The 144,179-nt window shown below is 33.0% G+C and overlaps 1 protein-coding gene across 1 annotated transcript; it reads left to right on the top strand.

Annotated features, from left to right (window-relative positions):
• Positions 1-54,632: 54,632 nt before the first annotated feature.
• On the top strand, positions 54,633-123,269 carry LOC114331519 (nuclear pore complex protein Nup107). The gene is made up of 11 exons (XM_050653538.1): positions 54,633-55,056; positions 57,173-57,382; positions 60,504-60,865; positions 61,154-61,363; positions 64,909-65,114; positions 71,622-71,882; positions 79,876-80,122; positions 87,358-87,553; positions 96,420-96,624; positions 119,268-119,499; positions 123,060-123,269. Exons 1-11 carry the CDS (start codon positions 54,738-54,740, stop codon positions 123,165-123,167), a joined length of 2,556 nt encoding a protein of 851 aa, XP_050509495.1. The 5' UTR covers positions 54,633-54,737; the 3' UTR covers positions 123,168-123,269.
• The last annotated feature ends 20,910 nt before the right edge of the window (positions 123,270-144,179 follow it).

Here is a 144,179-nt window from a genome sequence, read left to right as displayed (position 1 = left end):
AGATCTGCACGCCTGATACAAATATTGGAGGTGGTTTTGGTTTTGCATCTGTATTTTTAACTGTGTCTTCCAAATTGTCACTTTCATCTATTGAACTAATGCCCGGTTGCACCAACAGATCTTAAGCTTAAGTCGAGAATATCATAAGAATTAATATAATATAATTATAATATATTACAAAAAGAATACCATAATATAATAATAGATATAATTGATAATAAGGTAAGAGTCTAAAATTATGGTGCAACGTAAGTGATACTCAAGGAAGCCCTATCTATAAGTAGAGCTTAGCTAAGCTGGAGCTTAAGATCTGTTGGTGCAACCAGGCATTAGTGCTTCAAATTGATTTTGTGTTGTTATAGGTTTACTTAACCAGTACTCACCAAGTTTTGTTTGTCTTTTGTTACTTCTAGGCATTTCTGGACTGCTTCTTAATCTTTTTCCGGTAACCTCATTCCATTGCTGTTCTTCAATACTGGCTGTTTGTTCATTTGTTTGGTTTATTTGTAGTGAATCATTAGGTTGTTGGGAACAAGTGGGAATTTGTATAGGATTTTGGATCATTGGAGCCATGGTTTTTACATTTTGTTCATAATTTGGTTGGGAATAAAAGCCTGTTGAAAAGTTGTTCATGTTACCTGCTCGGTTGATACGCCACTGGAATCATTGCTGACGATAACTCGCTGCTAACAGCTTTCAATGAGCCAATGTTCTTTTACTTATTAACGTTAAAAATTAAAATGTTATTAATAAAATATAAACACTCGTAAAATCCGCAATAACTAATTGCTTTGTTTAAAAACTTTAAATACATTCAGACTATATTAAAAATCACTTGAACGTAAGCAGAGTTTTTAATGTCAAACTGTTACAATTCTACAGGGTGTGAATTTTGCTACGAATTTAATAAAAAAACGTAAATATCTTTTAAAATTCCCTGTAGAAAATTACAAACCCTCATATTTTAAGAAAGAACATATTGAGGAGAATCCAAAAATGTAAAAATATTCAGGGTGTCCCATTTAAAAAAACGAAGTTATAAGCAACTTCCAGTATAACCTGAAGTTGCAAAGAGATGAAAATATTTTCATTTAATAGATCACCCTTCAAAACCCCTTCATTTCAATTTTCGTGATTCTGTTGCCTTTAGTTCTCGAGATATTTCTAATAGGACAGTTATCTGCCTCACCCTATATATTGTTAAATAAAAAAGAAAGATAATCTTCTTTACTTTAAAATGGTGTATCGTTAAACGTTCTAGGACTATTTTTAAACAAGATATGTTTTTGAAGTTATACTTCTTTACCGGCGATATGAGGGTGAATTTTTATATGTGCCTATGATCCCGGCGCATGCGCATTATAACTTTGTTTTGATTGGATGTTCAAATGACATGTCAAAAATTATTCAATATGGCGGCTGTGGTACAGCTGTAGTTTGATTATTTATGGTTGTTGCGTTTTAAAATTTGTGTGAAAAGAAACAACAAACAAAAGTTAGTTAATAGTTATACTGCCTTTTTAAATAGTTTTCATATACCTATATTTTTGGACTTTTGGACTATTTTGGACAAGGAAAACTCATTCTAATTTGGTAAGTAGTTTTTATTATAATCATATTGTAATTATACATTTGGATTAGGTTGAAATACAGTAGAGCGTCGATTATCCGAACTAATTGGGGGACATAGGTGTTCGGAAAACCGATTTGTTCGGATAATCGAACTACAAAATATTGATACATATTTATAGTCATACATACTTATCCACAAGTGAATAAAAGCCATCTTTATATACCTACATATTTATTTATAACGTGTGATCCAAAATTATTGTCACTATAGGTGGCTTTGAACGACAGAGATAGCTATACAGTGCATGTCTATTCTTAATTCAGATATACTTTCCAGTTTACGTCAACTTGGCAGTGTACGTCAAGTAAACAAGAAAAGTTAGGTTATGTAGTTTGTTTGATTATTTTATTTATTATTGTTACTTATAATTTTGTTGATTCTTTTTATTTCTGATCAAAGTTCTGTGTTAGGCTTTGACTGATTTTTTATGTTTTATAATGTTAATCAAAATTAATTGATAAACCAATGATATAAATTCAGATTAAAACAAGACATACGTAATTTTTTGCACGGCTAGCTTTGATCCCAATAATTGTGGATCGCTCGTTATCTTGATAATGACAACTAGCAACTAAACAAAAAAGTGCAGTCTTTGCAACAACATAATTATTTTTGGATACAATATTGAAGAAAATTGAAGATATTTTAAGCGTCAATTACTAACGCTTGCTCGGTATTCGAGTGCGGGACACGGGAGTCGATAGTTCAAATAAGCGGTCGTTCGGTTGATCGACGTTCGGATAATCGACGCTCTACTGTACATTTATTTTCTCAAGAATGGGAATTTTAGAGAGAAATCCCAAATTAGGTCCGATTTTTATTTTTAAATTATGATTTTTTGGCGTAGATTTATTTATCTAGTAGGTATGTAATGCTTTGATTTACATACTTAATTTGATTACCAACAGAATTTCTACCAATCTTCATCTAATATATTGTTTTCTTACTGTTTTGTTATATTTTAATATTTTCTTCCACAAAATTTAAACTACATAATTTAATTATATTCAAAACAACTGTCAAACAGTAAAACGTTCAGTTACAATATTTTTCCACATGACAAATAATGTGGAATTGGACGAGTGAGTCTAGGCTTCAATTACGAATCAAAGCGCCCCGAAAGTCACGGGTTCGATTCCCGATGCAAGTTTTTATTTTTTTATTTTTTTATACATTTTATGATTGTAAGTATATTTGTTATATATATTTTTTTTTTCAGAAACTGCTTATTTAAAATTTTTGCCAACAATTATTATCGTTCAGAAATCATTTTTTCTTTGTGGCATTTTTCAATGTATTTGTGTGCGTTTTATTCTTTTATTTTTTAAAATTTTTGGTATTGCCTTAAAAATCACATAATATGTAGTAGAAGTTTAACTTCTTACGTGCGTGCAAAGTACACACACATTCTTTTTTTTTTTTTTTTTCAAAATGTGACATATACACATGCAATATGTCACCCTAGAATGGAAATACATATATAGAAAACTTTTTTACGAGGTATGTTAAAAATATGAATTTCGCTCAAGAGTAAAGTACCTTTACCTATATTTCACAATATCGAAAAGAAAAATTATTTGGAATTAAAAATTATATTTTAATATGCAATTACATTCTTCTAATTGAAAAAAAAAATCAAAATGTTTCTCAAATTACGGAAACCCTTGGATATCCTTCGGATGCCTTGTTTAAAAATAGTACTAGAATTTTTTACAATACACCATTTTAAATTAAATAAAATAAGCTTTTTTTATTGTTTAATACCTAAAATGTATAATACCTAAATGTACAAGAAAAAAAAGTTATAATGAGAAATTTGAAAAATAATCGTAAAACCTATCGAAAATCGTTAAAAGTATAAAATTTTGAAAAACCATATCTTGATTAAAAATAGTCATAAGATCTTCTATAGTACACCATTTTAAAGGAAATTGACTTTTCTTCCTACTTTGAAATGTAGGTAGGTACCATTGAATATACCTAAAACTGCGTAGAAAAAAGTTAGAAAACCATATTTGCAAAATAATAAAGAAAATGGCCCAAAATTGCTGTGAGGGGTGAACTTTGAAAAATCATATTTCAGAAACTATAAATCCTAAAGGCTACCAAATGTCATTTCAAAGAGGAAGGATGGAAGTTTTTTTCTGTAAAGCAATACCTCTACCTATAGTCCCGTGGAAAAAAGTTATCTGACAAAAAACAAAATTGCTTTCTTTCGTGTTTTTTTTAATATCTTTTTGTAAATGTATTATTTGGCTTTAAAAGGTGATATTTCGCTTGTAAATTTAATTTCGAACAATTTTTCTGTAGATGTGTATGTACGAAAAGTGCATAGTCTCACCCTATGCATCCTAGTGCATAGGGATTAATTCACCCCTTTCACAAAAACGCACCCCTTTAAACGGTAGCACTCCGCGGTTTTTCTCATATTTAGAGGCCCATTGACACATGAAACAATAAAACCCCTTGAAAGTTGTAGTTCCTTTCTAAAGTACATAATCAATAGCATATAGTCTATAATAGGTTTTAGGTACAGCATTTAGTGACATAAGATACTCCAATTTAGTTATAATTTCTATGACTTTTGACAGTAAAAGAAATTATTTATTCATCCTGAAGTCAGTATAGTTTGAAGTGGATGTTGTAATGATTTTCTAGTTTTGCTCTCGTTGGGTATCTTCATTCTTTTGATATCTTTCCCGACTGGATCTTACCATCTGCACTTTGGTCTCCCCCTTGGTCTTGTATTTGTAGGTTTCCACTTTAATATTTTCTTTATTATTATAACATATCCTTTTCTCGTTTTAGTACACGTCCGAGCAATTGTAACTTTTAATACCTGCTCCAATTATCTGGTTATTTATCTCGTCATTAAATAATCATCTAAACTCTCTGTCTTGATTTTCTTCGGTTCAAGAATTCTTCTGGGGATCTTTCTTTTTATTATTCTTAGCTTACCTTCGTCTCTTTTTGTTCAATTCTTGTTCCGTCAATAATTCCTAATTTCTTCATATTAATTAGTTTATGCCGAACAACACCCCTGAGGGGTTTCAACTTGAAGAAAGGTGAGCTAGCCGCTTCAATTTATCTATTTAGAATGTACCTATATGTGTGAAATTATCAGTATTAATTGCACAAGAGCTCTAAAATTATTGAAATTTTCCCGAGTGACACTGTGACAGTTTTAATTTCACGAGCCGAAAGCGAGTGAAATTATGTCAAAGTGTCACGAGGGCAAACATTCTATATTAATTTTAGAGATCGAGTGCAATTTGTTGCGATTATTTCATGAATAAAACTGTTCAAAACCAAAATTTTATTGTAATTTATTTATGTAAGTACAAATTAGTACGATTAAATACACAGTTGTTATAAATATTTGACGGTTGAAAGTCATCACTTTTATAATTTTTAAAACATTAATTGCCATTAATGTCACTGACTGTATTTTTTCATAGCAACGAAGGGCATCTGACGTAATATACTTGACGACGGGATATTATCAAAAATTATCGGGTATAATATCACAATGGAGTGAGAATAAATTGAAAATAATGCGACAGTTTTTCGAAAATTTGTTGTCTCGCAATGACAACAAATTTGAGTAAAAATGAAGTATTATTTTCTAATTTATTCTTACTGTCGTGCGATATTCGTAAGATTATTTTTTAATACGTATATTATGGATATTTTCTTAAATGTGACAGTTGTCAAAACTAGGAAACTGGTTGCCATTAAACAGAAACAATCTACTTAAAAAAATTCTATCGGTAATTTTCTACAGTAGATAATTGCCAGTATAATTTTAATCTGATTGGACAGAATTAAACACGTGATCAAATATCTTACTATACGATTGGAAGTTAAAATCATCAAAAAATAATCAGTTTAATTTTTATTTCTGTAGCTTTCTATTGGTCAGAATCTCCTATGAATGAAATAATCAGTAGCAATTGCACAAGAGCTCTAAAATTATCGAATTTTTCCCGAGTGACACTTTGACAGTTTTAATTTCACGACCCGAAGGGGAGTGAAATTATGTCAAAGTGTCACGAGGGCAAAAATTCGATAATAATTTTAGAGATCGAGTGCAATTTGCTGCGATTATTTCATGAATAAAACTGTTCAAAACCAAAATTTTATTGTAATTTATTTATGTAAGTACAAATTAGTACGATTAAATACACAGTTGTTATAAATATTTGACGGTTGAAAGTCATCACTTTTATAATTTTTCAAACATTAATTGTCGTTAATGTCACTGAATGTATTTTTTCGTAGCAACGAAGGGCATCTGACGTAATGTACTTGACGACGGGATATTATCAAAAATAATCGGGTATAATATCACAAGAGAATAAATCGAAAATAATGCGACAGTTTTTCGAAAATTTGTTGTCTGGCAATAGACACGAGAGTCCGCAGGGCTCGAGTGGCTATTGCCCAATGACAACAAATTTGAGTAAAAATGAAGCATTATTTTCTTATTTATTCTTACTGTCGTGTGATATTCGCAACATTATTTTTTAATACGTATATTATGGATATTTTCTTAAATGTGACAGTTGTCAAAACTAGGAAACTGGTTACCATTAAACAGAAACAATCTACTTAAAAAAAAAAGAATGTGTGTGTGTACTTTGTACGCACGTAAGAAGATATTCTTCTATTATATAATAGGTAATTTAAACGAAGTAAATATACTTAAAAGGTTATTTGTATTTTATTTAAAAATCAAACTAACTTTCTTATCTACCACTTTCAAAAATTTTTTATTAAAACAACCAAAAATAAAAAAATATGAATAGCCCAGGAATTTAACCCGCATCCTTCCAATCTCAGTGCTAACGCATTTCCCACTACTCCAGCGAGGCCCTAGAAATAGATATGTAAGTTTCGGATATAATTACACAACACGGCGACATATAGTGTAAAAATGTTATGCTTACATAATATTTTATTATTTTACTACAGAGAAACACAAATCCAAAAACACAAGAATTATAATAAATAATAAATACATTTCCTAAAACCACTAATATATTCTTTTAATGACTTATTTGCACGGTTACAGAAACATACATAACTATCTTGAAAGATTAGCAATGAACTACATACTGTCAGAACTACATACTGTCAGTGTGCGCAGGCGCGCGGATCATGTACAATTTTACCCTCAATCGATTCGCCGCTAAAGCAGAATATTTTCAAAAATTCTATCATTAATTTTCTACAGTAATTAATTCTCAGTATAATTTTAATCTAATTGGACAGAATTAAACACGTGATCAAATATCTTACTATACGATTGGAAGTTAAAATCATCAAAAAATAATCACTCTAATTTTTATTTCTGTAGGTTAGAATCTATTGAGTAGAATCTCCTATGAATGAAATAATCAAGATAATAATAAATTATTAGAAAAATTTTTTTACCAAGCAACAAAAACAAAAGTTGTTTAATTTATTAATATTTTGTATTTAAAAAAAATTTAGTGAAAAATCCTTTGTAAGAGGTATAAAAATTTTATTAAAATATTTTTAAGATAACAAAATAATGCTAAGATAACAAATTTTTATACCATTTAAAGGGTTCATACCCTGGTATTTCTTTGGTGGCTCAGCTTGAAATCAACCAGTTTTAAACACTGATGATGATATTTTTAAATATCGAAAACGTTCTGTGATCTAGCCTTTTTTATAAAATTTTATACCTTTTACAAAGGACTTTTGTCTTGAAAACTTTTTTAAGAATTATACATAAAAGAATAAACTACCTATATAAAAAGTGTGAAGAACACATGACAAACACACAATTCGACTTCAGGGATGCATTGGGTACTCGAGAGGCACTTTTTGCAATACAAGTTCTCTTTCAAAGATGTAGAGACGTGAATTGTGATATATATGTGTGTTTTGTTGATTACTAGAAAGTGTTCGATAGAATAAAACATGAAGAACTGATGAAAATATTAAATTCAATTGGTCTAGACAGCAGAGATCGCCGTATAATAAACAATAGCTATTACGAACAAACCGCAGCTGTTAGAGTAGGGGATCAGTTAACAGACGACATAAAGATAAAAAGAGGTGTGCGACAGGGATGTATATTGTCCCCATTATTGTTCAATACATATTCAGAGCACATTATGAACCTAGCGCTAACGGACATAGACGAGGGAATACTTATAAACGGAGAACGATTAAACAACATAAGATACGCTGATGATACTGTCATTTTTGCAGACAGTCTTGAAGGTCTGCAGACACTTGTCTCCAGGGTGGCAGAAGTAAGTAGCAGGTTTGGGCTTGATTTTAACATCAAAAAAACCAAATACATGGTTATAAGCAAAAATAGGATACCACCTGGTCAATTACTAGTTAACGAACAACCTATAACACAAATCACCAACTTTGTTATTTGGGTGCAAACTTAAATGAACAGTGGGGACAATAGACGGAAATTAAGATAAGGATCGATAAGACCAGATCAGCTTTCGTCAAAATGAAAAAAATCTTTAACAGCCACGATATAAAATTGGAAATAAAAGTTCGTTTACTAAAATGCTACATATTCTCCGTTCTTTTATATGGCGTGGAGTCATGGACCTTAACTGAAGCATCACTGAAGAGACTCGAAGCATTTGAGATGTGGTGCTACAGACGCATGTTGAGGATTTCCTGGATAGACAGAGTTACCAACGAAGGAGTTCTACATAAAATGGGTAAAGAGCGCGAACTAGTCGTAACCATAAAACGTCGCAAACTGGAATAACTGGGCCATATAATGCGCAATGAACAACGATGTGACCTACTTCGGACTATACTTCAAGGTAAAGTGCATGTGAAAAGAGGTCCAGGACGAAGAAGAATATCCTGGTTGCATAAACTGCGAAAATGGTTTAACTTAACCACTACTGGACTTTTCAGGGCAGTAGTCAACAAAGTCAGAACAGCCATGTTAGTGTCCAACATCCGTAACCGATAGGCACCATAAGAAGAAGAACAAAGGACATTTCATTAAAACTTTTTGTAATTGATGGTATACAGCCAGCTACAGGAAGGATAAAATTCTTTCTTTTCCTTGTGGGTTTTGTATTTTGATAACGATTTCCGAAGTGGCAATCGAAACGTCAAATAAATTTAACTTCAAAATTATGGCTTGTTTTCAACTAAAATAGTAGATAAATTTCTTTTATAATATCTATATAGTTTTTGTACTCTAGTAAGGGCATGTGTTTTAAAGGTGCTTACAGGAACATACAGGTGCTTTTAAAATTACAAAAAATGCATATTAAGGGCGTAGGCGCAAAATCTCGCTCCAATGTATTTTAAATGCAATATTACCGAGGGCCGAAAGTCACTTAGAGCTTAGAGTAACCAAAAAGTTTCTTTTGAATGAGATACTTGAAATTAAAGATCACATTAACTTTTCTCTTTTTTACACCCCTGTAACTTATTGAAATAAATATTATAGAAATTTTCAGGGGCTTTCGGCCCTCGGTAATAATGCAGTCTTTAATTCTACGTTTAAATTTTTTTAAAATACTTATTATACTAAATTTAAAATCAAGATGCAGTAGAAATAAACAAACCAAAAAACGTTAAATGCTACTAGGAGCACTTCCGAATCATAATTTACAATGTATTTACATTGTAAATCCCTAATAAAGATTTCTCCAAAGTTTATACACTCACCGGCACAAAATTCCGCCACCTAAAGTTTTTGATTATATTTGACAATTTATAACTTTATTATTTGTGTTCCGATTTTCAAGATTCTTCAGTTTTTAGGTACATGTATTCGTTTGGTATTATTCCGGTAACAAAAAATTTTCCTTGTATGCCATTATACAGGGGTGAATGGAAGCGTTGTATTTTTTCCTAACTTTAAAAAATTCTGTTAAAGAATGGAATAGCTGATTTTGTTTCATAGTCCTGTCATATGGCGCACATCCACACTCCCCTACACGCGACACTATATATACACGAAATTCTCGATTTTCTAAATCTGACTTAATTGAAAATTGGGCCAACTCCCGTCTTAATGTTCAGAAAAAGACTCACTCATTCATATATCAACCATCCATTTTGGTCCACGGGTGTGGATTTTACGGCCCTTCCTATTTAGGGTCTGTTTTTCGTTCTCGTCCCCAAAACTCCCAAATACTTCGAAAGTTTAACTCCGAACTTTGCGGTTTCTGATAGTACTCATTACCTTTCTAACGCATGTTTAATTTTGAAAATCGGTTATACCATTCAAAAGTTAACGAGCTCAAAAATATGACTCAATTTTTATTTAAAAAAGGGAAAATTTTTGTCGATATGTATGTATGTATGTGGAAAAGTTAAACCGATCTGAATTTTTTTTCTGTGTTTGAAGAGGGGTTCGGGGAAACCGATGTAGTTTGTGACTTTTGACCACCCATAAGCCAGCTATAGGACTTGGTAGGTACAAAACGGCATATTTTTTGAGGGTCTATATCCTCGGTTCAAGAAGAGACAGGAGAACTGCAAATACACCAAATCAATAGTACCTATTGAGTTAAGCTTTCAAATGGTGTCTAAGCCGCCAGGATCAGACATACACACGGCTAAGTATAGCCGAAAATTGAAAAACTATACTTTGAAAATTTTGGTTTTTCGACAATTACTCAAAATTTCAACCTATGAATTACGCCAATAACTGAGCGTTTGTAGAAGGACTCTACACGAATCTAACGGTGTATATCTCATATCCAAGAAAATTCGAATTTTTAAGTTATGGGCTTCATAAGTATGATCAAATTTATTTCTTATGGGAAAAACGGTTTTTTAAGCTCAATAATTCCTGTAATAGCTTCAGTTATCATACTTGACCTTAGATTCATCAGATACTACTTGTAAATAAGTTTCAAACTCATGTTTAGTGATCAAAATCGGTTAAGCCGTTTAGAAGTTATTAAGCTACAAAAGTATAATCCAATTAACGATTATTCCCTAAATGGTTTATGTAGTTGTAGTGGTTACGACGATAAATTTGATCTGGCAACGGGCAATTCGAGTTCATTTACCGGCCATTTTAATATTTTTTTTTTCAATTTATTTCGAATAGAAAAAAATCTAGTGTACATTCGATGGACACTAGATCATTTTTTGATGCGGACACTAGATCAAATTTTGGGAGATAATGCGACAAAGGCGACTATTTATAAAGCTTAACGTGTAATCGATAGACAATGCATTTAACTTCATACATTCAATTTATAAATAATTATGAAAACTCCTGATATAAGAATAAAAAAAACCGTTAAACGCCGTAAAAACGAGTGGCGCATACAATATTCCAGCTACAAAAGATCTGATAATAATATGAATATTACGTGGCACGAAAATGTATTTTCATTTTGATGCAAAACAAAATTCTAGTTTTATTTTAAAAGATTTTTCCATAATATTTGCTAAATTTGAAGTAAAACGCGCCACAAAAGAGTAACTTTTTTAGCGGTTTTTTATTCTTGTCATATTATTCCGAAGGCATCATTATAATTTTGTTATTTGAATTATTCGCATATCTCTTTTCTTCTAAGAGCTGTACCATTTTTTGTGAATAAAAACACTGATTGACTCATAAAATAGAGGTTGGATTGATAAGATTAGAAAGGATCGCATGCACCCCAGATCTAAATCCTATTGAGCATTTATGGAATGAATTAAAAAAAGCTATTCGCCGTCATCTTAGGCCTCCAGAAAATTTGATACAGTTATGGCCCTGGTAGAGGAATATCGGGCTATTTCCCAGGCAAATATAACACATCTTTATTCGATGATAAACATATTGCGAGCAGTTGTTGCTGCAAGAGGTGGAGTTACCAGCTATTTAATTGTTTTGTTGTTAATTTTGCTTTGTTTTGTTAATATTAGTGGGTATGATATTTTTAATTAAATAAACCTTCAAAGCAGTGTTTTTATTTACAGCTCTTACAAGAAAAGATATATTCGGATAATTCAAAAAACAAAACCTTAGTGATACATCCAGGATAATACAAAAGGAGTATGAAACAAAATCAGCCGTCCAATTTTTCCTCAGAATTTTTTAAAGTTAGGAGAAAAAACAACACTTCCATTCACCCCAGTATAATGCCATCTAAGCAAAAAATTTTTGTTACCGGAATAATAACAAACCACATCAATACAAACTGATGCAAGAATCTTGAAAATGGGAGTACAAATAATAAATTTATAGATTGTCAAACTTAATCAAAAATTTTGGGTGGCGGAATTTTGTGCCGGTTAGTGTACATTGTAAATTATGATTCGGGAGTTCTCCTTTATAGTAGCATTTAATGTGTCTTGGTTTATTTATTTCTACTGCATCTTGAATGTAAATTTAGTATAGTTTTCTCAGGATTCGAAAAAATTAATGGATTTAAACACATTGGCGCGACATTTTCCGCCTACGCCGTTAAGCATATATTTTTATTATTTTAATTTTCAATAACACTACAAAATAATACTGTAAGATTTTATTACAAAAAACGTACCTATATATAAAATAGAACCGTCTGCGGTCTGATTCAGGTGCCACAGTAAATAATATATCACCAGTCTCTTGTGCAGCATATAAAAAACGTACTACCAGCTTTGTACCGTACCTCGATTTCGTCAAATCAAAACAGGCTAAAGAAAGGAATGCGGAAGGTTTTGGTCGATAACAGGGTTGAAATAAAATAACGGTACTCCCTTTAGGATAGGTTAGTGAGTGCAACCCTTTCTCATCTGCCTTCGAGAACTCTTCCTTGTTTTGCCACAGCACAAGGTGGCTTTCGGCAATTTCTTACCTTTACTTTTTTACCGCGTTTTTTATCGAGTTTTTTATATATGGCAAGGGTGCTCTTTACCAGTGTCGGAGATTACCAGATTTCTATGATAAAATTGACAATTAAATGTCTACTACAAACCTATTTCATATTTTTTTTAATACATTGAAATTGTTTAAACGTATGCGAGTATCTGTTCGAATCCACCAAAAAATTTTATACGTCAAAAACTATAAAATATTACATACTTAAAATATAATTGGCTTCACACTCTTGGTCTTGGTTAAAAGAATCCATTTTATTTTAAATCCCTTTTATATTAAATAAAGATTAACCTTTAACCCAATTAATATAATTTTGTGGAAGTCCCATTATTATTAACACAACTTTGTAATCTAGGGTTCATACATAAATAGAACCAATCTCATCATATTACCTATATTCAACAAGATTCTCATATGCCTGCTCAATTGCTTCACATCAAAGAAACATGAAACGTAAATCACGTTTCATGGAAATAAAATACTGCTAAACAAATAGACGTCCGGCCATTTATGAAACTTTCTGAAAATAAAAATGTGTAATGAGCATGAATCACACTCGTTTCATTAGTAGGCGGACTTCAAGATTTGTTTAGCCGTGTTTAATTTTCATGAAACGTGTTTTACGTTTTATGTTTCATGTTTTTCGTTTCATGTTTCGTTGGCGTGCGGCTTGCCTAATAGTTTAATAATTCTATTCCGTGGTCTACGGTTTCCTTCATTTAATCTTTTCGGCAACTCTGCCCACAGATTTTCGATGTTGTTAAGGTCTGGACTCGGGGAAGGCGACGGAAGAACATTACCATAGTTTCCTCCAGCCATTCTCGAACAATAATTCTACTCGTATGCACCGGGCGATTGTTATGTCGGAAGATGAAGTTGTTAGTTGTTATTGGAGAATCTCTGGATCACTGATGGCAACATTATATTCCCAAGAATATGATGTGTTTGTAATATATTCCTGTTAATGTTTCTTCTATATAATAACAAACACCCTGGTCTTCAGCATTTATCCATTCCCACACGTTGACCGAGAATCCTCCACTATTTCTTGATGAATATACTGTTCATCAAACATCAAACCTATTATTATCATCCTATAAACTCTTATTCGACCATAGCTATGTGATTGAAACACGTTTTCATCGGAAAATTGAATGCATTTTTTTAAATCCGTCTACGTGCAGTGCGAATGCCGTCAGGAAACACTGTTTCTTCGCTAGCTTTTCGCGCTGTAACAAATGGAGATTCTCTCAGATAATCTACTTCATCTTGTTACTCTGTGAAGATCTTCTACCCTCTTGAAACACCCAATCGTGCTATAGAGCGAAAATAATCCCATCTGATTTTCCCATTTGATTTTTCATATGCACATATGACTCATGTTCAAATCTGCAGCAACTTACCTTAGTGACCAAACTTTGTCGAGTTTGGCAATTGCTCTTGTTTCTTGAGCGTCATTGAAATGCATTCTAGATATTTTGGACGCGTTAGTAGCTTTTTATTTTATTTTTCAATACGCCGCAAAATTTTTGACAATCACTTTGAATGTGCAAACATACATACACACTATACACTGACCGCAGCTGTAAATATGCTGTATAATTCTAAACAATATAATGAAATAAAAAAACATTAAAGGCACTCGTGGGAGTGCCGACAGAAGTGAAAACTTCTTATAGTATATAAATTACGAGCTCAATGCTTTTACCCCATCCTAAAAGAAGTGCTATACCTATATCATATACATACGATATACGCGATGCGTATGCCCTATGCTATTTATGTATACATACACATAATTTATATATGTACAAAATTTATTTCAGTGAAGTGATGACGGTCGCAAATTCAATACTTTTTCCTCATCCAAGAAGTGCACAACGTCCCTAAAGAAATTTTCAATTCAAAAATGTATTTCGTCGAAGCGATTACGGTCCTAATTCAATACTTTTCCTGCATACAAAAAGTGCACAACGTCCATATAAAAGTTTTCACTTACAAAATTTATTTCGTCGAAGCGATAACGGTCGCTAATTTTTAAAGAAGTTTTCACTTCAAAAATTTATTTCGTCAAAGCGATGAAGGTTCGCTAATATAATATTTTCCCCATCCAAAAAGTGCACAACGTCCCTCAAGAAGTTTCCACTTAAAAAATTGATTTCATCGAAGCGATGGCGGTGGCTAATTTAATACTTATTTACATCGAAAAAGTGCACAACGTCCATAAATAAGTTTCACTTCAAATATTTATTTCGTCGAAGCGATGACGGTCCCTAATTCAATACTTTTCCCCCATCCAAAAAGTGCACAACGTTCCTAAAGAAGTTTTCACTTCAAAAATGTATTTCGTCGAAGCGATGACGGTCGCTAATTTAATAATTTTTCCCCATCCAAAAAGTGCACAACGTCCCTAAAGAAGTTTTCACTTCAAAAATTTATTTCGTCGAAGCGATAAATGTCGCTAATTTATATTTTTCCCTATCCAAAAAGTGCACAACGTCCCTCAAGAAGTTTCCACTTCAAAAATTGATTTCATCGAAGCGATGACGGTCGCTAATTTAATGCTTTTTTTCCATCGAAAAAGTGCACTACGTCCCTAAAGAAGTTTCACTTCAAATATTTATTTCGTCGAAGCGATGACGGTCCATAATTCAATACTTTTCCCCCATCCAAAAAGTGCACAACGTCCCTCAAAAAGTTTTCACTTCACGAATGTATTTCATCGAAGCGATGACGGTCGATAATTTAATAGTTTTTTCCATCCAAAAAGAGCACAACTCCCTAAAGAAGTTTTTACTTCAAATGTTTATTTCGTCGAAGCGATGACGGTCGCTTATTTATTACTTTCTCCCCATCCAAATTTAATCATTTTCCCCATATAAAAAGTGCACAACGTCCCTAAGAAGTTTTCACTTCAAAAGTTTATTTCGCCGAAGCGATGACGGTCGCTAATTCAATACTTCTTCCCCATCTAAAAAGTGCACAACGTCCCCAAAAGAAGTTTTCACTTTAAAAATTTATTTTAACGAAGCGATGACGGTCGCGATGACGTTCGCTAATTCAACATTTTTCCCTATCTAAAAAGTGCACAACGTACCTAAAGAAATTTTCAATTAAAAAATGTATTTCGTCGAAACGATGTCGGTCGTTAATTTAATACTTTTTCCCCATCCAAAAAGTGCACAACGTCCCTAAAGAAATTTTCACTTCAAAAATTTATTTGGTCGAAACGATGACGGTCGCTAATTTAATACTTTTTCCCCATCCAAAAAGTGCACAACGACCCTAAAGACGTTTTCACTTCAAAAATTTATTTCTTCGAAGCGATGACGGTCGCAATGACGGTCGAGAAATAAATCCTTTTTCCCTATCGAAAAATAGTTTTTACATTTATTTTAAATTTAAATACTTCTATACAATTTATGTATATATACACATAATATATATACGTACAAAATTTATTTCGTCGAAGAGATGACGGTCGCTATGACGGTCGCGAAATAAATCTTTTTTCCCCATCCTAAAATAGGTTTTACATTTATTTTAAATTTAAATACTTCTATACAATTTATATATACATACAAATAATATATAGCATAAGCGATGACGGTCGCAATGACGGTCGCGAATTCAATGCTTTTTCCCCTATCCAAAAATCGCACAACGTCCCTAAAGAAGTTTTCACTTCAAAAATATTTTGCAATTAGAAAGAAGAGGATACCTTATTTAGAAAATAGCAATTAATATAAATAATAAGAGAAAATGTAATATCTTAATACTGAAAAGAAAAGAAGGAAGAAACTAAACGAAATTAAAAGAGATTGCCTAAAGAACAAAAAGACAACAAGAGAAAGAGATAACAAGATAATAGCAAGGGGACAATGTCAGGTAACGAACGGATAAAAAAGAAAACTAAATTAGAATCTGTTGATTTAGATGTCACAAGAAGAGAAAAGGAAAACAACTTTGAAGAAAACATAGTGACCTTTTACTATTAGCAGTAAAGGATCAACCTAAAAACCCCCAATTCCAAATCTCGGCTCTGCCGCTGGCTGGTTAGTTTTCGGACCACTGTAGTGGGACCTTTTTTTATATATTATTTTATATAGTTTTGATGAAGTGTAGATGCTAGATGCGTACGGATAGGAAATGTGCAGGCAATATTTTAGATGCCATGTGGCGTTTCGTTATTATATACCGAGCGATACGAAAGTGAAATGGATTTGAAATGGAGATTTGATGTCTTCTTGGACGCAGGTGCATTTCGTTAGGATTCAGGAAGAGGATTGTTGATCGTATACAATGATACGGATACCCACACGGTTTTCGAGGGTCGTGATGGTTTACTGCGAATTTTAATTGATGATCATGATATCTTTTATTCCTTTCTTAGTAAAACTGTTTCGATAAAAATTAAAAACAATTCAAATTTTAATTATAACTGATAATAGGAAAAAGCACGTTATTAAAAGTAAGGTGACCAACTATTTTTTGTTCAAAAAGAGTACACTTTGCAAGTATTACATAAGTGAAAAATAAGAAGAAAATACGATAAAAACTTTATTTTCTTTTAAAATCATACTTTTCTTCGGAGTGGATTTTTTGCTAAATGAGGATGTTCGTCTAATAATGTAGCCACATCCGAACAACTTTCATTAACAGATAATATTTTTACAGAAAGTTGAGACTTCTCACTGCTCCAATAATCATTCCCTAGTGAAAATACCCTTTCAACAGCAACATTAGTGCCATATAAGTAAATTTCTATTAAAACTTTTAAATTTTCATGTGGTATATGTTCTACTCTAAAATGCTGAAAAATTTCTACCCATCTTTGTTAAGTTCTATTTGTTTATCGTTCCATTTCTTCAATTTTTCTTCATGTAAATATAAATTTGCTCTTCAAATGTCTTCAAAGAAACTACAATGAACGGAAACTTTTTTTACCCCCCTGGAGGGCCGGAAACGGTAAGCAATATGCGCGCATGAAATTCAAATCACTGTCACAATAATTTTAAATATTTAATTAATAAAATTGAAATAAAAAAATCTAAAAAAATGTTTTAGAAATACAAATGAGCATAAAATTATATAAATGAGTACTTTCAGAGTACAGAATTTGAAAAGAGTACTGTTTGCGAAAAAAGAGTACAAAACTCAGTAAAGGAGTACAGTTGGTCACCTTATTAAAAGCAGCTTATTAAATTGTTAATGATTGATCTAAATTCATACAATTGATTTAAAATCAGAGGTAGAACACACTACAAAAAATGCTAAAATTAGGAAAGCTTGTGGTCCAGATGATACACCAACTGAGTTGCTGCTGAGCCTTGAGGTTAATAGATAAAGATTTATTCTATTTTAATAGAATTAAACTGCTATCTAGGGGAGCGCATATATATTTTCACTTCGGAAAAAATCAAACAAGATAGAACTTTTTGTAATTTCATTAAGAAATATTTAATAAACAACATCAAAAAGTTTTACCCGAGAAGTGGGTGCTTCATTTTTTATTAAACAAATGAACTACGAAATTAGATGTTTTTTTAAATTACTCCGAAAATATAAATTTAGAAAAAAAAACTGACTTGACCATTGAAAAATTCAGAAAATTTTACAAAAAAACCTTATATAAAGAATTTTCTAAAATTAAATCTGTATCTTCTATAATTTTTTATTTATAACGCTAAAGTCACCTTTCTCACAAACACTGGCGCACTGTAAACTAGCGTACGGCGAAGTGCACGGTTGAGTTATTTTAATGTAATTCTTTAACTAATGGATCAAACGAAATTTTACAAATTGAACATGAAAGAACAATAATTAAGCTATCTTATGGTTAAAATAAAAAGAAATAAAATGTATGGGCATAAGTACAGTGGGGACGGAAAGTGAGCCTTACATGAATTTTGTTTAAAAATTATTTAAAAATGTGTAACTGATACAATTTTTCTTATAAAACCCTTAATTGTGCACAATTTACCTTTCAAGCATCTTACTAAATGATGTTTCATTCAAAAAAAATCTTAAACATTTAATTCAAATGATATGACGTCTCAAAAAATGTAATTTTTTGAAATCTTCGTAGTTTTATAGAATTACCACCACTTTAAGACGGTATTACTTAAGTTTGAACAGATCTATTACAGTTTTATAAGTTCCAAGTGCTTTTTTAAAGTTAGGATGTAATCTTTAACATGCACTAAATTATTTTACTTGAGAAATGAAATACACTATTTCTATTTGAGAAAATTAAGAAAGATAACAAAAATGTAATACAAAAACCGAAAATTACCAGCTAAAAAAATGTTTATATAAAGTGATCAAAACTTTTTTCTGTAAAACTTACCTAAAATACGTTTAATAATAAACTTCAACAATAAAAAATTTTCAGCAAAAAAAGCTCAGTATGTCTGCGTAACTTGGAACCTATTGATAACTTGTTTATTATCAGTTTTACGAATAAAAGTTATTCTTTATAAAATAATCTGCATCGTATATAATCTAAGATATAACCATCAAATATAACATTTAATTAATTTTATACGAGGTATGTCAAAAAATATGAATTTCACTCAAGAGTAAAGTACCGTTACATTTCACAATATCGAAAATTGTTATTGAAAAGTTGTTTGGAATTAAAAAAATTGTTTTAGTTTTTACATCCTTCTAATTAAAATATTGTGAATAATAAAGGCACTAAAGGCATAATAATAAAAAAAAGTTTGATATGTGATGGTTGTATCTTAGATTTTAGACCAGGGAGAGCATTTTATGAAGAATAACTTTTTTTTCGTAATAGTGATAATAAAATAATTATCATAATTTTAATAAAATGATGACGAGTATCCGTAATTTGAGAAAAAATTGAAAAAACTTTTTTTGATTAGAATGATGTAATTGTATATTTAAACATATGTAGTATTTAATTTCAAACAACTTTTCAATATAGCATTTTTTGATATTCTGGAATATAAAGGTACTTTACTATTTAACGAAATTCATATTTTTGACATTTTTGACCTAACTCGTATAAAATTGATAAAATTTGATATCTGATGGTTGAGTTTTAGATTTTTGACTATCCAGAGCATTTTATGAAGAATAACTTTTTTTCGTAAAATTGATAATAAAAATGTTTTCCATGTGGTTCCTAGCTACGCAGACATACTGTATAAGAGCTTCTGTATAAGAATTTTCAAATTGCAATGCCATATTCGGATTCAGCATAATCAAAAACAAAATAGAAACATATTTGACCAAAGTAAAATAATGAATTTAACGATATTTTTAAAATTATTTATACAAAACAATTGTTATTGTTTAAACAATTAATAAACACATAGCGGCCAAATCTGCGAGTAGAACTTTTTACTTTAACATGTATATAAACTAACAAAAAAAGTTTTAGAAAAATATAAGCTTGTTTGAATTTTTCCGAAACAATGTATATTTTCGTTCTAATTGCACTCCCCTAATCGTAGAAATCTCCATATAACGAGGAGACAGACAAGGTTGCTGTTTTCGAAAAGGAAAATCTAGTAAGACATATAAAGGCCAAATGACTAAGATATGTCTTCCCAAAACAAAGTGCGTTGGGAAAGACCAGACGGGAGAAAATGTGAGTGAGACAATGGGAAATAGTATCACAGGCGTGAGAAGCTTGGAGACTCACGAAGATTTGTAACGCCATTTATGATGATGATGATTCACTCGAGCTCTTTCCCTAATCAAGTATTTCCTAATCCTGTCCCTTCTAGTCTTACCAAACATCCACCGTAACATTTTCATTTCTGCTACCAGCATCTTCTTTTCCTAAATCTTCTTTACCGGCCATACTTCACTCCCGTACATCCACTTAGGCCTCACCACACTCTTTTATATCTTTCCTTTGGTCACGCCAGATTTTCTCAACACGACTCTACCTTATCGGCAGAGTCTACCAGAAGTGTACGGACATTGAACCTGTAATTACAACAAAAGAAATATGTATTGTTATGATCTGCTTCTTATTAATTTTATATTAATTATTATTTACTTGATTAATTATTTAATTGTCGCAAATAATACATAAAAAAATGAATAAAAAATCTCAGGGTGCCTTTTTATAATATTAAAAAATGTCTAAATTATCTTACGTTATACTTATCTTCTCTCGTGGTTTCAGTATCTCTTAGTTGATCCTAATCGGGATAAAATAGGAAAAAGAAATAAAGCAAAATATAAAATAAACATACAGAATTGTCTTTTATTTATCAAAATCAATGCTCTAAAAATCTATCAAATCTAAAACCTGTGGACACAGATGTCCGAATGAAATTTTTACCCCTTAAATTTATTATGGTTAAAAAAAAACAATTTATCGGTTTGTTCCCGATGACTTTAGTAAAACAAAATTAAACAAAACAAATTTATGTATTCGCAATATTATTTATATTTCCTATTTACTTTTTGAAATATTGGAATTTTAATTCATACGCTTTTTACTCAAAATTTTAGTTTCCGAACATAAAAATATCTTTCACATAAGTTGACTGACCTTTTGCTTCACTCACTCTGATGTCTTCTCGTGACCCAAAACAGCTCTTCCTCCTTGACTATGTTAAAGGCTACTCATCAAAGCCCTCTCCGTTCTCCAGCTTCAAAACTATCAGCATACCAGCACCAATTCTCCAACGAGCCAAAGCCTCTTTTGACCAGTACTCGATTCACACAAACTCCAAAAATTCTCTGCTCTCCTTCTCACAATAATACAGAACCAAAGAGGTATTTCGTCTCAATTTGATCTGTCTCTCGTTCCACTTTTCAGCACTATTCTCCACTATCAAACAACCACTGGTACTTGCTAACTACTTATCCACGAAAACGTCGAACTGCTCCTCAGGGATGCCAATAACATAATGACTTATTTTTCAAACTCCCTCAATCATTCAAACCACTTTTCCCCTTCCAAATTGCCAAGACTCAGAAACATTTCTCTTTTCCATTCGACAAACAAACAGTCATTTTCAAAATTATTCCGACCATCCTAATTACTTTCGGGGAAACTGTACAACATTTACTTGGGGTGAAACAAAGATATTAAAATTCCAAATTTTCTTTTAAACCATTTTTCTAGAAAATGATAATTACCTCTACCTGTGGATTCTATAGTTCCCGTAATAAACAATCTTTTCCATTTTAAACCTAAATACATCGTCCTTTTCACTTTATAATTATTCACAAAAGTCTTTAATGGTTCATCGGAAAGCTCATTAAAAAAGAAATCCACTTACATCCAAACTAAATTCTAATAAATATTTACAGATCAATATACAGGGTGTATCAAATTTATGTGCCCGCGGTATTTAAAAAAAAAATTTAATTTAATTTTCATTTTGCCTTTGATTGATAAATTGAAAACACAATAGTATGTCTTTGTACTCACTTTATAACGCTGTTGCACCGTTTATAGAGATTTAATTAACGCAAGAAATAAATCAAGTCCTAATTACTCGCCTAGGAATAACGTGTTTCCTACTTCCAACACAGGAATTACTTTAAACAAACATCAACAAAATTACAATGCAAACTTCAATCAGCAGACTTATGCACAAACAGTTAAAGGACACACCAATAACAGCGATAACGATATTAACAATATGTTAACTTCCTTTCTAAATGAGTTTAAGAATATGTTTAACCAACTTCTAAATCAAAACAGCATGATACTAACCATGCTTACTACCGTTATCAATAAAACCTCTTTGTAATGGCTTCCACACTTCGAACAGCAGCCTGGAATGCTAACGGGCTAACAAACCATGTAGAGGAAATAAAATCATTCTTGAATATAAATAAAATAAATATAATATTGATATCTGAAAGTCACTCGACAGAAAGAACATTTATTAAAGTTCCATATTTTATAACATATATTTTTGTCACCACTGATAGAACAGCTCATGCAGGCTCTGCTGTTCTAATAAAATCTTCGATTAAACACCATGCACTACAACCATATAGTACAGCTGAAATTCAAGGAACCCAAATAAAGGTAAATAACCGCCAACACGAAATAAGAATATCAGCCATGTAATCTCCACCACGGCATAATATTTCAGTAGATCAATACAATGAATTGTTCCAAGATCTTGGTGCCCATTTCCTAGCAGTAGGAGACTGGAATGCTAAACATACTTCATGAGGTTCCAGAATAATAACAACGAAAGAAAGACATCTACTACAATCCATACAACAAAATAATCTAAACCATCTTTCCACTGGGCAACCTAATTACTGGCCCAGTGATAGAAATAAAATACCAGATTTACTAGACTTTGCCATCATGAAAGGAGTTTCTGTACATACTAAAATTGAATCAAGCTTTGACCTAAGTTCGGATCACAGTGTCATAATCGTCACCCTAAGTACATCCATTATTTGGAGGGAACCAAGTCAAAAACTTTTCTTAAAGAAAACAGACTGGGACCAATATCAAAGCATTATAAATCAACATATCTCTCTAGATCATCAAATCAAAGCCAACAGAGATATTGAGCATGTAATTGCATATTACACGTCATTAATCTCAGACGCTGCCTGGTAATCGACTCCTGCAACTAAAAAAACTATGCAAAGAGATCTCAACATGCCATTGTATATAAGAGAACTAGTAATGGAAAAAAGAAGAGTACGTGCTAAATGGCAAAGAACAAGGAACCCATTGGATAAAACGGCGCTAAACAGATTAACACATCAACTACGCACAATGTTGCAACAAGTTCGAAACGATGACTTTGAATGCTACATTACAAATCTATCTCCTGAAGATCACTCTTTATGGCGAGCGACTAAAAAATTTAAAAGACCGACTACACCCATACCACCAATTAGAAAATCCGACGGAGATTGGGCTCAATCTGACAACGAAAAAGAAAATGAGTTTGCGGAACACCTTGCAAATGTTTTTACACCTGACCTGTTCGACAATGCAAATGACAAAGCGATCAAAAACTTTCTAAGCGCTCCCTGCCAACTATCGCCTCCTGTCAAAACATTCTCACCTACAGAAATTCGCAAAGAAATTAGAAATTTAAAACCTTTCAAAGCTCCAGGTTACGATCTTATAGTGAGAGAACTTTTAAAACACTTGCCTAGAAAAGCTGTCGTCCTACTAACAATAATTTACAACTCAATGCTACGGTTATGTTATTACCCTATACAATGGAAATTTGACCAAATTATTATGATCGCTAAACCAGGTAAACCACCTACTGAACCTAATTCATACCGTCCCATCAGCTTACTACCTGTTATGTCTAAGGTATTTGAAAGACTAATTCTGAATAGAATTCAAGATCTTGTTGAAGTCGATGAACTTATACCACAGCATCAATTTGGTTTCCGTCAGCATCACTCCACCATTCAGTAATGCCATCGAATCACTAAGACAATAAAAAGCTGCTCGGAAGAGAAGAAAATATGCGCTTCTGCTTTTATTGACGTAAAGCAGGCATTTGACAAGGTTTGGCACGACGGTCTCTTATATAAATTGAAAACACACATGCCTCACCAAATATATCTCATTCTCAAATCCTACATCAACGAACGATATTTTCAAGTCAAAGTTAACGCTTCAACATCAAACTTTCATCCTATCCATTCTGGAGTTCCTCAAGGAAGTGTCCTTGGCCCATTCCTGTACCTCCTCTATACAGCAGACATACTTACAAATAATGATTTCCTAATGGCTACTTTTGCTGATGATACAGCAATTCTAACTTCAGACGCAGGCTGCAAACAAACTTCAGGATTACCTACAAGTGCTACAAACATGGCTTGAACAAGGGAAGATTTAAGTTAACGCTGAAAAATCGACAGCAGTTACTTTCACAACAAGAAGACAAACATGTCCGCAAGTACCTACACATCAATTATATACCAATTCCACAAAAATCTGAAGTAAAATATTTAGGGCTGCATCTAGATCAGAAGTTTACTTGGAAAACCCATATCAAAGCCAAACGGACACAGCTAAATATAAGACATGTAATGTTAGACAAATGTACTGGTTACTTGGAAATAAGTCGAAATTATCACTCGAGAATAAACTACTGATCTACAAGATCATCCTCAAACCCATTTGGTCTTACGGAATTGAACTCTGGGGTTGCAGTAAACCTTCCAATACCAAGATCCTACAAACTTTTCAGTCGAAAACCCTACGAACAATAGCCAATGCTCCATGGTACGTTTCCAACCATACCTTACACAATGATCTTGGTATTCCATTCATAAAAGAATTCATTGACCTTCAGGCAAACAGAGCCAAAGAAAGAAATTCCACAAACGATTGCCAAATCATCAGAGAACTATACCAACCACGACTACCTAACTACTAGATGTCTACATAGAACCTGGCCCGAAGACCTTGGGGAAAAGATGAAGACTTGGAGAACCGTTAATGGACGGTACCCGCCACAAGCCACATATCAGTCAACATATTTGCTAAATACTCCTGTAATACTGAGTAGATTGTAAATTTGCTGTAATAAATAAATTAAAAAAAAAGAAAAAAAAAACTTTATAACGCTCATACAACTACAGGATCTGGATTTCAATGCATATTTTTTTTTATAATTCTTGTATCAAAGTTACGCGTGAAGTTAGTCGTATTGATGACAGTTGAGAAAACGTGGGCGAACCCTTTTCTTTCAGCCCTTCCCCGATTTTTCGATCACAGAGTAGATACTCCACTCGATCGCTTCCAGTTAATTTTTTTATTGATTCATTAATTCATTTATTTATTCTCAATCCCTTTTACCTTCCTCTCTAAGCGTTTTCCACCAGATATGCTTTTATCTTCCTCTGAATATGTACATTTTTTATCTGTACAAACGTCAGTACAGTTCCTTATCATAGATTTTTCCATTTAGTTGTACTGGAATTTTTCTGCCAAACAGCACACCAACCAACCTCTTCCTTCCAGTGTATCCATCGCTTCCTAACTCTACTTCATGCAACTTCCTGATATAAAACCTGGTATAAAATTTCACCAGGTCTCTATATTCTAAAAATTCTTTCCATGGATTTTTAAAATATTTTAAATAGCAATAATATGTCTAATAATAGTAGCCATATTTCTCGAAATTTCATAAGGACATCTTTTCATGCACCACCTTATAATTTTTGTAATAGAATAGAATAGAATAGAAATATGCTTTATTGTCACTGAAAATTATACAATTTTATGGACAAAGCTTAACATAGATTCACGAAAAAGATATACATAACAATAACAATAACAAATACAATTTTATAAAATTAGATAAATTGTCAATAAAAAAAATATATAAACAAGTTAAAAAAAAGTGAAGTAAAAAAACAAAAACCAATATATTGCAAAATTACTATAAATTGCAAAATTGAACCTACAACATAATATAATAAAACACAAACAAAGGAACTAATAAGTTTAAGCTGCTGTATGTGACACCCAAATATAGATAAATACACTTTAGTTACTTGTACATTACTGTGATTTCTTAGTTAGTCATTAAGAAACTCTTCTACTGAATAATATGGTCTTTTAGATAAATGAGCTTTTGTCATTTTACGGAACTTGAGAAAGGATGTTGCAGATTTAAGTTGTAAAGGGAGATGGTTGTATAGTTTTTTTGCGGAATATAGTATAGATTTCTTTACTAACTCAGAAGACGGGATCGGTAAATAGACATCAAAAGTTGAATTTCTGGTGGAGTAGTCATGATGAGGCCTTGCTGGAAAGACATGCATGTGTTTACGAATTAAGCAAACAGTTTCTAAAATATACAAAGATGGAAGGGTTAAAATTTCGTGATCTTTAAAGTAACTTCTGCAATGGGTTGTTCTTCTGAGGCCAAACAGATATCTTATTGCTCTTTTTTGTAATTTGAAAATAACATCAAATTGGGCAGCTGTACTAGACCCCCAAAAAGGAAGACCATATCGAAGATGAGACTCGAATAAAGAAAAATATGTTATTTTAGAAGATGCTAAATTGAGTTCCTTCGAAACAGATCTTATGGCATAGCAGGCCGAGGCGAGTTTCTTACTTAACAAATCGATATGAAGGGACCATTTGAGGTTGCTGTCTAAAAGAATACCAAGAAATTTTACAGAATCAACGGTAGAGATCTGGCTGCTATTCACAAGCAGGGGTTGAAGAGCACCTTTATATGATAATGCTACCGTTTTATCCACGTTAAAGGAGAGTAAATTAGAGTCAGACCAGGTTTTTATCGTAAGAAGATCAGAAGTTATAGTTGCATGAAGAGTTGCAATAGTTGAGTTGCTCCAAGTGATACTGGTATCATCAGCAAAAAGAAAAATTTTTCCATCGATTTTTAAATTAGTGATGTCATTTATAAAGATCAGGAAAAGTAGAGGACCCAATACTGAACCTTGTGGTACTCCACATATAATGTTTTTGAGACTAGAGTCAGTATCATTTGCTCTAACCAATTGTTTCCTATTATCTAAGTAAGATTTAAACCAATTCAAAGAAATACCTCGAATTCCATAGTAATTAAGTTTTTTAATCAAAATGTTGTGATTTACACAATCAAAAGCTTTGGAATAGTCACAGAAAACAGTGGCAGTATAAAGATTATTGTTTAGTGCTTGGTAAACCTCGTGAAGTACAGAAAACATGGCATCAGTTGTACATTTATTAGTTAAGAAGCCGAACTGATTTTGTGATAAAATATTGTTATCAAAGAGAAAGGACATAAGTCGGGTTTTTATGAGCCTCTCAATAATTTTGGAGAGTACCGGTAGTAGGGCAATAGGTCTATAGTTGCAGGCATTAGATTTTTCGCCACCTTTATGAAGAGGAATAATAATGGCTGTCTTTAGGCACTCTGGAAATTTACCGTTTTCAAAGGAATCATTAATTAGTGACACGAGGAGTTCTAACACATTATCTGTGAGATTTGAGAAGATTTTTATAGATAGTCCATCAGTACTACAAGATGATTTGCTTTTGATACTATTGATCGTTTGGATCAATTCAGATTTATAGATTGGTCTTATAAAGAATGAATTCGAGACAATTTCTGAATTAGGGAGATAGGAAATGGGATCTTGTTGAGACTGAATAGTGGATGTTATATTTTTACTCACGTTAATGAAGTATTCGTTTAGATTTTCAGGGTTTGGAAGGGCAAATGTTTGAGCTGCGTGGGTTTTGTTTCGAAGATCGTTTATTATGGACCAAGTTTCTTTTGCAACACTTTTGGAGCTTCCCAGACGATTTTGATAGTAGGCTTTTTTAGCTGATTTGATGAGTTTTAAGTATGTGACTCTGTAATTGGTGATATATTGAGTGACAGAGACGTTGGTAGTAAATTTCTTGATATAAAGTAGTGAACGCATATTTTTTGCTGATATGCGGATACCTTTGGTAGTCCAGGGTTTGCGACGTTTTGGCTTAATCGTAATTAAAGGAAATGCCTTACTGAAGATACAGACAAGCTTCTCCAAAAAATCACTGAAATTATAGTCCACGTCCGTAGAAGGAAAATGCCAGTCAGAAGTTAAACATAAATTTTGAAATTTATGAAAATTCCGAGCGGAAAAATCCTACCTAAACGTCGGGTTTTCGAGGAGGGTTTGCTGAAGATGTTAAATTTCGTATATACTGCTTCATGATCCGATAGTTCCGCATTAATAACTGTAGAGCAAACATCAAGGGGTGAGAAATCGGAGACAATATAATCAATTATGGTAGATGTAGTTTTTGTAATCCTTGTAGGAGAATTAACGTGCATGGAGAGACCATATGATTCAAATATGTTGACCAAGAACATTTGGGTAGCACAAGCAGCAGCATAATTTATGTTGAAGTCTCCGCATATAATTTTTCTGCTTTTGTGAGGCAAGTCATCTAACAAATTTAGCAGGTTCTGAAAAAATAGTTCCACGGAAGAGTCAGGTGATCTATAGATGCAAATAATGTAAAGATTAAGATTTTTATTAAAAACTAAGGAAAATTCAAAGAAGGCTTCATTCAACAAAAAGTCATATTTTGTTATCAGAGAAAAATCATTGTTTGCAGAAAGAATTAGGGTGCCTCCATGAGCTGAGTTTGGACGATCATACCTAGCAATTGTGGTATAATTCTCTACAAAAAAAGGCTCGTTGACTGCAAGCCAGTGTTCTGTAACAGCAACTATCTGGGGAAATCCTAATTCCTCTAGAAACAAAAACAATTCGTCAGTTTTATTTCTTATAGAACGAATATTAATCAGAACCATACTAAAGTTGTCATCACTAAAATTATTCGAGGTTTCTAGTTCCTCAGAACACGTCGTGTTATTTAAAAATTTCGTCTTGGAGAGCTAGTGGAATAATAATTTCGGTGACATTCCCTTGATTTTTGCAGGTGAATAATTCTTTCCGAAGTGAGAAAAGACCTAAAAGCAGCAAGATCAGCGTCTACTTCATCTGCACCGATTCCATAAGCATCGTTGAATTCTAGAAGAATTTTTCTTAGATCTTCATTCTTAGTCGGAAGTCCTTCGGAAGCCAGAAAGAGTTTAACACTTGTGTTGGTATACCCATCATAAAATACTGATGCAGGTTGGTCGTGTAGAAAAGCAAGATGAATTTTAATGGCCTTCAAGATATCCGGTTCCCTTAATCTGGCTAAAAGATATCGACTATTCGAGTTATTGGTCAATCTAACTCTTGGTGGGGTCAAAGGATCCAGATTTATCGATGGTTCTAAAGTATCCTTCTTAATGAAATTAATATGAGAACGGAAAGGATCTTTAGATTTGCACATTGCAATGGCCTGCTTGTCTGTCAGTATATTTGTGGTATCAACTTCATTCTTGTTGTTACTTGGAATGGTAATTGGATTTTCCAAGTTAACCGTGCTTCTGATGTTCTTCTGATTTATATCTGTCTCAGATGAAGTCGTTGGTTCGGAGTATAAGGATTCTGTAGACCACCTAACGTTTACACCCGGTGGCCAAATTTCTTTATTAAATAATAAGTCAATAGATGTTTTAGACTTAATACCTATTTTGAATGAGGAGCCAGTATCTGAGTTGGCATCTTTAAGGAGGGCGTAACATCTTATAAATTCCTTGATACCTAGCTTCTCTTTAATGTAATGAACTACTTGTATAGGTGTGTATATTGGGGCTAAGTTGCTAATGACGACAAAGTGACATTTATCTTGTGCAATTTTTGTTTTTTTGACTGTACTGGTTTCAAAATGCTGGGTGTCTTCAGTTTGGGTACTTGAAGTGGCATATACTATGTTTTTCTTCGATACCTCTTTCTTCGTTGGTATAGTAGGTAGTTTGTTGGAAAGATTACACATTTGATTAGATATTTCACTGATGTGTGAAGAGAGCCTCTCTAATCCCAACTTTATCTCAGATGAATGTGTATCTTGGACTTGTATTTTAATCGTGTCATTTGAACAGCCGAAAAAAACTGACGATATATTGAAAATATCTTGTTCCATCTGCCTTATGGATTTTAAAAGATACTCAGGATTTAACAAGTTATTTAATTTATGAATCTCGTCAATTTTTTTTGTAAGATAGTCTAATTTGTCGTCATTTTTTGCTAATAAATCATATGTCTCTATAAATACAGGCAAATTATCTGTGAGTTTTTTAGTAACTTGAAGTAAGGCGTCAAAGTTCTCTTGTGGTATTTGATTTTTTGTTAAATTTGTTACTTTTTCATTTAAACATCTGAGGCTAGGTGAATCACATAATGTACAGAAATATTTTAAATGGGCATTTTTTGGATCTAGTAGAGTTTTTGAGATGGTTTTATTGAGACCAGAACACTTGAGACAAAAATATCGTCTACAGTCCCCATGACAACGTATCTTATATTTGTCGTTTTCGGAAAATTCAATCAAGCAAATATCACAATTGTAGATCATGGTGGTCAAGGTTAAGCAATATTTAATTGGGTCGTTGAATGTTAAAAAAGTAAACAAAATGTAGAATAGTCAAACAAATCTGGTAACACTTACAACGAGTTTAATAACGAATATTAACGAATTTTTTTTCCGATTTCTTCCTGATTTTGTGGTCCTGTCCGATATTTTGTTGTTTCCGATTTACAGTCTTTATTTTTTTCTTGCACTTTCAAAAAGTTATAGCTACGAAAAAACTGTTCTACGAAAACCACAAAAATTGTAAAATAAACGTAAAGACTTCGGTAGATGACCTTTTGGTACATAGTATCAATGACGTACAATTCTCTATCTCTCTCTTATTATTTGACGTTCAAATTTAAAAATCAAAATTAAAAAGGTTTGTCTGGAATTAGACATTAGGGAGTTTTTGTTGCTACGTAACGTACGCATCTCCGTATACGTAAAGCCACTAACGTGTCGTAGAGGATGAACGTTAAAATAGGTAGTTTTTGTGACTGCCTTAACGTAACGTAAAGCAAATCGTAAAGTAATTTTTAAATTCCGTTGACATTAAAAAAATAAAACAATGTTCACACAATATACAATTAATATACAAATGTAAAAAAAAGATAAATGAATGATGAAATTGTATGGTTTTTATTGCTTCTATTTAAATATAAAAATATTATTTTTCCTTAGGTTAAAATTTTTTTATTTTTGTTTATACCTACTTTTTAGTTGTAAATTATTGTACCTACATCAGAATTCCAGTATAATGTAAATAGTTTGTTCATATTTATTTGAAAATTTTACAGAAATTAGGTCATTTATTTATCAAGTTATTAATTGTGGTGATCACAGTTTTTCTTAAATTAATACAAGATTTGTTTGTTTTGCTTTATTAATAGACAACTTGAAAACAATAAAATTTTAAATCTATTATGAAGTTCCAATTTCCAATTACAAACACAGAATAATTTTACTCAATTAGACTAAACCAATAACCAATATAACCTTAAATATTTATAAACGGGTAGTACGCTGATGAAATAATGTTCATTTGGTAGCCATTGGTAGGTAATCGCCAATCGGGCAAGATCCTCGTGTGCATTCGGTGACTTTCGTCTCGATAGGGATGCGTTCTCACGTACGTATCAGAGCGCTACTTTAGGTAATACGCATCGAGATACGGGAGTTCAACCATTAATGCGCAAGCGTATATGTCAAAAAGATGGGTTACGTTTACGTATTTGTGTGCACAAAAACTCCCTATTATAAAGAATTTATTTTATAGTTTTGTGGTTTATTGTAATACACAAAAAATGATATACTGCAAAGAAACAATTTTAGAGAAATACATAGTTTTTTCGGTAATCTTCGGACATATTTTTAATATGCTTGCAAGGCCGCTTTATCCATTAGGCAATATAGGCAGTTGCCTAGGGCGGTAAATTATGAGAGGGCGGCAAAAATACTGTACAAAACAATATTTGTACATGTTTGAAGGGCGGCTACTAGAGAATTTCCTAGGGCGTCACTTGACCTAAACGCGGTCCTGTGTGCTTGTATACCTATTGTTCTTTTTTAAAAACAAGTTAAATAAAATTTATTATTATATGAAAAGTTCTTTTTGTGAGGATTGTACAAATTATAATTGTGACAAATTATTTTAACCTTACAATAAGATATACCTACCATTCTGTATTATGTGACAAATGACAAACTCTATATAACTAATAACGTCAACGAAAGTAAAATGTAAAAATTTAAAAGTGAAATGGAGCTGAGAAGGTATTTTATATCTATTCAAGCGCAGGTGCATATCTTTAGAATTCAGGAAGAAGATTGTTGATGGTGAGGAGTGATACGAATATCTACACAAATTAGCAAGACGTAGGTATAAAACATTAGGTGATTTTGCAGGTGCTTTTCGTATATAAAATAAAGAAACATTTAAAAGTGGTTAGACACTTTTTTGGTAAAATAACAGCTTTTTTTTTGTTTTCAAAAGATAATTCTTTTTTTTTTAATGTTTTTATTAACAACAAACCTGTAAAATTTTTAATAAATTCGGGATAGGTAATCTCGTTAATAAGTAAGCAATTTGTAGAAGAATTAGATCTAAATGAATTGATATACATACAAGATTCCCCGGGTAATTTTGTTGGGTGCAAATAAAAAGAAACTGTCAACAATTAATGAAAGAATGCGAATTAAATTAAGGGTTGGTAGGAAATTTTATTTTTTGCAATGCGTAATAATAGAAGGAATGAGTCACGACATGGTCGTCGGAGTGGATAAATTACCAGAGGAACATTAATCCGGTCAACTTAGACCAGTGGTGTCATGACAAAATTAGCAGTGCGGGAACGCAGTGCCGGAACGCACTGCTAATTTTTGTTTACAAAACCTAAATTCTCTATTATTTTTTTTTCTTTTCTTAACCAGTGCGGGAACGGCGTTCCCACGCGTTCCCACACCATGACACCACTGACTTAGACATCAAAATGCTTGGCAAATAACAAAAATTGCCGGAGAGCCAAATTTTGGTGGAGAGCTAGGGTATACCATAACAAATAAAGTTTAAAAAGTCCCCATCGATCCCATGTGTGCGTCAAAAGTTATTCGGGGTCAAAGGTCAAAATTTGAGATTTTTTGGATTTTTTCGAAAGCGGTAAGTTTTATCAAAAAAATACCTTAAACCAAAGTTGTAGATCTTAAAATTCTCTACAAAAATAGTCCATACAATTTTTTTCCTAAGAGTTGCCATTCCTGAGATATCGCGATTCAAAGAGTCACATTATGCATGATATGCACACTGCACACGTTTCCACACCACCTGTGAGGTAGTGTACTCGGCGCGTTTTTTTTTACCGTGGTTTCCCCTGTAGGCCTACTCCACTAACTGTTTTGACAATTTTAGGATAATTTAAGGAAACAATACGGGTCAAGTTCTAGATATTACCTTATTATTGATATTGATTATTGATATTGCTATTGATTATTAGGTTAACTATTGTTTTGATTTCTTTAGATATTTAAATCAGATTCATATTCTTGAAAGTGTACTTCAACAGTCAAGTCTTCTTCGATTTCATCTTCTTCCTCTTCCTCTTGTTGGATGTTCAAAAATTGTTAAAATGTGACTGAGTCATTGGTCTCCTCATTAAAATCACAGGAGTCTTCCTCTCTTGTACTAAACTGGACATTTGAGCAAGACTGACCTTGGCAGTTGGTACACACTAGAGAACACAGCAACCCGACTTTTTTACATCCACATTTGGCACTACAACCTTTTTTGCAATTGCAAAAAATAGTGTTAAGGAGTTTTTTTGGAGCAGGTGGGAGTAAGGTTTTAATCGGTTCCAGAGTATTATCTATTAATTTCCAACCCCAGTCTTCTGGATTCAGTTCATTGCCTAGCCATGTTTGAACTTGATAATATACTCGATACAAATGTTGAAAAGCATATGCTGATGTTGGAGGAAGACATGATAGTTGTACTTGTTTCTTGAGATTATCTTTGATGAAAATATAACAGTTTTAGCGAATCAACAACAATTTTTTGCCAACATTAATAATAAATCTCGTTTCATTTCCATGTTAACTGACAAATTAACAGCTGCGAATATTGAAGTGAAACAAGCTAAAAATGACGCAGATGTCCTTATAATTAAGACAGCAATTGAAAAATTTAAGGCAACAAGCACAACAATTATTGTAGTTGGTGAAGATGTTGATTTGTTGGTACTGATTACTGCAAGGACTCCAGTAGATAAAGTTATTTATTTTCTGAAACCTGGAAGGGCTCAACAGCGAACAGAGATATATTCTTCGAATAGTTTATCGGCTTATCCCAAATGCCAAAAGTACATTTTATTTTTACATACGATAACCGGCTGCGACACTACGTCCGCAATGTACAGAAGGGACAAAACGTCAGTACTTAAATTATTCGAAAAAAAAGATTTGACTGACTGCTGTAAAGTTTTTACAGAACTTGATTCTACACCGCAAACAATAATTACGGAAAGAATTCGCTTTCTCCTTGCGGTGTATGGAGCTCCAAAAAAAATTATTTGTCTTGATAAATACCGATACTTAACTTTTGTAAAAAATACGCGAAACAAGAAACAAGTACAACTATCATGTCTTCCTCCAACATCAGCATCTGCTTTTCAACATTTGTCTCGAGTATATTATCAAGTTCAAACATGGCTAGGCAATGAACTGAATCCAGAAGACTGGGGTTGGAAATTAATAGATAATACTCTGGAACCGATTAAAACCTTACTCCCACCTGCTCCAGAAAAACTCCTTAACTCCTGTGATTTTAATGAAGAGACCAATGACTCAGTCACATTTGAACAATTTTTGAACATCCAGCAAGAGGACGAGGAAGAAGATGAAATCGAAGAAGACTTGACTGTTGAAGTAGACTTTCAAGAATATGAATCTGATTAAAATATCTAAAGAAATCAAAACAATAGTTAACCTAATAATCAATAGCAATATCAATAATCAATATCAATAATAAGGTAATATCTAGAACTTGACCGGTATTGTTTCCTTAAATTATCCTAAAATTGTCAAAACAGTTAGTGGAGTAGACCTACAGGGGAAACCACGGTAAAAAAAACGCGCCGAGTACACTACCTCACAGGTGGTGTGGAAACGTGTGCATATCATGTATAATATCATGAGTTTTTAAATTTTAATTCATTTTTGCTTTATAACAATGTAAAAAACTGGCAGGGCAAAACTTTAGATCAAGTAGTAGCATCTGCAGATAATATAAATAGTTGTAAGGTATGTCAAGAGCAGTTACCGTTAGTAAAGGAAGATAGATTACATCCATCTCTGGAAATTCAACTTTCATTTACAGTATCAAGTTTTAGACAAACAGATAAGTTAGTTGGTAATAGATTTAATTTTAAAAAAGCAAATTTTGATTTGATGTGTGATTTGATGAGAAATATGACGTGGGAAGCTGTAACAGAGGAAATAGAGGTAGATAAAGCTCTAGATATCTTTTACTCAAAAGTACTTAATATATTTGAAGGATCTGTACCACAATATAATATTTACAAGAATTATTCTAATTTTCCGAAATGGTTTACGCCTGATATCAAAAAGTTGCTCAAACAAAAAAATAATTTTAGAAAGTTAAGACATGTTTCAATTTATTTTAACAATCAATTTATAGAGACCAGAAAAAAACTGAAATCATTAATTAACATAGAGCACAGGAAATATATACGGCAAATTGAGGAAAATATAGAAAATGAGTTTAACAATTTCTGGAATTTCATTAATAATAAGAATTCTAAGTCTAATCAAACAGAAATATTTTATTTTGGGGGTAAAGAAATAAATCAGAGTGATACTGCTAATGAGTTTGCGAAATATTTTGAATCTGTTTATTCTACCGACATTTCTAGCTATAACACTAATTTTACAAATATTATTAGTAATAACAATGTTTTGAATTTACCATCAATAACAAGCGTAGATTATGATAATGCAGTCAAAAAGCTGAAACCAAAGAAAGCTGCCGGTATAGATGGCATCCCCCCGTATATTTTAAAGGCATGCCAAGAGTGGTTAAAGTTACCATTATTACATATTTTTAATCTAATAATAACTTATTCAAAATTTCCAGAAAAATGGAAACTATCTTCAATTACTCCAATATTTAAGGCGGGTAACAAAAGAGATATTGAAAACTATAGAGGAGTCGCGATTATGTGTGCTCCATCAAAAATTTTCGAACAAATATTGCATGCTCATGTATATAATCACGTCAAAAATAGTATTAATGATCATCAACATGGTTTTATGTCGGGTCGCTCGATAAACACAAGTTTTATTTCATTCACCGAGTCTGCAAACAATGCGTTAGAAAAACAATTGCAATTGGATGTAGTGTATACGGATTTCGAAAAAGCCTTTGATAAAGTAAAACACGATGTTCTTTTAAGAAAGTTATGTAATTTTGGCTTATCTGATAATCTAATAAAGTTATTTAAAAGTTATTTGCAGAATAGGAGTTTTGTTGTAAAACACAATGGAAATACTTCTGGTAAATTTAAGGCTAACTCGGGAGTACCACAAGGGTCTAATCTTGGACCACTTTTGTTCTTAATGTTTATAAATGATTTAGCAAACGTCATCCAGTATTCAGATTACTTATTATTTGCAGATGATTTTAAGTTATTCAAAATAATTCAAACTGTTAGGGATTGCGTAATGATTCAAAGGGATATTGAGAACATTTTATTATGGGGTGACAATAATAAGATCAAATTCAATATAAATAAGTGCTACGTTATGTCTATTACCCGTAAAAGAGAACCAATAGTATTTGATTATTTAATAGGAGTTAATGTTTTAAAAAGGACCAGTGAGGTCAAGGATTTGGGTTTGATTTATAATAATCAACTGTCATTTGCTACACATATTGGTAAAGCTGCAAAACGAGCGAACCGTATGCTGGGTTTTATATGTCGACAAACTTGCGATTTTACTAGTATTAAGGGTATAAAAATATTATATAATACTTTAGTTAGACCAATATTAGAATTTGGTTCCATTATTTGGGGACAACAACCTCAAGTACATTTAGAGGCACTAGAAAAAGTTCAGAATAAGTTTCTTCGTTATTTGTATTTCAAAAAACATCATCGATGGCCTGATTATGGAACCATAAGATCAACCATGCTAAGGGAAGAATTTGAAGTTTTGTCTTTGACTAGTAGGCGCAAATTTGTAATGGCAATGATTTTATATAAAATAATTAATAATATTTCAGGTACAATTGATCTACGAATGCGGATACCATTTAATGTTCCTCGAAAAGCAACGAGATATCAGTTGTTGTTTGGAAAAATAAGAACATCTGTTTGCTCTCCTCTAGAGGCCATGTTGAAACTAGCGAACAATATAAATTTAGTAAAAAACATTGATTTTACAATGTCAGTTGGTTGCTATAGACATATAGTGCAAGAGCACTTTAAACTAGTAGATGGATAATAGATATCATTAATCTAGCTGTTTTTGTGTTAAAGTCTTCTATATCTGCCTATCAATAGTTGTGCTAATGACTGTATATATTAGTTGTATTTGTTATATAAAGTTTATGATTATAACTGTCCATGTAAAAAGGTTTTAGGACCTGTTTGGATTTTTATAAATAAATAAATAAATAAATAAATAATGTGACTCTTTGAATCGCGATATCTCAGGAATGGCAACTCTTAGGAAAAAAATAGTAAGGACTATTTTTGTAGAGAATTTTAAGATCTACAACTTTGGTTTAAGGTGTTTTTTTGATAAAACTTACCGTTTTCGAAAAAAATGCAAAAAATCTCAAATTTTGACCTTTGACCCCGAATAACTTTTGACGCACACATGGGATCGATGGGGACTTTTTAAACTTTATTTGTTATGGTATACCCTAGCTCTCCACCAAAATTTGGCTCTCCGGCAATTTTTGTTATTTCAAATGTCTATATAGACCGGGTTACATGTATTCGTAGACTTTAAAGAAAAAAAGTTAGAGATAGAGGGACAAATAATTAATATAGAAGACGAGGAGATTTCGGACAAAGAAAATGAACAGGAAATGAATATGGTTATTAAACAAGACCAACACAGAGCAAAGCAAGATAAAGTGCACTGCAAAACAAAAGGAAGAACGCAAGAAAAACAAGAAAAATAGGAGAAGCATATTAAGAAAAAACGATGCTTGGGGTACATCAGAAAATGGGAATCTGGATGATCATAAAATAAGCAAGTTGGGAGAAGAGTAAAAAGAAATAAAAGAGAATGGAAAATTGATAAAAAGGTATGAACAAAAAAAAGATTCACATAGAAAAAAGAGAGGTGGGAACCGGAACATTAGTAGTTTAAGAAGTTATAATTGCATTAGGAATTGTATTAGGAAGTAAGCAATCGGAAGAAGAGGAAAGGAGAATAGGCTGCGGAGAAGAAATGGAAAATAAATGAGGATGATATTAGAAAATTATGAAAAGTTGACGAATGAAGAAAACAGAGTTGCGAAAAATTATAAACACATTTTCGAGGTAAAGAACTTAGAAAATTTCAACAAAAAACTTATCGAATTCCAATTAGCGAGAATTGTTCACGAAGTGTTTAATATCCATTACGTCTACAAATATGAATAAATTGTATTGTTTATGAAGAAACATCATAAGCGGGAGATTTCGTTTTTCTTGAGGTCTTTCATTTATTTGCAAATATATCTAGTAAAATGAGCAAAGTAAATGGAATATTTTGATTCAAATATTTTGTTGCATGGGACAAAATGTTGTTCATCAAATGGCGGGGAGTTGTCATGATTCTGAAATGCTGTCTCTCAATGCATTTTCAATAAAAAATTTACAAAAAGTACCAAACATTTTTATTGTTTTCTAGAGATTAGTTTATTCAGAGAAATCGTGCTACACAATTTCGTGCTACATAATTTCGTAGGACACAATGATCTCAAGTTTTAAATAAAAATTAGCATATTTATGTAATTTTACAGTTATTGACATGGAAATTTGGGTGAATTTTAGTTCTGATGAAAAGGGAAAGATAGTTTCATTGTTTGCGAATCAATTCATGAAAAATGAGTTCGCCAGTGGGAGAAGCCGTGATTTGGTAGAAAACTTAATTAGATAACTTAACAAAAAAAAATTTGTGACTGCAAAAGTGCTGTTCTGCGTGTCCAGAAATATATTTTGAAAATAGCTAAAATGAAGCTAAAACTGAAACTTATTTGCTTTCCATATTTGACTTTGTTTCGTCAAATTTGACGTGACTTCGATTCAAACCAAGATAATCTATTCTGATTTTTGGCTGAAGGAGACCAACGATTGCGAGATTCATTCCGAGATATTTGGGGACAAATTTTGTAATGTCTTTTTTGTCATAGGCCAGGAGTTCACTGTTTGTTTTTAAAAATTTAAATTTAAAAGATCAGTATATAACTGTCATCAAGGGTGTTTATAGAATACTGATCAGATAATAATTCGAAATATCTATTTTTTATTGGCAACACATTACATAACTTTTACTTTGTTGTTGATTCGATATATTCCATATTTCGGTTTATTTGTATCTAGCTCAATAAATTGAGTTTTCTCTATATTTGTGTTTTTATTTCCAATTGGCTTCTATGAGACTAAATACAATACTAACATTTGCAATAGGTACTGCAATAGTAAGTTTAGAAGCAGCACTAACCCTAAGAGTTTAATTTACAAAATTATAATTTCTTTTTATTTTTCTGTGACAAGCAAAGTAAAATTTGGTTACCAAAAGAATATATGGGTAACAAAAACACAAAACTTTTTTAATATAAATAATATAACTTTAGATACAGTGAAAATAATTTTTTAAATGATTAACCATCAGAGGATATGAAGTGATATTTCCCTCAAGTCAGTCTCTTGTCTACTACTTCTATTCCTTATTTGAGGTACAACTTCTTGATTTTTAAAGTCCATAAGGTACGCCAACGTGTTTCAGTTTTGGTGGTCCATCCACCTACTATCCACAAGCAAACAACTTTACGCAGCATTTTAGATGTTTATGTGGGTTTGTTCTTCGTTGTAAAGCCAACTACTTAGAAACTTTAAAGGTATAATAAAATAATATTCGGATTTTTAGTATATTCGGGGGTTTAAAAGCCATTATCAAAAGATTTGTCAGTAATATAAAAGCAAACTGTGTTAGCCTTTGTTATCTGATTAAGAAATATAAGAAAAAAAAACACGGCCTTTTTATAATATTATTTTTATAAAACTAAAGTCTGTTTAGTCGTCGCATTAATTTCAAAAATTCGTTCCTTTGTACAGTTTTTTTGTGAAATATACGATATTTGTACAAGGATTCGTTGTGGCTAATGTTTACTATGATAAAAAGAATATCGAGCACATTATAACACGCACATACACACACATACCAACACACGAACACACTCAAGAAATCTATGCGTTCTTATGCATGTTGGCATACAAAAATATCCTCAGTAGAAGATGGATTATCCTCCACATCTCAAACCTTCTCTAAATATGCAGCATTTTTCCTGAACCGTTGATGAACTAGGTACTATGAACCATTTGGTGAGCTAAGTAAATTACTTGAGTCATGCAACATTATTATTAAAGACATTCTGAATGATAACAAAACCTTTGGTACCTACCTACTTGTTCTATTTTATTATACGTTTTATTATTGTTTCTATAACTAAGGTGAATACACATTTTTATACCGAAGTTCCTAAAGATTAAAGAGTACCACAGGGATCATCTACTTTAGTAAAGAGAGTCCTGCGGAAATGTATTATAATCCTGAAAGCTGCTAATTAAGGAATCATTCCTTGCTTATCACATCCACGTGGGTTAGAGTCCTGTGTTGGCCTGAGCTATATCCAGGAATATTTACAACATCCTTCTGTTTTATTAAAAATATGTAGTATCATTTAAGATCTTGAAACTTTTAAAGGGTTCTTACCCATAACTTTTTGTTGGCTCACGCATGCATGCTATTGGCTTAACACTGATGATGGATTACCTATTAATCCGAAAACGTTTTGTTTTGTGATGTAACCCTTATTGTGGTCTTTTAAATATACCTTTTACAAAGGATCTTGTATTTTTTGTGATTTATGGTATACAGCCAGCAACAGGACTTTTATTTTCCTCGTGGATTTTTATGATATATATCAGCCTCCTTAAAAAGGGCAAAACGGCCACAGGGCTTTATTATGCTACATTATTTGGTGGATTCGACGCCGATTTGCAGAAAAAAAACAGCCCCAATTGGAGAAGAAAGAAGTGCTCTTCTACTATGACATCGCACCGGCTCACACCTCCGCCGTCGCCATGGCCAAACTGGTCGCTTTTGGCTACGAACTACTGTCCCATCTATCGTATTCTCCAGATTTGGCCCTGTATGACTTTTTTTTGTTTCCAAAATTGAAAAAGTCACTCGTCGAGCAGATCTTTAATAAGTCGAATGAGGAGCTCGTCGCCGCCATGGAAGCCTACTTTGTAGACCTCGAGCATCACTGGGTCAATTCTACAAATTTTAACTCTAATTTTTCTCTACAAAAACTTCTACTTCTTCTTCTTCTTCTTCTTCTTCTTCTTCTTCTTCTTCTTCTTCTTCTTCTTCTTCTTCTTTTTGTGTAGACATGACTCTGTCTGTTTTTTCAATGTGCCTCTAGTAAGTTGTCGTTCCATCGTTTTCGTGGTCTTCCCACTGATCGTCTTCCTATTGGGGAACCGTCTCTCGCTGTCCTGACTACCCTATTTATTGTCATTCGACTTATGTGGTCATTCCATTCTATTCTTCTGTTTCTTACCCAGTTATTAATGTTATCCACCTTGCATCTCCGTCGTATATCTGTACCTACTTCTAGCTCTGTCCCATAGAGTCTTACCATCGATTTTTCGAAGTGTTTTCATCTCCGCTGTTTCGAGCCATCTTTTTGTCCTCTCTGTGTCGGGTCGTGTTTCTGCCGCGTATGTCATTATTAGTCGGATGACTGTTTTGTAAATTCTGCCTTTCATTTCTTTTCCGATATTTTTATTTCTCCATATTGTGTCATTCAGGCAACCTGCGACTCTGTTTGCTCTATTCACTTGATCTTCCACTTCTGTCTCGAGCCTTCCGTAGCTAGATAGTGTAATGCCTAGATATTTAAACTACATCACTTGTTCTATTATCTGACCTTCCAGCTCCAATTTACATCTGATTGGATCTGCTGCATTTTGTCATTTTTGAGGAAATTAACATGTTAAATTTTCTGGCGATTATGTTGAATTGGCGCAGCGTACGTTGTAAGGGCTCTTATTAGTCTAGGTAACTGGTGGCGCAACTAGTGGCGCAACTAGTGGGCCCACCAAATTGTGAGCACGGGCAACTTTTGGCCGAGAATAGCCACCAGCAAAAATAATAAACTGAATTGGAATTGGAAAAATAATCAAATGCAATTGGAAACTTGTTTGTTATCAATTTTACGAAAAAAAGTTATTCTTCATAAAATGCTCTTAATAGTATAAAATATAAGATGCAACCATCAGATTCAAATTTTGTGAATTTTATACGAGGTATGTCAAAAAAGATGAATTTCGCTCAAGAGTAAAGTATCCTTATATTAAACAATATCGAAAAATGTTTTATAAAAAGTTGTTCGGAATTAAAAGCTATGTTTGAATATGCAATTACATTCTTCTAATTGAAATATTGTGAACCGTAAAGGTACTTTACTCTTGGACGAAATTCATATTTTTTAACATACCTCGTATAGAATTGATAAAAGTTTATATATTATCATTGCATCTTAGATTTTAGATCATATAAAGCTTTTTGTAAAAAATAACTTTTTTCGTAAAATTAATAATAAAATACTTATATATAATATAAGATATTTGTAATAAAATGATGTTGGGTAGGTATCCGTAATTTAAAAAAAATTGCATTTTTTTTTCACTTAGAATGATGTAATACAATTAATGCGACCCAAAACATAGTTTTTTTTAATTCTTAACAACTTTTCATAATAACAATTTTCGATGTTGTGAAATCTAAAGGTACTTTACATACAATTTTTTTGGCATACCTCGTATAACATAGCATAACTATGCAGAGCATTTTATAAAGAATTTTTTTTTTCGTAAAATTGATAAGAAAAAAGTTTCCCATATGGTTCCAAGTTACGCAGACATACTGTACCTATATATAAAAGCTCATTTTTTTTTTAATTTTCCAATTAACGTCACATTCGGATTCAGCATAATCAAAAACAAAATAGAAACATTTTTGATCAAGGTAAAGTGATGAATTCACCGATATTTCTAAAATATAAAAAGAGCTTTTATTGTTTAAACAATGAATAAACAATTAACGGCTAAATCTGCGAGAAGAACTTTTTAATATAACATATTTTTAAATCAACAAAAAAGGTTTTAGAAAAATATACGCTTGTTAATAGAAAATATAGAAGTTAATAGAAAAGAAATACGAAGCACTCGATTAATACAATACAAATGAACTAGTGGTGGCCGACACCAGTTGCTCAGTCTAATAGGGTCCATATAACATAATGCCCCGGCTTGGTGGCGCCACCAGGCCCGGTTACCCGGCTGGTGGACGGGTTCGGCCACCAGATCGACAACAATTTCTGGTGGCGCAACCAGTTGCCGTAGTCTAATAGGTCTCATTTACTTAAATGCCCCGTGACGTCATGAGTCACTGGTGGAGCAACTTGGTGGCGTCACCAGTTGCCTGCCTAAATCATCTTCACTTTGAGAGATTATTATTGCATCGTCCGCATAGCAGAATATTTTAAGTTGTTTTTCTCCCATTTGGTATCCTTTTTAGTTCTTACTTTTTACCTATACTTAATATTTAAAATTAATAAATTTATATTTTTTCTTGAATAAGACCAAGTAGCAACGCATTAATAAAATAAATTGCAAAAGTAAAAAATAGATTTTTGGTATAAAACTCCTTACCAAAAAAACCTCATATTTTTGCACCTAAAGTTCAATAAACTCTACATTAACAAAAACATATAGCTTTTCATGTCAGTAGCTGCATTTGATAAGTTCGAGATAGGGGTGAAAGAACTTTATTTTGTAACCGAAGTCAGATAAACATTTATAAGATAAAGAAAGAAAGACACAAAAGCCTTCTATTGTTGCATTTATTAGTTTTAGTATTTTCAGTGGCGTTTAATATTAAATTAAATATATAGGCCTGGAAACCGCGTACCAAAAAAAAGTTGATTAAAAGCAAGCAGAAAATTTGTTAATAGTTTAACGGTGTCTAGTCGGACAAACTTTGATGTACGGGAACACTGGAACAGGGGAAGTTTTAATTGTGGAACAGTTTAAAAATTTGGAACGTCAGATTACGAAAACGTCCCATGTATTTTGTCGGACAGAACATCCAATTGATTTGTTACCCTTTCATTAAACTCTCATGCAAAAATCAGTCTGCTATTACTAACTAACATGATTCCTGTCATTTGACATGTTCTTCGTGTTCCACTCATTAAAATGCCCAGTTGGTGATAAACACCAGTCTGATTTTTGCATTAGAGTTTAATGAAATGGTAACAAATCAATTGGAAGTTCTGTCCGACAAAATACATGGAACGTTTTCGTAGTCTGACGTTCCAAATTTCGTGACCCGTCAAAATGGCCCGGTCAAAACAGCCCCGTCAAAAAAGCCCCGTCTAAATAGCCCTTAAACAAAATAGCCCCGACAAAATAGATCGCACACAAAATAACCCCCGGTCAAGACAGTACCATTTATTTTAAGTCACTATTCTAATTGGGAAATAAGCCACAATTTTACTTAAAAAAATATTTTATTAACGTTTCGACTTCCACTTCGGACGTCGTTGTCAAAATACAAAATATTAATAAATTAAACAAAAATGTTGTTGCTTAGTAAAGAAATTCTTCTAATAATTTAATTTCATCTCACTCATTCATATCGGCAATTCAGACATAAAGTATGGTGCAAATGAAAAGAATTCGTTATTTCGTAAACCCAGGACGCGACGTTAAGGAAAAATCCTGAAATAGGTCTTTTTATTTTTTAGTTACAATATTTTGGTATATTTTATGCCATACTAGTGGTGTCATCCATCTGGGTGATGACGTAATCGATTATTTTTTTAAATGAGAATAGGGGTCGTCTGCTAGCTCATTTGAAAGGTTATTTAATTCTCTATTCAGTAATATAAACATATACATCATTATTTACACAAGGTGTCCAAAAACTTTTTTTAATTTAAATTATTTGACAAAAAAGAAGAATGTATATAATTTATTTATATTACTTCAAAATACATTTTATAGCCCAATAAATGACCGTTTTGGAGTGTAATTTCCAGGGACAACTCCGAATTGCTTGAAAATTTGGATTTAGGTTCTACTTACCCTCCACTTCGAAGTTGAATTTTTGCCGTTGGTTGCTTTTACTTGGAGGGTGACATTTACCCATTCTCGGGGGGTGAAAAACGCGTGTTTAAAATAAGGCCGGAAATGGATAAATTGGCTTATTTTAAGCACCTTTTGTTCTATAAAGTTTTTTACGTAAGTCAATACTTTTCGAGTTATTCGCGATTTAAAAGGCTGATTTTTCGACAAAAAAACTACGTTTTCAGACTGTTTTTCCCAAATAACTCAAAAAGTAGATATTTTATCGAAATAAATATTTTTATCAGAAGTGTAGCCTATAAAAAACGAAAAAAATGGTGTACCAGTAAAGTCTACAAATTGAGCAGAAGCAAAGTTGTAGCTCATGAAAAATACGTTCTTATTCGTCTACTTCCAAATCGAATAATTCAACGCCACATCACCGAAGAAAGAAGCGTGTTTCGGGAAAACCTTATTACCATTTTTAAAAATTCGAAAAAAAGCTTTTTTGTTTTTTACAAAAGTTTACAGCATCAAAAATAAGCGAGTTATACTGAAAAAAAAGTTGGCTCTTTTTTTTTTGGTAAAAAAAATCGTGAAAACCTCCCTCTATTTAGCACTCTAAATGAAATTAATCGTTTTGCTTTACCATCTATTTTAACTGTATATGTATTGTTTATATGATCTGTAAGTTTGATTGGTTTGAAGTGCTTATTTTTGAAAACATTTGGTTTTATAGTAAAAAAAATTCCTAAAAATTTTTGAAAAATTTCATTTTTTCAAAATAGCTTAAAAAGTATTAGTGATAAGAAAAATCTTAAAGAGTAAAAAAATGTAGGTTTTGCTATTATAAATATGCTAGTCTCATTTTGTTTCTCTGTAAGACAAAAATTGGTTAAGATATGGATGTTCAAAATTTGCATACACTCGTGATTAGTGACCTTTTCAAGCTTTCTCAATTATAACCCTTTCAAAAATAAACACTTTAAACCGGTGAGACTGACAGATCATATAAAAAATAGATAGGTAAATTAATTTTTTGTAAAGCGGTAGCGATTAATTTCATTTGGGGAGCTAAACACCGCGAGATTTTCATGATTTTTTACAAAAAAAAAGAGGGCCAACTTTATTTTGAGCGTAACTCGCTTATTTTTAATGCTAAAACTTTTGTTAACAATTAAAACAAAGTTTTTTATAAACACTTTAAAAAAGTTTAAATGGGTTTTTCCCAAAAGTGCTTAATTTTTCGGTGACTTCACCTTGAAATATTCGATTTGGAATTAGACGAATAAGAACGTATTTTTCATGAGCTACAACTTTGTTTTTATTTGATTGATAGACTTCACTGATACACCATTTTTTTGGGTTTTTTATAAGTTACACTTTTGCTAAGGATATTTTTTTCGATAAAATATTTACTTTTTGAGTTATTTGCGAAAAACCGTCTGAAAACGTAGTTTTTTTTGTCGAAAAATCAACATTTTCAATGTCAAATAACTCGAAAAGTATTGACTTACGTAAAAAACTCTATAGAACAAAAGTGGCTTAAAATCAGTCAATTTATCCATTTACAGTCTTATCTTGAACGTATGTTTTTTCACCTCCGAGAAGGGGTGACTGTCACCCCCCAAGTAAACGCAACCAACGGCACAATCTCAACTTTGAAGTGGAGGGTAAGTAGAACCTAAATCCAAATTTTCATGCAATTCGGAGTTGCCCCTGAAAATTACACGGTATCGCCGAATTTCCCGTTCATTTACTGGGCTATTACTGCTGCCAGAAAACACAAAATATGTTTATATCACAAATAAACATTGAGTTTCGCTTAAATTAAATGTTCAAACTGCCAAAAAACAGAGATAGCTGGCGGGAGCTGGCTTGAACATTGAATTTAATCGAAAAGCAAAACACATTAATCGAAACAGAAGAAAGGGTTCGAGTTCTCTGAAAAGACCATTTTTATTTAATGTAGTTAAGATAAACATCTGAATAGAGGATAATTACCATTTCCGAAAAAATGTATTTTTAAGGGATTATTTCATGACGAATTCTGAAGGGAGCTTTTTTGTCGGAACTATTTTGTCGGGGCTATTTTGTGGGCGAGCTATTATTACGCGGCTATTTTGTCTGCAGGCTATTTTGTCGGAGCTTTTTTGACTGGGCTATTTTGACGGGGTACCTCCAAATTTTTAACCTGTTCCACAATTAAAACTTTTCCTAATGTTGTTCTGAAGCTATTTTCTTGTGGCATTTTTATAATCAAGTATATTCAAATGGGAAATAAGCCACAATTTTACCTAAAAATGATTTTATTAACGTTTCGACGCCCAAGTCGGGTGTCGTTGTCAAAACACAAAATAATACTAAATAAACGAAAATGTTGTTGCTTAGTAAAAAATTCTTCTAATAATTTATTTAATCTGACTCATTTATATCGGCAATTCAGACATGTATTATACATTTTAAAGTAGACGACTTTAAAATGATATTGCCAATATTGATGAGTTGCGTTCCTGGGACGACTTTACTAAAAGATAGTTCATTCGATTACATGAAATCAATCCCAACTCAAGAATATCCGCCACAAAAAATCATAGCATGTGCTCTGTCTTTAAAAAAATAGTATCACGAGGTTTTTTCCTGGTTTTCCCTCGTGATTTACTATGGAATCTCTAACGCGAGAATTTCAGTGCCACCGTTGCATTTGGTTGTCTTTTTAAAGACAGAGCACTATCTTTAAACTTATAATAAAGAACAACCATACTGTCAGGAAAACGTCACAGTTGACAGTTTTTAATTTTTGCTAAAAAAACCTCATCAAACCTAATTTAGTGTGAAAACAGTTGTTAATTCTTGTTAATTTTTTATTTATCGTTGATAAGAAGTCGAGGTCCGCTGGGATGAACAGCCTCGGCTTCTTTTCGCAGTGAATATCTGTTGTGAATTTTGTTGTGTTTGACATTTGATTTTTTGGAAGAAAACTTAAAATAGACAAATCTGTGATTATCGTTCGAGGTGAACGGACGACTCATCCAAAGGGTAAGGGCCAAAACTATCTATATTTCCCTGTTAATTTCTAATTTGCATCGACTGGCATAGATTTTAAATTCGTCAATCTGCCGCATAAGATGGAGGAAGAAGTTCCTCCCGATCCTCCTCCACCACCTGACCCTCCTAATAAAATCAACCAACATGAATGTCAATCTCAACCTCCAATTATTCAGAAAAGTCTTAAAGGAAAAAAACAAATACTATTTTCGGAGACCGACATAGGTCCTTATGAAGTATTTGTCCAGGGTCAGGATAAAAATATTGGAGATTACCACGTGTTAAGTATAGCTAAATCTATTTCTATTTTAAAAATTAAAGACATCACGAAAATCAGTAGAAAAGGTAAAAACAGGATAGGGGTATTATTTGCCACTAGAAAAGCAGCCAACGATTTCGTTGTGAGGAAAGATTGGGAAGCCCTAGGGTATGACGTGTTCATTCCATTTCATCAGATTTCTTGTAGGGGTATAGTAAGGGGAGTTAATAAAAGATTCACAGAGGAAGAAATAAAGGAGGCATCAGAAACCAACTTGGCTTTATGTAAGATATTAAGTGTAAAGCGAATGAACCGGAGAGTACAAGTGGATTCAAAGGTTGAATTTGTCTCCACGGGAACTATTAGCATAACTTTTTCAGGAAAAACTATTCCTAAAGAAATTTCCATATATCAACTACCAATGAGGGTCACACCATTCATCAGCCCTGTTCTTCAATGTGGAAATTGCTTACTTTATGGCCATTCTACGAACCAATGTAGAGGAAAAAAGAAATGTGCTAGATGCGGAACTTCTCATGAGGATTCTTCATCTAATACGTGTACAAAATATTGCATTTTCTGCAAATCTTCTGACCATGAATCAAATAGTCGTAATTGTAGAGAGAGAGAGTCAGACAAAAAGATATTAAGGATCTAATGTCCTTTTCTAATCTATCTTTCTATGAGGCAAGTCAGCAGGTTCCTAGGATCCATAATATTTCATCTTTAAACATAAACGATTTCCCCCCCTTACATAGCGATCAGAATAATTCTAATGGCATCTTACCACAGGAGAGGAGGTCTGCAGCCTCAGCTCAATATTCAAAACCTTTTAGTCAAGTCACTCAATCTCCACCAAAAAGAAGAAGACCTTCAATACAAGAAAATACAGGTTATGATAAAATCTCCCACCAAAGACTACTTATTAATCCATCAGGTAGAAGAATAAATGAGCCTTCGACTTCAAAATTCAATCCTGCTCACTCTGATTCTCAAATCACTAACTCACAATCTTTATCCCAACTTCATTTGGATTTCAATCAGGCCATGTCTATGCTGAACCAATCTCACAGGGAGCTCGTCATGACCTTCATTGGGGACTTAATAAACTCAAAATCATACTCCATTCCTTACAATATGGCAGATCTAAAGACTAGCATAAACAAAAGTGTATCACCTTTCAATACAAATGTAAACCAGGGTCGGAGGGGAATAGAGGATCTCGAGCCTGAGGATTCGAGATCTTTTGACTTCTTGGTCTAGCAAACATACTCTTTATAATGAATCCTAACACTCCGATAACTATTATTCAGTGGAATATACGTTCGTATAACACTAATTCTGACAATCTAAAAATCCTTATAAAAAACCTTAACCCAGATATAATCCTTATTAGCGAATCTTGGCTCTCAAACCAACATGTTATAAGATGTAGAGGGTATCAAATAATCAGAAAAGATCGAGAGGATGGCTATGGCGGATTAATTACTCTTATCAAAAATAATATTGATTATAGGGAAATTCAAATTGCCAATCCAGGCTTCAATCATGATGTCCAATTCCAACTCACATTTCTCCCTAACTTTAATTTGAATATTCTTAATATATACTGTCCACAAGATAACTCTATCTCCAAATCCAACTGGTTTTCCCTTGTTAAATTACTTAATAAGCCATTTTTAATCATGGGTGATCTAAATTGTAATCATAAGGCATGGGGTAGTTCTAGAGACAGTCACAATGGTAGGATTATTTTTGACTCTTTGGAGGAACTTGAGCTAGTATTTCTCAATGATGGGTCCCCAACTAGACTGGTGGCCCCAGGAGGCAGTAAGTCGGTAGTAGATCTAACAATGGCATCAGTCGATGTGGCAGCCAGTGTGGGCAAGTGGTCCACTATTTCAGATACTGGAACTAGTGACCACTTCCCCATAATATGTCAGATAGGTGTATGTCCTCAATCTCCCCCGCATTCATGTAAAAGAAGAAATCTAAAGAAAGCCGATTGGTCTACTTATCATAACAATTTAAACAGCATTTTCTTAGCTTCTCCCAGGGAAGATTACGAATTTTTTACAAACTCCATATCATCGGTAGCTGATGAAACAATACCTTGGCTTCACCCTTCTAATAATTCCAAATACCACATTCCATGGTGGGATGACTCATGTGCTGAAGTCGTCTCTGCGAGAGTGTCTGCCTTAAAAAAATTTAAAAATATCCCCTCAATGGAAAACTATATCGAGGCTAAAAAGAATATAGCCAAATCAAGAAAATTCCTAAAATCAAAACGTAAAAATAGTTTCAGACTATTTTGCAGTAAATTAAATAGAAACACTCCTCTAAAAGTTGTGTGGGAGAAAATTAATAAGGTATCGGCTTCGAAACCTTCAATATATACACAATTGCCCTCTACTCCTATATCCCACGAAATTCTATGTTGCTTAACCCCCCTTTCCGCTGTCAATAAAGTATTGGTTAGATCTCCTCAAGCCCTAGAACCGCCATTTGCTCTCGACGAGTATCAGAACTCCCTCTCAATTAAATCTGACTCGGCTCCTGGTTTGGATCAGATTTCCTACTCAATGTTAAAAAATCTTCCCGTTGTTGGATCTTTGTTATTAATTCAACTTTTCAATGAAAGTCTTAGAACGGGTATAGTTCCTGTTCAGTGGAAACAATCAGTAATTTTACCTATAATCAAAAAAGATAAAGATTGTAATAATCCGTTAAACTTTAGACCAATAGCTCTTTCTTCATGTGTAGGCAAAATGCTCGAAACTCTTATAAAGAATAGAATAGAGTGGATTGTGGAACATAATAAGATTTTTAATCCACTACAACTAGGATTTAGAAGGGGTAGAGGTTGTACGGAATGCCTTACATACCTCACCTCAACAATTCAAATAGGCTTCGCTCAAAATCAATACACTGTTGGCATATTTCTAGATATCTCTTCTGCTTATGATAATGTCAATATATCACTCTTGTATTCCAAATTATTAAAGTATAACATTCCAACCCAACTGGCTAATTTGATTTTCTGCCTTCTAAATGATAGAGAGCTATTTGTCAAAGACAAACTGGGACAAACCCATGGCCCAAGAAAATCAAGTCTGGGACTACCCCAAGGTTCCCCATTAAGCCCTATCCTCTTCAACCTATATTGTCTTTCCCTGTATAATTTAATCCCCTCTTCATGCAAACTAATTCAGTATGCAGACGATTTGGTTCTTCTGATTAGAGGGAGTGATATTAATGAATTGGTAATTAATGTAAATAAATTATTGATTCAGATGGAATCATGGTTGCTAGACCACAATTTAAATCTGTCTAAGAACAAATCTTCTGCAATATTATTTACAAAAGGAAACACGAAAATCTCTCCCCCTAACGTAATATTTTGTAACCAGAATATTGGTTGGGTGGATTCAGTCAAATACCTGGGGGTAAATATTCAAAAAAACTTAAAGTGGAATTCATATGTAAACTCAATAGAACTAAAAGTAAATCGTGGCCTGAATGTGATGAGAGCTCTTTGTGGGACTTATTGGGGAAGTGATCCAAAAACCTTACAAATTGTACACAATGGTCTGATTCAGAGCCATCTGGACTTTGGCTGCCAGGTAATTTTCGATTGTCCAACTTCCTTAATTAAAAGATTGGAGAAACTAAAATACAAAAGTATCCGAATTATAACTGGATGCATGAAATCTACCCCAATTCATGCTCTCTTAAGTGAAAGTGGTCAGATCTCGCTTAAATCTAGATGGGAATGGCTTAGCTCTAAATTTATATTAAAAAATTTAATGTTAATTGGCAACCCAATTATTTCCGCTCTCGACCTGTTAGAGTTGGCAATTCAAAGGAACCAAAATCATTGGAAAAACAGAAGTATTCCATTTCTAGTGCTTTTAAAAAACAAATTTAAAAGTACTTATCCCAACTTATATTTAAGTGACTTATACCCATGCCATAACTTTGAACTAGACCATCAATTATCAACAATTCCAATCATAAATATCCAATCTAATCGTTCAGATGAACTTGCCTCAGTTCAACTCCAAAAAATAATTCTAAATAAACCTAGTCACACCAAATTCTTCACGGACGGCTCGGTTGATGATGAAGGATCAGCAGGCTTTGGTGTCTTTAGCCGAGAGATCAACTATTCTTATACCAGTAAACTACCTAAGTATACCCAAATATGTACGGCTGAGATTGTCGCAATTAATCATGCCCTCCAAATTATTTTGAAAAAAGGGATTAAACAAGCAATCATCTGCTCGGACTTTAAAAGTGCCTTACAGAAAATAGGCAGATCAACCTATTCTATGGAAACAGAACATTCATCGTTCATGCTCGTGCCCTATAAATATGTCACCCAATTTTGACCTATATAAAGAATTAGCCAAGACAAATATCCCTACTCCCATTGAAATTTGCTTACTTATGTCCAACCTTAATCCACGTAGGATTAACCTGATCCTTAAATTCCTTAACTTAGCCAAACTTAATTTATAAATTAATCAATTCCCAAATTTGAATTAAAAAAATTAAGAAGATAAAGATATAAAAAGATATTGGACCTCCAAATGATAAAAGCCTTAACCCTTATGGTATAATATTGCCTTTCCTGTAGGGACTGTCTGGCCCTATACGAAGATGTTCCTGCTAATATATATTAAAAAAAAAAAAATTGAGGCTTTAACATATATATTTGGAAATATTCGACTGCCCAGAGCAAGACAAGAGTATTTCCCTGGTGTAAGCTGGGCGAATTATCCCGAGGGATATAACCCAATAAAGAAAGAAGAAGAAGAAGAACTTATAATAAATATGATATCAAATTATAAATTATGATATTATGAAATGTAGATAAATAAAAAATGGTCAAAAACAAATGGGGCTTAAATTACATTTTTTGGCGTATTTTTTTGCTAGTGCAAATTTGTCTAGATATTTTATAATGATTGCCTCCCCTATTGTAAAAATCACGAGCCGCCACTGAGACAGAGTCATGTCTACACAAAAAGTAGAACAAGAAGAGAATTAGGAATTTGTTTGTTCATCACGGAGAATAAAGGAAGTAAATTCCACCAGATCCAATGTTCACGGCTTCAATGAAAGTATACTACTGAATCCGGTATTCAATTGTGGAACATCTTCGAACTTCAGTGTCGAATTGTTGTTCTCTTTGTAACTGTTCTTTCATAGAGCCACAAAGGAAATGAAATCTGAAAAGTGTGAACATTGTGTATTGCGTAGAATTAAGTATAATTATTTTGTCACTGAATTAAAGAGATACATAGGTACATTTTTTCATTCTCTTACCATCAATTAGTTATCAGCAGTTGGCTGCCTTATAAAATAAACTTCTGTTTTTTTTTCGTTATTCCCAACAAGGTTTGTTTTTCAATTTCAATTTAGTTTTTCAGCAACTAATTTCGTGTTAAATAGCTACGTTTTATTTTTTAACATTCCTTTCTAGTTCTTGTTTTGATTTACAATATGCGTATTTGTCTGAATCATACCTATTTTGTCTTTTATTATAGGTTCCAAAAGACTCCGTGTCTCATTTCCCCCATAGGTTTTATAATTCTTCAGAATCTCTATTTTTTATTTAATCTTCTACCCTGCAATGTTTTTATGATCTTTTTACATTTTTGCTCACTATTGTGAACTTTTGAGTAATCACAGATACAACTAAATTTTTTATACTACACCACAAATTATGCAACCAACAATTCACTTTTACAGAGTGGAAAAAATACAATGATTTATCATCTTTTCTATCCAAAACACACGAAGCACTTACTTTCAAATCCTTTCCTTGATATCAAAGTTTTGAAACAATGCATAATATACAAAGAAATGAAATAATGTGATACTCCTAATTTCCGTATCGCCAAAAGCTGCCAGGGTTCATGTACTGACTGTTCTGTGGTTTTGACTTCAACGGTCACCGCTTGACGTCAAACTGTCAAACGTTTTTTATTTTAGGTTATGAAAGATGGTTTGAATTTTAATTGTAGCCGCAAATTTTTTTAATTATAAACAAAACTTCCAGTTTGATAAAAACTAAAATATAAAATAACATGGATAATGATCTTGACAGGTCCATTCGCTTATTGGAAAATGCTTTATCTACCTCTAACAGAGGTCTTTTCAAGAAGTCATTTGGAAAATCAAAGTTAGCTACTGACAATATTTCTAATGTGTCCATAGCTTCTGCAGATGATGATTTAAGGAATATCATCAGTAAAAGCTTCCTTACCAGCGATAATGCAGTGTCTAGGATACTGCAGTCTGATCAAACTGTAACTGGAAATGTTCTTCAAGCCAGTACAGCACCTTGGAAAACGGCTCTGGATAGTCTTTATACCGAATTTTTTGAAATACTTACTTCACACTCAGGTAAAATTTCATTTTATTAAAGATAATATTAGTCCTATTTTGTTAAAAAACGAACATTATGTTTTTCCGCAATGTTTTGCTGCATTCTAAATAGGTACCTACTATCATTTTAAGTTTATTGATCTATTAAGGAGGTATAGTTTTCATTAAATAATAATTCTATTGGGTAATAATATTTATACAATATAATATACGATACAATAACAAGTTGAAGTCTCTCTTCAGAAAGAAAAATCTAGTCAGATATAAAGGCTAATAGGTGGGCAGTGCATGTGATACACAGTAAGGACAATTGCCTTATAAACAATGTGTTTTGGGAAAGGTCAGATGGGAGAAGGTCTGTAGGACAGCCTAGAAAAAGGTGGAAAAATGCTGCCAGAGAAGATCTATAGATAATGAGAGTGAGACAATGGAAAATAGTGGCACAGAACTGACAAACATGGAAGGCAATAATCAATGTGACAAAGACTCACGAAGACCACTGATGATGATGATGAGCTATTGGGTCATAGAGGAAATTATAACAGTTAATAAATGGACAATGAGTGAAATCCAATATCAAATTTCCAACAGTGATATTCTGTATAGATAAAAGTTTATAGTAAAAAAACTGCAGTGCTTAGTGCTGAAAATGCTAGTTGTCATTACTCGTAATAGTTCAATTAATTTAAATATATGTATAAAGGTAAATGAAAACATTAAATGTCTCTCCAAATGTAAAAATATAGTAACAAAGTACAGAAACTCAAAGAACTTTGTGGTACTTCTTTGAGTTTTTGTACTTTGTTACCTCGAGACCACATTTGAAAAATGGATACTTCTCTTCATGTTTAAAAATAAAGTGATTAGTATAGCAACCACAATCCATAATCATTCATCATTGACTGTGTAATGTATAAGTATAACACATAGTGGGTGTTGGCCTGTTCTAGGATCAGCTTACATTTCTTCCTATCCTTTTCCTTGGTTTTCCAATTTTCGTACTCTCTACTAACAAGCGCTAAAACTTGTAACAAACTTCCACCTCATCCTTAAATCATGCTCTAGGCCTGCCTATTCTCCTTACTCCTCACACTTGTTCTTTTATAAATGTGTTTTGATTGTTTTATCTCGTTCATTCTCTCTAAGTGGCCCAGCCACTGCAGCCTGTTTATTTTGATGGACCTACCAATACTACTCGTACATTCACTAAAAAGGCAGTAAAGTTCAAAATTATAGCTATATCTGAGGATTTTATGTTAAAACAGCCTAAATGTTCTTTGTAACTTTTTGTCATCTCCCAAATTTCTGATGTGTAAGTGAGAACAGACTTGATATATCAAGCCTCTTATTCCTTTGAATGTATATGTTCCAACTGTTAGATCTTCAGGTTTTACTACTTGCTCACTATTTGTCACCTTCATAATATACATGGTTTTACTAGAATGCTCCCATTCTTTTTGCTGCTGTTTCCATTGTCATGAAAAATTCTACTAAGTCTGCCTTTCTTCTTGCTATGGTATCAATGTCATCAGGATACTCTAGTCTCTAGTATTTGTACACTCCTATTAATAATGGTTCCCCTTGCTGTTATTCCAGATTCTCTAATATCTTTCAATATTTATTGAAGAATTTGTTTTCAAGAAATGAATAAGTAATATGCAACTATTAAAATGGATGTACAGATTAAATTGATCAGTACAAGTAAAGTACATTCAGGGGCCAAACTAACTTATTTAAAATGCCACATCAAATTATTTATTTCTTCTCTCTTTTCTACTCTATGGTATTGTATGCTTGTCTTTTATGTCATTTCCCAGTCAATTAGTAGCCAATTGCTTTAGATAAAGATAACTCCCAAAGCTAGCTGTAATACAGAAATATGTAGAACCTTCTTGATTTACGAAATAGAAATTAATATTTAGTCTCATAGTTCTCTAATTTCTGCCTCAATTTATCAACCTTTACACAATTACCTATAAACACCACTAAGTACCTAGTTAGGACTATAAATTTGATATTGCTTATCAAAAACTATTCCTGGATACAAAGCCAACAAACATTATTACTTAAATAAAGATAAAGAAGGAATCCCAACTTCAACTTAAATGAATCAATGATAACTTCTTTATTGTAGGTGGCTTTGATATACTGGAAGTAGTTACCGACTTAGCTAGGTGTTGCTCTGATGCCCTTAAAGTAATTCAGAGTTTGAAGTCGAAGGTAGCAGTTTCGCAGTTAGAAGAAGAAATAAGTTTAGAGAAGGAAAGGAATACATGGAGATTGCTTTTTATCCTTTACCAAGATAGATTACTGACCCAAAACTTGATGAAAGATGATAATGATGGTAAGTGTCTGTTTACAATTCTTTCTTTATTATACAGTATACTCTCTCTATAATGAACATGGATATTATGAGGTTTCGCTTATAACAAGGTACACTAGATATCCCATGAAATTACTTTTGAACTATAACACCCCTATAACGAGGCGTATTTGGTTATAACGAGGAAAAATGAAATCGAAGGATATGTTTCTTTACCTGTTTTTGGCGTAGTGATGGCGATAAATAAATACCATAACTGCCTGTATACAGGAATGCCCAACATCTCTGTGCTTATTGAGACCAGTGCTGTAATAAATTCCACCGCCGGTAATAAACTTCTTCCTTCTTGTTTATCTATCAACCAATATTGAATCGTAGGAAATTTAAAATTTACAATAGCCAAATTTCATTGTTGAAATCTACCATCGAAACCTAATAAACTACATAAGAGGCATCAAAACATTTCAGTGGTGGTGGTATGCACAATATTATTGTTGTCTGATATAACGAGACCTGCCTATAATGAGGTAATTAGTCCGCTATTTCAGTTCTCGTTATAGAGGGAGACTTATTCTCGTTATAGATCTACTGTAGTATAGTATACTCCTCTTTCACTTACTAGATCCATTTTAAAGGGTGGATCAGTCCCTATCATCATTATATTTATCCACTAATATGTCTCCATTTCTTCAGGTCTATTGTCTTCTCTTTCCATTTTGTAATTCCTGCCCGGCTTAGGTCCTCCTCTACTTCAGTTAACCGTTTCGATCTGGGTCAACCACGTCTCCTTTTTTCTCCTGGTTGCCATAATATCATAGCTTTTGATACTGATTCTAGCCCTTGCCTCAATATATGACCCAGCCATTTGATTATTTGTACTTTTATTTTATTTACTATATCTTCTCCATTTAATTCCTCTAACATTTCTTTATTCATTCTACTTCTATACTCTTGTTCTTTGATTCTCAGTGGACCCTGTATTTTTCCTATTATCTTTCATTCAATTATCCTTCATTTCTCTTCTTTATTTGTCATACTCTTCGTTTCTGCGGCCCTACATTGTTATTGATCTTATTATTGTTTTATAAATATTCATTTTTGTTTGTTTGGTCAATATTGTGCTCTTTAGTAGTTTTCTATTTGTTTACCCGGTTTGTCGCAGTTATTTTTTCTTCGATCTCCGTTTTTCTTTCGCCTTTATTGTTTATAATAACGCCCAGTTAATTAGGTTTTTGTACTTCTTCGCATTTTTATTTCCTATCCTTTTCTGTTTTGTTCTGCGTTTCCAAGTCTCATTAGTTTTGTTTTCTTTTCATTAATCTTTAGTCCCATATTCTTCCCCTTTTCTTCAATCTTCATTACTAACTGTTTTATGATTTTTCTTGTTTTTGTTACTAATGCTATATCATCTGCATAGGCGTTTAGTTAGTAACCTGATGCTCTTAGGTTTCCCTTGTGGATCTTTCTTGAACGCCAAATCTACTGCCAGGTTAAATAGTGTTGCTGACAGTGAGTCACCTTGTCCCACCTCTTTATTTATGTCGAATTCTTGTGTTTCCCCTTTTTGTGTTGGAATACTGACTTTTGATTTGTTCATTGGCATTTTTATTAGGTTTCTTAGTTTTTTACTTACTCCTTTCATTAGGGCTTTCATTATTTCCTTTCTCTTTATTGAGTCGAAGACTTGTTCAAAGTCTATAAATAATATTTCTATTTGTTGTTGATGTTCGTGTGCTTTTTCCATGATTTGTTTAATGGCATGTATTACATCCGTTGTTGATCTGCCTTTTATGAAACCTCATTGGTATTAGCCTATGATATTTTCTGTTTTATCCGTTAATCTTTTTTGTATTATTGATGATAATATTTTATAGGAAATATTTAATAGTGTAATACCTCTGTAGTTCTTGTACATGCTGGTCTTTTATTACTATAACATTTGTTTTTTAAAAAATAAGTTCAAATCAGTCGTGTGATTTAAAAAAGCAATTTATAACATTGCTAATAACCACATATGAAAGAAAGCATGTGATGTGTTATGTCGGAATAGAAACCAAGTGCCATAAATATAATATTAATAGATCACATTGGGGAAGAAGTGTTTTGAATATAACTGTGAAACAGTTATAAACAGAATTAAAAATACTATGCAGAAAAGAGAAAAAATATTTAAAAACCAGTCAAATAAACAATTATTGCTTATTGTTATGTTTCTGTTTTATCATTTGTTTTTGTTGTGGGAATATTAGATGCAAAAGGTCTAGATAACAATGTCATAAAGACTCTTACTTATATAGGATCCCAAGTGGCATATGACTCGAAAGTGGCTTACAATCCGTGGAGTAGGACAAGGATATGTGCCCATTCTGTTCAATTATTACATAATAAATAACTGGTAAATTCTTAATCAATATAAGGTATGCTGACAATAAAACAGTGTTAGCAGATAGCATAGAAGACCTTCAACTTCTGATAAACACATTAACTTAAACATCAACATGTTTTCCAACGTTTCCAGTGTTTTATTGTTAGATAAAATGAACTTCCATCAAGTAACGGTCGAATCCATAAAAATACAATTTATTAAAATCTAGACAAACAGAAACTCAATTAATAAAGTATCCACTTAAAATTTACTGGTAAACCAGTAATAAGTACTAAAAAAAACAACCTTGCATAACAAATAATTTCTCTTTTTTCCTATGAAAATCAAATTCACCTTAGTTCCATGTAAACCAATATTCAATTCCTATTTACATGCTACCTGTCTACCAATCTTAATCACTTTAATCCTTATAAAAGTATCTATTTATCCGAAACTTCATTGTCTTGACTGTGCCGTAATCAAAAAATACCCGCGCCTAAACTTTTTTTTTGGTTATTCCGAAAATTCTAATCTTCTCATGCATTTAAACATTCATCGCATTTTCAAACCTTGACAATATACTATGTCTTGTGTATGGAGTAGAAGCCTGGACTATGAAAGTCGGTACCATGAAACTAAGAACGGCACAAAACCACACACAATTCACCAAAATAGTTGCTAACCTCCACTTAAAAAACAATTGTTGTATTAGAAAAATGAAACAATGAAAAAAAAAATTAGAAACAATATTAATGATATCTTCTTATTATTTTTTAGAAGTAATACAATATTTTGGCCAATCAGAGAAGCTTTGTGTCTTAAATTTATTCAAAAGAGACAGTCTGATCAGGGAAAACCAACTAATAATCGATTGGTTGGAAAGTAATGCTGCCGATCGAGATGATGAAGCATTGCTCTTTTCTGATAGCACGGTTGGATGGGAGAACACTCTACATCAGCTTCAAAGTGCTGATACCATCGCGTTTAGTAGTTCACGACAAATAGTAACACAGATGGATCCAGATGCCCCTAATCATCAGAAGAGACCATTACATGACTTAGATGCTGAAGATGAGAAAAGGTTGACAGAAAGGATTTTTATGGAAATTAGATGTGGTAAATTGGAAGAAGCCCAAAAGGTAAATGATAATTTATGTTAGAATTATACAGGGTATTTCATTCATAATTTTAATAGGCAATATTTTAACTGTAGATTGTGGCTCCTTACTGAGTTACAGGGTGTTTAGGAATCTACATTTAAAATATTTCCAATTATTAATAAACAACCTGTATTGTCGATCATATTGTTTTTAGTTAAACTTATTCCACTGCTATATTTTTATAAAATGCTCTTTTTTGTAAACTTTTTTGCTATTTCATCTTTGTTTTGAATATTTTGTCATTCAGATTTTTCTTTTGACACGTAGCTCTGCAGACATTGTGGTCATGCATGGAAAGCAGCACTTTACGAAGGTTGGAGGCTGTTCCATGATCCTAACACCAAAGATGAATATGAAAGCGAGAATACTTCAGACAACAACACAGATGAGGAGATGGACTCTGATGAAATGAAGGATATAGAGGGAAACATTAACAGAGACATATGGAAAAATATGGCCATTAAATTTTGCAAACAGGTAAGGATAACAACATATTATATTTTTGCATATAAACAATTGGCATCAATAATCTCAGGCTGGGTTTTTCTATTCGTCTGAGAACTGTAGCTCGTTTTATTGGATAAACTGGCTAAAACAATCTTTAATTAGGTTAATAAAAGTCATATATTATATAATTATTTTATTGGTTAGCCTTGAATAGAAAAGTACTATTTTGTCACTTATATTCTTCATAACATTGCAGACAATAAGTAGCCAGTAATGGTGTTATTTTGATCAAAGGATACGGCCAAAAGTCAAACAATTAGGAATACATGTCATATATTTTAATGACATCATAACCCTCCGGTACAAACTTGACGGCAAACAAACTCAACAAATTTTTCTTCATTTATTAGATTTTTCGCTACCGTCAAGTTTGGCAGGAACGCTCTGTTGCCAAATAAAAAACATATATACATTTACCGCCGCAGCTACCGGATACACTGTTTCTCTTGATCTTTAAGTGTGAAACGAAGATAATTATCTGTAATATAAGTGTCAAAGTCAAGTTGTCCTATTTATTTATTAAGCGCAACAGGCCTTGTAGGCCTAGGGCTAAAATGTTTACATTTCTGATTACATAAATAATATAATAAATAACTTAGTATAAGTTACATAACTTGTAAAACTTGTAAATTTTATTTAAATACACTTCAGTCTTTTTATACACTCCTTCACCACCTCTCTCCATCTCCTTCTGTCCAATGCTAGTTCTTTCCATCTCTCAATGTTACTTTTCTTCAAGTCTTCATATACACTGTCCTTTCATCTTTTCCTTGGCCTGCCTTTCCTCCTCTTTTGTATTGGTCTTCGTGAGAGTACCATTTTTGGCATTCATTTACTTCCCATTCTCTCTATGTGCCCCAAGTATCGTATTCTCTGTGCTTTGATCGTCGTCGTAATCGTTGGCTCTTGATATAGTTCTTCCAATTTTTATTGGTTCTTCTTCTCCACTGACCTTCTATTTTCACACCTCCAGATATTGCTCTTTGCATTTTTCTCTCCCATCTTTCTAATAGGTCTGTTTCTGACTTTTTGAGCACCCATGTTTCACTTGCGTATGTTACTGTAGGTCTGATAACAGTCTTATAAATTCTTATTTTTGTTTTTCTTGATACGTATTTGGATTTCAATAATGTGCTTAATGCTCCATATTTTTTATTTCCTTTAGCTATTCTTGCCTTTATCTCCCCTTCTTCATGACCATTTTCATATATTTTGGCTCCCAGGTAAATAATTTCTTTGGCTCTTTTGAACGAGTATGTTTTTTCTCCATCTATTTGTACTATGATGTTATTCTCTTTTTCTTTTTGGATCTCTCCCATTATCATATACTTTGTCTTTTCTTCATTTATTTTAATACCGAATTTTTTGGCTTCCGTTATTATGTTTTTCATTAACTTTTGTAGTTCTCTTTTGCTTGTTGCTAATAGCGTCAGATCATCTGCAAATGCTATGCATTGGTGGCCGTTTTTAAATATCGTTTCTTGCATGTGTATTCTGCTTTTCCTGATTATTCCTTCCAATGTTAGATTGAATGCCATTGTTGATAGTGGGTCTCCTTGTCGTAATCCTTCCTTGGTTTCAAACTTTTTCGATGTATACCCTTTCCAAGCTATTTCGTTTGTTGTGTTTTCCATCGTCATCTTTATCATCCTAACAATTTTACTTGGTATCCCCAGTTCTTTCATGAGTTCGTACATCTGCTGTCTATTTACTGTGTCGTAAGCCTGCTTAAAGTCTATGAACAAAGCATATAGTACTGTTTTATTTCGTAACAGGTAGTCTGTATTTCTTTTAAGGCAAATATTTGGTCAGTCGTTGATCTGTTGTTTCTAAAACCTGCCTGGTATTCCCCCAGTATTTTTTCCGAATAATGACTTAGCCTTTTTCTTATACTTTGTGCCAAGATTTTGTAAACTATTTCTAATAGTGCGATGCCTCTGTAGTTTTCGCATAGCATTCTATCACCTTTTTTATGTATAGGGCATATTCTTGCTATGGTCCACTCTTCTGGCATTTTTTCTACTTCCCATATTCTTTTTATCAGGCCATATATCTCTTTCTGTTGTCCTATAGAAGAAGGTTATGTACTTAAGATTTTTGTTTGCTTATTTTTTTTTTCTTCTTGCACTCTGAATCGACGATTTTCGACCCTTATTGAAGTCATCATCGGAGAGGCGTAGACATGCTGCTCTCTGCTCGATGTGACCAAACCATGAAAGTTTATCCCCACATTGCAACTGACGTGTATGGATTAGGTGACTAGCGTCATCTGGCAATTGAAAGGTAAAGTTTTCAATCCTAATAGCAACATTAATAATATTGAAAAATATTAAAAATATTACTAAAAGATTTTTAAATTGAAAAACTTATTGGTCTATTTCCCTGGTAACACCTCCAAGGCTTCTAAAATTTGCAATCCAGATGGATGCTGCAGTGAAGACAAAGGGAGGGAATTCTAAAAAGTTGCAATTCACAACCCCCGTCTGCAGCTTGGTAAAGTTCTAACGGAAAATGGACCTAGTTACTCTATAGGAGTAATACTAATATAACATAAAATAAAAATGTATACCCTTTTTATTCAGTTGCAATGCGAAGGCAAAACAATCTTATTTTTCACTTAGAACAGGGAGCGCAGTCCAGCACTTTGAATCGACGATTTTCGACTCTTATTGGAGTCATCATCGGAGAGGCGTAGGCCTACTGCTCTCTGCTAATCCATACACGTCAGTTGCAATGTGGGGATAAACTTTCATGGTTTGGTCACTTCGAGCAAAGAGCAGCAGGCCTACGCCTCTCCGATGATGACTCCAATAAGAGTCGAAAATCGTCGATTCAGAGTGCTGGACTGCGCTCCCTATTCTAAGTGGAAAATAAGATTGTTTTGCCTTCGCATTGCAACTGAATAAAAATGGTATACATTTTTATTTTATGTTATATTAGTATTACTCCTATAGAGTAACTAGGTCCATTTTCCGTTGGAACTTTACCAAGCTGCAGATGGGGGTTGTGAATTGCAACTTTTTAGAATTAACTCCCTTTGTTTTCACTGCAGCATCCATCTGGCTTGCAAATTTTAGAAGCCTTGGAGGTGTTAGCAGGGAAATAGACCAATAAGTTTTTCAATTTAAAAATCTTTTAGTAATATTTTTAATATTTTTCATTATTATTAATGTTGCTATTAGGATTGAAAACTTTACCCTTAACCTCCAATATTATAACAGACGTCATAATATTGACATTTACCATCCCACCAAATATAATGATGTCATATAAACTCATCACTACTTCTGGCCAATGAAATGCTCGCTGTAATAGGAATGGCATGTCAAGAAAATCTGATTATTCCCTATATATTTTTTCAAATTTAAAATATGGCAAAAAGGATAAACTTACGTGCGAGCCTTATTGTTTCACTTCGACCACATACATTTTATCTGCAACATTAAGATATATTAATTCATTAATCGTTCTTTAATAGGTTGGTTCTTTTATTGTATTCATATTTATACTTTTAGGAGTACTTAAGTTTGTATGAAAGAGCAGCAATAGCTACATTTTGCGGTTATTTAAGCTCCATTTTGACTGTTTGCAACTCCTGGGAAGATTCTTTGTGGGCATACATGAAAACGATGGTTGATATACGAGTTGAATCAGAAATTCGAGACTGTGTTCAAAGAAATAATGATTACCTTCCATTACCAGAGGAATATTGGAATCAAAAGTAAGAGTTACATATATTTTACCATTATATATTTTTAAACCTTCTGTTTAGTATATTTATTTTTTAACGAATAAAAGACATGACGACTACAGGAGACAACCAGGTAGCTTCTATTTTTGGTATTTGAGAAAAATTAATTTCTTTGTACGGCTTTTTAAAAAGCTATAAATTCAATATGTTTTCGATAATTGAAAACCATTGAACTCGTTTGATGAACTCGTGAACGTTTCTAATCCATTTAGGATTCTTTACTTTCATTATCCAGTTAATAAATATTTTCCGTGCATGTAATCTAGTCAAGATTTACTCACCGAATTCTTTGACATACATTAAATGTTCAAGATATATAACTATTCCTGCTTACTAATAGGAACTGATGTAGTAAGTTCTAAACTTTAGGACTGTTCAAGTAAATGATCATATATAAATAGTCAATTAATTTTCACAATTTTACGCGATTTGCGCCAAATAAATACAACTTACTTCCATTATTAACCGATTTAATGACGACGCCAAGCTTAGATTTTTTTCTGGATCAAGTATATTCTTCTGAAGGCTACCTATATAGTGCAATCACTGAAGGTTTTCACCACCTCCGATTTCGTTGAACCTCCATCGATTTTCATGAAAATTGGTGTGTAGTGAGAGGATACCTCAAGGAACAAAAGTGACATGATACCAACTTGCGCTTTACCCTGGGGGTGGATGCCATCCGTTCTCGGGGATGAAAATTATTATATTAAAAATAATACCATAAATCGATAGAGGGACAAATTCTAAGCAAAATTTGTTTTATAAAGTTATTAATATAAATCAATACTTTTTGAGTTATTAAAGATCAAAGATTTTATTTTTTCGTAAAAAATACATATTTTAAAGCTTTTTTTGACGTATAACTAAAAAAATATTAGCTTTTACAAAAAAGTTATTATTACCAAAATTGAACACAATAAAAAGTTGAATACAATCCTCACTTAAGGTACTAAACTAATGAGAATTCAAAGTGAGTTATGAGTAACTGAATGTATATTTTTTTCGACGAGTACTCAAATCTAAGTATCAAGCTTAAATAACGGGGAAACGATGCATTTTATAAAATATACTTGCTAAGCACTTGTCAAAGTAATTCGGAATACCTATTAACTGAGCTCCAGAAGAAGTTAATAGCATCGAAATTAAGCAAGTCATGATGAAAATAAAAGAAACCTTTCGAATTTTTTAGGCAAAAGTGAAAAATAAAACATAGGTCATTTCCACAAAAATTAAAATTTATAGTAATCCTTACAATAATTTCTTTATATTAGCATAAGTAATGATTTCAAGAATTTTGACCGGTTTAAAATGCATAATTTAAAAAAAACGATATAATTTAAAAAAATCAGAATTTTTAAAATTATCGTAATTTTCATTTTCTTTTGATAATAACTCAAAAAATACTCAATATGTATACGTAAAAAATGATATATAACCAAATTTTAGTTTTTTCTGTATCAAATATTTTACCTTTTTTTTACTATTTCTGTAGGGTAAAAAATAACCGAGATAGAAACGTTTAGAGCTTAAATTTTGCTGCGAGAACCATGTAACCGGGGCCATTTAACCTTTTATTTTTAAAAGAGTAAGAAATTTAAAAGATTAAATTCAACGTGGTTTAATAGCACTTGGAACTAACTTTCAAATGGTTTTTAGCTGAACCTGATATCGTAAAAATGAACAGAGGTTTAAAAAAAACAATAACATTTTTTGGAAAAAATTTTAAAAGATAAATTTTGAAACATTTTTGGAGCATAAATTTTAATGCTGTCAACTTGTTCGGGGGCTCATTTGATAGATATTTCTAAGTACTTTGACAAATGTTTAATACGTTTATGTTATAAAATGCATCATTTTCCCGTTATTTAAGCTTGAATACTTAGATTTGGGTACTCGCCGAAAAAAATATACATTCAATTGCCTATAAATCACTTTTATTTAACATTAAAAGGTTTTTCTAGTAAGAAGTTTATTTCATTTTTTATTAGTTTCAATTTTGGTAATAACTTTTTTGTAAAAACTTACATTTTTTGAGTTATTTATGAAAAATCGGTTAAAAACATGCATTTTTCTCAGGAAAAATTAAAATCTTTGATCTTTAATAACTCAAAAAGTTTTGATTTATTTTAAAACTTTATATAACAAATTTTGCTTGGAATTTGTCTATCTAATTATGGGGTTATTTTTAATAAAATAATTTTCACCCCCGAGAAGGGGTGGCATTCACCCCCAGGGTAAACGCGCAAGTTGACACCATGTCACCTTTGTTCCTTGAGATATCCTCTAACCACTCACCAATTTTCATGCAAATCGATGGAGGTTCAACGAAATCGGAGATAATAGCTCATATCCACCTTCAGTGACTGCACTAATAGTTGTTTTCACTTCAAAAAGAAAGCTCCGTGAATATTATGTTCCTACATGATCTACAATGAAGACACCCCTCTGTGGCTCAGTGGCAATAGCGCCTACCTTTGGATCGAAAGGTCCGAATGGTCGTGAGTTCGAATCTCACCTGGGTAGAAAATTGTTCGTTTATTATTAGTAAATGAAAATAGTTTCTGCCCTTGTGTGGTCGGTACTTACCGGAGGAACCGCAGACGTTCGGATACAATTAGCGTCTCTTTACAAAGACAATGACGTCGACTTTGCAAAGTAACAAGACACTTACTCAACACACACACACACACTACACATTACTCCCCTGAGTTAGTGATAAGTTATAGTCTAAAAAATCATTATGAAATTGACTGGCCAGTTGGTTGTGAAAACCAGTGCCAATAAAATACAAAACACACACACACACACACAATGAAGACGTAGCTAATGTGGAATACTTTTGGCGACCAAAAGAATATGTTGAATGGTTGATTGTTTATGGAAGAAAGAAAACCTTTGTCGTCTTTGTTAGGCCACATATTTCATCATCCACCCTCAAAAGACCACTGCTGAATATAGGCATCTTTCTCGTATTTCCAACCATATCTATCTTGCGCCGCTCTCATCCAGTTTTTATTTAGCCTTCTTAAATCGTCAGTCAATCGTGTAGGTGATGAACCGATGCTTCTTTTGTCTTTCCATTGTCTCCTTTCCAATAACCTCATTTTTCAACGTCACTCTAGCTATGTGTCCAGCCGATCTCCATTTTAGTCAGCCAATTCTTTCGATGACGTCAGTCACCTTGGTGCTCCTCCTGATCTCTTCGTTTTTATTTTGTCTTGCAGAGCTATTCCTAACATGGATTCTTCCTATGTGACTCTTAGTTTGTTAGCCGAGGATTTTGTTAAGGTAAGTGTTTCTGCTCCGTGTGTCAACACTGGGAGGTAGAGATATTGAAAAAGTATCTATTCGTTACAAAGTACTCGTTACTTACGAATACCGTAAGTAACGATAACTATACAGAGAGGCAAATCGTTACTTTGATTACTCTTATTACTTCGTTACTTCGTATCAATCGTATCAGAGCGAGTAACGGACGGGACCGGTATTTTACGAGTGTTATCGAATATCGTTATCGGTATGAAGCGTTTTAAGGGTGTGAGAGTGAGGAGAAGATAGAAGATGAAACAGAGGGAGGTATAATGGTATGTATTCGTAAAATATGTAATATAAGTCATTAATAAAGATCGAATGCTAGAACCCTATATTTTTATCTAGATCGGTGAAGGTCGTTGTTATATCGGAATACCTATACAAAATACCTACCTACTGAGAAATACGATTCTCGATATGATTACCGGTACTCAAATACAAAAGTAACAAAAGTAATCATAGTAATCAAAGTAACGAATACTGTAAATGGTTACTTTATACAAAAGTAACGATTTGCAACGAATACTCGAAAGTAACTATAATCAACATCACTACTGAGAGGAGGTATTGATCAAATACTTTTCCCTGCAGGAATGTGGGCAACTCACTTTTAAAAGTATCTCCCAGTTTTCCATTTGCTGCTTAACCAAGACCGATTGTTCTCTTCAGTTCATGGGGTTGATTATCCCTGCCAATAGTAATTTCATGGCTTAAGTGTTTATATTTATCTACGAGCTCTATTTCTTGCCCACCAATATTGATGTTCTGGTTGGGTACCAAAGTAATTATTTTTATTCCATTTGTCAGCCAATCCAAATTCTTAAAAGCATGTTCTAGCACCGTATTATAAAGTTTAGGTGATATTGGGGCTTCTTGTCTAACATACCGCTCTATTTTGGTGCCATTACTATTAGTATGTAATTTGACAGTGGCTGTTGCATGTTCATCTATCTATATAAATAAAAATGAATGTTTGTATGTATGTATGTACCTTATAGACTCGCAAACTATGCATTTCATCATATGATGACCTTAATCAAAGTTGTTGTACATGAGCCCGGGATGGTTTCCGAGTTGGTATCACCAACCTAAGTAAAAAGGGGGCTTGCCCCCTATAATTATTTTTTATTTTTTTGGACAAACTATTCTTTTTTCATTTTATGTGATGTAGAACCAAAATATACATTAAACCCTAAATTTTTACTTTTCTATCACCAACCGTTATTTTTTAATAGCCATCTAAATATTTCCTCTTCTATATAAATAAAAATGAATGTTTGTATGTATGTATGTACCTTATAGACTCGCAAACTATGCATTTAATCATATGATGACGTTAATCAAAGTTGTTGTACATGAGCCCGGGATGGTTTCTGAGTTGGTACCACCAACCTAAGTAAAAAGGGGGCTTGCTCCCCCATAACTATTTTTTTATTTTTTTTGGACAAACTGTTCTTTTTTAATTTTATATGATGTAGAATCAAAATATACATTCAACCCTAAATTTTTACTTTTGTAGCACCAACCGTCATTTTTTAATAGCCATCATTTCCTCTTCGAATAAAAATGAATGTTTGTATGTAGTATGTAACTTATAGACACATACGCCTTTCAGCGCTCATTTAATAGATTCAATTTTTTTATTACCAACTCTACATACTGTTTGAATCAAAACTTTTATTTTCTTAATATTTTTACTTAAAAAAGGTATACTACATTCATCTCGGTAAACTCAAACGTTTTCGAGATAAACGCATTTTAAATCTGCGAGGCAACATTATTTTTTGTATAAATAACTTAAATTGTAAAAAATAACTTAAAACCATAAAAATCTCCAAAAATGTATCGCAAATTTCAAGTTGATTTTGTGGGTGTAACTACAATGATATTATGCAAGAAATTATGTTGTATCGCAGATTTAAAATGCATGTATCTCGAAAACATTTGAGTTTAGCGAGATGAATGTAGTATACCTTTTTTAAGTAAAAATATGAAGAGAACAAAAGTTTTTATTCAAAAAGTATACAGGGTGATTGATTAGTAGGGTAAAGTTCAATAGCTCCGCTATAGTAATAGATAGCAATAAAAGTTAATAACAAACATTTTAGCCACCATTGAGCTTCACATTACAATTTAGTTAGAATGTTACAGGGTGTTCGATAACACAGTGGCAGACCTAACTTATGTTTTTTTAAATGGAATACCCTATATTTTATTTTATATTCGAAATCCTGTTAACTTCTTCATCACAAAAATATAAAGGTTTGTAATGTTATACAGAGTATTTACAAAGTTATAATCAATTTAGTATGAAAATCGTAACAAGTTCAACTCCCTGTATAAATAAAAATAAGCACAACAGCAATGGTTTATTAATGCCATATTTTTTTATTTATTGTCAAAATTTTTATAAATATTTTAATGCTAATTTTCTTTATATCAAATACAGGGTGAGTCAAAACGCAAGTACATTATTTTCTCATGTTTTCACCCATTTTAAAAAAAGTGGGTGAAAAAGGTTTAATTATATTTCAACGTTTTCACATTTTTTTAAAATGAATGAAAACAGTATTTTTTTACTTAAGTTTTTTTCTTTTAAATAATTTGTTTATTATATTCGTTTACAAGAAGTTAAATATTATAATTGTTTCTACTTTGTTATTTTCTTTTTTAAATCTACTTTGGCAACGCTGTTCTGAGAAAGCCCTACCTACGACATGAAGTGGGTTGTGCGCGCAACCTAGCTTTGCCGGCGTATATCTTCTAGCCCGTTTTAAATGTATAATAAATACATGTGTCTTTGTCGCTCTCATTAAAGGCGCATACCAACCATGAGAAAATTCCTAATCGGTATATTATATTTATAATCATTTTGTGTACCTATAGTTTAGCCTGCATTCTTTAGGCGCCTGTAGTATTTTGTTTAGATGAACTACTGTATCAAAGGCTTTCTGAAAATCGATAAATATTAGTACCAGAACTAGAGGTTTATTATACCCCACTACTTTCTCTATTATTGTTTTTATACTTTGTAGATGGTCGTTAGTTCCGCAACTTTTTCGGAATCCTACCTGTTCTCTTGGTTGATAAGCCTGTAAGCCACCTATTAATTATTTATTAATTCTTATAAATGTATATAAAAAATACAAATATCTTTTTTAGGTTGTCACTCAATGAAATCTTCTCCAACTTGGAATCGTCGAAAAACGTTAGGGTTCGAGAAGAGGCTAGAAAGCCTGAGCACATAATTCAGAAGTATATCATTCTAGATGAAATCCAAACACTTTTGTTGAAATTCGAAGAGTGGATAGAAGAAGATAATGTTCCGACCAACTTTCTAAGATTTTTAGCTCATTTGGTGTTATTCTTTGAACAGATTGGACAAGGTCATCATAGAGGAATTATAGAGAAGGTTCTGGAAGCGTAAGTTATATGTTTTGTATTGTTTTCTATATTTTTGGTCCAAACTCTACTTTGGATCTGACTCTAAAAACGTTCCGAACAAAAATATTTATTGGATTTTACTTCGATCAGTCTTACAGAGGTTGACAGCACACAATTTGTGTGTTATTATAAATTTAGAAAATAGTATTGAGTACAGGACATGTGATGAGAGGAGATAAATATCTAATACTACATGTCATTATGCAAGGAAAAATCCAAGGAAAAGATCCATAGGCAGGAGACGTAACTCATGGCTGAAGAACCTTAACGAATAGTGTGGATATAGTAACAACGAATTATTTAGAGCCGCTGTCTCAAAAGTAAAAATCGCTCTGATGATTGCCAACCTTCGAAGCGGAGACGGCATCTACTAGTAGGGAAGAAAATTGTGTATGGAACAACCGGTTGTTAGAATAATTGCTCTTCCTGAAGACGAGCCTACTCAGAGGTACATTGTTAATTTAATATACAGTGATGAGCGCGCTAATAACCGGCAAAATAGCCCAAAAGATGGAAAACATATTAAATTGTGAGATAAAAAGAAATAAAAGTAATAGAGGTGTTAAATTTAGCGATAGTAACTTAAAAATTGACATTATATTGATTGTTTCCCACCTTTAGACGTATCAGAGGAGCAAGTCAACTAAAACTGTCACTGTGACAGTGGCATTTCTCAAACTCGTCCGATACGTCTAAAGGTGGGAAACAATCAATATAATGTCAATTTTTAAGTTACTATCGCTAAATTTAACACCTCTACTAGGATCATCCCTTTTTATCTCACAACTTAATATGTTTTCCATCTTTTGCGTTATTTTGCCGGTTATTAGTGCGCTCATCACTGTATATTTTAACTGTATCCCGACTAATAGTATGGACAACAAAAATGAAGAACCTTAATAAATTAGAAGCGTTCGAGTTGTGGTGTTACCGTTGCATACTCAGAATCCGTGGACAGCACACATATCCAACGAACGTGTGCTAGAGACCATGCACAGTGTAACGTTGTCGTTGTATTTGATGCTCCAGGTAACAAAAATTCAGCCGAAGACAAAAGGTTCGCTTTTTAAGACATTTATTTAGAATCAAAACATACAAATGATAAGATTCTTCTTCTTTACGTGCCATCTCCGCGACGAAGGTTGGCAATCATCATTGCTATTCTCACTTTCGACACTACAGCCCGAAAGAGTTCAGTTGAGCTGCATTCAAACCATTCTCTGAGATTTCTCAGCCAGGACATTTTTCTCCTACCTATGCTGCGCCTTCCTTGAATCTTTTCCTGCATAATTAATTTTAGGAGTTCATATCTGTCACCACGTGTTATATGATATCATATGAATGACAAGATAATTAGCCTAAATTACTACTCGTTAATTTCGTTAATAAAATATATTTACAGTCGGAAAAATGAAAGAATACCCATGAACGATCACATCAATCACTTATTTTGTATTTGCTGTCTTTTTCTATATCAAACGTTGGTTATTTATAGAAAAATACAGCAAATACAAAATAAGTGATTGATGTGATCGTTCATGGGTAATATTTCATTTTTCCGACTGTATAAACTACGTATCGAACATTAAGTTCGGGTCAATGTGACGATATCTGGCACTGGCGAAGCGTCCATGTAACCACTGTTACCATTGGTAACAGTTAAAAATCTTGCAAATAAATATGTATTTTATGACGATAAATAATTCCATTTATTATTTTATTTTATTTTTACCAATAGAAATATATTATTATATTATGTGTTAATAGTACCTAATTCAGTAAATAGCCAGACACACGAAAATATTGGCGAGTTTATGTGACTCAGTTGCACTTTATTATATTCTGTTACCAGTCTCATTTGTGGTGACAATGAATGGTTATCTCGCTGTCGCTCGGGCGGCTCGGGACCGGCTAGTACTGAAAATTTTGAAGGAACGATGGGCGTAAGCACGCTGTGTATATCAGTAGGGCTGTTACCAGATTTAAATTTGCTAACAGTACCTATAATAAAAAGTGTGCATGCAGTTCACCATGGATGAGTGTCGCTGCGTAATCGATCAACTACTTGAAAAGTAATTCTGATTGAAAAATAAAATGAGATTATTGAAAATGAAAGACCTATTTTAAACAATTTAAAAAAGGAATTTAAAAAATTAGCTCGATATTTTAAATTTAGTTGGTACAGTGAAAACCCTTGGTTATGTGGTTGCAAGCAAAATAGACTGTATTGTTGGCCATGTCTTCTGGTTTTTACAGAAAAATGGGTGGACCAGGTTCACGATTTAAATAGTTTTAGAGTTTTAAAAAAGAGACATGAAATTTCTCCGTTACCTACATGTAAGATCTATACCCAATTTGATTCAGTTTGGCAAAACAAGAATCAAAAGTTCTCTTAACCAAGCATTTAAAGCAAATATTGCTAAACATATAATGAGTTTGTTAAAAAAATAGATAGGTACTCGTATATCCTTAGCTCACTTATAATAGATATGTACTTACCATGATAGATATGTAATTGCCAAAAAAGATCAAAAATTTTGCCAACATCTAGAAACATCAACTGTTTTTTCGAGAGTTTCAAGTGATATACAAAATGATATTATTGAAGCTATGTGTATATACATTTAGCCATATCTTCATTTTTTTAAATAAGATTTTTTGCATCTGGTTTTGGTAACACTTTAGAAAAAGTCACGCGTCGCCACTGATACATGAATTAATACTAGCGACGATCGCGTGGATTAGGAATTACATTTATTAATATGAAAGGGACATATAAGGATAGGATATCTCGCTCAGCTCGCCAGCGGAAAAGACATGTAAGGGAAATACGATCACCGCTCGTATAAGGATAGGTAAAAGGAAAAACCGTCGGATTCGTTCAACACACCAAAACGACGGCGGAAAATAGTCGAGATAACTCACCTCTTATACCTCGTTGTTGTTTATTATTCTTCGATCAACGCTCCAAGAATAATCCTCAACTAGGCTTTTCGTTCCGACTTTTATATCGTCCGAGACGGTACAAAAACACGTTTTACTTAATTCATTGGCGTACTCTAGACGATAAAATTATATTATCGTCACAACATAGAGCGAGAATTGATCAACATCATCAAAATGAGAAAGGTTCAATACTTCGGTCATATAATGAGAGGACCTAAATATCGCTTACTCCGGTTGATCATTCAGGCCAAAATCGAAGGAAAACGCTGACTTGGAAGAAAACAACTGTCTTGGCTTGGTAACATTATGCCGCGTCCGCATTGGTAGATTTTTCGTTCGTTTTGAACTAATGGTTCGTCGCAAAACCAGCTTTACCAGTGAGGACGCGGTCCTCTATCAGCAAAAATTTATTTATTGTTCGTTGTGCGTACCTGCTCAGGTTCTGTGGAGTAAATCACAATTATTTGATTTCGCTCAAATACTGACAACCTATGGATCTTGTGCGTTGTGTGCGTCGAAAATTCTTGCGTTTGATTTATGCGACGAACACGTCCACATTAGCACAATTTACTTCGAGCACGCAAATATTTGCAACGAACAGCTCGTTCAATGCAAATTTTTACCAATGTGGACGCGGCATTAGACAATGGACAGGTCGAACGGTCGAGGAATTGTTTTGCAAAGAAGCATTTCATCAGCTTGTTAATACGACGATAACGCTTGAAAATAAGTACGGCACACAAAGAAAGTAGACAAATAGTATAGATTTGCAAACAATAGAACACATATTATTTAATTGCGAAAGCCAAACACAAGAATTACAAAGAATGAGAAGAGACTCTTCTTTATGCTTGTTGGCATAAATATAGAACATATAATACAAAATGAAGAATTATATAATACATTAAATAATTTAGCGGACATAATATCAAAGAAACAATTAGAATTGTATAATATCAGACGAAGAAGAAATCAAGTAAATATCCAACCTATGTGAATTTGAATAAGAAATTATAAAATAAAAAATTAAAATTATATATAAAAATATGGAATAAAATAATGGTATAACTAAATAAATATTTATATAATAAAAAATTTAGAATTTAAAATTAAAATTAAAACATAAAATTTAAAAATTAGCAATTAAAAATTAAAAATTATTAATCAAACAAAAAAAAGTATAGCTAAACACTTGAAATTTTAAAACTCAATTATTTCTAACTATTTTTAGATTAATAGTGAGAATTTATTTATTTCTCATCTGAGAATGAGAACTGGAAGCACTGGGTCAATCCATGCCAAGTGGTCCAATATAAATTAAGTTGGTTGCTTGACTATTTTTAATATTTTTTATTTTTCAACCTTTTAAACTATAGAGACTACAGAATTCCATATATTTTATTTTTAAAAAATTTAGTTTGCCGATGACGGCCATTTTTGTTAAAACGTATCGATCATTTTCACGGAAAACATGGCTTCGCTCTTTAGCCAATATTTTCACTGAGGTTTGTCCTAGAACAATAAATCAAAAACCATACTTTTAGAAAAGTATGCTCTAAAAACGGCCTATAGTATTATTTAATTTCAAACTACGCTTAAGGCCTTAAATGAACCTCAAAATTTGAAGAGGTAAACGGATAAAATTCCATTTTATTCATTTTTTTAACAGCATAAGGCAAGCCGATAATGGTTTGTAATTTTTTTCTGCAAAGACATACGTACATACTTTAAATAAAAAAAGTTTGAGCTTTGAGACTTAAGTAAATTTTTTCAAAAACAATCTCAAAAATGTAATTTTTTGAAAAATCTCAGAGTTTGACCCCTTATATCTCTGATGGGCACGGATGAAAAAATTTGAAATTCGGCTAAATGTTAGCCCCTAGCAAGTAGAATGACGAGTAAAAACTTGGAGTTGCGGACTTACCTCATATAGGAGTTACAGGCCTGAAAAAATGGTCGAAAATCAAAATGGTCGAAAATTTGATGGGTCTGCGGGCAAGGTAATTAAAATTCAAATAAACTGTCTAATGAAATAAAAATTAATGTATTTTCACCAGATTTCACAATGAATACAAATTTATACAGGGTGGGCCAAAGAAAAGAGTTCAGCTTTATATTTGGCAGTTATTAGATTTTAAGGGAATGCCAAAACAGGTCGATATTTATTTTTAAATTACTTTTTTTTATATATATTTTACACGTCTCCATGACGTGTCATCGTCAGTGACGTCATCCATCTGGGCGTGATGACGTAATCGATAATTTTTTTAATGGGAATAGGGGTCGTATGTTATCTCATTTGAAAGAGAGTTCAATTCTCTGTTCAGCAGTATAAACAATAATATAATTATTTATACAGGGTGGGTAAAAAATAATTTTTGAATTAAATTAATTGACACAAAAAGAAGAATGTATGTAATTTATTTAACTCAAAATACATTTTATTGCTGTCATAAAATAGAAAAAAAAATATTATTTGGCAAATAAACATTGCTTTTTTGCTTAAATTAAATGTTCAAATTGTCAAGAGGTAGGTAGAAGGCTGTTTGTGATTTAATTTAAGCGAAAAGAAATGTTTATTTGTGAAATAAACATTTTTTCTATTTTCTGACAGCAGTAAAATGTATTTTTAGTTGCCACAAGACCCCTATTCCCATTTAAAAAAATCATCGATTACGTCATCACGCTCTGATGGATGACGTCACGTAGTATGAAATATATCCCAAAAAGTTGCAATATAATAAATATAAAAATGGACCTATTTTGGCATTTCCTTAAAATCTAATAGGTAACTATTGCCAATATATCGAGGTGGACTCTTTTCTTTGGTCCACCCTGTATATATTTGTATTAATTGTGAAATCTGGTGAAAATACATTAATTTTTATTTCATTAGACAGTTTATTTGAATTTTAATTACCCTGCCCGCAAACGCTCAAATTTTGACCATATTTTCAGGCATGTACCTCCTATATGACGTAAGTCTGCAACTCCAAATTTTTACTTATTATTCTACTTGCTAGGAGCTAACATTAGGCCAAATTTCAAATTTTTTCATACGTGCCCATCAGGGATATAAGGGGTCAAACTTTCAGATTTTTCAAAAAATTACATTTTTGAGATTTTTTTTGAAAAAATTTACTGAAGTCTCAAAGCTCAAACTTTTTTTATTTAAAGTATATACGTATGTCTTTTCCAGAAAAAATTACAAACCATTATCGGCTTGCCTTATGCTGTTAAAAAAATGCTGAAAATGGTATTTTATCAGTTTACCTTTTCAAATTTTGAGGTTCATTTAAGGCCTTAAGGGTACTTTTCTAAAAAATTTGGTTTTTGATTTATTGTTCTAGGACAAGCCTCAGTAAAAATATTGGCTAAAGAGTGAAGCCATGTTTTCTGTGAAAATGGTCGACACGCTTTAACAAAAATGGCCGTCATCGGCAAACTAAATTTTTTAAAAATAAAATGAATGCCATTTTGTTCTCTCTATAGATTGAAGTTTAAAAGGTAGAAAAATAAAAAATATTAAAAATAGTCAAGCAAACCACCTTTGGACCACTTGGCGTGGATTGACCCCACTATAAAAATTTTACTTTCACAAAAAAAAATAAAATTTAAAATAAAAAAAATTTAAAAATTATATTTTGTTTATTAAAATTGTTTAGAATGGTTTGTTAAAATTGTTTATTCGAATTATTTATTATAATTATTTATAATTTATCATTTTCAGAATTAGTAATAGATTAGGGCCATTATTAATTAGTTAAATTAAATTAGAAAATTGTTAAAATAAAAATTATGTGTATCAACTACTGTAATCCCATCAGAAAACGACCTGGATTAGTCTCAACAGGTCATTTGTATTAACTATAAATAAATAAATAAAAAAAAAAGAATGTGTGTACTTTGTACGCACGTAAGAAGTTATACTAAAAATTAACACATTAACACATTAACACAAATTAAAAAAGATTAAAACACACACACACAAACACATTGAAAAATGCCATAAAGAAATGATTTCTGAACAATAATTGTTGCCAAACATTTTAACTAAATACGTATTCTCTGAAAAAAATTATTTAATAATATACTTACAATCATAAAATGTATAAAAAAAATATAAAAAATAGTAACTTGCATTAGGGATCGAACCCACTTCCCGTCGATCGAAAATCAAAGTGCTTTCCCATTTCGCCATCTTCGAGTATATGTCATGTGGGAATATTCACCAACTGAACGTTTACATCATAAACTTTTGACAGTTGTTTATTACTTATAGGAATTTAATCAAATTAGTTTGATTTTTGTGGAATTAAAGGAATATTTTGTGAAATATCAATATATTAGGTGAATATTTGTAGAAATTTTGATGGTAATCAAATTATGTAAATCAAAGCATTACATACTATTTTGGTAGGTTCATTTTAAATTTTCCAAATAGGTAGGTACCTATGTAATTTTTTATTAGGATACTGAAATATTTAAAATTATTACGTACCTGTCGCTTTTAAAAACTATTTAAAAAGTCACTACAATTATAAACTTGCTTTTTTCTCTGTCACAACAATAAAAACTTATATACACAACATTTGTTTATCCATAATCTCCATATTGAACAATTATTGACAGATGATTTTAACACCCAATCAGATCCCGTATAACGTTTGAGCGACTAATCCCATACTGTCGGTGTGCGCATGCGCCCGGGAAAATAAAAATTCACCCTCGTGCCTAAACAAGTATAACTTCAATAAATAAATAAATAAATAGATTTTGGACTTTTCAAACTTTGCATAAGACTTCTAACAGCCAAACAGCTTTAGAAAAACTTGACTGAAGCTTGAAATGTAAGGGTAACTTCACAAACCTGAAGAAACGTTTTGAGGCATGCTGGAATTAGAGCCGGACTAGATGATAATGTTGCTCGGCTAGATATGAAATTTTTTATCATTTTAAATAATAAAATACTCTTTTAATTTTTAAACTAATTACATACTTACACGAGTTTATTATGTCTTAATAGGTACATAAGAAGAATAATGCTTGCAAATGAAACCCAACTAGTAGCTTTTTACGTCAGTAAACTGAATCCCTCAAATCAGGTACATTTGTATGCTAAGTACCTTGAAAAAATTATAGACCAACAAGAAAGAAAATCTGCGCTAATCTTCGCCGAGGATAGTGGATTGGAAGTGCATGCAATTACAAAACAAGTATTAGAAAACATTAGGAATCTTCCACATGAAACCGAAGAAAACGGAAGTCTACAGGTAATATATAAAATATGTTAAATTGTCTTCACTTCCTCTATTAACCAAGGGGTCTTCTTTTAAAACGCTTTTCTTTAGTTCAATTATTTATGTCAAATCTTTATATGTTAATTTGACTGCCTTTTCTTCAATGCAAATGAATGAAAAATTTGCAGACATGTACATTCGCGGGAACAATACACGAATAGTCAATAAATTTTTTTTATGTTTATTAATTGTTTAAATAAAAAAAAACGATTTTAATGGAAAATGCTTAAATTCTCTTGTTTTTTTACAATGTAGAAACTTAAAACTTTTACAGATTGTAGCTAATTATATTAACTATACATAATTTCACTTTTTACGTTAATTGTTTTCGTTATGGTTCATAAATAAACAATAAAGTTTCAAATTTTTTGCCGATTCCGACTACTTTTCATGTTTGTACATAATATTTATAAACATCCTAAGCCGCGACGATTTTGAACGCTCATATCTTTGTTTATATAAACATCGGCGCTTATTCGTGTCAAATTTCAATACGATATGAAACAAAACTTCAACCAAAACTCGAATTAAAAAAATTCGTGTTTTTAACGTAGTCTTAGAAAAACCACCGGTAGAGACGTTTCGTGCTGCAATTAACATTAGAATTCGTTTTGGCGTATTAATTCAAAGTTTGTTACGAACCCTTAAACATATTCAACGGTCATTTACTTTTAAACATGACGATATACATATTTTAATGTTTGAAAAGTGTAAAACTAAAAAGTAAAAAATAAAAAATATGAATTTTTTTTAAGAAACGCTTCACTTTAGTTACGAGTGACTAAAATTAAAAATATTATAAAAAATCAACTAAAAAGCAAAAAATAAAAAAAATTCAAACTCGAAGGATTATTCGAAAAAAAAAACTGTTAGACAGATTAATTATACAAAAATCTCACACATTCGTTAAAATATTGAAAAAATTTAACACATTCGTTAAAGAAAAGCGTGAGGCGCATCTTCATCGAATAAACGGTTCATCGAATAGACGCGCCCCACGCTTTTCTTTAACGAATGTGTTAGATTTTTTCAATTTTTTAACGAATGTGTGAGATTTTTGTATATTTAATCTAACAGTTTTTTTTTTCGATTAATCCTTCGAGTTTGAATTTTTTTTTTGCTTTTTAGTTGATTTTTTTATAATATTTTTAATTTAAGTCACTCGTAACTAAAGAGAAGCGTTTCTTAAAAAAAATTTTTCATATTTTCTTATTTGATTAGAGATGGTGTTCAGTACTCGGAATGGGACGTTTCGATGCCGCTGGTTCATCGCCGGCCGTTTCGATGCCGCCGGTTCATCGCCAGTTCATTTCATCGCCGTCATATCTCGCATTTCCTAGAATTCCTAATTAATACTAAAAATAACCAATAATTGTAACTGTCGAAAATTCGGAAATATATCAGATAGCGATTAATTGACTGGCGATGAATCGGCCGGCATCGGCATCGAACTGGCGGCATCGAAACGGCGGCGATGAAACGTCCTAGACCCTCAATACTATTCTCAGTTTAGTAATATGTTAATTATTTTTGATGTTGCACCTAGAAGTACTTTTCAGTTCTTGCATTTATTTAAATCTTGTTTTGGTGTTTTTATTATTACATCCCATTTATATTTTTATTTGGTATTTGTTTCTTTTTTCTAGATCTTGTTCAATATTTTCTACATTTTTGTTATTCTATATGATTCTTTATTAGTTAAATCGACAGATTATTCGTAGTGGTTTCCTATGTATCTTATCCAATTATCTTATTGTACTACTCTATATTTCATCTTTTGTTGCTTCTTGTAAAATTCATTTCCAGATGTAATTTTCCTCGAGTATATCGCTATTTGTTGATTATTTCCTTATCCGATTTCCTTTGTTGCCCTCTTTGTTTGTTATTTCTTTAGTATTTAGTCACGCTTTTTTTGACAGGCTACATTTTTTGTTCTTGACGTTTCGATTTCCAATCTAGAAATCGTGTTAATAAATTTATTTTAACAGTATTTAGGCAAATTTGAAACGTGTTACCACGTTGTTAATTTGAAATTTTTATATTCTATTAACCTATTATAATGGGTTAATATAAGGTCAAAAACACATCATTTACAATTAACTACATAAGCACACAAAAATCAGAATTTGATATCAATCCGAAGGTTCATCACCCTCCGAATTACAACTCATGAGCATGGCTATTTGCCTTCAAGATCAAGTCCAAGTAAGTCAACTGTCAAATTTTCTACTAGAAAACTCCAATTGATACATACTACAGGTTAACATAATTTCTTAATAAGGCCATCGGTACATAATTCGCAAATATTTTACGGCTATCCCTACTTTTTCTGTACCTGTATCCCTACACGGCAAATTACGTGTAGTAATTTCACACTGGTTTGGATATGTAAACATTACTAGAATGTCATTCTACTCGACATTAACTTTAAAGAGATGGCTTTTGAATGTTCTTGGATAACTGTTATTTGTATAATTGCAAATTATTAATTCAGTTAATAAATGTGATAATTTTTTCACTAACTATCTATTCAGTGATTGTAATAATTTATATGTACAACAAAAACTAATACTCAATCGAGAAAAGAGGAAAAGTGATAAAGTGATTTTTTAATAATATATTGTTACTATGGAACGCTTACAATTTGAACATCTTTAACAAAAACATACTTGGATCACAGAATATATCCTGATGTATTCTCTGCATGGATTTTCCATAAATAATAAACAATAAATAACTTTTTATTAAGTTCACGTCTTAAATCAATTATTTATCAAATACACGATCAATACTATTTAATCAACAACTCAAAATATTCCCGATGCCATGTCAAATATTTAAAACTGTCACTATCTTGTCATCATATTCTATTTGACTCAGTGCGTTGTATGACAAAGATAGCGAATGTTGATTTGGAAAATATCACCACGGACATGGTGTCCATTTTTTTCGAATCCTGAAAAAACTAATAAATATTTAAAAAAAATTTAAACGCAGAATGAAAGACTAAATTATTATCGAGGGCCGAAAGTCCCTTAGAATAAATAAAAAGTTTCTTTTGAATGAGATATTTGAAATTAAAAATCACACTACATTTTCTCTTAATTTTTCACCCCTGTAATTTATTAAAATAAACATTATATAAGTTTTCAGGGACTTTCGGCTCTCGGTAAGAACGTAATCTTTCATTCTGCGTTTAAATTTTTCAAAAATACTTATTAGTTTTCTCAGGATTCCATAAAAATGAATCCCCATTTGAATAGCATTGCAGCCGAAAATACGTACCCATGACCTTAATTTTATAATAATTTTTTAGAAGTATTTTCATTACAATCGGTTGTGGTTTAATCCCCTATAAATACAATGTTTAACTTAGCATATTACAAGAAAACAATTTCAGAACCTCTTTATGAGTTTTAAATCATTTTCTTGTGCTACATTCGCAGATATTTTTAAGATTATTTATTTATGCGATTTCTTTTGTATTTTTTTTTTAGTTTCCTCACTGCTGTTTTTCTTTTTGTATATTTATTTTCCTTTTATTTTCTTCCTTTTTGCATTATCTTCCTTAACCTTTTTTCAACCTTATTCCACACTTTTATCTTATCTTCTTTATTTATCGTTTCTTTCTGGAGGAGAGCAGCCAGAGACAGAGATACTTGGAGGCGGATGCTGGGGGAGGCTAGGCCCGACTTGGGCTGTAGCGCCATAGGAAAGAGAGTATCGTTTCTTTATAGTCCAGAGTAATAAGGATTTTCTCGGGACACTAAAAGATCCAGGTAGCTGACTACTTTTTTAGTTATTGTAGACCTATAGGAAGAAAACCTACCTGTTTCCTGCCTAGAGTTCGCGTCCGTTTTTTAATTATTAACAATTTAGTGCAAAAATCGCGATTTTTTCGATTTTTTGCACTCTATTCAAAAGCTAAATAGTTGACATAAAATAACAAAATTCAGTTTTTTAGAACATTGAAAAACCTTCAAAATGCCGATTTTTGAAAGTTAAAAAGTTAATTTTTTGCTACGCAAACTGCAAAATAAGTTAAAATCGTTATTTGTTAATAACTTTTACTAAAACTACCTTAATACTTTAGTGTTTCACCTAAAGTTGGGTATTGGCGTACTTAACAAAGCTTCAAAATTTGAGACCAATCCATTAATTAGTTTAAGAGTTATTATATTTGTTTATACCAGAGATCTTTATTTTGCAATAAGATAAGACAGAAAATAATGAAGATAGGGCAATTGTGAGTATGCCAAATGAAAGTAGAAGAGTGATAGTATCAAAATGTATTAAAAAAAGATAAAAGAATAATTAATATAGTCAAAAATCCTAATGCCAAATTTTTGAAATTTTGTAGTTTATAAATATTTCAAATAACTTTAAAAATGTCCGTAGAAACAATCTTTTTATATATTCGAAAAAATAGTATTTTAACACGAATTTTCAAATAAAAAAATTTAGCCTGGGTTCATTTGGGACAAAGTTAGCCACATGTTTTTTTTAATTCACAGCTAATTTGTTTATAATAATTAAGGAATCTCATTAATGCCATTTTAAAGAATGGGATTTCTATTTTTTCTTAAAAAATTTTCACAAAGATTGTACTGTCACAGCACCCTCTACGATTTTTCAAAAATGTCGTTCAAACGATTACTAGGGGAACTTACAAATTCACCGAATTAAAATACTGTAAAAGCAATTTCAAACGAATATAATTTTCTGTATCTCCGGATCAACTCAATGGATTTTGATCTTTCTTTTTTTAATTTGTATGTAATTTCTACGTACATTACAAATATGCAATTTGTTTATAAATTTGTTAATTAATAAATAGTCTTAATTTGTTTAAACTATTCTTGAAAACATATTTTTTTTTACAAAAATCTATTTTTTTAATCATAGTATCATTAATGATCGTAGAAAAAGTTAAAGTACACTTTAATAAAAAAATATTTTTATTAGATAATTTTTTATTGCAAGATAATTTATTTATTAAAGTATACCTTAACTTTTTCGATGATTAATAACGATAGTATGATTAAAATCATGGATTTTTGGGACAAATTATTTTTTCAAAAATTGTTTAAACAAATTAGACTGTTTATTAATTAATAAACGTCTAGACAAATTGCATATTTGTATTGTACAGAAAAAATACATGCAAATTAAAAAAAGAACGATTAAAATATGTTCAGTAGATCCCGAGATATAGAAAATGATAGTAGTTTTAAGTTGCCTTTTTTAGTTTTTGAACTCGCGCATTTGTCGGCTCCCAGCTCCCCCTTCACTTACCACGACTAGTCACCAATTGAACTACATTTTTAAAAATTCGTGTAAAATATCAGCTTTTCTAATATGTAAAATGATTTTTTGTCCGGACAATATTTTGAAAGTTATTCTAAATGTTTATAAACTACAAAATCTCACAAATTTGGCAGTAGCATTTTTGACTATGTTAGATAATTTTTTATCTTTTTTTAGTACATTTTGATAGCATCAGTTTTCTACTTTCATTTGGCATACGCAGAATTGCCACATCTTCATTATTTTCTGTCTTAGGTTATTGCAATAATAAACAATTAGAATAACTCTTAAACTAATTAATGGATCGGTCTCAAATTTTTAGGGTTTGTTAAGTACCCCAATACCCAACTTTGGGTGAAACACTAAAGTTCTAAGGTAGTTTTAGTAAAAGTTATTAACAAATAACGATTTTCACTTGTTTTGCAGTTTGCGTAGCAACAAATTAATTTTTTAACTTTCAAAAATCGGCATTTTAAATGTTTTTTAATGTTCTAAAAAATTAGATTTTGTTATTTTATGTCAACGAGGTATTTAGCTTTTGAATGGGGTGCAAAAAATCGAAAAAATCTCGATTTTTTGCACTAAATTGTTAATAATTAAAAACGGACGGGAACTCTAGGCAGGAAACAGGTAGGTTTTCTTCCTATAGGTCTACAATAACTAAAAAAGTAGTCAGCTACCTGGATCTTTGAGTGTCCCGAACATGGTCTATTACCCTGGAGTATTATTATTTGCTAGTCTATCACTTAATGCCTGCGTAGTATATTCTTATCTTAAGCCTTCTACAGTGTCTCATTTCCTTTAATAAATTTGGGCTAATTTAATTTTTGTTTCAGCTTCAAGTAGAATGTGGTTGGAACTTATGTGAGCTTCTTTTATATTTAGTCAGTTCCTCCATTTTTCTCGATTACTATTTATCGATTTGATTTTTGAGTCTTCGGAGAATCCACGTTTATTGATCTGTTTTTTCTTTTCTTTCAGATTCTCCTTATTCGGAGAATAGGGAGAATCTCCTTTTACTTCTATTTTTCTTGCCCCTTTATAAGTTTAATTTCTTTTATTTTTCTAATTTTAATATTTATATCTCTTAATTCCTCTATACTTCCTTCATTATATTCGTTCGTTGTTGAGATATTGTCTTGTGTCTCATTTTGATATATATTATTTAGTTTAAATTTATTTTCATAGTATGTCTGCCACATTGTTATTACTTCGTCTGTTCCACTGTTTAGTTAGTTCGTATCGTCTTTCTTTTTTGCTTTTACAGTCATATTTTTAATATTATTTCTTTTCCTCTTGATATATAAGATCTTGTCTTATTAGATTTTTATTTTCACTTATGTTTTCCATGCCTCATTCTTTACGATCTTGTACTTTTTTATTGCATTGATTTATTTTGCTTTTTATATTGGCACTTTTCTCATGGCATAAAAGTTTTTCTTATTCCCTTATAAGTTCCAACTTTGTTTTATTTCTTATATACATACTTCATCAGTTTCTAGTTGGTATTTTTTTATTTCTAATTTTTCTAATTATCTTATTGTTTTCTTGGTCTAGTGAGTGTTTACTTTTTTCATGATTTTCAGTTACTGTGATTAGGTCAGCTGTTACTAGCCTATGCCGCATAGCTGTATGCCATAGTTTACTTCTTTGAGTTTTATCTTGTGTGTAAACTCTAGAATCTATAATGCTTTTAGCGAGTCTACCTTCTACTACGTACGAATATTTATCACCAAAATTTTGCTCCAACAAAATATTTCCTATTTGTAAATTGTTTGTTATGCAAAACACGATCATTCTGACTCCAATTGTATTTAAGGTTTTCTCCTAACTCCCCATATACCCCATTTTGCTATTCTGTTTATATAAAAGACTACATAATTTTTGTATTACATTTTTAGCACAAGATCACCGAAGTTGACAAGTACAAAATTTCGTGTATTGATTGGATACTTTACTACGAAGAACAACGAGCAGAAGCTCTCTTCCAGATAAACGCATTGATATTCGCATTCCTAACATTAGGAAAGTTAGATGCTGCGCAACTAGCTTTCAATAAAGTGCCTCCAAACAGTGTTGAGAAAATACTTAATGAAGGTGAGTACAATTTCTGGTAAATAAAAGGCATATAAAAAATAAATGTTTCAGTTTGTAAACTTCATCATATCTCTTGGACCGTTTTCTATAACTTTTTTTGTGCGTAGTTTTAGTCACTCTTTTTGAGACCATTTCGACACCCCATCGAACAAGGTTGTATCTCAAGTTACATTTTTTTCAGATTTCAACACAGGCGAATTCAGCAAAAAATTGCGCACACGTCAATATCAACGACATAGTTTAATTCTCAATAGTTTGGCTAATAAGAAGTTGTATTTTAAGTTACGTATGCCATTTTACTCCATTTTAGCTTGAAGAAGGCAGTAACACTGGATACTCCCTATGTAAAATATTTACTTTCTTTATACTTGACGATTAACAAGGTTTTTAAATGAGTTACAACTTTGTTGCACGTATGTTTAATTTATAACGTATTCAAACATATGGTGCATCTCATAAGTCAAATTATCGAAATAAAAGTAAAAACGGATTTACGGAGTTTTTTTCCTTTTTGGTAGTTGCGGTGGACAAAATAAGTATCGAATAGTGTTTGCTACGTACTTCTATGTAGTGAAAAAGTTTAATATTAACATTACACATATATTTTTAAAAATTGCACATTCACAAAACGAGGGTGATTCAATGCATGCCCTTATGGAAAAACAGAAAAAACATTGAGTCGTATATGCTCCACACCAATGGATAACCATGATACGATATGCCAAAGCCTCAGGCAAGCCTAAATCCGTAAATGAAATAAATCAGAAGCAAATTCTAAATTTTAACCCATTTAAGGGCACACATGTTAATTTTGAAGTAGATATTAATAGTAAAAGAGTAAAGTAATAAAGTAAAATTGTTTAAAATTAAATATTTACAGATACGCAATAAAAATGCGAAAAATTTGAGATATTTTATACCATGATTTTTTCATAGTGATAGAAGTTGTGTTGGATATTACTGTTATTGTAAAATTTATAATTTCCAATTAAAATTGTGTAAACTGTGAGTTGATATTTTGTTTAAATATACCATAAAAACTAATTTTCTTCTAGCTATATTGCAAATAACTCAAAACATACAACCTTTTAATAGTTAAACGGGAAAAATAATTAAAACGGAAAGTGTAAAATGGTTGTTAGGCGAGATACAACCTTTTTATACGAATACTCATGTTTAATCTCAAGGCTGTATCTCAGTCAAACTCAAGATTCTCAATAGCTAATAAAATTACAAAGCATACATCTCACAGTAATCCCTTATTATGTTATAAATATCATATCACATTAGTGTAAAAGGGTCTAATAATTTCGCTACAAATTTTAAAAAATTCTTGTTTTGGTTTTTTGCCTCTCCTGTAAAATCGCTAAAAATGAGTTACAACCTTGTTCGATGGGGGTGTCGATTTTTTCTTTCTTCTCTACCGCTACAATCCCCTGTGGGTTTGGACTGTCAACAATTGCATTTTTTGCCTTTCTCCAAATTCGAACTCCCACAATCCTTAGATCATTATCGACACTATCTAACCAACACTTTTTAGGGCGGCCTTCTGGTTTGTTTTCGGCCTCCATTCGGTGATATATTTTTCAGTGGCTGCTGGTCAGAGGAGGCAAGGGAGGCTTAGCCTCCCCATAAATTTTTTACACATGCTACACTGTTTTGTTTACTTTGCTATTTTGCTTCGCGTTAGAGATATCCGAAAAAGTTATTTGAACAAGTTATTCCAAATAATATTCTAACCACACATACCAAATTTCATCACGAAATTCGCACTTTTAGTTTTTTCATTATTTGTAGTCAGGATCCTAAAATCGCAGAGGAGGCTGCTGGCCGGAAAATCTCACTTGCTAATGCTCCGCGCAGCCCAGCAGCGTTTAACCTACGGATGACCAGGCGGGGGAAATTTTGTCCCCAGCGTATGTTTTTCTTTAATAAATTCAAAAGTATTTTCAATTTTTAACTCATTATTTTTTTATTTGACTTTAATATCATTCTAGATATCCTCATATTTTGAAATAAAAAAAATTCCCTATATTTTACGAATAAAAAATATATTCTGAAGTTGATGTTTAGTAATAAAATACCGTCTATTATGTGTAATTCCAAGTAGTTTTACGCTAATGACGTCGACTTTGCAAAGTAACAAGACAATTACTCAACATACACACTACACATGACACTAATACTCATGTTGTGACTGGCTGAATGACATAAAGTCCATGCCATAAAAAAAAACTTCATTTTTTTGTTAATTGTCATTTTTGACCTGGGGTCATTCCCCCCCCCCCCCGGTCATCCGTGTAACAAAAAAAGGTTGGTCATCGGAAGGTTAAGGATGGTTTTAGGAGACCCGGTCTCCTTAGAGCTGCATTATCGCTTAACGCACACGCTGCCCGAAGATTGGGCAAGGGCGGCTAATCAGCCAGCAGTCTCCTCTGCGATTTTAGGATCCTGACTACAAATAATGAAAAAACTAAAAGTGCGAATTTTGTGATGAAATTTGGTATGTGGGATTAGAATAATATTTGGAACAACTTGTTTAAATAACTTTTTCCGATATCTGTAATGCAAAGCAAAATATCGGTAATTTACCGTGTTTTTGGATTCTCAGTAGGCCGCTTTGAGAATTAAAAAAAATTTAGTTGAGTATCTTAAAAAATGTGAACCTTCAACCTGTATGGGCTGCAAAACTTCAAATCTGTATTTATTTTGATATCCATATCTACTTTTACAGAGATAGAATTGTTAACAAATAAACGACACAAACTTTGGTAATACACTTTTACAATTAGACTAACTATTTTTAAAATGATATGATATTATGAAATTGTGAATTATGATGATATTATAAAATGTAAATAAAAAATGGTCAAAAAATGGGGCCTTAAATTAGATTTTCTTGGCGGATTTTTTTGCTAGTGCAAATTTGTCTAGATATTTTACAGTTAGGTATAGCCTCCCCTATTGTAAAAATCACGAGCCGCCACTGATATTTTTGTATTTTTTTATGGCTCATTTGGAGCAAGTGAGATTTAACAAACATTTCTTTCTTTCCTTTCAAAATTTTTCATGGCATTTTCGTCTTTCTTGAACAGATTCCACGTTTCACTACTAGAAGTCACAATGGGACTTATTTAGTGTTTTGTACAATAATTGCATGTTCTTAAGTATCTTGGATCAACAATAACTGAAGACAACGGATCAAAAAAAATAAAAAATAGGATACATGCCGGTAACAGATGTCTTTATGGCCTTCAAAACCTTATAAAATCGAAACAACTAATAGTCTAAGAGCTATAGTGATTTGTATAGTGATAATTCATAGCACACCAAAGCTAAAAACCATGGCCTGGCAGGCATCACCCCTGCACGTGTATCTACCAGGTGAATCGAAAAGTGCATAGTTTAGAGGAAAAATAAACTTTCTGGTGTAAATTTTAAATTTAAGTATGTGTTTGAGTAAGTCATTTACAAGAAATGTGTACAATGACAGGCGATTCTGAACAGCACGAGACCTTGCCAGGCGAGCGGAAAGATTAGGGGTTTTTCCTAAAATTATTTTTTTTGCATCGAACAAAGTTTTTTTACGTTTTTTGAAGCATTCCAAACAGAAAAGGTCTTTAGTGATTTTTCTCTTAGGTTAATAGTTTTTGTTATATAAGCGATTGAAAATTAAAAATTGCGAAATCGCCCATTTTTAACCCTAAATCGGACATTTAACTAAAAATTTCAATGTTACCAAGATAGGTAGATATTCTTTAAACATTGACTGATGAAATCCCGAAGAGCTTTTTGCAATACAATATCGAAAACCCCTTTGTTTTTTAATTGCTAATCAAGCGGGCGCGACACTGTAGTATAAGTGAGGACGTTTGAGTTTGTTTGCCTACATTCACTATCTCGAGAAAGGGCAAATTTGACGAGAAATCCGACAGGTCGATTTTTATTCTTAATTAGGACTTTTTGGTATATATATAATACTAGTTACGTCATCCATCTGGGCGTGATGACGTAATCGATGATTTTTTTAAATGAGAGTAGGGGTTGTGTGATAGCTCATTTGAAAGGTTATTTAATTTTATATTTAGTATTATAAACATTAACATAATTATTTATACAGGGTGTACAAAAACATTTTTTTTATTAAATTAATTTAGACAAAAAGAAGAAAAAATGTTTTTGTTCACCCTGTATAAATAATGATGTTAATGTTTATATTACTGAATAGAGAATTAAATAAACTTTCAAATGAGCTATCACACAACCCCTACTCTCATTTAAAAAAAATCATCGATTACGTCATCACGCCCAGATAGATGACGTCACTAGTATTATATATATGCCAAAAAGTCCCAATTTAAAAATAAAAATCGACCTGTGAGGATTTCTCTTCAAATTTGCCCATTCTCGAGATAATGAATTTATGCAAACTCAAACGTCCTCACTTATACTACAGTGTCGCGCCCGCTTGATTAGCAATTAAAAAACAAAAGGGTTTTCGATATTGTATTGCAAAAAACTCTTCGTGATTTCATCAATCAATTTTTAAAGAATATCTACCTACCTTGGCAACATTGAAATTTTTAGTTAAATGTCCGATTTAGGGTTAAAAATGGCCGATTTCGCAATTTTAAGTTTTAATCGCTTATATAACAAAAACTATTAATCTAAGAGAAAAGTCACTAAAGACCTTTTCTGTTTGGAATGATTAAAAAAAAATAAAAATAACTTTGTTCGATGCAATAAAAATAATTTTAGGAAAAACCCCTAATCTTTCTAATCGCCTGGCAAGGTCTTATGCTGTTCAGAATCGCTTGTCATTGTACACATTTCTTCTAAATGACTTACTCAAACACATACTTAAATTTAAACTTTACAGGAGAAAGTTTATTTTTCCCCTAAACTATGCACTTTTCGATTCACCTGGTAGATACACGTGCAGGGCTGATGTCTGCCAGGTCATGGTTTTTAGCCTTGGTGTGCTATGAATTATCACTATACAAATGTCTAGCCTTACAGGAAGACCGTTAGTCGGAGGGTTCACCAGCTCTTAGACTATAACAAGATGTACAAAGATACAAGTAATTATATAAAACAATCATACGACCCGTAGTGATGTATAGAAGCGAAACGTGGACAATACCAAAGGCAAACGACCAGAGACTACGTGTTTGGGAAAGAAAAATCCTAAGGAAGATTTTTGGGCATGTGCTTGATAAAGCAGCAGGACAATATAGGATTAGAACTAACAAAGAGCTCGAAAAACTATACCCAGTCGCCAACATTATAAAAGAAATAAGGTTCAGAAGACTCCAATGGGCAGGAAACCTCAGCAGACATTCTGACCAAAGAACAGTAAGGCTGGTATGTGAGGAAGTTCCAACTGTAAGAAGACCACGCGGACGGTTCGACTCCGGTGGCGAGATAATATAGCAGGAGACCTGAAAGCTATTGACTTGGAGAATTGGATAGGGATTGCTCAAGACAGACAAGAGTGGAGGCATGTTGTCGAGTCAGCTAAAGGGTTGTAACGCCACGGAATAAGTACAATTGCACCTTCGAATTTTGCCCTAGTATATGTAATGTCTAGATCTTTTGTAGACTACAAAGAGGTACCTATTCAACGGAATAAAGCAAGACAAACCGATATCGAAACTGAAAGAAGTTAGAACATCCCAAGTAGCACCGAACGGGTTTATTAAGTCTTGTAAGGATGCTTTAAAACTGTAGAATAAAACTAAAATTAAAACCATTTGGTTTTTAAGTAAACCTTACGGTTGCAATAAAACCGCTTTCAGCATAAAAGGGCCCACTCTGAAAGAGGTCAATAAAACCAAAAATAAAAACCTTAAAACTTTGTCTTCTTAAGCAACTGGTTTTAAAGCTGCTGTTAAGGTCCTTTTAAAACCATGTTAAAAGACACTTTAAGTGCAGGCAGTTTTATAGCAAACTTAAAAAGGTTTCTTAAATGGAGACTTAAAGACAATTTATCATATTAAATGATTCTTTAAACCCACATACTCCATATAGGCCAACCAATTTTTACATGTGTTTTGATAGGTAGATACGTATTTGTAACCATAAAATAATAAAAAGTACTTGGTTATTTCGGACTGTCAAGGTAAAGAAACTCCGTCTGTTAGACGGAAATCACACTTTGATCCTAAATATCTTTCGAATAACAACCTGTCGCAAATTTCCGAATTCAGTACTACTAAAGAACAACCGAACTTGAAAAGTCATAAACGGGTGACCTTCAAAATTTTCTAGGAAGGGAAATATCTCACTTTCGACAAGCGATGCCGTCTGAGAGACGGGATGTTAGGACTTATGGGTTAAATGTGTATTATTGTGTATGCTTGTGTATTATTTGTATTATTTATCTTATATATCCTAGTTTACTTTATATTGTTGTATTTGTAATTTTGGTGTTGTTTCCCGTAAAAACTTATTTTTAATTATTTATGAAGTTAATTATTATATGTAGTTGTACATCGAACCTATTGTAGGAGCTTAAATAAGAATATATATTTATAAAGTAGGTTAAAACGTTAAAATTTCATTATGTATTAACGTAGTAATAATGTTGATGACATTTTAGAATGTCAGGTACAGGCTGTAGTGTGGCCAAATTTATTATCTATTATTGAAAGTCTTACAATAAATTATACCAGTAATTCTAATTCACATAATCCTAGCTGACCTCTAAGGTTGGTATGTATTCAATAGTTAATCCAGTATTAATGGAAATTCAGCGACAAATTTTCAGTGTAGAATGGAGATTAAAGTCCTAGATTTCCGTAAATATTGCATAAACTATTGGATAAATATCAACCGTTTTTCATAATTGAAGCTATAAGTGGATTAAGGTCATATGTCACAGTTTTTGGGAAAATTGTTTTATTAAGTTTTTGTTCTTCTTATATGCTGTTTAACCTTTTACAATTTTAAAATAACCTCTTTTTAGCTAAATAAAAATAACAGGAAGGTATTAAAGCAATATGTCACACTAGATTTTTCGAATTCTAGTGGATAAAGGTATTATGTCCAAAATCGCGTTTGGACATAATACCTTTATCCATGAGAAATGTGTAAATATGGAGAAATTTTGCTACGACTTTGAAAATCTGCTGATAAAACTCTATTTACGTAAAAAGCAAACAAACAGTTCAAATGAAATGATTAATATTCGTGTTAATGTAAAATGGATAAGAGTGGACGAATTTAGCTTCTATCTCTATATGGCATACCTAAATGACTACGTGCCATTTCAGGAAGTAGATTTAAGAAAAAAAAGGACAGCACATCTGACCAGAACTGAATATATACCAAGAAGACTGGAAAATAAAATTGGTGGTTTGAGTTTGGAAAAACCGGAAAATTTAAGAGACCGAATAAAATTTGTTACCGAAGAGTATAGCTTGTTTTATGAAAACGCGATACGGGAAAATAAATAAAATCCCAAAAAGAACCTACTAAAAAATATGTTTTTATTAATTTAACATTTTGTATTGTATTTGTTTTTTGAAAACAAAAAATGCCCTTTTTGGAGACAACTCTTTTATCCACCTAACCCTAACATTTTTCAATCATGTTTACTATGTGGACAAAGGTAATATGTCCACAAAATTTGAAATATTTGGCTTAATGTAACTTTTTTTTAAATTCAATTTAAAGTGTAAAAAGTACCTTCAGATTTCAGATACCTGTTCAAAAAAAGTGTAGCAATGCAAATTTATAAAATAAATAATTAACTTGGAACAAAAGACACTAAAATGCTCGTTACTCAAAAACATTATTTTGTGACATATGACCTTTATCCACTTATGTCTTCAATTAGGTATCCACTAAATCCACTATATTGACTATTTTCCATACATCAAAGACATAAAAATACCGATAAATCATATTACGATTCAAATTACAGTATACTCGTGACGTAATAGCGCCCTTAATTTTCATTGGTTAGTCGATGCAGACAACCATAGTAATGTCTAAGAACCGTGGGAGATGGTGATGTAGTTGTCGTATTTATGGAAGCTACCTTTGTATGTATTGTATTTCTTGTAGAGTTTGTCCAGTTGTCAGGTCATTGCTTGGAGTGCCATATTTTGATGAAGCAATTTTATTTCGACTTCTTATGTGGCTTGACCATTTCCGCTGTTATCATAACTGGACCTTGTGCTTTATTATACTTAAGTTTACTGATCGCCAGCCTTATTTCATTCTCGAGTATATTCTTCTTCCATTTCTTCAGGGGTTTCGTGAATAACTTCCTAACGTTAATCATCTTTATATAGATCCAAGCAGTATAATCTCCGTCTCTCTGCTATGTATTCTCTGTTGGTTCTCAGGGTTCCTGTTTGGTCTTCAACGGATCAAGTTCTAGCTTTAAAGTCTGTTGTTAGGTATCATATTTTTCTAAATATAGGAAATAGATCTCTAGGCTGATATTTTTCTAAATAGATCTCTCGGCTGATGGTTTTGATCATAACTCTCAAAGTCTTTACATATATTGTGATAGTACTGTTGTTTATCAGCTTTAGATCTTCGTTTTATTTCTTTGTTGAGGTTTCTTAAACTAGCTTTTTCCTTTCACTATGTACACCACTTTGACAAAAACTTCTTCTGTTCTCTGTTATAATATTTCTTCTACAGAACAACATTTTAATTAAATTGCGAATCTAAAATAGGTAACCAGTTGACAAGTCTCGTATCAATTACAAAGCAAAGTACCAAAGGGTTGCATATTGTTCCTTTTTAATGTATACTCCGAGTAAATTTTCAAATATGCTTCCAGCAATCATGGCTACTTCCCAAAGAACTGTTGCTATAGATACACTTGTTCAGATTTTAAATGTTTTAGGTAAAGTGAATGATAAAATAAACCAGACAATCAAGGAATTCCTATGTTATAAAGCTTATCTTGACGCCCAGGAAGCTTTTAGCGAATGGTTTAAGCATCGCAAAAGTCAGCCCACTCCACCAGACAGTCTACCAGAGAATGCTCTATTTCCAGAAAAAGTGGCCCATCAACATAGGGAGTCGCAGTATAAAGCAGAGTTGGGAAGGTATTTGTGCTTGATAACGATATTTGTACAAAAAATTTACTACAATTTACAAGTATTTTTCGTCGTAAATATATTTGTTGCTAAAGAAGTTCTGAAACTGTTTTCTTGTGGCATATTTAAATATTTTTTTATATTTGTTCAAACCACAATTGGTTTACCACAACCCCAAAAAATTTTAAATTAGAAAATTATGAGATTTAACTAGGCTTGTTCGGGTTGAATGTGCTGGCCCAGAGATGCATGGACATGAATCAGGATAACTCGACAAATTAAACAAACATAAAAATATACTTGGTGCTACGTAACTTTACGGAGTACCTCTGTAGCTCTAAGTCTTCAGAGATCTAGGGGTGTGGATTCTTAACATATTTTAAATATAATAGAAACTCAATTGCTCGGGGGCGCCATAATTAAAAGAAAATGAAAGACGAAACATACTTAAAACTTCAAAATAAAATAATTAAAGTAACAAGTTAATAAAAATATATAGTTATCATAAGATACAAACACATTCACATAAATATAAATATAACATGACCTTACCTTAGTGTTCTCATGTTGATTTCTCGCTTATGAACAAAAGAAAGGGATCAGATAAGAATATTATCAATCAAAAAAAATTATTATAAAATGAATCAAGTTTTTATTAAAATTAAAATAAAAAAATAAAATGATGGATATCTTGTAGACAATATAAGAGATTCTGTTTAAAAAAACGATAAAAAAGTTTACAAACAATACCTTGTGATATAGTCCTGTCCTTATTCTTCACGTTGTGAATTTCCAAAGCACTACTTTTCACTGAATTTACATAAAAAGTACAAAAAAGGTTGTTTCCATGAAAAGTTTTAGCAAAACTAAATAAACTTCCAAATGATTCTTATCATATTGACTTTTAAATAACTTTTGAGGTATTTAGGGATTATCTTTAGCACTTAATCCATAACTGCTTACAAAAAGAAACTTAGGTAGTGTAGTATACACTAAAATAAACTGAATCTTTGCTTGATTAAGAACTACGTCAGAACTTAATCTTCGAACTTAACTTTCTCAGAAAACCGCCAAAGCAGCTTCTGCCGAGGCTTCAACAAACCTCCTTCTTTGAAAGCTCAGACTTGAATTCTTCTCCTCAAACCAAAACGCTTCCTTCCAAAAACCCACTCCATTTCTCTCATTCTACCCTACTCATCCAATCAACCAATAAGAAAAAAGTTTAATTCTTCCTTCTTTCATCAATGACTAATAAAAAAATAACGTAATCTTCCTACACTTTTTATCGACCAATAGGGAAAAATAAAACACATTATAAATCCAACCTCTTTGGTAGCGAATTATACTCTTTAACCAATAGGGTCATTTAGCCATGTCAGCGAACCTTACTAGCTATAATATTTTGAAGAAAGGTATTGCTGAGTCCACAATTAACACCCGCGCTTTCTGATACTGATATTAGCACGTATGTGTATCTAACTCCCAGGATTCGTGGAGCCAAAACGATCATTAGCTACATTGTAACTCTTTTTTACATCACAAGCTGAACACAGGAAATCGAATATAGATACCAGATACCTATGACCGTAAAATATAATAACGTCTTTCTTTAACAAGACGGATAAACTTCAATTTCTCACTTTTTTTTTGGACAGAAATAAATTCCTTACATTCGCTTGCCATATGAAGCGATATTTTTATATCTACAGGATGGGACAAAAATATATTACGATACATTTACAATTTTTGGTTTCTGCATAAGGCAAAATAATTGCTTCTTTTGAACCGTTTTAAGGTATATCTATCAATGGAGAAGTTTTGAACAACTCACGTTTTGCAGACCATACAGTAATAATAACGGATAACAACAATGATTTACAGAACGTAATGCAACGCCTTAATGAACGCTGTCATGAGTACGGACTGAAGATGAATTTAAAGAAAACTAAATACATATTCATGACTAAATCAGCACACGCAAACATCCAATTGACTATTGAAGATACTGTAATTGAGAGTGTGGATAACTACAAATACTTAGGAACATGGATAACATCAAATGTAGACCAAACCAAAGAAATTAAGACACGTATTGAAATAGCACGTGCATCATTCATTAAACTTAAAAGTTTCTTTGTGGTCACGATATAAGGTTAGAACTACGCCTTCTACGGTCTCTACTCTTCTTTATGTCTTGGAAGCGTGGACGTTGAAACAAGTCCATTTGAATAAGTTGGCCGCCTTTGAATTGTGGTGTTACAGAAGAATCCTACGAATATCATGGATTCAAAGAATGTCAAACGTGGAAGTAACTAGAAGGATAGGAAATAAACCGGAAATAATACTAACCATCAAAACTAATATCAAAAGACGAAACCTTGAGTACTTGGAACATGTGATGAGAGGGCAAAAATACTCATTATTACAACTAATAGGGAACTTGCACATTTTTTTATTACATAATAATGTTCAGTTTTGTATAAAAATGAGATTTCCAAAATTTCACGCTTCAAAACCTCATAATAACTTAGAAGTACAAATTTAAAGTCTTCGGTATTTTAAAGTAGTTCGAACGACCCGTAACGTCACCTAGTTTTACATTAGTTATTATTATGGTTATATTTCGCTGTGTCTAGGTAAACGCTAACGTGTACGCAAATAAAAAAGTTAGGTACATACACGCGAGTTAAACTTCATCAAGCCAGTGACGTCATTATTTAACGTACGCAGTGACTGTATATTTTGGTAAATACATGCTATTTTGATATGTTTAGTGTTTGTTTGATAGAAAAATATTTGTTAAGGGAAGGGAAGCAGAACTATTTAGATGTTTCAAACTTAATTGTAATAAATCAATGTGTATAATAAAAGTATATATTTAGGTTAGCAAAATAAATATATGTATTTAGTTGACATGACACGTACAAAATATTGCTAAAATAATTTTTATACGTAAGTTAATTATTATAATCAACTATTCTAAATGGGAAATGAGCCACAATTTAACTAAGAAAAGATTTTATTAACGTTTCGACGCGACGTCCAAATCGGATGTCATTGTCAAAATACAAAAATTAGTCAGATTAAATAAATTATTAGAAAAAATTTTTTTACTAAGCAAGAACATTTTTGTTTAATTTAATAATATTTTGTATTTTGACAACGACGTCCGATTTAGACGTTGAAACGTTAATAACATCATTTTTTTAGTTAAATTGTGGCTTAGTTCCCATTTAGAATAGTTGATTACAAAAATGCCACAAGGAAATAGCTTCATAACAAGTTAATTATTATTGTGAAAGCTTAAGGTCTTCCTTTTATTTTAATTTTGGACGGTAATACTAAATATTGTATATACTAAATTGTAACATATTGTACTATATTGTAATACTAAATACTGTATTTTACTTATAACTAAAAACATATATATTAATTTATAATCTCCTAACTTTTTCATACTGTTTTAAAATGTTGTTAAACTCATTAAAACAACTAAATAATTGTCCACACTGCATAGTTAATTTAAAAACAAACACTAAACAAATAAAAAATAAGAAATCTCTACTAATCAATATTATAAGTATAAACACAACGCAATTAAACAAATTCCAACACTCTGACACTAACTTTTTTATTTGCGTACACGTTAGCGTGTACCTAGACACAGCGTTATATGTAGGTATATTCTTCTTTTCCTTCTTTAGTTTATTGGCCTCCACCTACTTGGGTATTTGGCCAGCTCGTCGTAGGGTAATAAAGGAAAAATATTTATATTCTAATGACATTTATCGTATGTCGTTGTAATAATATATACCAGTTTGTTGAGATTGGAGTTTGATACAGTTTTTGAAGGAAAGAAAAGAAGGTTGACTATTGAAAATAAAACCATTTTGTAAAAGTAAAAATTTGCTATGAATAGTTCAAACGAACAAAAACACTTTTAACGTCACATAACTGTATTTTTTACTGACGTTTATAATGTCTAATTAATTTTGTTTACTTTTTGGTGTAAAATGTAAATGCAAAACCATATGACGACGCGTTTTTTGCTGGCTGGAATCATTTGAATTTTTAATGGTCTTTAGGGGAAAAACGAAAGACAAACAAAACTTTTTTATCATTGATACATGTTTTAAATTATGTTCTGTTGTGATTTATAAGATTTTTTTCCAATTTTAAATTTTATGCAAGTTCCCTATGGAACTTAAAGAAGAAGAAGAGATTTAACTTGTAAATGTTTATAAGTTGGCGCTTGGTGCCAAAAACTGATTTTTGAATAAAATTTAAGAATTCAATGAATCAGCCACAAAGGAGACCTCTATAGAAGAACAACTGATACTAAAATAATCAATTTATATGGCGAACCTGCAATAGCTCTAGCAGCAACGAGACTAATTTAGCTAGGACGTTTAGAAAGAATGAAAGAAATAAGGATACCAAAGAAATGGAGACAACCAGACTTGGGAAGTAAAAGAAGAGTAGGACATTAAAAAAAGATGGTGAAAAGAATAGGACATCTGAAAAAATATGGCGCGATCAAATGGGGAAGAAGAATCAGAAAGACGTTCTCATTGCTCACTGATGGTGTGAATCGACTTAGTATTCAGTGCTGGAAGATCTGCTGCTTGTATTTTCATTTGTTGCTGTTCATTCCTGCCTATTTAACCGAAGAAGTTGGCCAATGGAAGCTATAGTAACTGCAAAAAAAAAAGATCTGTATAAATGATAAATGTGTATAAATTCAAGGCACGAATCTTCTTCTTCAAGTGTCGTGCTCGATTATCGACCGTTGGCTATAAAATGGGCTATAGTAATTTTGTTGACGGCAGCTCGGAAAAGGGATGCAGAGGATTTGTTAAACCATTCTCTCATTTTTCTAACCATCACATTCTTCTTCTACCTGGCCCGCTACTTCCGTCTACCTTGCCTAGTATTATTAAATGGAGTGTATTATATCTCCCTGGTTGTCGCATCTTCTTCTTCTTGTGCCACTCCTATCGGAGATTGGAAATCATCAAGGCTACCCTGACTTTGTTTACAGCTGACCTAAAAAGTTCATTAGTGGTGCAACCAAACCACTCTCTCAAATTCCGCATCCACGACATTCTTCTACGGCCTGGATTCCGTTTTTCTTCTATTTTTCCCTGCATTATATTTTGAAGTAATGCGTATTTATGACCTCTCATCAGGTGACCCAAATACTCGAGTTTGCTTCGTTTTATCGTTAACAAAATTTCTGGGTCTCTTCCTATCCTTCGTATTACTTCAAGATTTGTGATTCTTTCAACCCAACTTATCTTCAGCATTCGACGGTAGCACCACATCTCGAAACTTTCAATATTTTTTATGTTGTTCTGTTTGAGAGTCCAGGACTCTACACCGTATAATAGCGTGTTAAATACGTAGCCTCTTAGCATTCTTAATCGTAGAGGGATGCTTATATCTCTGTTGCAGAAGAATTTTCTCATCTTTATGAAGGTGGCCCTGGCAATTTCGATACGTCTTTTTATTTCATTGTTTTGGTCTCCAGTTTCGTTTATTAAAGTTCCCAAGTATTTATAACTTAATACTTTTTCAATTTCAATGCCGTTTATACTAATATGTGCTGGTTGTGTCGTGATTTTACTGAAGACCATATACTTGGTTTTTTTTGATATTAATGTTTATGCCATAATTGTTGCAAGCAATATTTATGTTTGTAAGTAATCGTTGTAATTCTTCTACTGTTCTTGCAACTAGTACAGTGTCGTCTGCGTATCGAATATTATTTACAACCTCTCCATTGATTACGATTCCTTCATTTGCTTGCAAAAGGGCTACCTGACAGATGCTTTCACTATATACATTAAATAGCAGTGGTGACAAAATGCATCCCTGTCTTACTCCTCTACGTATTTCTATTGCTTTTGATATCTCGTTTTCTATTTTGATGTTAGCTTTCTGATTCCAATATAAGTTGAGAATTATTCGCAGATCTTTATTATCTATGTCTTTTCTTTCAAGAATGTCTCTTAGCCTATCGTGGCGTACTCTGTCAAACGCTTTTTCAAAATCGATAAAACATGCATGTACTTCTTGATTAACGTCTAGGCATCTTTGTGTAAGAACATTCAAACCGAAGAGAGCTTCTCGAGTACCTAGTCCTTTTTTGAACCCCATCCGTGTATTACTAATATCTGACTCCAACTTTTGATAAACTCTGTTGTGGATGATTTTTAGAAATATCTTTAGTAGATGGCTCATTAAAGATATTGTTCGATGTTCTGAACATTCTTTTGCATTGGATTTCTTTGGCAGTGTAACGAATGTAGAGAGCAGCCACCCTTGAGGTATAATACCAGTATTGTATACTGTGTTAAATAAGTGCAATATTATACCTATTGATTCATCATTCAAGATCTTTAGTAATTCAGTAGGAACCTCATCGGGTCCATTTGCCTTTCCAGTTTTGAAATTTCTAAGTGCCATTTCTACTTCACATTTTAGGATTTCAGGTCCCGTTTCACCATTTACCTTGTCAATGTTATTTCTGTTGTCCTCAAACAATTCTCTTATGTATTCACTCCATCTATTAATTTTTTCTGTTAAGTCTATAATAATATTTCCGTCTTTGTCCTTAAGCAAACTTATTTGATGTCTTCTTTGGGTTCCTGTAAGTTCTTTTACTTTTTTATGTATATTGAATGTGCCATACTTTCTTTCATAGTCTTCCATTTCTACACATTGTTCTTTAATCCATGATTCTTTGGCCTTCTTTATTATTTGCTTTATGTTCTTATCAACCTCTCTGTATTTTTCTGAATTATTCTTCAATTTGCGTCTTTCATCCATTAGTTCTAGTATGTCTGGTGTCATCCACACCTTATGTTTCTTTGGAGATTTGGTTAGGTGTTTCTTTCCCGTAGTTCTTATTATAGTGTTTATATACTTCAGTTTTTCATCTATATTGTCTGTTCTGCGGATTTGGTTTTCTGCTACACTGAGGCCGGTGTTGATTTCTTCGCGCACTGTTTGTCGTCGGTGTTCACTTTTAAGCTGACTTAAGTTTAACGCTGGGATTTTTTTTTCTTTTTTTGGGTTTTTCTCATTTTCTTTGGTCTAGCTTCTAACACAGATACTACTGGATTATGATCCGAACCGATATCAGTTCCAGGGTAAGTTTTAGTAGATTTCACGGCATTACGGTATCTTTTTGTCACCATTATGTAATCTATTTGGTTTCTGATTACTTTTTCTTGTGTGTGTTGAGGTGACGTCCACGTATACAGTCTCCTTGGGGGTAATTTAAAGAATGTATTAGTTATTATTATATAAATTATAAAATATTCAAGTTTGCGATTTTTAACTGTTCTAACGATTTCCGTAACTTTTCCCATTCGATGCAAAACAAATTCATTACGAACTCTATCCACCCAACTTATTCGTAGGATTGTCCGATACACCCACATTTCAAAGGCTTCCAGTTTCTTGAGAAGTGTATATGTTAAAGTCCAACCTTCGACACCATACAAAAGAGTAGACACGACTAAGCATGCAGTCTGAATGTCATGCATAACATCTCACTAATCTAATTTTCACACTCATATTGTTTCCACATAACAGTTTCTTCATCTTAATGAATGCAACTCTGCCCCTCTCTATACGTAGGTATTCTAATTTCTTTGCTCATATCCCAGTTCTCATTCAGATTACAACCAAGGTAGGTGATACTGTTAGTTCTCTCCAGTTGTTACCACTTCTGGTTGTAGTGGCGTTTTACCGACAACCATCACCTTTGTCTTTGCGATGTGTAGCTCGAGTCCATATTCATCACAAGTTGTGGTAATCCTATTGATCAGATGTTGAAGTTCTTAGTAATTGCTTGCAATTAACACCGTGTCTCGGAATAGATGTTTAATATTAGTGGGGACAAAATGCAGCCCTGTCTTACTCCTCTTCGTATTTGAATCTCTTCAGAAGTATCACTGCCAATCCTAATGTTTGCACGTTGATGCCAGTAAAGATTTTTAACAACGCGTAGGTTTTTAGTATCAATACCCACCTGCTGAATGGCAATCATTTCAGTATGTTTCACTCGATCAAATGCCATCTCAAAGTCAATAAAACACGTATAAACCGGATGTCCGACATATCTGCATCTCTGTACCATAATCTGATTACTAAATATTGCTTCTCTGGCTCCGAGGTTATTGCGGAATCCAAACTTTGTATCACCAAGTTGTTCTTATATTTTTTGGTATATCAGGCTTTCATCAAGGCACGAATATGTATCGAAAAGGCTATAGCGGGATAAGATAGTCAAAAATGTCCCCGCACCGATCAGCCCAGCTACTTATGTTTTCGATAAAGGATATAAAATTATGCCCTCATGCAAATTTTTAGCTTCCCAGAGGTGCTAAAACCTCTTAAATCGAGAAAAGAAGAATTTTTAGGTTTTACTTTTTTGTGAGCGCAATTTTAACTTAAAAAATCTGAAAAAATTCAAGAGGATGTATATTTTGAATACAAAACAGCCTGATTTTTTTTCAGATTTTTGTAATAAAAAATGAGCCCAGGAAAATTTTTTTTAATTTTCAAAAAATGTTTAGGTTATGTAAATACGATTTGGCCAACTTTTAAATAGTATTTTTTTGTGTGTTTTTTGTCGTTCTTTTGAATGGCAGAGGCAGAATTTTTAATATCTGAGCGGAAAGAACGAAAAAATTGAAAAAAGTCTCGAGATGCATCTCGGGACAGCCAATCTTAGGATTTAGGATCCTGATTACAACAACAGAAAAAACGCTAAAAGTGTGAATTTTGTCATAAAATTTGGTATGTGGGCTTATAATAATATTTGGAACAACTTTTCCAAATAACTTTTTTCGATATCTCTAACGCGAAGCAAATCGAATCGCATATCGAAAATTCACCCTGTTTGTGGATATATTATCAATTTGATAATTTACTGCAACTGATATAGTCGTCTTTTTTATACCTAGATTTAAAATATACATTTAAAATACTGACTAATTCACTAATTTTATCATAAAAAGTTCAAATTGATTGCATTGAAGTATTGAACCAATTAATGTGTTAATAATATATACAGAGTGAGGTTTATGTACGGAAACCCTCAATTATCTCGAAAACGGTTTGCACGATTTTTATAAATTTTGGTGGGTAGGGGTTTTCTAATGCGGCCGATATTATAGTGATAATTACATTGTTGTCAGATCTTCCGTTTTTTTACAAATCTAATTAAATTTTTTACTTCAATTGGAATACCTTCTAAATTTTTTGCGTTTTGAAGTCCTTAAAAAATACTAATTATTTTTCATGTTATATTCCCCATACGTAAAGGCCATAATTTCGGAGTTCTTGCTACATTTATTTAAAACAAATTTAAACAAATTATAAAAATCAATTTTTTCGGCCCGGGTAGACATTATTTTACGTTCTTTGGACCATTGGGAACAAAAAAGTTATTTTGTAATTTTTCTCTAAATTTAATCGTTTTCGAGTTATTAGCAATTTAAAACTGAAAAAAAAATCGAATAATGACGATTTTTAAGGTTCAAAAACACAAATCAAAAATATTATTTTTGTTACTATCCAGTATACAAATTCAAGTTCAAGCCTTATTTTATCAGTTACCAATAAGTAATTTAAGCTTGTTTCATTCTAAAATATTGTTTTTTAGTTGTTAATGCAGCCCCCGATCGCCCGTCCTCTCATATGCGTTTCACTAACAATTATTAAAAAGCAATGTTTTAGAATAAAACGGGCCAAAAAAGTTTATAGCGAGCGCCTAGAAGAAGGGCTTAGCTTGAATTTGGGTACTCGGCAGTTTCGAAAAATAATATTTTTTATTTGTGTTTTTGAACCTTGAAAATCGTCAGTATTCGATTTTTCTCAGTTTTAAATTGTTTAGAGTTCGAAAACCATTAACTTTAGAGAAAAATTACAAAAGACCTTTTTTCTTCCTAATGATCCAAAGAATGTAAAATAATGTCTACACGGGCCGAAAAAATTGATTTTTATAATTTGTTTAATTTTTTTTAAATACATGTAGCAATAACTCCGAAACTATGGCATTTAGGTATAGGGAATATAACATGAAAAATAATCAGTATTTCTTAAGGACTTCAAAACGCAAAAGACATACAGGGTGTTTCTTTTGAAATAAGAAAGTTCATTAGATTTCCAGAAAAACGGAAGATCTGACAACAATGTAATTATCACTATAATATCGGCTGTATTAGAAAACCCCTACCCACCAAAACCTATAAAAATCGTGCAAGACGTTTCCGAGATAATTGGGGGTTTCTATACATAAAACTCACTCTGTATATTATAATTACTATAATAATAATATTATATTAATACGCATTAATTGGTTCAATATTTCATTGCAATCAATTTGAACTTTTTATGATAAAATTAGTCAATTAGTCAGTATTTCGAATGTATATCTTGAATCTAGGTATAAAAAATACGACTATATTAGTTGCAATAAATTATCAAACTGATAATATACAGTGTGTCGCATTTAAGATGAAGACACCCCTATATTTCGGCTATCAAAATATATACAGATTTGAAATTTGGCACAGTCATACAGGATGATGGTTCACAATTTTTAAAATAGTCAACTGAAATTTAAATTTTAAACGCGGTCTACTGCGAATCCACAAACAGGGTGAATTTTCGATATGCGATTCGATTTGCTTCGCGTTAGAGATATCGAAAAAAGTTATTTGGAAAAGCTGTTCCAAATATTATTATAAGCCCACATACCAAATTTCATGACAAAATTCACACTTTTAGTGTTTTTTCAGTTGTTGTAATCAGGATCCTAAATTCTAAAATTGGCTGTCCCGAGATGCATTTCGAGACAGCTAAAAACGGTTTTTTCAATTTTTTTGCTCTTTCCGCTCAGATATTAAAAATTCTGCCTCTGCCATTCAAAAGAACGACACAAAATACACAGAAAAATACTATTTAAAAGTTGCCCAAATCATATTTACATAACTTAAAAAATTTTTTGAAAATTTCAAAAATTTTTCCTGGGCTCATTTTTTATTACAAAATCTGAAAAAAATCGGGCTGTTTTGTATTCAAAATATACATCCTCTTGAATTTTTTCAGATTTTTTAAAAAATTGCGCTCACAAAAAAATAAAACTTAAAAATTCTTCTTTTCTCGATTTAACAGGTTTTAGCACCTCTGGGAAGCTAAAAATTTGCACGAGGGCATAATTTTATATCCTTTATCGAAAACATAAGTAGCTGGGCTGATCGGTGCGGGGGCATTTTTGACCATCTTATCCCGCTATAGCCTTTGAATATTATTAATTAGGTCATAAACACATTACAGCAATGTTCTATTGCTGTTAGTTACAAAACTGGAAATGCACAGTGGTTGAAAAATTATTCTGCTTCATGATATAGCTCTCTTTTTTACAGATTCTCCTCTGTAAGGACAAACTTTCTAATTTTGTGTTTTTTGGATTCCCTGCTTACAAAAATAACATAACATCAAATAAAAACCGTGAATAATGCCTTAATTGTGCAAATATTCAACTGGCACACTGTACTTTAAAAGGCATTAATAAAATGAGTTCCTACTTTTATCGGTTAATGTGAGCAAAACAACAGCAAATTATGCTTCATTAAGCCTCCTAAGGCGGTGCGGGGTGTAGCTGCACCCCAAACCTTCTTTTTCTCACCTATGTATTTTAATATATATTTTTTTATTTTTGTCTAATTTTTCATTCGCATTAAATTCAATTCTACACGCATTCCATCCATTACATTATAGCATGTAAAACTCTTTGTACTTACGTGCTTTTTTGGAAAAGTGACTCTGGGGTTCAGTAATGCATAACGTTTAATGTCGTTAACGTTAACCGTAATTGTTTGTAATAGTAGAGTTCGCTTGGTAATAAAATCCGGAAGATTTTACTAGAGTCGGTGCGGCTTCTTGTGTAGGATGATTTATCACACCCAGAAGCTGGGCCGCCGAGAGGGATGACCGAGCCCCGCTAAAAAGTGAAGTGCGGGCCCCTGGCAAAAAGTGGAGAGCGAAAAAAATTGTTTAATTTTTATAGAAATCAAATTATTAATAATAAATAATAAGAAACATTTCATATAAATTTGATTAAATTTTGATAGATCTATTGCCTATAATAGTGAAAATATTTATAGGTTTGGATCCCGTGTATGAAACAAAGTTGATTAATAGCAAGCTGAAAATTTATTAATAGCTTAAGGGGGTCTAGTCGGACAAACTTTGATATATAGGAACACTGGAACAGGGGAAGTTTTAATTGTGGAACAGGTTAAAAATTTGGAACGGTCAGACCACGAAAACGTCACATGTATTTTGTCCGACAGAACTTATAATTGATTTGTTACCCTTTCATTAAACTCTTATGCAAAAATCAGGCTGCTATTTATCACCAAATGGGAATTATAATTAGCTGAACACGTAGAATATGTCAAATGACAGGAATTGTGACAGGTGATAAATAGCAGTCTGATTTTTGCATGAGAGTTTAATGAAAGGGTAACAAATCAAATTGGAAGTTCTGTCGTACAAAATACATGTGACGTTTTCGTGGTCTGACCGTTCCAAATTTTTAACCTGTTCCACAATTAAAACTTCCCCTGTTCCAGTGTTCCCATATATCAAAGTTTATCCGACTAGACATCCTTAAGCTATTAACAAATTTTCAGCTTGCTATTAACCAACTTTTTTTTTCATACGCGGGACCCAGACCTATTATATTAAAGGTGCTTTTCGAGTTTTCTGATTGGCAAAAATAAAATGTCTCTAATATTTTGAAAAATCGCATGTTTTTGCCAAATCCTTTTCAATTCATAAAGTTGATAGGCAACTAACTGATCCTGTTTCATTGTAGCTATCACTCATAGAATTTTTTATGCGAAGAAGAAAACTAAAGATTCTCTCTGCTTCTCTGTGACTGTCACCGGTAATGTGCAAAATATTCTTAACGCAATAACGATTCAAATTTGAGATATTTAATTTTATTAAGCAAATATAGTGGAGAAAGTTGACATTCACCAATATTACTTATCCTTGTATATCGCTCTCAAATTTGAGAGCTTGATAGATGAAAAATTTCATCTATCAATTCTTCACTGATGTCTTCTTTATAAAACTTGCGCAACACATACCTATATAAATTTTTTTCTTAATATTGTCGTCATCTTCATCTCGGAATATCCATAAAATGTTAAATAGCGTATGAATTTTATTTTCCGCATTAAATCTTCTGGTTAAATTGCTTATTATATGACAATATTAAATATTTGCCAGCGAAATATTGCACCGGGCTCAAAATTATCAGTCGCATCACTACTAGGCCCAGGCAAATCATCAAAAAATCTCACAAGCTTTTTGAGCCATTTTTCTTTATTTGATGTAGAATAGAATAGAATAGAAATATGCTTTATTGTCACTGAAAATTTTACAATTTTATGGACAAAGCTTAACATAGAGTCAGAGTTATGTAAATTTGTAAATTCTGGCTTTATTCCATAATTGCTGGTAACTAATTTAGATTCTTCAACATAGATTCTTCTGATTTTTTTTTAAATCTTCTAGAAGCCCTGATATATTTTTAATCTCCATATCCATACCATAGTTTTATCTGACTGCACTTTAGAATTTGACTCCTGTGATTTATTGCTGTAAAAATTTTAAACAAAATTATTATTATTATTATTATTATTATTAAATATAGCCGAGTATTAATTAAACGCATTATGGGCATAAAGTGAAGAGCAAAAAAAACGGGAAAAATTACGTCTTTGGTCTGGTCGACGCCGGGCCCCTTACATTGCCGGGCCCTGGTAAAATGTACCGGCTGTACCGCCCTCTCGGCGGCCCTGCCCAGAAGCATTTGTCAGCAACTTTCCCAATCGAATCCGTCAATACACGTGTAAGAATTATTCGTTTTCGTGGAATCAGTTTATATTTCAGTTTCTTCCCAAATCTTGTTGAGTGTAAGTTGGTTTGTGCAAGTGACACTTCGAAATTTTTATTGTTAAAGTATGGCTTGTTCATCCCGCTGGATCCCGCTTACCAAAAAAAAAAGTTGATTAATAGCAAGCTGAAAATTTGTTAATATCTTAATGGTGTCTAGTCGGACAAACTTTGATGTATGGGAACACTGGAACAGGGGTAGTTTTAATTGTGAAACAGGTTAAAAATTTGGAACGTCAGACTACGAAAACGTTCCATGTAGTTTGTCGGACAGAACTTTCAATTGATTTGTTACCATTTCATTAAACTCTCATGCAAAAATCAGACTGGTGTTTAGCACCAACTGGGCGTTTTAATGAGTGGAACACGAAGAACATGTCAAATGACAGGAATAATGTTGATTAGTAATAGCTATCTGATTTTTGCATGAGACTTTAATGAAAGGGTAACAAATTAATTGAATGTTCTGTCCGACAAAATACATTTTGTCGGTTTCGTAATCTGACGTTCCAAATTTTTAAACTGTTCCACAATTAAAACTTCCCCTGTCCCAGTGTTCCAGTGATCAAAGTTTGTCCGACTAGACACCGTTAAGCTAGTAACAAATTTTCAGCTTGCTATTAATCAACTTTTTTTTGGAACGCAGGATCCAGGTTTATCATATAAATTTCAAGATTCTCGATTTTGTACCGAAAAAGAACTAAGATTTTAGTTGACAACTATGATCCGGAATATGACCAAAAGTGGCAAACCAAGAAAATATTGACGAGAAGAGTAACAGAGAATTGCTTCACGAGAGTGAATCTGACGAACTCCTATAAACCTGAAATGATACTTCATTAGAACAAAACAAAAAGATCTGTCTGTCGATGTAGTAGACAAAATGGCAAAACAATTCACAACACAATGCCAAACATGCAGGTGGCTCGTGGTAATGTTTTATCACCTATTAGATATTTCAGCTATAAACGCTTTCAAATTTTGAAAAATAAAAAATACAAATTACGATGGGAAACATTTGGATGTAAGACGAAGTTTTTACGTAAAATGATGAAAATTGCATATCCTGAATTGGATTTTTCTGATATTCTACCTGCAGCTATTAGAGCTACGGGACCAGGTCGACAAAGTTGATGTCACTTACGCCAGAGAAAAAAGACCGAAAGTCACGTTATTACTCGATTCTGTGTAAAAACTTTGTTTGTGCTGCTCACTCTGTGCAATTTATCATGTGTTTGTCTTGCAACGATAATTAATTTTTGTTTAAGAAGAAATAAGTACTTTGTAAAATTATATTTCATATTACAATGAACAAGTTCTAATTATCTTTCAAATCAATTTCCGTGACGTTCACATAATAAAAAAAAAATGAATATACGGATGGGGTGGAGATGCACCCAGCACCGTTGTTTACGTAAGAATCTTAGACCAGGGTAATAAGCTAGACATAGACCATGTTCGGGACACTCAAAGATCCAGGTAGCTGACTACTTTTTTAGTTATTGTATACCTATAGGAAGAAAAGCTACCTGTTTCCTGCCTAGAGTTCGCGTCCGTTTTTTAATTATTAACCATTTAGTTCAAAAATCGCGATTTTTTCGATTTTTTGCACCCCTTTCAAAAGCTAAATAGTTGACATAAAATTACAAAATTTAATTTTTTAGAACATTAAAAATCCTTCAAAATGCCGATTTTTTAAAGTTAAAAAGTTAATTTGTTGCTACGCAAACTGCAGAATAAGTGAAAATCGTTATTTGTTAATAACTTTTACTAAAACTACCTTAGAACTTTAGTGTTTCACCCAAAGTTGGGTATTGGGGTACTTAACAAACCCTTAAAATTTGAGACCTATCCATTAATTAGTTTAAGAGTTATTCTAATTGTTTAACCCAGAGACCTTTATTTTGCAATAACATAAGACAGAAATTAATGAAGATAGGGCAATTCTGAGTATGCCAAATGAAATTAGAAAACTGATACTATCAAAATGTACTAAAAAACGATAAAAAGATTATCTAATAAGTATAGTCAAAAATCCTAATGCCAAATTTGTGAAATTTTGTAGTTTAAAAACATTTAGAATAACTTCAAAAATATTGTCTAGAAAAAGTCATTTTACATATTAGAAAAGCTGGTATTTTACACGAATTTTTAAAAATGTAGTTTAACTGGTGACTAGTCGTGGTAAGTGAAGGGGGAGCTGGGAGCCGACAAATGCACGAGTTCAAAAACTAAAAAAAGCAACTTAAAACTACTATCATTTTCTATATCTTGGGATCTACTGCATATTTTTTGATCGTCCTTTTTTTAATTTGTATGTAATTTTTCTGTACATTACAAATATGTAATTTGTCTAGACATTTATTAATTAATAAACAGTCTAATTTGTTTAAACAATTTTTGAAAAAATAATTTTTTCCCAAAATACATGATTTTAATCATACTATCCCTATTAATCATAGAAAAAGTTAAGGTATACTTTAATAAATAAATTATCTTCAATAAATAATTATCTAATAAAAATCATTTATTTATTAAAGTGTACTATTCCTTCAAAAAGTAAATTAATTCTATGTGGCGATCTAAATATTGACTACTCCAGTGTGTGTGCTGCTCAAGAATCTCTTCATTCTATCTTTGATTCCTTTGGTATAGGTATGCATGTAAATTCTCCAACCAGAATAACTAAAACTAGCTCTAGTATCATTGACTATGTCGTATCGTCTTTAGCTCCAAATTCTACTGACTGTACTGTTTTCAACTCTGGTTTCTCTGATCATGAAGCAGTATTGACTACATTTTGGTTAAAATCAAAAAATAATAGTGAAAACACGCAACGAAAATTGTTCCGTGTCTTTGGAGAACAAAATTTTCTAACATTTAAACACCTATGTCAAACAACTGACTGGGACTTCCGCTCTGTTGATGTCGACATCGAGTTTTCTAGATTCATAAAGTTATTGTCTGGTCTGGCATACGAATCCTTTCCTCTTAGGCCCATCAAAACTAAACATCGTAAACCCTGGTCAACTAGAGGTCTACGTATATCTGCAAAGAACATGCGCTCATTATCGTACCTAAAAAAATTCTCGGACAACATATCCTTCCATGATTTTTTTTTTTTTTTATTTATTTATTTATTGCTTATTTACAATCTACTTCAATACAGTAATAAGTAAATATAATGTATGTTGTTGGCTTGTGGCAGGTGTCGTCCATTGACGACTTTCTGGAATTTACCTAGCAGCTAGGTCTTCTGGCCAAAGTCTTTTCAGACGTCTGTCAACCAGTGGGGGGTTGAATAATTCATCTATGAGATGGTTTGGATGGTCTGCGCTGCGATTCATGTACCTTCTGGAGTGGTCAGCAATCACATCATTGATGAAGGGGATGTTGAGGTCTGCATGAAGGGTTTGGTTTGACACATACCATGGGGCTTTAGCTAACATACGAATAGTTTTTGACTGGAATGTCTGTAGTATTTTGGTGTTGGATGGTTTGCTACAGCCCCACAGCTCGATTCCGTATGTCCACACTGGTTTGAGTATTGTTTTATAGATGGTCAGTTTGTTTTCTAATGAAAGTTGCGATCTTCTGTTGATTAGCCAGCTCATATTTTTAACTTTTAGGTCGAGGTGTCGTCGTTTGGCTGCAATATGTGATTTCCAAGTAAGTTTTTCGTCTAGATGAAGGCCCAGGTACTTTACTTCTGTTTTTATTGGTATAGGTGAATTATTTAGGTGTAGTTGTGGACGTCTAATTCTTCGATTTGTGAAATTTACTTGACAAGACTTGTTTGTGTTGACGTTTATTTTCCAGCATTTAAGCCAGTCTTCTAGTTCATTGAGATGATTTTGCAATTTGTTAAATGCTAATATTTCGTTGATGTCTGATGCTAGTATACCAGTGTCATCCGCAAATGTTGCCATTAGTGTATTTTCGCTAATAGGAATATCAGCAGTGAAGATTTGGTAAAGGAATGGGCCAAGTACACTGCCTTGAGGTACTCCGGATTTTATTTGGTGGTAGTTGGATAGAGTACCTTCGTATTTAACTTGGAAGTATCTGTCGGACAAGTATGATTTAAGGAGGAGGTAGATTTGGTCAGTTAGCCCTTCCATGATTACGTTAGGCTTTATAAGAAAATTTACCATAAAGCCATAAAGGCCGCCAAGGAAATTTATTACAATGCGAGGCTGGCTAAATCAGGTAATGTTGCTAAGGAAACGTGGTCTATCGTAAATGAACTGAGAGATAAGACTTCTTCTCCCACCACAATCCCGACTTCTCCTGAGACCCTGAACAATTACTTTGTAAATGTGGCAAAAAATTTAACAAATACTATACCTCCTTCTCAGGATCCGATTTCATATCTTTCTCATAGGAATGTAAATAGTTTCTTTTTTACACCCATAGTATTAGGTGAACTACGCTCTACAATAAATGACATTAAAAATAAATCGTCATCTGGGACTGTTGGCCTCACTCTTAAAATGTTTTCTGCTCTACCTGATTGCACTTTAAACCATCTTACTACCTTAATAAACAGGTCATTCGAAACTGGGGTTTTTCCAAGCTGCCTTAAGACAGCGATAATTATTCCTATACACAAAGGAGGCGATAAAGATCTTGCTTCGAATTATCGCCCTATTGCACTCCTGCCCACGTTGTCGAAGATAATTGAAAGTCTGGTAAAAAAAAAGAATCTAATCTTTTCTGTTGAAATACAAATTGCTTACTCCACATCAATTTGGATTCCTGAGTGACAAATGCACGAATGATGCTATGTTCTTCCTTTTCGATCATGTTTACTCCAGTCTAAACAACCATCACTCTACAGCAACAATTTTCTGTGATTTCTCTAAAGCATTCGATTGTGTAAACCATAACATCTTGACTGACAAATTACAGCACTATGGATTTAGGGGAAAGGCTCTTAAATGGCTTAAATCATATCTTAATAAAAGAAGTCAGTTTGTAAGGGTTGACACGAAGACGTCTTCTTGCATGCCATTAGAATGTGGGGTACCTCAGGGTTCAGTTCTAGGCCCTATATTGTTTCTGATATACATAAATGACATCTCTAGTCTGAACATTAAAGGTAAAATATGTCTCTTTGCAGATGATACTAGTATTACTTGGAGTAACACGGATATTATGGATCTTCGCAATACCATAGCTACAGACCTAGTCACCATTATATCGTGGTGCGATTCGAATCTCCTGTTATTTAACGTTTCTAAAACCAAAGTCCTACCTTACAACAGTATGATGCAACCTTTAGTACTTAATAACAACAGTCTAGAGGTAGTTGAATCGGTGAAGTTCTTAGGGCTTATTGTGGATAAGTCTCTAAAATGGAACTTGCACATTGATGCCTTACACAAAAAATTAAGTTCTGCTTGTTTTGCGCTAAGATCAGTTGCTACGGAAATGAGTTTGTCAACATCTAGGACCGTTTATTATGCCCTTTTTGAGTCTCATCTTCGGTACGCCCTTCCATTCTGGGGTACGTGTTGTGCGACTCAATTTGAGCGTATTTTTAAACTACAAAAGAGAGCTCTTCGTTACTCCCTGAGACTCAATAGCAGAGTTCATTGCCAAGAATTCTTTAAAAAATTTAAAATATTAACTCTTCCTTCTTTGTTTGTTTTTGAATCCGTTTGTTTAATCCGCAAACATGCATCAGAAGGTCCAGAGAGACCCACTCACAACTATCCCCTTAGAAACGTGGAGCATAATCTTTATCTGCCAACCCCACGGTCTGAGCTGGTTAAGTGCTCTATACTATACAATTCGAGAAAAATGTACAATCACCTGCCATCTAACATCAAATCTATTGCAGCATTTCCCGCTTTTCGCAAGGCCTTGAAAGCTTATTTGCTGGAGAGAGCTTTTTATACAGTGAATGACTTTTTGATAAACGATTTGAATTCAGCAAATTGACTTGCAGGATTATTACTTTCGAGTACTTTTATACATATTTGCAGCGGCATAGAACTTTTGATTTACTTTCCCTTTCCCTTTTCCTCGTTCGCCTTCTTTTTGCTCTGACGTTGTATACATATTGTTTGCAAAATTTTAAATTTTTTAATGTGTACTTAATAAGTATAACATTATATTAAGTAGTATAACTCACGCCATTTACTTGGTGTCTGTTTCTGTTTTTGTTTTGTTTGTAGTTTTTTATTATTTTTTGTTTTTTATTGTATTTTTTATTTTGTATAAGCTTTGTCCACAAATTGGTAAAATTTTTTGACAATAAAGCATACCTTACTTAACTTTTTCTGTGATCGTTAATGATACTATGATTAAAAAATAGATTTTTGTAAAAAAATATTTTTTTAAGAATTGTTTAAACAAATTAGACTGTTTATTAATTAATAAATTTATAAACAAATTGCATATTTGTAATGTGCGTAAAAATTACATACCAATTAAAAAAAGAAACATCAAAATCCATTGAGTTGATCCGGAGATACAGCAAATTATATTCGTTTGAAATTTCTTTTTCGGTATTTTAACTCGCTGGATTTGTAGGTTTCCCCTAGTAATCGTTTGCACTACATTTTTGAAAAATCGTAGAGAGTGCTGTGAAGGTAAAATGTTTGTGCAAATTTTTCAAGAAAAAATACAAATCCCTTCTTTAAAATGGCATTAATGAGATTCCTTAATTATTATAAACAAATTAGCTGTGAATTAAAAAAAAAAACATATGGCTAACTTTGTCCCAAATGAGCCCAGGCTAAATTTTTTTATTTGAAAATTCGTGTTAAAATATTTTGAATATATAGTCAATAAGCATGTTTATGCTTTTAAGACTTTTTTACGTTTATTTTTGTGTAAGTAAACCGAAATTGTAAATTATTGTACTAACTATTAATTTGAATAAACGTATATTATTATTATTATATAAAAAGATTATTTCTACTGACAACATTTTTTAAACTTATTCTAAATGTTTATAAACTACAAAATTTAAAAAATTTGGCATTATAATTTTTGACCTTGTTAATCATTTTTTTATCTTTTTTTTAATACATTTTGATACTATCACTCTTCTACTTTCATTTGGCATACTCAGAATTGCTCTATCTTCATTATTTTTTGTCTTATCTTATTGCAAAATAAAGGTATCTGGGATAAACAAATAGAATAACTCTTAAACTAATTAATGGATCAGTCTCAAATTTTGAGGGTTTGTTAAGTACCCCAATATCCAACTTTGGGTGAAACACTAAAGTTTTAAGGTAGTTTTAGTAAAAGTTATTAACAAATAACGATTTTCACTTATTTTGCAGTTTGCGTAGCAACAAATTAACTTTTTTACTTTCAAAAATCGGCATTTTGAAGGTTTTTCAATGTTCTAAAAAACTAAATTTTGTAATTTTATGTCAACTATTTAGTTTTTGAATGGAGTGCAAAAAATCGCGAATTTTGCACTAAATTGTTAATAATTAAAAAACGGACGCGAACTCTAGGCAGGAAACAGGTAGGTTTTCTTCCTATAGGTCTACAATAACTAAAAAAGTAGTCAGCTACCTGGATCTTTTAGTGTCCCGAGAAAATCCTTATTACTTTGGACTATAAAGAAACGATACTCTCTTTCCTATGGCGCTACTGTGGACGTTAACCACACGCCTAAGTGATCTGGAATACGCCGACGATATCTGCCTGTTAGGACAAAGGTTCCAGGATGTGGCCGACCAATTGGAAACACTATCCACTGAGGCCAATAAAATAGGTTTAAAAATCAATATTGGTAAAACCAAGTCGATGAGAATAAATGCAAGGAACAACACGCTATTTAATATCGACAACAAGCAGATTGAAAATGTGGAGAACTTCACGTACCTTGGAAGTGTCATAACAGAAAGCGGAGGTATAGAAGACGATATTCGTATGAGGATACGAAAAGCTCAACAAACTTTCAGCATGCTTAACCCTGTTTGGAGGTCTGGAGAATATACTACAAGGACAAAGATCCGAATATTCCAGTCAAATGTTATGTCTGTTCTACTCTATGGATGTGAAACCTGGAAAGTGACAAAATACCTTACAGACAAATTGAAGGTCTTTGTTAACAAATGTCTACGAAGAATTGTTCGTATTTTCTGGCCAAACACCATCAGAAACGAAGATCTGCTACACCTGACCCAACAAAAGAGGGTAGAAAATGAAATCAAATACAGAAAGTGGGGGTGGATAGGTCACACACTCCGAAAAGATAGTTCCAGTATTGCAAAAAATGCCCTAGAGTGGAATCCCCAAGGAAAGAGAAAAAGAGGTCGCCCAGCACAAACTTGGAGAAGATCCATCATGGACGAGATAAGAAGTCAAGGAAAGTCTTAGAATGAGGTGAAGGCCCTAGCGTAAAATAGAACCCGATGGCGCGTTTTCACTGAAGCTCTATGCTCTACTTAGGAGTTCAAGAACATTATATATATATAAAAAACGGACGCGAACTCTAGGCAGGAAACAGGTAGGTTTTCTTCCTATAGGTCTAAAATAACTAAAAAAGTAGTCAGCTGCCTGGATCTTTGAGTGTCCCGAGAAAATCCTTATTACCCCGGACTATCTAGGCACCGTCTTACGAGGGTTAATACTTTCAATCTATAGATAGTCTTAAGATGGTAAGGTTTTCATTAGATATTTATTTTCAGGTGGAAACTTTCGGCCGATCATATGGCGAAAAATGCGAAGGCCAAATTATACAACGTCCTTCTTTTCCCCGACGGTTGGATAGTAGGTGCAGCTGAAGAATATTATCTAAGGTCGACGTGCATTCCGGAAGTAGTTCTTTTATTGTATGCTGTGTTGTACGAATCTGGTCAGCACGAAGAATGTGTTCAACTAGCAGATATTCTAGCTTCGGAAAAATATGGAATATATAAGGTACGTTTTTTTTTATTTTTACACTTTTGTTTTAGTATATTATAATGAATACTAATGGGAGAATGCTTTATAACCTAGCGGCAGCAACAGACAAATCAATTTATAATGAGCACTCACTTCAAATACAAAAAAAGAACATAAGGTAACATGGCTAATACCAGGAGCAACTGAGGGTAATCAAATAGATCATATTATTATTTTTAAAAAGTGAAGGAGAACAATTCACGCTGCCACGTCGTATCGAGGTGCAAATGCAGATTCTGACCACTTCCTGACCATGGAAATGAAAATAATTAAGACACAAAGAAATACACGAAAAGAAAAAATTGGAGCGTAAAGAAACTAGAGTCGGATACTGTTCACTATGATTATTCTAAAGAGTTTGCTTTATTCTAAAAGTTTTGAACCCTAATAACATGGAAGATACGTGGAAAGAAAGAAAAGGTCACATTTCACAGAAGTAGTAGAAGATAGCAGATAGCAGCAGAAAAAGTAATAGGATACAAACAAATAAAAAGGCAAAAATAATGGTATGACGAAGACTGCGAAACACCAACCAGGGAAAAAATCTAGCTCGGAAGAAGTGGCTGAAGACAGGTAGAGAAGAAGATTTGGAAGAGTATAGGAGAAAAAAGAAAGACTCAAACAAATGCTGTACAAACAAAAAAAAAAGATATGAAGTTATTAATCTACGACCTAATAAGGATTTTGGAAGAAGAAAGAATGCCCGAAGAATGGAAAACTGGACGGATATTTCCGATTCTAAAGAAAAGGGACACCATAAAATGCAACAACTATAGAGGAGTAACACTGTTAAACAGCTGCTACAAAATATTGACATCATTAATCAGACAAAGACTCTCAAAATACATTGAAAATAAAATAGGAGACTACCAGCATGGATTTAGAGAGGGAAGGCCAACGAAGGAAGTATTCGAAATAATGAAATAACAAATAATATAAAATTTAAAATCAATGGGAAAATCCCAATAGTTGGCTGTATACCATAGTTTAAAAAACTCATACAGTAGTAGTTTAAAACACAGTAGTTTACAGTAGTAGTATTACAGTAGTAGTAAAAACTTCAAATTGTATTCTGGTATAAAATCTTTTATTAACCTTCCGCCGGTAACGTGAATTCTTGTAACATAGTTGGTAACGTCGGTCTACGACACCGACTTTTTTAATAATGAATATCTTAGGTTGTGATTTTCTGTTAATATTTTGATGTGACTAAATATTTAGTATAACTATATTTAAATAACAATATAGTAAGAAATGATCAATATTTATTTATATTCGGGAAAAAAATGCACATAAAAAAATTGGCTTCTTTTAGATACTAACATAATTGACAAACAATTTACAAAAACATGTCAAGTTTTTGAATACAAAATACCAACAAACATATCGACAAGAGTTGAATTGTCACAAAAAAAATAAAATTATTCAACAAAGGTCCAACACAAACTGAAATTATTGTCCGTTTGTTTCCTCATTTTTTTATACACTCCACTGCACCGCACTGTACGGTTCTGGTTCGGAATTAGCAACAATTTCGTCAAAAACTTGTTGCAACCTGATTTGTTCTCTTTCATAATCAATATTCACATAAAACTCCTAAAATTAATATCTATTATTTAAACTGACTATTGACCAAAAACGACAAAAACTTACCGTTAAGTATAACATAAATGGTAACCTCGATCTCTCACACCGTCAGGTCAAATAACATATGAACTATCCACACTTGGCCACAGATTTTTCAAGACTAAATAGTGTGATGAGAATTTGAAAGCTACCTGCCCGCACAGACAAAAAAAATATGCGCATTTGAGTTTTACCGCGAAAAATCCATTACGTCGGTGTCAGGGACCGTACGTTACCACTCGAAGGTTAAAAACTATCTAAAAAGTCATCCAAATGGATTGCAAAACGTTTTCGTTCTAATTCAGAACATCTTCAGTGCCTAGAATGAAGTATATTTCCACGTTAGATTAAAGCAAAAAAGTTAAAATTGTGAATGTTAGAAAGAAAAAACATGTGGGAATACTTACATTCTGCAGAATAGTTTGAAACTAGCACACTATTTAAAGTGGTAACCCCATAATATATGGTTCACATATTATATATTAATGGAATATGTTGACTACAAGTCGATGTTGTTAGATATAATATAATAAAAAGTATTTTGTGGTACATGACTAAAAAAGATTGAGAATCGCTGCTTTAGAGTATCTATTTTCTGTTTATAAGTCTTATAAGTCTGTCTTATATTTGAAAAATATAAGACAGAAAATTTTAAAGAAATAACTTCTTTACGTGCCATCTCCGCGACGAAGGTTGGCAATCATCATTGATATTCTTACTTTTGACACTACAGCCCGAAAGAGTTCAGTTGAGCTGCATCCAAACCATTCTCTGAGATTTCTCAGCCAGGACATTTTTCTCCTACCTATGCTGTGCCTTCCTTGAATCTTTCCCTGCATAATTCATTTTAGGAGTTCATATCTGTCACCACGTGTTATATGACCCAAGTATTGAAGTTTTCTTATTTTGATGGAATCCAGTATCTCCCTGCTGTTCTGTATTCTTGTTAGTACTTCCTCATTGGTTATTCTGTCTGTCCAGGAGATTCTTAGCATTCTTCGTTATGTCCACATTTTAAATGCTTCCAATCTATTGAAACATTGTTTATTAACAGTCCATGTCTCCACACCATACAAAAGAACAAAAAATACATAACATTTTAGTACTCGCTTTCTAAGATTTAGGCTGAGGTATCTACTCCATAATATTTGTTTCATATTATTGAATGCATTTCCAGCCTTTTCTATTCTAATTCTGATTTCTTTGGCATAATCGTTTGTTTCACTAATGTTTGTCCCTAAATAGTTATATTTCTGAACTCGTTCTATCGTCTTATTATTTACGTGTAGATTGATGTTTCTAATATTTTTCTTTGATATAACCATGAATTTTGTTTTCTTTATGTTTAGTGACAGACCAAATTCTTCACTCGTTGCAACAATACTATCTAAAATTCTTTGTAGATCTGTAATAGTTTCTGCTGTAATAGTTTGTATTGTGTCATCAGCGTATTTACTTTCACATATGGGTAGGCCATTTATTTTTATGCCTGCTACTTCATCTTCTAATGCTTTTTTGAATATTTCTTCTGAGTATGCATTAAACAGTGATGGTGACAAGACACATCCCTGTCTAACGCCTCTTTTGATTTTTATTCTATTGGTGTTTAAATGATTTATCTTTATGACAGATTCTTGTTTCAAGAAATAACAAAAGAAATAACAATAACTGTTAATTTCCAAACTTAATAAAACTAAAAACGTAGAATAACATTTGCGAAACAATTGCATGTAGTCATAAAAATATACTTATATCTCTTATCGTAAGTTAGTCGGTGCACTTTGCATTCTCTCCGTTGTATACACGTTTAATTACCCACTTACTTTGTTCTTGATGACATGCTCGTATTAGACAAGTAAGATATCCAATTTAAACTTTATACTAAGACTCTTTTATTTTTTTGTTGTTAGGTGTACTCTAAGGAGAAGCTCGGCGAGATCTTAGTCAAACTTTGCGAAAGTTCCGTCGCTTTATTAAATGCAAAGAAGGATCCTTGGGGCAACGAGACCAGCGCTTGAGCAATTTTTTAACGTCTATGAGGTTTGATTTCTTTTTGGCCCACTGGGAGTTTCTACTTATTGTTAATTAACTACTTTAGAATTAAATTTTTTTATAACGAATGCCTTTTGTTCTTATTTTTTCCTCTCCGTTCTGAGTTAGTTATGCAATACTATCATTAAACATAAAAAGAAATGAAATATTATGCTACCAGGTAAGTACTATTCATGGATGCAACTGTAAAAATGATTTGAAAAACTAGGAAAGCTAGATATAGACAAGGCGAAAACGGCGGGTTCGTTGGAAAAATATTCCCATGAGATTTTTTTGCATAATCCCATTTGTAACACACCCCAGAATAAGGTTCAAGAAGGCGCCCACGAGAAAAGTGATCCAAATTTTTTTTTAATCAAATTACAAAAATTTTTCTTTTTGGTCTAGACAATTTTTTTTAGGTTTTTTAGACCATTCTGGACAAAAAAGGTCTCTTGTAATTTTTCTCTAGATTTTATGGTTTTCGAGTTATAAGCAATTTAAAATTTGAAAAATGCAAAAACGGCCATTTTTAAGACTTATTAACTCCTGATTAAAAATTATTATTATGAAAATCAGAAAGTGACTAAATCAAAGTTTAAAGCTCTCCCTACATGATCCTGAAGAAATATGTGTCATTAATTTATTACTAAACTGCTATTTTTAATTATTAACAATAAGCCGTAAGAGCGTATTGACGCGGCTGTAAATGTGAGTGCGAGTAAGATTGGACTGCCGGAATGGCATCTCTCTCGCACTCACCATAGACGGCCGCCTAATAGGTGCTGGCGCTCATTATTATTACTTAAAAATAATAGCTTAATAATAAAATTATGACAAAAATTTCTTCAGGATCTTGTAGGGGGGACTTTAAACTTTGATTTAGTCACTTTCTGACTTTCATAATAATAACTTTTAACCAATTTATTAAGCCTTGAAAGTCGCCATTTTACGTTTTTCCAATTTTAAATTGGTTATAACTCGAAAACTATCAACTTAGAGAAAAATTACAAGAGACCTTTTTTGTCCAGAATGGTCCAAAAAACCTAACAAAAATTTGTACGGGACAGAAATACTGATTCTTGCAATTTGATTAAAAAAAATTGTTAAAAAAATTGGACCACTTTTCACGTGGGCGACTTCTTGAACCTTATTCTGGGACTCATTGGAATATTTTTTCTAACGAACTCGCCGTTTTCGCCTTGTCTAATACTAAAACATGAAAATCTAACATTCAGAAAGTGAAAGCTGGAATAGAAGTATTGTAGCAAGTTAAAATAAAACTAACGGTTTGAATTTATATAAGACTATTTATTTACAAGTTTACAGTTCGAATTTATCTTATTAACTTAAACTTAAACTAATACCACCACCCTTATACAGACTGGGTATTTTCTTATGGTTGGTATGCGCCTTTAATAAGAGCAACAAAGATACATGTATTTATTATACATTTAAAACGGGTTAGAAGATATGGGACGGGCGAACTAGGAAGGGTCACCAAAAAATTTCGAGTCGTGGGTATGGCTTTGTCAGACAGCGTTGCCAAAGTTGGAAATTATCAAAAGAAAATATTGTAACGTGACTATTGTAATTACTTATAATTACAATAAAACTAGCGGTTCGTATTTATATACGACTTTATTATTTATTTATACAAGTTTACTTTACAAACTTTAGCTTAAGACTAAACTGTATTTACAAATATGCCCGTATTTATACCCAGTTGTTATTCTGGAACAATCGACGCCCATCTCTAGCTATCAGCGTGTTCCGCCTACGGGCCGTATGTTCGAGAAGTTCCTCCTCCTTTCCGCCGAGGCCTAGATCATTCGATGACGTCATTCTCGAGGTGTTTACTGTTATACGGCGGTCGTCCAAGATTTCTCATTTGTTACACTGCTCCCCTCTTAAGATCTGAGCGTCCCGATCAGCAACTCTAGATGAAGGCCCAGGATGGCGGAATCTACACGACTCTCCAGCTCTGCATACACCCTTCAAGAAGAAATAGCAGTCTACTGTCTTTGAAGGGTATGACATCTTCGGGTTCATGCAACACACAGTAATTCGTACGCCAGTTTCTCTGAAGATCACTTCAAGCATGCTTCTCACAATCTTCCAATCCAGATTTTCTACTGCATGGCCTATTTTTGGTATAGCCAAATCTTTGATGTCATAATTACACACGATTTTCTTCAAATTAGTTAGAGCACGCCATATGTTCTCGTAGCTTGGCGTGTCCGTATAAGACTTCCTGGTCACTATATACAGCAAAGATCGAGGACCATCTTCCAATCGCAATACTCTTCCAATTTTAGGTTGTTGATTCCTTAACTCGTCCAGGCGGCCGAACTTTCTATTGAATACGGACGAGATTCCTTTAGTCATCTCGAGGTCTTGGGCAACACAGTGGGCTAGAGAGACGTTTTCTGGAACACCAAACAGATCTTGCTGAACTTCTGTGGTCACGCCGAATCTAGCACTCTTTCTTTCTGCGTAATTTGACATAAATTCCTTAAAACTTGGCTGTGGTGCATCTTTCATCTCCTGTTGGAGGACTCGGGCTTCCTCTGTTTCATTTGAGCCAGCATATGGTGCAAGACGATTTATGTGAATAACTTTTGGTTTACCGTTTGGTAACTTCTTAATTCTGTATATTACGTCATTTATTTTCTTCTTAACTTCATACGGACCTTCCCATTGTCTTTGCAGTTTAGGACACAGGCCTCGACGACGTTGTGGATTATAAAGCCAGACAAGATCACCTACTTCGAAGCTTTCATTCTTGCAGCGAGAATCATATTGATCTTTCATTCTGTCACTGGCTATCTGGATGTGTTGTCGGGCAAGTTCATGAATGTTGTTCATTCGTAACTTCAGGCGGTCTACGTATTCTTCGCCTGCAACATATTCCTCGGAAGGTCTGCAGCCAAACTCTAGGTCGCAGGGCAAACGAACTTCACGACCCAACATCAGGCAGGTTGGTGTTTGACCTGTAGTTTCATTCACGGCCGAGCGGTAGGCCATCAGGAATAAATGAATGTGTTGGTCCCAATCTCGCTGATGTTCAGATACAACTTTGGACAAGTGTTTACCCATCGTTCGGTTCATCCTCTCGACCATTCCATCTGATTGAGGATGCAGGGGTGTTGTTCTGGTTTTATTGGCACCAATCAATTTACAAACGTTTTGGAAAAGAGCTGACTCAAAGTTTCGCCCTTGGTCGGAGTGGATCTCCAAGGGAACACCAAATCGGCTGAAGAATTCTTTAACAAGTACCTCTGCAACGGTAGCAGCTTCTTGATTCGGTAATGCATAGGCCTCGGTCCATTTCGTAAAATAGTCCATGGCTATCAGAATGTATTTATTTCCAGCATCGGTTTCTGGAAATGGACCTGCAATGTCGATTGCTACTCTTTCCATAGGACTTCCAACATTGTACTGTCTCATGGGTGCTCTCTTTTTACCAACTGGACCATTACCGGATGCACACAGTTCACATTTCCGGCACCATCTTCTTACATCATCTTTACAGTTCACCCAATAGAACCGTTCTCGAACCTTTTGCAGAGTCTTCGTAATACCAAAGTGTCCACCTGATGTACCGTCATGCAACTGACGCAATACTTCTGACACTTTACTTTTAGGTACAATCAACTGCAGCTTAGATTCTGTACCATCATCGTTCTCAAAGGTTCTGTACAGAAGATCATCTTTTAGTACCAGGCAATTCCATTGGCTTCAGTAGGCCTTGACTTCTGGACTACATGCACTAATGTTCTGCCAACTAGGTCTTTCACCTTGCTGCATCCAATCCAATACTCTTTTTATACATGGATCATCTTCTTGGGCGTTTTGTAACTGTTGGGGCTGCCATTGCTCATTAACTACGGTGGTTCGTCTCACGGGGCAAAATCGTTCCTCTAATTTGGCACAGTGCTTACAATTTGCACTGCATGGTCGTCTCGAAAGGGCATCAGCATTTGAATGAACTCTTCCGGCCCTGTGTTCTATCTCATAATCATATTCTTGCAGTCGTTCTAACCATCTTGCCATCTGGCCCTCTGGATTACGGAATTGTATGAGCCATTTTAGAGCAGCGTGATCTGTTCGAAGAAGGAACTTTCTGCCGTACAAGTATTTATGGAAATGTTCGCAAGCCTTCACTACACCCAGCAGTTCTCTTCTGGTAACGCAATAGTTTCTTTCTGGTTTCGACAGGACTTTGCTGAAATAAGCGATGACTTTTTCCTGTCCATCCTGGATTTGTGAGAGAACAGCTCCTATGGCACTGTTGCTAGCATCGGTATCCAAAACAAATTTTCCTGCCTGTCCCGGGTAGCTTAATATCGGTGCACTGATCAGAGCCCTTTGTAGTTGTTCGAAAGCTTTTTGACACTCCTCACTCCATGTATATTCTTTGCCCTCCTCCGTCAACTTTGTTAGGGGCTTGGAGATATTGGCAAATCCTTTGACAAATCGTCGGTAATATGTACATAGGCCAAGGAAACTTCTAATTTCATGTTTATCTTTTGGTACTGGCCAATCTTTAATTGCTTCAATCTTTTCAGGATCAGCTGTTACACCATTACTCGATACAATATGTCCCAAATACTTAACTTCTCGTCGAAACATGTGACATTTCTTCGGACTTAACTTCAAGTTCGCTGCCCTCAATCGTTGAAAGACTTCTATTAGATTCTTGGCATGTTCATCAAAGGACCTTCCAACCACAATTACATCATCCAAGTAAACCAGGCATGTTTTCCATGTTAGACCTCTTAAAACTGCCTCCATTAATCTTTCAAATGTGGCAGGCGCATTACATAAACCAAACGGCATAGCCGTAAACTGCCAAAGCCCTGATCCTATCGAAAATGCGGTTTTCTCCCGATCGGCTGGCTCCATGTCTACTTGCCAATATCCACTTTTTAAATCGAGTGTGGAAAACCAACGAGAACCGGAGAGAGTATCCAATGTATCGTCTATTCTGGGCAAAGGATAACTATCTTTTTTTGTTACCGCATTGAGCTGGCGGTAGTCGATACAAAAACGCGTTGAACCATCTTTCTTCTTTACCAGAACTACTGGTGATGTCCATGGACTGTTCGATGGTTCAATTACCCCTTGTTTGTCCATATCCTTGATAATCTCTTCGGCTTCATCTCTTTTCGCAAATGGAAGTCGTCTAGGTCGTTGTCTGATTGGCTGAGCGTCTCCGGTATTTATTTTATGCGTTACTATGCTTGTTTTTCCCTTATCCTTCGTGTCAATAGCAAAAACATCTTGATACTCTATCAGCATAGATGTCACTTTTTCCGTTCGTTCATGATCAAGATCTTGGCATCTTTCAATGATCATCTCAACAAGCTCCTTTGGATACTTCGCCTTTGATGATTTCTCATTGGTATTCACAGAGCAAATTGAAGCCACGGGAACACACTGCCCGATCAAAGCTCCTCTACTTAACTTGATAGCAGTTTCCCTTAAATTCATAACTCTTACAGGGATCACATCTCGAACTTTTACCAAAGTTTTCGCCGTTAGGAACTCGACATTATCCACATCTTCGACCATCCTTAAACTTCCCTCTCGGCAGTGTCCATCAAGCATGGTCATCAGAATTTTCTCACTATTACCGGGTATGGTTACGTCGCATGTAGTAAGTAAGCGGATGACATCTTCTTTGTCGTCGTGAAAGGGCAACTCTTCACCATTGATCTTGAGAACTCCATTTTGAACATCCAATATTGCCCCCACTTTCTTTAGTACGTCCATTCCCAATATGAATTCGTCGGAGATCTCGGCAATTAATACTTGATGTTCAACTGTGGTCTGGCCAATGGATACTGACATATTAGCCTCGCCATATGTATTAATTAGCTCACCAGTCGCTGTTCTAAGCTTTACTGTTGCAGGTGATAATTTATTATGGTCTCGTACTACATCTGGACGTGCGATAGTTCTCGTTGCACCTGTATCCACCAAAAATTATCTACATCTATTACTGATACGACCTTCGATGTATAAGTTGTGGGTTCCACCGGAGGACGTAAGGTTGACAGTTACTATGGGGGCTCTAGTTCTCGAGGTCGGCAGTTGCCCCTTGGTGTCGACCCGCTCTAGTTTTCCGACGGCTGTACGATCTTCTTACAATTACGACGAATGTGGCCTACGTCTCCACAATTCCAACATCTAGGCTCGCGTCTCTTTGGCATCTGATTACTTAATACTCTCCGTATCATTTCCTCCTGACGTTCATCGTTGTGTTCGTCACTTTCTTCAATGGTTCTTACTCTATGGCCTCGTGAAGTTTGACTAGCCGTTTCGTGTTCCAATGCAATAGCAAGTGCTTCATCTAAAACTTTCGGCCTTGCTAGTCGTAAAGCTTTCTGTAGTTCATTATCTTTCAGCCCATTGACGAAGGTATCTACTGCAATTTCTTCTAAAACGCTGTCTGGCATCTCTGGATAAGCCAACCGCACCACACGAGCCACATCTGCTTCAAATTCTTGCAGATTCTCACTTGCTCGTTGACTTCTACTTCGCAGTTGTGCTTTGTATACTTGTTGTAGATGGGCATCTCCATAGCGTTTTTCTAGACGAGTGAACAAGGTCTGGTAACAATTTTCTTGACCCTTAGGAATTCATCTTAATATATCTGCAGCATCACCTCGCAAAGCAGCAGTCAAGGAAACAGCCTTTTCCTGTTCGGTCCAATGATTGGCGGTCGCAATAGCTTCAAATTGTCTAAGATATATGGACCAAGAGGACTTTCCATCGAATGGTGGTAATTTGAATCTCATATTATGCGACGTTTCGTCTCTCGGTAGTTCATCTTTCTCTACAGGATCTAACGCTGCTGCATTAACTGATGGTTGTACTTTTGTATCGGTTATCATGCTCTCTAGTTGTTTGATCTTTTCTTCTACGGTCTCTACACTTTTCTGCATCTTATCGAATGTTCTAGAAACTTCTTCAAATTTCTCGTCATTCTGTCTACAAACGTCTTTAATTACTTGAGAAACACTTTCAAATTTCTCGTCGCTTTTTCTAGAAGTTTCATCGATCTTTTGAGAAACACTTTCAAATTTCGATAAGATTACTTGTTCTGCTGACTGGAAGTGGAACGTCTTTGGGTCTTCTCCGTTCTTCGTGAGGACATCCTCGAGTCGTGCTTGTAGGACTATCTTGAGCCCACTGCTGTCCAGATCCCGTTCCTCTAGCTGTTCACGGAGCTGTTTTACTGTAAGTTCTTGTAGCAACATCTTTGGTCGGCACACACGTACTTTCCAGAATGTCTTTTAACAGTCTTTCCGAATACCGAACAATCAACGCACTTTAACTATTCCCGACGAATAAAGTCCAAAAGTCTTTTAAAGTCTTTCTGAATACCGAACAATTAACGCACTCCGGTTATTCCCGACGAATAAAGTTCAAAAGTCTTTTAAAGTCTCTCTGTAATTCACTTATTTATATCGCACTAAGTTAACCCCACACCTGACACCAATTGTAACGTGACTATTGTAATTACTTATAATTACAATAAAACTAGCGGTTCGTATTTATATACGACTTTATTATTTATTTATACAAGTTTACTTTACAAACTTTAGCTTAAGACTAAACTGTATTTACAAATATGCCCGTATTTATACCCAGTTGTTATTCTGGAACAATCGACGCCCATCTCTAGCTATCAGCGTGTTCCGCCTACGGGCCGTATGTTCGAGAAGTTCCTCCTCCTTTCCGCCGAGGCCTAGATCATTCGATGACGTCATTCTCGAGGTGTTTACTGTTATACGGCGGTCGTCCAAGATTTCTCTTTTGTTACAATATTAAAGTAGAAAAAATAATATATTGTAACTTTTTGTAAACAGATATAATAAACAAATTATTTAAAAATAACAAAATATTGTTTTCGCCCATTTTAAAAAAAATGTGAAAACGTTGAAGTATAATTCAACGTTTATTTTTTTACTTATATTTTTCTTTTAAATAATTTGTTTAGTAGATGTAGGTACTTATTTGTTTACAAAAAATTAATATACAGTAATGAGTGCGTTAAGAACCGGCAAAATAACGCAAAATATGGAAAACATAATACATTGTGCAATAAAAAGAGATGAAACTAGTAGAAATGTAAAATTATCGATTGGAACCTACAAATTTACATTACATTACATAGATTCCCACCTTTAGACATATCTGAGGAGTATAACAACTCTAACTGTGAATTTTATAAAATTCTCCATGTTTTCTGTCACAGACGTCTAAAGGCGGGAAACTATGTATCTAATGTAATGTAAATTTATAGGTTCCTATCGATAATTGTACACTTCTACTAGTTTTATCTCTTTTTATTCACAACGTATTATGTTTTCCATCTGTTGCGTTATTTTGCCGGTTATTAGCGCGCTCATCACTGTATTATTTTTTTCTACTTTGATGGATAATTACGCATGTCTGTCTCTCTTAGAGACTTTATAAACACAACGTTTCCGTCATTAGATAAGACAGGACAAATGAGCTGTCGAATGAAAGCTCATGACCCAAGGATCTTATTAAGGTGAGAAATTTGACCTTGCACTTCCAGTTTTAGAGTTGAAACTTGCGAAGTACTATTTTAAAGTCGCCCAAATATTAAAACGAATTATTATTGGACGCGTTTTAGCAAAACGAAAACCATTATATTCTTCCGGCTTTATGCAAATATGTCCGCCCGTCTGTTTGTCCGCGAATATAGCTCCTACGTTATTAAAACACTCAACTCCGGTGGCGAGATTGAAAGCGACGGGCGTGGAGAACTGGACAGAGATTGCCCAAGATAGAGAAAAGTGAAGGCATGTTGTCGAGTCGTCTAAAACCCACGAAGGGTTGTAACGCCACGGAGTGAGTATGAGGTGACGAATTAAGGATGTTATTAAAGCTGAGAAATTGGACCTCACACTTCCGGTGACAGAGTTGAAACTGGAAGTAGTGTTTTAAAGTCGCCGAAATAGTACCAGCGACATATTATTCGATTCGCTTTAGCAAGACGAAGACAAGATATCAAATTAGAGCTTATAACCCAAAGATGGTATCAGAGTTGCAACCGGAAGTACCGTTTTAAAATCACCGAAATAGTACAATACATTTGTTTTCGTCTTGCTAAAGCGTGTTAAATAATACATTGCTTGTATTATTTCGGCGTCTTTAAAACCGTACTTCCGGTTGTAACTCTATAAACGGAAGTCCGAGATCAAATTTCTTGCTTCTAATACTATCTTTGGGTTATAAGCTCTCATTCGACACATCATTTGTCATTCTATCTCTTTTAATAACGTAAGAGTTATATTCGCGAATGTACAGACGGACGGACCGACTTGAATGAAACCGGAAGCATCTTGCTAAGGCGCGTTGAATAATATGTCACTTGTACTATTTCGGCGACTTTAAAATAGTACTTCCAATTTTAACTCTAAAACCGGAAGTGCGATCAAATTTCTCACCTTAATAACATCCTTGGATTAAGAGCTTTCACACTTACACCTCATTTTGTCCTTCTGTCTGATCTAATGACGGAAAAGTTGTGTTTACAAAGTTTCTGAGACAGACAAACTTGCATAATTAGCCATTAAAGTGCCATTTGCCAATTAGCCATAGTGTAGGTACCTACTAATCAAATTATTTAAAAGAAAAAGCTAGTAAAAAAATAAACTTTGAAATATAATTCAACGTTTTCATATTTTTTTTTAAATTGGTGAAAACAATATTTTTTTACTTTTAAATAATTTGTTTATTATATCTGTTTACAAAAAGTTAAATATATTATTTTATCTACTTCAATATTTTCTTTTGATAACTTCCAACTTTGGCAACGCTGTCTGACAAAGCCATACCCACGACCCGAAATTTTTTGGTGACCCTTCCTAGTTCGGCCGGCCCATATCTTCTAACCCGTTTTAAATGTATAAGAAATACATGTCTGACGAAGTAGTTTTCAATCCTAATAGTAAATTATTAATATTGAAAACATTAAAAATATTACTAAAATATTTTTAAATTGAAAACTTATTGGTACACTTTCCTGGTGACACCTCCAAGACTTCTACAATTTGCAAGTCAAATGGACGCTGCAGTGAAGACGAGAGGGAAGGAATTCTACACTATGCAATTCACATCCCCCGTCTGCAGCTGGTAAAGTTCCAACGGAAAAATGCACCTAGTTACTCTACGGAGTAATACGACTATAAAATAAAAATGTATACCATTTTTATTCAGTTGCAATGCGAAGGCAAAACAATCTCACTTTTCAATTAGAATACGGAGTGCAGTCCAGTCCCTTGAATCGCGATTTTCAGCTCTTATTGGAGCCTTCATCGGAAAGAACGTAGGCACTGTTCCCCATATTTTAACTGATTCGTATCGAGAGGTTTTCCCACCCATTGCAACTGAAGTGATGATAGTAGGTGGCTAGCGCCATCTGGCATTGAAAGACGAAGTAGTTTTCAATCCTAATAGTAAATTATTAATATTGAAAATATTAAAAATATTACTAAAAGATTTTTAAACTGAAAACTTATTGGTACACTTTCCTGGTGACACCTCCAAGACTTCTACAATTTGCAAGTAAAATGGATGCTGCAGTGAAGACGAGAGGAAAGGAATTCTACACTATGCAATTCACATCCCCCGTCTGCAGCTGGTAAAGTTCCAACGGAAAAATGCACCTAGTTACTCTACGGAGTAATACGACTATAAAATAAAAATGTATACCATTTTTATTCAGTTGCAATGCGAAGGCAAAACAATCTCACTTTTCAATTAGAATACGGAGTGCAGTCCAGTCCCTTGAATCGCGATTTTCGGCTCTTATTGGAGCCTTCATCGGAAAGAACGTAGGCACTGTTCTCTATATTTTAACTGACTCGTATCGCGAGGTTTTCCCACCCATTGCAACTGAAGTGATGATAGTAGGTGGCTAGCGCCATCTGGCATTGAAAGACGAAGTAGTTTTCAATACTAATAGTAAATTATTAATATTGAAAATATTAAAAATATTACTAAAAGATTTTTAAATTGAAAAATTATTGGTACACTTTCCTGGTGACACCTCCAAGACTTCTACAATTTGCAAGTCAAATGGATGCTGCAGTGAAGACATAAGGGAAGGAATTCTACACTATGCAATTCACATCCCCCGTCTGCAGCTGGTAAAGTTCCAACGGAAAAATGCACCTAGTTACTCTACGGAGTAATACGACTATAAAATAAAAATGTATACCATTTTTATTCAGTTGCAATGCGAAGGCAAAACAATCTCACTTTTCAATTAGAATACGGAGTGCAGTCCAGTCCCTTGAATCGCGATTTTCGGCTCTTATTGGAGCCTTCATCGGAAAGAACGTAGGCACTGTAGGCACTCCGTATTCTAGTTCAAAAGTGAGATTGTTTTGCCTTCGCATTGCAACTGAATAAAAATGGTATACATTTTTATTTTATAGTCGTATTACTCCGTAGAGTAACTAGGTGCATTTTTCCGTTGGAACTTTACCAGCTGCAGACGGGGGATGTGAATTGCATAGTGTAGAATTCCTTCCCTCTCGTCTTCACTGCAGCATCCATTTGACTTGCAAATTGTAGAAGACTTGGAGGTGTCACCAGGAAAGTGTACCAATAAGTTTTCAATTTAAAAATCTTTTAGTAATATTTGTAATATTTTCAATATTAATAATTTACTATTAGGATTGAAAACTACTTCGTCTTTCAATGCCAGATGGCGCTAGCCACCTACTCTCATCACTTCAGTTGCAATGGGTGGGAAAACCTCGCGATACGAATCAGTTAAAATATAAAGAACAGTGCCTACGTTCTTTCCGATGAAGGCTCCAATAAGAGCCAAAAATCGCGATTCAAGGGACTGGACTGCACTCCGTATTCTAATTGAAAAGTGAGATTGTTTTGCCTTCGCATTGCAACTGAATAAAAATGGTATACATTTTTATTTTATAGTCGTATTACTCCGTAGAGTAACTAGGTGCATTTTTCCGTTGGAACTTTACCAGCTGCAGACGGGGGATGTGAATTGCATAGTGTAGAATTCCTTCCCTCTCGTCTTCATTGCAGCATCCATTTGACTTGCAAATTGCAGAAGTCTTGGAGGTGTCACCAGGAAAGTGTACCAATAAGTTTTCAATTTAAAAATCTTTTAGTAATATTTTTAATATTTTCAATATTAATAATTTACTATTAGGATTGAAAACTACTTCGTCTTTCAATGCCAGATGGCGCTAGCCACCTACTATCATCACTTCAGTTGCAGTGGGTGATATAACCTCTCGATACGAATCAGTTAAAATATGGAGAACAGTGCCTACGTTCTTTCCGATGAAGGCTCCAATAAGAGCCGAAAATCGCGATTCAAGGGACTGGACTGCACTCCGTATTCTAATTGAAAAGTGAGATTGTTTTGCCTTCGCATTGCAACTGAATAAAAATGGTATACATTTTTATTTTATAGTGGTATTAATCCGTAGAGTAACTAGGTGCATTTTTCCGTTGGAACTTTACCAGCTGCAGACGGGGGATGTGAATTGCATAGTGTAGAATTCCTTCCCTCTCGTCTTCACTGCAGCATCCATTTGACTTGCAAATTGTAGAAGTCTTGGAGGTGTCACCAGGAAAATGTACCAATAAGTTTTCAATTTAAAAATCTTTTAGTAATATATTTAATATTTTTAATATTATTAATTTATTATTAGGATTGAAAACTACTTCGTCTCTAAATGCCGGATGGCGCTAGCCACCTACTATCATCACTTCAGTTGCAATGGGTGAGAAAACCTCTCGATACGAATCAGTTAAAATATGGAGAACAGTGCCTACGTTCTTTCCGATGAAGGCTCTAATAAGAGCCGAAAATCGCGATTCAAGGGACTGGACTGCACTCCGTATTCTAATTGAAAAGTGAGATTGTTTTGCCTTCGCATTGCAACTGAATAAAAATGGTATACATTTTTATTAAATACATGTCTCTCTGTTGCTCTTATTAAAGGCGCATAACAATCATAAGAAAATACTCAGTCTGTATATACAAATAGGTTATTTCGAGAATTATCTAGAAGGATAGCCCATCTCTATTCATTGCGCCGTCAATTGTACTTTCTGGAACGCCTCACCCCTCGCATCATGCCGCGATGCTTCAAAAACACGCTGCCGCGTTGTAACCGTTATACGAGGGAGGTCCGAAATAACCTTATTCTTTACACTGCTCCCCTGTTAATCTGAGCGTCTCAATCAGCAACGCTAGATGAAGGCCCAGGATGGTAGAATCTAAAGGACTCTCCAGCTCTGCATATACCCCTCTAGAAGAAATAACAGTCGACTGTCTTTGTGGGACACGACCTCTTCGGGTCAATGCAACACACAGTGATTCGTACGCCAGTTTCTCGGAAGTTCACTTCAAGCATGCTTCTCACTATCTTCCAATCCAGATTTTCTAGTGTATAGCCTATCTTTGGTAAAGCCAAATTTTTGATGTTACTCACAATTTTCTTCAAATTAGTTAGAGCTCGGTAAATGATTTTCTCGTAGCTTGCCTTGTCTGTATTAGTCTTCCTGGTCACCATATATAGCAAATTTCCATCCTCTAATTGCAACACTCTTCCAACTTTGAGGTGCTGATTACTTAACTCGTCCAAGCGACCTAACCTCGTATTGAATACGGACGAGATGCCTTTATCGATCCTTTATTCTCGAATCATCTGTTTCTGGAAATGGATCTGCAATGTTGACTGCTACTCTTTCCATAGGACTACCAACTTTGTATTGTTTCATGTGGGTTCTATCTTTTTACCTACTGGACCATTACTGGTTGCACACAGTTCACATTTCCGGCACCATCTTCTTACATCATCTTTAAAGTTCACCCAATATAGTTATTTTCCTAACTAGTGCGGATAATCATACTTTTCCGTAAGAGTTAGGAACAATATTTTTTCTACGAGCGAGCGTTTAAAAAATGACCAAATCTTAATCAATTAATTGAATTCAAAAAGTTATAATAATCCCAAATTAAAGTCAATGTGGTGCTTAAATACATGTTATGCTGTAATGAATGGTGTATATCAATACAGGTTTTAATATTTTAAAGTCATAGCAACGATGTCAAACAAAGAAATTTTGTCAAAAAGCACGTCACGCACTTTAAAATTTCCACCCATCTTTACTTGCGAATTTTAAAATATTTCAGTGATTTAGATGGCATTCACAATGCAACCAGTTGTACGTTCAATATAAACATTGTAAATTATAAATAGATATAATTAATATTACATTTTATATTTGATAATAATAAAATTATTAAAAAGTTGACTTTATATTAAACTTATCTAATATTTAGTAATTTTGAGTTATACGTTATCTTCGAACTAAGACATGCGAAACAATTGGACATTAAAAGCACAATATGTATGTAAATTCAGTGCGGAAAAGTAATGCGGAAAGGACAAACTTTCCAAACTAAAACGCGTGCGGAAAAGTAGACTTTTTGCACGCTCGTAGAAAAAAACCGTTACTTTTAGGTACAAGTAATTAAAGCCTAGATTCTGTACCATCCCCGTTCTCAAAGGTTCTGTGCAGAAGATCATCTTTTAATACCAGGCAATTCCATTGGCTCTAGTAGGACTTGACTTCTTGACTACATCCACTAATGTTCTGCCAAGAAACCCTCATCTCGACGCATCCAAGCCAATACTCTTTTTACACATGGATCACCTACTTGGGCACCTTGTAGGCGAGATCTTACTTAGTCAAACTTGACGAAAGTTCCGTCGCTTTATTAAAGGCAAAGAAGGATCCTTGGGGCAACGAGACCAGCGCTTGAGCAATTTTTTAACGTCTATGAGGTTCGATTCCCTTTTGGCCCACTGGGAGTTTCTACTTATTGTTAATTAACTACTTTAAAATTAAATTTGTTTATAACAAATGCCTTTTGTACTTATTGTTTCGTCTCCACATGAGCCTCATATTCATGGCTCCGAAACATTCGTCAATGGACTGGTTTATCAGCAGATGAATTATTACATGCCGCGCAAGATCGCGAAAGATATCGGCAAATTGTCATAGAAGCTACCCACGCCTAAAATTTGGGCACGGTACTTAATTAAAGAAGACGAAGTTTCGTCTCCGTTTTTTGAGTTCGTTATGAAACACGGAAAGAAATGAAATATGTTACTAGGTAAGTTCTATAAATGTACGCAATAGTAAGAATGAATAGAATTAGAAAGCTGGAATAGAGGTATGAAGGTACTTAGAAGTGGTAACTAAAATAAACAATTTATCTCAAAAATTAATATCCATTTTCAATTTCGTTGCAACACGAAACTACAGCCGCATCATTATTCCAGTTCAATCAGAGAGTGCAGCAAGCACCTCTACCGGTTTCGAAACTTATTAGTCTCTCATCAGGAGGCACATATGCTGCTCTCTCTGACCCAACTAGAACAAACCCCGGTATGCAGTCACGGATTGTAACGAACGAAATGGCAGGGATGCCCTAGCGGCAACTGCTATCAAAACACTAAGTTTACAATCTAATAACACATAAAACAACATAAAAAAATGTTATTCTACATCCTACCAGACTGAAAACAATGGGAACCTTCTCTGGTAACACCTCCGAGGCTTCTACAATTTGCTAGCCATAACGGTTACTGAGACTAAAGAAGATTAGGGAATTGTACAATTTATAATTCACGTCCCATCTGCTCAGCTCAGTAAAGTTCCAACGAGAATGGTTCCCTTCGTACTCCAATTGCAGTAAACATGTAAATCAAAAATGAATATCCATTTTCAATTTCGTTTCAACACGAAACTACAACCGCATCATTATTCCAGTTCAATCAGAGAGTGCAGCAAACACCTCTACCGGTTTCAAAACTTATTAGTCTCTCATCAGGAGACACATATCGCACACCTAGTTCAATAGTGCCACAAGTGCAAAACACAATATTCTCGAGAAATGAGCAAAACGTTCTGTAGTAAACGCGTTTTGCCCTGTAAATAATTTATTTTGAGAATGACTGGCTTCAAAATTACAATTTAGGTAGCAAATTATACACTTATTGGCTGGATCTTATTACAATTTATTAAAAATAAAACGTTATTATTATTTTGGTAGTTATGGCGATATTGCATTGTGAAGAAAGTCATTTATAAAACGAAACCTAGGAGATACGGCGGCAATATAATGAAAAAATCAATTGATTTTTGCAGTTGTGGCCGTATAGTCCAGGGCGCATCTGTTTTGAGATGGACGTTGAGAGGTGACTCAAATTTTTTTGCAGAAATTGCTTGAAAATAAATTAAATAATAATATTTGAGTTATCCTTCCTCTCAAAAAGGTCCGGAACATTGTTTAAATAATCAAAATGTTAAAAATTGAAGGAAAAATTCGATTTTTTTCTTCGTTTTTTGATTATAACTTTAAAAGTATTCATTTCCGAGAAAAGTTGTACTGACATAAAAGTTGTGTAAATAAATTTCCTACAATATAAAATTGGTTAAAAATTTAAAAAATAGTCACCCTAATTGCAAAATAGCAATGATTGCGAAAAAAACCATAAAAAAACAAGTATTCGCATTTTACGTTTTTTTAACCATTTATGCTACGTAGGACCTTAATATTTCACCCAGAAAAACTTTATGATACAGTAAAACAATACTGTAAATTTCATTAAGATCGGTTCAACAGATTTTGCAAAATAAATTTTGCAATCCATCTTTCGCAAAAAAAATTCATTTTTTCAAAATGTTACAGGACTGAAAATAAAGCAGATAGCAAGATGAATTTTTTTTGCTTATAGAAGTGTACTGTACCTTTCATTTGTAATTTTCAAAATTAAAATCGATTAATTACCACGGCGTCAGGAAATTTTTGAAATAAACAATAATTTTTGGTGCTACGCGCAGGACAGCGGTGTTCGATTCACACAAGTTGATTTCCACCAAAATTTCTTCCAATCTTTATCTAATATATTATTTTCTTACTCTATATTTTGTTGTATTTTAATATTTTAATTCCACAAAAATCAAACTAATTTTATTATTGTTTGTGAAATATTGTTTAAACAGTTGCATATGTTTAAAAATAATAACCTTTTATTATTTAAGTTAAAATATATGAACAAAGAAAGTTTTTGCTAATAAAAGTGTTATTTCAAAATTTATTTATTTATATCGAAATGTAATAAAAATTAAAATGTATCAATCATTATAAAAGGCCATTGGAATGCCCAATCAGAGCAAACTATCCGTTGTCCTGCGCGTAGCACCAATAATTAATGTTTATTTAAAAAAATTCCTGACGCCGTGGTGTTAATCGATTTTAATTTTGCGAAATTGCAAATGACAGGTACAGTACACTTCTATAAGCAAAAAAATTTTCAACTTGCTATCTACTTTATTTTCAGTCCTGTAACATTTTGAAAAAATGAATCTTTTTACGAAAGCTGGATTGCAAAATTTATTTTGCAAAATATATTAAACCTATCTTAATGAAATTTGCAGTATTGTTTTACTGTATCATAAAGTTTTTCAGGGCGAAATATGAAGGTCTTAAGTCTAGCATAAATGGTTGAAAAACATAAAATGCGAATACTTGTTTTTGTATGTTTTTTTCACAGTTATTGCTATCTGGCAACAAGGGTGACCATTTTTTAAATTTTTAACTAATTCTATATTGTAGGAAATTTAATTATGCAACTTTTATGTCAGTACAACTTTTCTCGGAAATGAATACTTTTAAAGTTATAATCAAAAAACCAAGAAAAAAATCGAATTTTTCCTTAATTTTTTGACATTTTGATTATTTAAACAATGTTCCGGACCTTTTTGAGAGGGAGGATAACTCAAATATTATTATTTGATTTATTTTCAAGCAATTTCTGCAAAAAAATTTGAGTCACCTCTCAACGTCCAAATGTACTAATATTTTTACAGATGCGCCCTGGTCTAGTATTGAATTATATCGGTTGTATTGTGGCAGTGTATATTATCGCCACATCTCCCAGTTATGGCCATATTGCATTTTCAAAACCTCCAAAAACCCCACAGTGAAATATCGAAGTAACTTACTTTATACTTATCCAAAACAATATTTTAGTTCAGGCTGTATTGCATTAGATGGGCCATTATATAGGCAATATTTTACAGCCTTAACCCAAAATTCGAATTTTTTGCAGTTGTGGCACAATTGAACTAAGTGTGCGATATATGCTGCCCTCTCTGACCCAACTAGGACAATCTAGGCGTGCAGTCACTGATTGCAACGAACGAAATGGCAGGGATGCCCTAGCGGCAACTGCTATCAAAAAACTAAGTTTTCAATCTAATAGCACATAAAACAACATCCAAAAATGTTATATTCTACACCCTACCTACATAACGAATACTGAGACTAAAGAAGATGAGGAAATTTTACAATTTATAATTCACGTCCCATCTGCTCAGCGCGGTAAACTTCCAACGAGAATGGTTCCCTTCGTACTCCAATAATAGAAAACATGTAAATCAAAAATGAATATCCATTTTCAATTTCGTTGCAACACGAAACTACAGCCGCATCATTATTCCAGTTTAATCAGAGAGTGTAGCAAGCACCTCTACCGGTTTCGAAACTTAGGTATTAGTCGCTCATCAGGAGACACATACGCTGCTCTCTCTGACCCAACTAGGATAAACCCAACGTGAAGTCACGGATTGCAACGAACGAAATGGCAGGGATGCCCTAGCGGCAACTGCTCTCAAAAAACTATGATTTTAATCTAATAGCACATAAAACAACATCAAAAAATGTTATTCTACATCCTACCAGACTGAAAACAATGGGAACCTTCTCTGGTAACACCTCCGAGGCTTCTACAATTTGCAAGCCATAACGGATACTGAGACTAAAGAAGATGAGGGAATTTTACAATTTATAATTCACGTTATTATCAGTATCCGTTATGGCTTGCAAATTGTAGAAGCCTTGGAGGTGTTACCAGAGAAGGTTCCCATTGTTTTCAGTCTGGTAGGATGTAGAATAACATTTTTGGATGTTGTTTTATGTGCAATTAGATTGAAAATTTAGTTTTTTGATAGCAGTTGCCGCTAAGGTATCCCTGCCATTTCGTTCGTTGCAATCCGTGACTGCACGCCGGGGTTTGTCCTAGTTGGGTCAGAGAGAGCAGCATATGTGCCTCCTGATGAGAGGCTAATACGTTTCGAAACCGGTAGAGGTGCTTGCTGCACTCTTTGATTAAACTGGAATAATGATACGGCTGTAGTTTCGTGTTGCAACGAAATTGAAAATGGATATTCATTTTTGATTTACATGTTTACTCCGATTGGAGTACGAAGGTAACCATTCTCGTTGGAACTTTACCGCGCTGAGCAGATGGGACGTGAATTATAAATTATAAAATTACCTCATCGTCTTTAGTCTCAGTATCCGTTATGGCTTGCAAATTGCAGAAGCCTCGAAGGTGTTACCAGAGAAGGCATTGTTTTCCGTCTGGTAGGGTGTAGAATAACATTTTTGGATGTTGTTTTATGTGCTATTAGATTGAAAATTTAGTTTTTTGATAGCAGTTGCCGCTAGGGCATCCCTGCCATTTCGTTCGTTGCAATCCGTGACTGCACGTTGTTGGGTTTGTTGGAACTTTACCGCGCTGAGCAGATGGGACGTGAATTATAAATTGTAAAATTTTCTCATCTTCTTTAGTCTCAGTATCCGTTTTGGGGTGCAAATTGTAGAAGCCTTAGATGTGTTATCAGAGAAGGTTCCCATTGTTTTCAGTCTGGTAGGATGTAGAATAACATTTTTGGATGTTGTTTTATGTGCTATTAGATTGAAAACTTAGTTTTTTTTAAACAATTTAACAATTAAAATTAAATAAAAGTAAATTAATTTAAAAATACTGATAATTTGTGCCACCTTAGGTGGCTAAAAAAGCAAAAATGGGAATAAACTGGCAACAAATAGCACAAAACAGAAGAATGGAGAACTCATGGGGAGGCCTTTGTTCAAGGAGTGTATGCAAACGGGCTGAAGAAGAAGAAGGTGGCAAGACATACTGTTACACTACGAATGATTACCGAACGCTTTCTGTAGCATAACATGAATCGTCAAGCTATGTAACACCTATGACGTCACTAGGAATGCCTGACGATTGATTCGCACAAATACATATCGACATCGTGTGTCCACTTTCAATTAGTCAGAACTTTCGTTATTTCAATAGAATCTATAATCAATAATGGTAGATGTAGTTTTTGTAATCTTAATAGAATTAACGTAGGTACATTGTGCATTTCAACGGAAACTTGGTCCCGATACTCAGGAGTAATGCTACTAATTCAAAATAATTCGCCGTAAAACGAAGCACTTAAGTAGGTATATCAGCAATAGTTAATTAAACATATTAGTAGAGGATCCGATATAAGGTCGATTTGCACCGATCTGTTTAATGGATAAAAATTATTGGATATGTAATTTAGCATGTTAACAATTACAAAAAACAAGGGTTGCCCGAGCTAATCTTGTTCTAACTACATATAATTAATTAATAATTAAAAAATAACATTTTTTTATGAATTAAAAAAAAATTCGACCCCGGCAGATAAAAAACTCCTGGACAAAATTAACGCACCACTCATATTTTTCTCAATAATCTTTATTGATTGATAATTTACTGTACGATAAGTTGCCTATGGACCTTGTTTGACAGTGACAATTGTTATGTAAGCTAACAATAGTCTTGTTTTAACAATAATTTGTATTAAACCAATTAAACTTCGTTTTACACTAAAAGTGAGTTAAACTTTTCATAAAAAGTGCCGATTAAAGCAAAGTGCTTGTGAGAAACAAGCTTTTTATTGTGATATTTTTCATCACATGCATGTTTGGAAGTTCATTTACATAAAAATCAAATAAAAAAATGAAGCTCCAAAGAAATTTGTCATCGGAGAAGGCA

Source organism: Diabrotica virgifera, chromosome 6, assembly GCF_917563875.1.
Source record: "Diabrotica virgifera virgifera chromosome 6, PGI_DIABVI_V3a".
In the NCBI taxonomy this organism is placed as follows: Eukaryota; Metazoa; Arthropoda; class Insecta; order Coleoptera; family Chrysomelidae; genus Diabrotica; species Diabrotica virgifera.
Note: the sequence above shows the minus strand (reverse complement) of the source record. Positions and strands in the feature narration are given on the sequence as shown.

Excerpts from the sequence above, each read along its gene's own strand:
- LOC114331519 (XM_050653538.1), top strand. The coding sequence starts at position 54,738 with ATGGATAATGATCTTGACAGGTCCATTCGCTTATTGGAAAATGCTTTA. Across the intron at positions 87,554-96,419 it reads TGAGAAAATACTTAATGAAG|GTAAAGTGAATGATAAAATA; the intron begins GTGAGTACAATT and ends TAAATGTTTTAG. Across the intron at positions 96,625-119,267 it reads TATAAAGCAGAGTTGGGAAG|GTGGAAACTTTCGGCCGATC; the intron begins GTATTTGTGCTT and ends ATTTATTTTCAG.